General features: G+C 42.0%; 1 protein-coding gene across 1 annotated transcript; it reads right to left on the bottom strand.

The window, feature by feature from the left end:
* Nucleotides 1–17912: 17912 nt before the first annotated feature.
* SPSB4 (splA/ryanodine receptor domain and SOCS box containing 4) lies at nucleotides 17913–100371 on the bottom strand. Its single transcript, XM_041414541.1, has 3 exons — nucleotides 99704–100371; nucleotides 76815–77672; nucleotides 17913–19220 (listed from the first exon to the last, which is right to left on the bottom strand). The coding sequence occupies exons 2-3, from the start codon at nucleotides 77506–77508 to the stop codon at nucleotides 19093–19095; spliced, it is 822 nt and encodes a 273-aa protein (XP_041270475.1). The 5' UTR covers nucleotides 77509–77672; nucleotides 99704–100371; the 3' UTR covers nucleotides 17913–19092.
* Between the last annotated feature and the right edge of the window lie 38517 nt (nucleotides 100372–138888).

Below are 138888 nucleotides of genomic sequence, written 5' to 3'. Positions count from 1 at the left end.
GTCACTTGTTCTTCTTGATGGTTTATATGGCTCTAGTTCCAGTTTAATTCAGCCATTTAGTGACACCTCAGGTCGTCTCTCAGGAGCTTTCAGTGCAGGCACTCAGGCTAATCCTGAGAGTCACTTCTGCCGTGGGTCATCAGAGACCTGCAGAAGACTGTGGGTCACTTGAGGCACCAAGTCAACACTGCACAACCCCATAGTGGGGAAGAGACCCAAGTGTGCAGGGAGCTGGCAAAGCTCAGTGGCAAGGCAAGTCCATGTTCAGCTGAAAGGATGTCCCCTGCAGGCCTGAGTGACAGCCATGGGGAACTTGCTTACAGTCACAGGCTGTACCATGGCCTGGTTTGGTGATCAAAGAGATGCTGCAGCCTTCCCTGAAACAGACCCAGAGCCACACTGACCTGCTTTACTCAGCCTGCTCATCCCAGAGGCCAGGGACCTGGCTGGTGGCTTTGGGGGAAAGGCTGAGGGCAGGGAGCCCATGGCTGTTTTTTCTGGGTCTGGGATGGGGATTCCCATTCCATGCATTTTACATTTCAAAGGGACACTGGATCACTCTTCCAGAGCACCAGAGTGGGTGTCATCATGGTGTGGAAGAGCTGGGAAAATCCCTGAGCTGCAGGCAAACCTGAGTCACTCAGTGTGGACTTCAGTGGACTGGGTGCCACAGACTCAGGCACTCAAGGGATAACAGAGCTCACATCCTCAATGTTCTGCTGCCATGAAGGATATTTCCCCACCTTGTATTCCCAGTGGTGGATCACCTGGTGCTTGTCTGCACTCTCCTGCATTTGCTGTCTCCCAAGGCATGGTCTTTTGGTGGCTGCTCAAGGGCTGCAGTGACCCAGAGTACCCCACATCAACCCCAGAAGGTCTGGATGGAGCTCTGGAGCTATTGTGCTCCTATCAACTGCATGAACAATAAGGAACTCTCAGGATGAGGGGAGAAAGCTCCCTAGAGGACTCAGATTAAATGCTCTATCGGGACAGACTCTGTGCTTTCCAGCCCCTCTGCCCCAAAGGCGTTCCTTGTCACTGCCCTGAGTGTGCAATGCAGAGCAGGTGACATTCCCTGAACACACCCATCCCTCTGCTCTCCAGACTGCCATGGCATGTGCTCACCAGTGCTGGCAGCCTCAGTGTCATCTCCAGCTGGTCCTCCCCATGGAGGACCTGGGAGACTCATCTGTAGGAGCACCTTCCATCTCCTGGTGTCATCCTGGGCTTGAGGGCATCCCTGGAAGTGCTGCCCAGGAGACAGGGACCTGTCTGACAGTTGGCGGAGTACAGTGCACAATGGGACAAGGCCCACGTCTTCAGGAGGCAGCTGGGAAGTTTGTTCTTCTCTGAGTGGGAGCAGAGGACTTCCAGTGGTCTCTCCCAGTCTCCATATCCTGAGTTGTCCTGCACCCCTGGGCCTTTGAGCAGCCACCAGAAGTCAATGACTTTTGGAAAGCTGCAGCAGCAGCAGCACAGCATTACATGGATGTACAAGGTGGTTTGGGACCCATCCTAAAAGTTCTGGAAATGCCCCTGACAAAGGCAAAATATTTCATAGGAAAGAGGCCATGTGCTCTGGTATCCCTGGAATGCCTGAGTCCTGGGCACCTGGTGCACTCATTTCCACATCAGCATGATTCAGGTTTGCCTGAAGCTCATGGATTTTCCCAACTCTTCCACATCACAGAGGTTCCCACAAGCTGTGGGAGACTGATCCAATATCCCTTTGAACTGTGATGTTAGGTGAATGGGCAAATGATGCATGCCCCAGGAAAAGGAGCCATGAGCTGTGGGCTCCCTGCCCTCAGCCTCTTTTCCAAAGCTGCCATCCTGATGCTGACGTCAGGGCTGGACACACTGAGCAAAGTGGGTCAATTTGTGTTTGAGAAAATGGGTCAATTTGTCTTTCAGGGAGAGATTTGGGCATGTCTTTGATCACCTTCCTACGTGTTGAATTCCATGTTTTCTAGAGGATCCCAGTTTCCCAAGCTGAGGCCTGTGCTCTAGTTGTCAAATGCCAAGGTCAGGGCAATCCCAAACCTGGACACAGGCTAGGCCTTGAGTTGACTGAGAGCAGCCCTGTGGAGGGAGACCTGCAGGTTCTGGTGGTTGAAATGCTGAACATGAACCTGAACTTCTTGCTAGCAGCCCAGTGCAAAAATGCACTCGAATTCTGGGCTGCATCCAGAGCGGTGTGGCCAGCAGGTCGAGGGAGGGGATTGTCCTGCTCTACTCGGCTCTCATGACACCGTACCTGGGGTACTGCCTTCAGCCCTAGGAGCCACAGCCTAAGAAACACACGGACCTGCTGCAGTGGCTCCAGAGGAGCCACAAAGAGCACCAGGCAGCTGGAGCCATCAGCCTGTGAGGACAGGCTGAGAGGGTCGGGGTTGCGTAGCAAGGAGAGGAGAAGGCTCCCAGGAGACATTCATTTCAGAAAGGGAAGGATTCCTGGTTGGGATGTGGAGGGATGGGTCAAGGGCTACTTGTTCAAAACTGAAAGCAGGGATATTAACATTACATTTTGGGAATTAATCTTTTCCTCTTAGAGAGGAAATACAATCAAACAGCTTATCCAGAGAAGCCGTAAAAGCCGTCTAAGGGGGCTGGAGCCAGAGGATTTTAAGGTCCATTCCATCCCTAAGTTATTACAAGAGTCATCGGAGGATTTTGGGTTGTACAAAGTGGGAGAACAATATTCGAGATGAAAGAGGCAGGGAGCTCATCAGCAGCAAGGCCTCGCAAGTGGCCACTCCCAGGAGTCTGGATGTTTCACAAACAAGGAATGTTTGTGGCCCCACAGGGCTCTGGGACCCGGCATAAAAGGCTGCGCTGCTCCAGGCTCTGCATCCTCATCTCTGGCCTCCCTCTCCTCCAGGAACGAGGTAAGCCTGAGTCCGCTCCATCCCTCCCTGTGGGCTGAACTGCTGCCATGGAGGCTGCCCGGCTTGATCCTGGGGCTGCCTCAGCTTGGCCCTGACACAGAACTGGTGGTTCTGGATGGAGCTCTGGAGCTCTTGTGTTCATATCAACTGCATGAACAATAAGGAACTCTCAGGATGAGGGGAGAAAGCTCCCTAGAGGACTCAGATTAAATGCTCTATTGGGACAGACTCTCTGCATTCCAGCCCCTCTGCCCCAAAGGCGTTCCTTGTCACTGCCCTGAGTGTGCAATGCAGAGCAGGTGACATTCCCTGAACACACCCATCCCTCTGCTCTCCAGACTGCCATGGCATGTGCTCACCAGTGCTGGCAGCCTCAGTGTCATCTCCAGCTGGTCCTCCCCATGGAGGACCTGGGAGACTCATCTCTAGGAGCACCTTCCATCTCCTGGTGTCCTCCTGGGGTTGCGGGCATCCCTGGAAGTGCTGCCCAGGAGACAGGGACCTGACAGTGTCTGACAGTGGCAGTGTTCAGAGGACAATGGGACAAGGCCCACATCTTCAGGAGGCAGCTGGGAAGTTTGTTCTTCTCTGAGTGGGAGCAGAGGACTTCCAGCGGTCGCTCAGCCTCCATTATCCTGAGTTGTCCTGCATCCCCTGGGCCATTTTGCATCCACCAAAATGTAGTGTCTTTTGGGAAGCTGCAGCAGCAGCAGCAGCACAGGATGACATGGATGTACAAGGTGGTTTGGGACCCATCCTAAAAGTTCTGGAAATGCCTCTGACAAAGGCAAAATATTTCATAGGAAAGAGGCCATGTGCTCTGGTATCCCTGGAATGCCTGAGTCCTGGGCACCTGGTGCACTCATTTCCACATCAGCATGATTCAGGTTTGCCTGAAGCTCATGGATTTTCCCAACTCTTCCACATCACAGAGGTTCCCACAAGCTGTGGGAGACTGATCCAATATCCCTTTGAACTGTGATATTAAGTGAGTGGGCAAATGATGCCTGCCCCAGGAAAAGAAGCCATGAGCTTTGGGCTCCCTGCCCTCAGCCTCTTCCCCAAAGATGCCATCCAGATACTGACTTCAGGGCTGGACACACTGAGCAAAGTGGGTCAATTTGTGTTTGAGAAAATGGGTCAATTTGTCTTTCAGAGAGAGAATTAGGAATGGCTTTGATCACCTTCCTACATGTTAATTTCCTTCTTTTCCAGAGGAACCAAACTTTTCAATGTGAGGCCAGAGTTCTGGTTTTAAAATGCATGAAGTGGGAGAACAGCATTTGAGAAGACAGAGGCAGGAACCTGATCAGCAGCGAGGCCTTCTCAAATTGAAACAAGCCCTTTCTGACTCTCAGGCTAAGAGAGCTGAGGTTTTGTATGAAGAGAATGGCAGGTGCCAGGCGAGCGGAGTATTCATAGTTTCAAGGTCAAGATGGGCTGTAGTGGGGTGGTGCCATGAGCCAGGAGCATGGTGGGGTTGGCTTGGGGCACAGGCCAGGGGGCCAAGGGGTGGGCAGCCATTAAATGTCCCTGTCAGCTGTTGAGATGAGCAGCCTGCTGGGGCCGCTCAGCAAGGGGGATTTGCTGTGTTTTTGGTGCATGTGGGCACGGCACCATTGGCATGTGTGGGACAAGTGGGGTAGGCAGCACTCACAGGTGTCTGGCAGGGTATGAGGGCAGCATGGGGTTTGCCATGAGGTGATTGTGTGGGGTCTGGCTTTTTGGCAAGAGTTTGGAGCGGGCTCAGGTTCCCGGTTGAGATGAACTGCTCCTTTGGACTTTTAAGCAGTGTCAGAGTGAAGATGGCCCCAAGGAGTGACTTTCAGATTGTGACTTCTTTTGGCTGTCAGGGGTTTGCTGCAGAGATTGCTCCACCCCACCTTCCTCCCTCTCCTTCCACTCCAGATCTCTTCCTGGGATGGCAGTGACTGTATGAAAGGGGCACCCAGAAACTGGATATTTCTGGGTCAGTTCTAGACAGAAACGTGAAGGGCAAACTGTCTGGCAGTGGGATGGCATGGAGCACCCTTGGTCTCAGGAAAGAGGAAGACGAAAAGTCAGTAAATCCTTTTTTGCCCTAGGTCATGTCTCAGTCTGAACTACAGCTGGAAATGCTTCACTTTAGCCATGGACTGTCACCTTGAGAGAATGTGATGAATGCTATATATACAGCTGAGAAGGAAAGTGTGCATCACTAGTGTGTTTTGTCTAGCGTACAGACTGCAAAGGGACTATAAAGGCCAGTGCTGGCTTTTTGTTCTCAGAATTTTTCTTTGGGAGCAGCTGCTGGATGTTTTGAAGGGCTTTGGGATCTGCAAGAGTGAGAGAGTAAGATGGTATGTAGAGCTTGAAGGAAAATGCAGATATCCAGGGAGCTGGATGCAGTTCAGTGGGTACGAGTTACGTGTTGAGCAGCTGATGGCACAGAAAAGCTTATAAAAGAAAGGGGCTGTTCTGCAATTGCCTTTTCTTTTGCAGTCTATTAACTGCACAGCCAACAATGAAACGATTCTTTTTCCTTCCCTGATACATGCAGGATCACATTCTGTCAGTCTTCAAGAGCCACTTCCACGAACTGCTCTCACACGAATGGGGCTGGGCCAGAAAAGAGCTTGTCGTTTTCCTGGGCACTCTCAGCGTTCATGAACACAGCCACACGATGGTGGTGTTGATTCGTAGAAGAAGGACATGCAGTGAGCCCAGCTCGAAATCACCCCAAGCCCAGAGCCAGGTTGGAAACGTCCCTTCTCTCAAATCAACGGTGTCAGGCCAAAAAGATTTCGCTGATCTTCCCCTTCCAAGTGCAAATCCTTCTTTGCACCACACTCAAACAGCAGCGTGAACTCCTTTGCCCTAACAAAGCTTTTCACTCTCGCAGAGTCTGGCCACAAACCTGAAAACATCTGGCAAAACCAGAGCTCAGAAAAGTGCCAGCTGAGAAAGCTCTTGCTGCCTGCAACTTCAACTGCACCCATCGATCGACCAGCACACACCCTGCTATCGGCACTTTCCTTCTCAGTGCTAAGTACCATCCTAAGCCTTCAGTCTCACAGTCAGCATCCAAACAGAACAGCACCAGGGAAGAACCCTATGAGCTACATTTTTGGAGCTGGGAGGCTCCATGCCTGGAAATGTTGCCAGCACCGCTATTTGGGTTTTTTTTTGGTCTTGGCCAAAACTGGACATTACATTTCTTCCCAGAGCAAGGTGGTTTTCCTTTGATTGTTGGGTTTACACACTGAGTGTCTAAGGGCTGTGCTGTCTTTTTCTCCTGAACAGAAGAGTAGGGGAATGGGGATGCTCCCAGCTGTTACAGACATGTGGGAACAGTCCAGTTCCAGTGAGGAATGTGGTACCCAGTTTGTAATATGCACTGTGAGATGGTCTTTCCTGTTGTTTATTACTTAGAGCCTGCTGGGAATGCTGGTCTTGATTTGGCAAGAGCCAAGTAGCTTAGAGGTTTTTTCTGTCAGAAATCCATCCAGAACTTTTGCCTGGCTGTCCCAAGGGGAAGGAACAGCTTTGGAATCATTGAAGCCACAGGCTGTGGATGCATCTCCTGAAAACCAGTTTAAAAATGTTTGTCTGACTCTGTCCCTACCCATGGCTTCCAGGGACTCTCCTGGTGTTCTGGATATTTCCAGGAGAGGACATTACAACACCGGCTTCTTGAGCCAGGAACTTCAAATGCAGTAAGTCGCTCACATTCCATGTGAGCCGTCCCAATGGTGAGATGTGAGAGGAAGCACCCCACACTGCTATTTGACATAATCAAAATTGGAACTGGGGCCGACCAAGTATTTTGGAGCACTGAGGCCACAAGTTTATCTTTGAACAACATCCCCAGGGAATGCTGAAGCATCCCATGCCTGTGGCACTTGCCAGCACATCCCTGATGTGGTGCAAAAAGAGGATAGGGGAAGTTGTGAGTTAGTGACAGGTTTCTGGAATGGAATTGGGATAGGTGCTGATCCTGTCATGGAATCATGGGGTGGTTTGGCTTGGAAGGGACCACAAAGACCATCTGGACTTCATCGTCCCATTCCATGGCAAAAAAAAGTGTCCAAAACTGCCTCCTTACAAAGTGAGTGTCTTCCATAGTGCTTGTTTGCGAATGGGAGTGGCTATAGGGAGCTCGGGCAGAGCACCTAGAGACCAGGTGAAAATAGCAACGGGATTGTTTCTGCTGCTGCTGAATGCGATTTTCTCTTTTAAGATGCTACTCAGTGATCTTTTTCACAGTAGTTTCCTAGGGCTCATTTGAGGGTAGTTCCAATAATGTGAATATAGGTGAAAAACAGTGGAGAAAAAATGTGAACCTCATCCATTTCTAGTAATTCTGAATTGCTTCCACAACACCTTTCTGTGGGAAACCTGGTTAAAGATGGAGAGGAACAAGTGTTCGAAACCCACCTGGCTCCCCGACAGGGCAAACCTTTCTGTAATCCCATCACATGTCTCTGAGAAACTGCAGGATCATAAGGTTTTCCAAGAAAACAAAACAAGGACAGAAATGAGGGAATAGCTTCCAATTAATAATGATTTGATGGATGTAGGAATGACTTTTTTATGTTTGGTGCTCCCCTTTTTATCCCTGGAATAATTTTTAAATGATTCCTTTAACAAGTCATCTAAATTTGAGAAAGTAAATTTGAGAGGAAATTATGCAAAATAAATGCAGGAAGACATCAAAGAATCATAATGTAATCCCAGAAGAGTTTGGGTGTGACGGGACCTTAAGAATCCCCTTATTCCATCCCCTGCCATTCAATCCACTAGTTGAGGTTGCTTCAAGCCCTGTGCAGTCTTGGACACTTTCAAAGATGGGGCAGACACTATTTCTTCTGTTTTTTGGGCACAAGTGGAAATTTCCAGCACGGAACTAAGATATCTCCTTTGCTCTGTTTGGCTCCAGCATGGCTTTGGGAGGCAGAGGGTGTGGAAACAGGAGCTTTGCCAGCTGCCTTGGGGGAGTCTCTGATGTCCCAAAACCCAGCAAGGCAAACATTTGTTGTTTAACCTCCCACTAAAAGAAGGGGCCAAGCCAGGAGTGGGAACAGACCACAGAGCAGGGATGGTGCCCAGGAGAGGGGTGACCATCCTGAAGGTCTCACCACTCAGTCACTGACTGAACCACTGAAAAACAGGGATTGAAGCTTTCTGAAATTGGCCCATACTTGCCTGCATCCAAATTCAATCCCAAATCAATCTTTTTGTGTACAGTTGAGACCACAGCTGATGTTACTCCCTGGGAGTAGCAGAGAGTCTGCAGCCATGAAGGGCCAAGCTGTGTTTAAAACACACTGAGGTACAAAAGAGCTGAAGCAATTTCCTACCAGGTAACTTGACTTGGAAGCAGCATTCCAAACTTCCTTCCACATTTATTTTGTCTCCTGGATGGGGATGCCTAAAGAAGAAAAAGGTGGAGTATTCTTAACAAAAGAAGAGCAAAACTCATTAGTGACAGAAGACTTAAAATACGAAAAATTGAAGTATGAATGGAGGTCCCTTTAGGACACTTCCTGTTCCTTAATATCTCTGGGATTTAAATTAAGGCCTGAGTATCCAAATCCTGGTGCTCTGCAAGTGCTGCACAGCCAGGGAGGGAGACAAGAGCCTGGAATCTCTCCCCAAAAACTGTCTGCTGGCTTGTTTGACCAGGCATAGGAATAATTGTGTAATCCCTAGGCCTGTACTTATGGAGAAAGGTTTATTTGTCTCCTGTGGGTTGGTTCAACATATTTCCAAAATGATGGAAACTGCTTTTATTGAAATGCCAGAGGTCCCAAATGCTTTCCCCAGCCAGAGCTCAGGAGTGGTTAATGCCCATTTTCCCAGTCTCTCCAGGCAGCAGCACTGGAGCCCTTGCACCCAAACATGCTCAGGGTGCCAAGTGCCAGCGGGAGGCAAATGCAGGGACTGGACAGTGTGAGTTTGCCCTGCTCCTGGGAGCCTGGGCACGGAGCAGCCATGGGTGCCCCGGGCCCTGCTGGGCACGGCCGCAGCTCCCGGTGCGCGCTCCTGTGCCAGGCCCTGCCCGCGCTCAGCATGGGGTAGGTTGGTTTTTACTTTTTATTTCTTCAATTATGTTCAGGTTGAGCTTGTCATCAAGAGATGACAAATTCCTTCCCAAGGGTTCCAAGTGACCAACTGAGCCCAGGCTGCAGAGTCACAGAGTACCCTAATTTGGAATATTTTTCATTGGTGTAGGCAGGGAATTGTTTTTGAGAAAACCCAAAGGTAAAGGATATGGGGTCTGAGGGAAGGAGAGGGCTTCTGTGTCAAATTAAAAACACATTGTGTAAAAATATATCAGTGGAACAGCTAATTTCCAATCCTGGACTGGCATTTCCAATCCTGGACTGACTTTTTTAAAATAAAAATATTTTTCTGCACCATGTGCATGGTGGGATTCCAGAGAACAGAAAGGGTATGATCCTCTGGAAATGTTCCCAAGAAACCACGCTGACCCAGCCCAGATGGAGATCTCTTAACCAACATCTCTGGCTGGTCTTGGTATGTCCTCATGGTTCCCATGCTGAGACACAACAGGTTCCTCTGTCCAATGCATCCCCAAGGTGCCACAAAGAAAGGAGTGTCTTACAGATACAGAGTCGTGGGATTCAAGGGATAAAAAAAAGAGTTTTCAGTCTTTTACATCTCCCACTCTGTCAGCTACAGCCTCAGGGAGACAGGGAGAGTCAGATTTAACAGATACTGGTCTCACTTCAGCCTTCCTGCAGGTCCAGTCTGACAGGGAGTGGGAAGAAAACAGGTCAGGATGGATAGTCTACTTCCAGAAAACCATCATAATACACAAACCATTAAGTAGAGCTATAGGAACTTCCCAAAACATTCATTTCCCTGCGGACTAAGAGATCAGAGGGGCACTAAATTGAAGTACAGGCTGGATCTGCCACGGACAAACTGTGGAAACGCCAGAAGTAAAAGCTACTTGGCCAATTCCATAAAATATTCCAAAACCAGGCTCCTGAAATATGACCATCTCTACTCTCACCTGCTGGTGGAAGGATAAGTGATGATCCTTCCTCTGATGGGTTTTTTAGGATCTGCAGTGAACTGCAATGGAAAACAACCAAAATCCACTTATTCTCCACAACTGGAACAGAAAAGTGGGGAAAAAGGACACAGGTGCACTCCTCCCACTCCTTGGGATCAAGCCCCTCCAAACCAACATAAGAAGAGACTGAATAACAAAGCCCTGGGGACTAAATTGCTGGGGTTTATAAGAAAACTGATGAGATTTATTTTGGCAGTAAAGCCCAGCTGATGTTTGTCTCATCAACCAGGTGCAGCAGCATCTCCAGGAGCATGGCCAGGTGTATCTGCCCAGCAGAGAGCTCCTCCCTTTCAGAGTAATCCAAGAGGTGCAGGGCCGTGGCACTGCCATCAGCAGCACGTACCTGGGAAAGGGCAGGCAGAGGCTCAGCAGCATTCCCAGCCTTGGCTAATGCCTCCAGAGCCTCACCTGTCAGTCAGCATCACCAGGATTTTTAATGCCCTGCCTCAACCTGTCCCATTACTCACCACACAAGAACACACAGCAAACCCCAAGAAATCTCCAGTGGCCGGGGGAAGCCCCACCCTGTGCCTGAACTCCTTCACTCCATTACAGAAAGTCATAGTAAGCTCCTAGCATGTTACTGCCTGACAGCAGAGTAGGTGTACGCCTACAAAACCATTCAAAAAGGAGCTCTGTGAAAATAGCAGAGGACTTAAATTCTCTGAATTCATTCATCTTTGTTTTCTTTGAACAGGAAAACCACAAAAGGGAAAGGTCTTGATTAAATGTACGACATCTGCTCTTTTTAGTTAGCTTCTCTGTAAGAAGGGATGGTGTGAACATAGACACCATTACTGCAGGATAGATACAGGATTGAATTTACAAAGATAATATCTTTAATGTGACTAATGCTGTACTCTAATAGCCAGACCAGCTTTCAGGATATGCAGGCTGAAGCTTTGATCCTCAAGGCAAAATACAGCTTCAAACTCGTGATACAAGTTTAACTTGCACAAGTTAATCAATTGTATCATCAAAGAGGTTTGTACCTGCAACACAGAGATCCCTCTCTTCCCAGATTCAGTAAGTCATTAGAGAGAGGAAAGGTGGGTTCAGCAGAACACACAGGTGCCTCAGGTGTGGGAAAAATTATAACAGGGCACAAAACCAATATATTTATCAACTCTCAAATTTCTGTGCAGCTTAAGAACTGTTCAAGTTTAAACAGTTGTTTATCTGAATTTAACTTTGAAAACTGGTGTTTGTACTTCAGTGAAACAGTTCTATGTCTGAAAGTGTCTCTTCAGTTTCATTCAGCTGGTCTCATAAAAGACATCATGTGACCCTCCAATTTCTATAATTACAGCAAGACCATAAAAACTTTTTGATTTAGTAAGGAAACTTACAAAAGAAAAAAAGAATATGTTTTTATATTTCTACAAATAAATTCCAAAACCATAAATTAAACAAAACTTTAAAGCCTTAAGTAAAGATAATATAAATAAAAAGAGGGCATGATATAAAGTGTCCTTCCTTTTCCAAAGTCACAAAGTTGCCTGATCCAGAAGGCTGGTATTTCAAAAGGATTAGAAGTATCTCCCCATGTCCAATGGGATGAACATGTTCAGAAGATAAATGTTTAGGAGATCTTTATAGAGAGATAAAGTCCTGGGGAAAAAAACCCCACATTTATTTCACCTTTTAGTGCACAAGACACAATATCCTGGGATAGGTTCCTATCCCAGCTGTCCATTTATCATTGGTTATTTGACAGTTGAAAACATTTGTTCCCATTTCTGTTGGGGATGGGAATACCAAGAAATGAAGGAACCAGCCATTCCGAATTCTTTTTTTCAGCTCAGATTCAGCAGGAAACTGGGAGTCACAGATCTCAGAGAGAAGGAAGTTTCTGTATTACAACTACAGATTTATTTCTTTTATTTTGATTTGAGAGTAGTCACTGATAGTAAAGTTGTGTATAACATTCCTTAGTGGGTGAGGGTTAATGACGTGAGAGGAACTGAAGCATGGAGTTTTAAACCCCAACATTAAGCAGCTCTATTATTAAAATTCATATTTATTCCAATCTTGTGCAATGCTTGTGACAGCTCAAAGAACTTTTATCTAAAACAAATTCTTACTTTAAATACTGCTGATCCTTCTGAGAAGGCAAATTAAACTGGGCTCACAGAAGGCTGAAGCACCTACTGTTTCCCAGAGTGAGGCCCCAGTAGAAGAGTCAAGAGAAATTGCATATAAAAGGCAAAGACACAAGACAAAAAGTGTATTAGCTGCAAATTAAGAATGGCCACTTGTGTCTTTGTGTATATGTACAGAATGAGGCCATTTGGGGGCACTGACCTTAGTAACTGGACAGTTATTAAATTAAAAACTGATTAGGTCAGTTCGACAGCAAGCCACCAATGTAACATGTCCCAACACTCTTGGAGTGGGCTCCAGGAGTCATGAACAGTGAAGATACTTCACCTTATGAAGCTTTCCCCAAAGTGGATGGTGAGGAGGAGAATGAAATTACAAGGTGGATTTTCAAGAAGTTCAGCTTGGGAAACACAGCCTGAGTCTCAAATACCAGTGACATAAAAGATGCAGCATGATTAGAAATGATGAATAACTGAACTGGGTGGCTTTATTTGTATCATGAAAACTTAGGGTCAATGAAAAATTGGAAAAATTGGACTGCTGTCTTTGATGTACATAGGAAATGGTAGAGGCAGGGGTGGAGGGATAATCAGCAAATAAGCAAGAACATGGAAGTTTCTGGCACAACTTGGAATTAATCTCAGAACTTCTGGAGGCCAATTTAATACTCAAAACACCCTTGATACCAGGCCAAGTTTACCCAGGTAGCTTAATTTACTGGGGGCAGGGGCGGGGGGCAGTTTGGTTTTGGTTTGGTTCATCTCTAGACAAGCCCTGATAGAATAGCTTAGAAGGATCCAAATCTTATTAATTCCCAAAAGTTAAAAGTTATCTCCAAATGAAGTAAAACTTCAATCCCCAATATAATGTCACAGGTACCTTTACTATGCTGGAGAAGTCACTTCCAAAAGCATACACTGAAATTCTGGCCCCATGCCTTACAGCTGTTCACATTTTGCTACACAAGAAGCACTGCACTTGCCAAACCAATTGTCTCAGTAAAATGAGAAAAGGCTGAACCATTTTCCCATTAAAGACATTCACTAGTTTCCCAGGTATGTGTGTAGCAGTTCGTTGTGCCTCTGCTAATAAAGTCTTAAGTGTGCTGTAAGCATTTTATGCATTAGAATAGTGAATTTTCAAGTTAAGCTTGCAGTTTGAATAACTTTGTAAAATACCTTTATCTTCTTTAAAAATAGGTAAATATGGAGGAAACTGACAGAGGCACCACGGAGAAGATCCTGATCTCAACAAAGTGCCTCTGTGATGCTGGCCTGGTGACTGGTATTTGAAACTGGCAGTAACATTTTTCAGACATGAGGACTGGCAGAAATAAAATATCACCTCATTTATGTGTTTTGCTTGCTTTTCCTTAGAAGTCTGAAGACATCTGCCTTTCGTGGTGCAGAGCTTTCAAAAAGCAGAGAAACAGTACATGAAAATCCAACATACCTGTCTGCACTGTAAGCACCCCTAATATGTTAAAGTTGTTAAAAACATGAGCTCTGCTTTTACAGCTACTGTCACCTGCAGAGATCACAGCCTATACATACCTTACAGATTGTCACAGCTACACAAATGAAACTGCAAGTACCTGATCCTGACAGCTGTTTTAAACAGGATTTGCAAAGCTGCCTCCCAAGTGAAATGCAGACCCAGGTGAGCTCAGCCATCCATCCCTGCTGCAGATGTGCCTGTGCTGCCTGGCACAGGAACTGCCCCACACCGAGCTCTGCCAAGGGCTGGGCTCTCTCTGCCCAGGATGGGAGCTGGTCTGGGTACCCCCCCATGTTCCTGCAGCAGTGCCAATGATGAGAGAGCAGCTGTGCTTTTTGCCCAGAAGTTAATGAATTAAGGTCTAACAGGACAAGATGTGGAATTGGGTGCCATTACACACAACTGCAATCATTGCTAGAGCCTTGGGACGCTAAGGCTGTGCAACAAAGGTTTAGTGGGGAAGATGCTTAAGCTTTAAACATCGACACTAAACACCTGATGGTGATGGAAGCACAAACAACTTTTCTTTATTCCTTTCCCTTCTGAATTTACTTGTACTCTATAGTGGGGCTAAAAAAAAGAAAACAAGGCAAACACTATCCTCCTAAGCTCTGATCCTTTGCTCTCTGTCCCCGCCACAGTATATCTAAATTTGCTTTAACATACCTTCAGCAGGGTTCAGCTTTGCTGCAGATGTTTCCAAATGTTTCTATTTTAGACAATGCCTACAGAACACACTGAGTTCTCCTCTGAAGAAACAGCTGCTACCTCAAGGAAAAGAAAAAACAGGACCTGGTGGGGCATCCAGGCCGGTGTGTGTTGTACATTTCCCATAGTTCTATGTCTACAGAGAATACTTCCCAAGGAGGAAGGAAGATTTTTGGTGTCTTTTTGAAACAAGCAAACAAGGGGATTTCCACTTTATGGTCAGCAGACACTCTTTTGAGATAAAGAGGAGTGGATAAAGATCCTACATGCCTTTAAGCATACAGAATAAAAACCACTAAGATTCTAAAGGTTTATAAATGGAAAACCATCACCAAGGAACCAAGAAGTCTGGCTCCCCCTTTGAACGCTGCTTTCAGCCTCAAGGAGACACATTTTTTGTTCAACTTTCTCACAGCATTCACCTAACTACACTTGCCAGCATCTTTTGCCAAATTAGAGAAACTGCTGCAGAAACCATCTGCTTGACATTGCTTACATATAATAAAGTATGGCTCAATACAATGTGTTGGAAATGTTTGGGGATCTTTACATGGGAACCAAGGGCAGCAGTGCTGACTCAGGCAGATCTCCCGCTGATGTCAGTGGGAATTGCACCTGAATGAGCTCTGCTGGAGCTGATACAGAGCTCGCTGTGCAGTGCCTGTCACTGACAGCAGAACATGTGGTTATAGTTTAACAATACCAACTGTAATGGAGATGAGAAGGAAACTTTATAGCACTCTGGTTTGCTGCTCTTTTATAACTATCCAAAACTTTTAAATGATTTGTACACGTCTGCTCTGCAACAGCTTTTTTCAAGTGGACACTGAGAAACTGCTCCAAAGTTAGGTCCTACCTAAGCAAGAGTTTATCTGTTGATATTAAAAAAATGGACACCAGAAAGATTACATATAAAGCCTAAAATAAAACTTCACGTTTCCCTACAGATTGTACTACATTGTCTCTGGATGAGAATTCAGGCATTTCAACACATCTCCAGTGGTTCAATGTGAGGCAGAAATAAAGCCTTTGTAGAACAGACTCTGTCAGCCCAGTAGCAGGATGTGTGTGACAGCTGCTACATCAAAGCACAGCAGCTTCTCAAATTTGACTCCAAATGTAGGTGTTACAAAATTACAGTTTCAGTAAGTGTAAAAGCTGACAGTGTTATAGCATCTGTGAATCGTGATCACCAAAGCAGCACCTCCAGAGGCATCAGTCAATTCCCCAACCTCACATGAGTTGCACAAGGCTGAAGAATGGCAACAGAGAGAAAGTAAAGAAGAGAAGCTGTGATACATGTTCCCATAAATCTTAACCACAGTTACAATAGAATGGATTCTGAACCATCAGGAATTCCTAGGAAGGGGCCACATTAGAGAAACAAATGCAGAGTAGGTAAAATATTTCCTTTTGCAACCCACTAATTAGCATGCACCCATCACAGAGGTTACACAATTTGCTTGCAGCTCCCAGGCACCTTTTCCTTGAAATACTACAAATAAACTCCTGTGTTTTGCATTGCAGAGCTTCTGCTACCCTCAGTTTACCAGCCATGGGAACACTGGGTGTGAGATTAGCTCAGTTGGTCAGAGCAGGGTACAAAAGGCTGCGGGTGTGATCCCCTCATGGGCCATCCACTTGAGAGACAGACTCAATGATCTTTGTGGGTCCTTCCAACACAGAATATTCTATGATTCTGAAATTCACTTCCACATCATGTCTAGAGAAACTGCACTCCTTTTGCTCAGGCACAGGGACACAGTGAAAGCTGAAAACCATCACATGGATTGTCTGTTTTTTTCATGTGATGAAAGGCAGAAGTGCTGGAAATTGAAAACACGCAGGCAAGGAAGATCTCAATCCGGATCTCAAAGTAGTGCAGCTTTGTAGTAAGTGATCATCCTCACTGTCAGATATTCCCCAGAGAGGACCTCTGGGTAGGGATCTTCCCGGATTTAGGTGGCCAGGATAGAGATTCTGAGAAGTTTCAACTGCTTTGGTTGAAGGAATGTAACCACTTAGTGTTTGACCCCTGATTTGGGCAAAGGCTAATGCATGGATACTTTATAAATCATTGCTCAATTCCCTCCTGAAGCAGACATCTTCATTCTGTGTGAACTGTGAACAACATATGCATGCCAGTAAAGGGAGCCTGGAGGATCAATGTGAGGGACCCAGCACCCGGGCTGGAGCTCACTGACAGAGAAGACTCTTCCTGCTATTCTGTGAGGAGATTCTCTGACCACTTGTTTAGCCGCAATGCCTGATTCATCATTACCTGTACTCCATCTTTCCTATAAACCCTCCTGGAAGAGAATCCACTTGCAAAGGGATGCTTAGGAAGAACACTGAAGTATCATTAATATTCTCCATGCTGCAGTCTCATTGAAAGGTTCTGCAGACCAAGAAAAATGTATCAAACAGACTTTGATCTCCAAAAACGTGGCTCTAATACCATATGAAGGAGTGTATCTACCATCCACAGAATCACAACATGCAATTAGGAAACAGTAAAATAATAAAATAATCATTCCTATAGAATTATAATATCTTGGAAGACACTAAGTGTTCGAAAAAATATCTGAAAGTTAAAATAAGGATGTTTGGTTTAGAGAAATCATCACAGAAGGGGCACCAACTAAAATTCCAACACAACTGTAAAGCAATAAGGGTAATGAACATACAGAGGCACCATTAATTTGTCTTATGATATCAATTCCCACTTTACTGTAACATTAAAAAGCTGTTGGTCTAGGTCAAGTGAAAGAACAGTTGTGTCACTGCAGTTATTCAAGGGAACATGAAGCCTGTAGTTACACACAGTAGAAAACTAATTTTAGGTCAATAACAATAAGGTCAACCAGAATTGCCATTCCTGAACAGCTACTTACCTTGCTTATGACAGATCACTTGACACACCTTTATTCTGCCTTTTGTGTGAATATTGTACTTTTATAGCTTCTTCTTCCAGTGTACCTACTGAGACAAAAGGTTTATACGAAATAAAGCAAGCAGGAAAAGTAAGAAATGTGGATCACTGTTGTAGTTTCCTCCCCTTTGTAAGATTAAGGGAAGGAATGCAGTATGTACCTCTCACCTTAAGTGAAAGCAAGTCCAAAATAATTCCATGCTGAAGCTTACAGTTAAACCCAGACAATCAGTTATTTAACTTCTGACATCCCTGTGTTACCTTGTCCTTGTTGCTTGCACTCTTGCTTGTGTTTTTGTATGTCACATTTCTCCTTTCCAGCTGGAACTGTAATTCTGTTCCCAGGGGTGACTGAGAGCAGGGCAGCCATCTGTGGGACAGTGGTTTTGCCTGGATCATCAGCGCACAGCAGTTGTTCTCCAACCTGTCTCAAAAGCACCAAGTCCCAAAGCACAGCTTGGCACAGAAGTGAGGTTTTGTTCAGAGGAATCTGACCAGGATGGTGTTGAAAGCAAGAGCATGGCCACGCTCAGGGTGACTGGGATAAATCCAGAATGGGACAGGTCACTGCCTGCCATGTCTCTCACAGAGGAGCAATCCCACGGAAGAACCAAACAGAAACATCTGCAAAGCTGCACAAGGAACTGAACTTCAGCTCTGGGCTATGAGCAGTTTTAACACTTCATCAAAGGAGGTTGAATTTTTACTTTGGACAGTAGACTTTATTAGAAATTTTCTCCTCATTCATCAGTAAATTCACATTAAAATATGCTGAAGGCAGCTCAGTCTAAACATTTGACATTCTGCCCTAACAACAACTTCCAGTTTAAAAACTAGATAACTGATTCAGGCAGATAACTTGAAACATGTAAGAAACACAAACAGAAAGCAGCATCTTAAAAAAAAAAGGGATGAGCCTGAAAAACGGATACATTTCAGATGGAGCTGGGGAAAAAACCAGAATCAGTCACCCCAAGATGGGAAACAGTTAAATGAGAACTCCAGACGCTAAACAGATAAATAAACATTACAACCACACATACATTAAAAAGAAAAAACAAAGTACTTAGAGTTCATACCACATAAAAATTATAAATTTGTATTTTTTTTAAAAAAAGTGACAAGCTTCCTAAAATATGAATATCCTAAATTCTTGAGACAATGAACACTTTGTTATAAACTGCAGAACTTTGGAGGGACTAGATTTGGTCTTGAAAACAATGAACTGCACCTTACTGTTACCAAGTCCAGAAACTGATCTGATACATAAACCGTTTGTTTCCTCTCATGTTTTTAAACCACATTCTCTTCTTTTAGACAACAATCTGCTTTTTTTTAAACAATAGAGCTTTTAGATATTATAGGCCTAATTATATTGAGCACTGAATACAGAACTCTCAACAACTCTGCATACCAAGGTTTAAATATTTTTCAGAAGTTACTGTCAAGACTTTTCCTTTGTTAATTTATTTTTATTTATTGGAGTAAAGTGTAGGAGAGAGAAAAAAATAATGAAAATCATAATATTGAAAAATGCTCTGCCTGCAGGACACTGAATCTTGCAGGTCAGATTTTCTATTGGCATTTACCAGAAGCAACAAAGATAAACCAATCAGTGTATGAGAGATGAGAATTATAGCCTTCAGGACTGTAAACACAAAAGGCAACAGGTAACACATGAACCTCAATCAAATCAATGTTTTCACATTTTTTAGTAGTCCCCCACAGGGATCTGCTTTCACTGGTTCAGAAAAAAATACATATATTAAAAATTAAATAACACTTCAGTGTCCATCACAAAGATTTATATTTTGCTGTAAACAATTTTCTGCCATTTGCATTGATGAAGTCCAATGTGAGGCCAGAGGGTTCTAGATTTCTTATTGGTACTGTAAATAATTTTTCAGAGACAGAGGCAAAGGTAGAATTTCTATGTCATGCAGGCGGTCTCTGCCAAGAGCAAAACGAATTGATCTTCGGCACAAGTCCATTAAAGGCAGGGGTTCCGCTGGAAAAACAGGAGAAAGAAAAGAGAAGAAAACAAAGAGTTAATTTTCCAGCATCTCCATTTACAGACAATGTTTTGTTTATGAACAGAGATTCTGTATTCTATCGATCAGTCACAAAGATAGTAATGGTATTGGGAAAACCTTTGTATCTTGAGGCAATTAAGATAATCAATACAAGCCAAGGCAGAATTTTCTACATTTCACCCGTAGTAAGGGGCTGCAAAGTTTCACACTGAGCTTCTTTATCTGTGAGGTTTAAATCAATAATACCAAACCACTTTTCAGGCTGTTCTATCAAGCATGAGAAGTTACTACATTTCCAGATCTCAAACAAGACAGGGAGTTTCTACTGTGTTTATAACACAACATTCATCATTTTGTGTTAACATGAACTACACTGGCAACTTCTGACCTTTACATCCCAGCTCCTTCTGCATCTTAGGAACTGGAAATGGCATTCAGGGGTAACCCAACTACTCAGCCAACAGTGCTTTTCCTGCAACACTCTCTTAGTCTTTCTTTCTAGGAACTCCTTTGGAAGAAAAAACTAAACAAAACACCCTCCAAAATCTAGAAGAAACACAACCTTTTCATCTGTGAATAAATTAGTGGAGGAGGATTTGGCTGACTGGAAGGCAGAGTGAGTGTTCCCATATGTATGCACACAAACACCCCCAAAGTATATAAACAACATCTTCAGATGTCTTAAATTTAATTTAATCAAATTGAATTAAGTATCTGCTAGAAATGCCTCATTGATAGCACTTAAGACTGGAGACCCAAACTCTGATCCCCAGCATCTCAAACCATCACACCCCTATACCCATCCTGGCCTGCAAAGCTAGCACAGACTTGCAGGAACATCATGAAATTTCCACCTCATAGTAGCAAGAATCATCTCTGTGACTGCAGTGCTGGCAATGGAAATCCTGTTGCCACAGGAGCTGGAATAAAGCTGTGAAGTCTTGTACCAGTTACTGCTATCTTTAAGAATTCCAACCAGATGGATTTTGTTGCACATGCTGGCTTAAAAGGGTAAGAACTTAAAAGATTAAAGGAAACTTTTCTTCTTTACATGATAAAAGAGTAGTAGCCTTAAAAACCTTACTAGCACTTTCAAATGGAGGGGGAAAAAAAGTATTGTGCCTATATTGTAATGATAACGTTTTATAAACTTGACAGATTTCTTACAAGTGCTCAACACTGTACAGCCCTCAGTGGTTTTATCAACATCTGTTGTATGAGCCATGTGCAGATTTACACACACTGCCTAGTGGAAGGCATCCCCTCATGGCAGGGGGGTGGAACCTGATGAACTTTAAGGTCCCTTTTAGGGACCATTCCATGACTTTATTCTGTAATTCTGTGTTAATCCATCAATCTGTTAGCTGATACTTTTAAAACTACTTGGAAAAAATCATTACAAAGCACAAAATATCCAGTTAAGAACTGGATTTATACGCTAGAATTGTCTGCTCTGGTGACACACCATCGACTTAATGGATTTTCCATCATTTATCCCAACATCACATTTGATTTGTGTTGTCCACAGTTCACTATGATATTTCCCCAAAGTGGCTGCAAAAAAGCTTAGAAAGCATTCTGAAAGACTAAAAAGCTTTTTTAGCTTATAACCACTTCAGTGACTTGATATGGAGTCTACTTCTTGACAATTCACCTCACTGATAATTTTACCTATTAAAAATTACAAAATAAGAGCCCTCACGTTCCATTAATAAAGCAACATTTTCCCTGCATAGGTGATTTTAGTTTTAATTTTTTCCACAGCAGAACTATGGATGTTAAATCTTAAGGGATGAAGCTGTGAAATTCATTAAGCAGGATTAATAAGCAGGAGCAAAAATAGCTCATGAGTTCTGGGACACGGAATACAACACATCTTACAAGCCTTACACCATAAACAACAACTTTCCGAGTATCTTCCCACAATCTCTGAGGTCCCATTAGGAAGATATAAAATGAGGACTAGGAGTGTTTAAAGCCATTAACTGACCATGTGGTCTCTTTTTTTTTCCTAGACAAAGGAATATGTAAAATGTAACCATCTGTGCAGCCAGGCACAGTGTTAATCCCAAACTTCAAAACACAATTTAAGGAAAGGTTAAATTATTTTTCAAGCTTGAAATGCTGAATGAATGACTCCTGTCTCACTTCTACAGGGAATTTTCAAATGCTGAAGAAAATGCCCTCGAGTGTTTGCAACAGCTGCTAAATTGCACATACTAAATGTGTTTTTGCAACTTGAAAATTGAACTATATTCTTTTTATTCTACCCGACAGCAGTTCAAACCTACAACACATTCAGAACAGGTTAGTCCTACAACACTAAATAAAAATTATGTTTTCTGGGGTGCTGGCTGTAAGAACTTGAGAAAAAATTGTAATAATAACATTTTAAGTTAAAAGTGTATGTAGCTGTGCATAGTCCTAAATGAATGAAAATTAAATTCAGAAAAAGAAATAATCTTGGTTTTGAAACAGTTTATGGAACAAAGATAGAACTCTAAAATTAAAGACTGACAATTCTCAGGCAGCCCAACTTGACAGAACTATTATTAACCACTTGGTGTGTACCTTAATGCTGGCACTCCCCTTTCACCACATCTCACATTCTCACTATGTATTTCACAAAGCAGGAATAAAAGTACCACGAGTAACTCAGTCCTTCCAGAGGGGAAAGGACTGGTTCAAGCTGAGGATTTGCCATGCCAGGTGAAACACACACACAGACTCCGTGCACCCAAAACACTCCACAGCACATTCAAATGTACAAATCATACTTCCAAAATGCTGTTTTGAGATCATAGAAATACTGCTGAGAACAGTCTAATAATGCAAGAGATGGGAAGATAAATACTCTGAAAACACATCATTAGCTTTAACTTGGCTACAGAAAAAGCCTTTTTTTCACACCTTTAAATATTTATCTTTGAAAAACTTTTAAATTTAGGGATATTAACTGTATGTCAGAACATCCCACTAATTCTAATGCACATTAGGTGTACCAAGAGTTGTATTTTTAAAACAACCCCTGATGGATTGGAACTGGAACATTCAAGGCCCCCAGAAGAACCTGAACTAACCATTTTTCCAAAGTTATGTGAACTCCAGTAAAGTCCACACCATTAGGAGTAAAAAAAAAAAAAAAAAAAGGAATGAATTGTTGAGCTGGAATGCAAAATTGCAAAGAAAACATGATTCACAAGAATGGCTCTTTGTACTAAATTCCCAACCAGGCTAGGAACCCCAAGGTGAGACACTCCAGGGCAAGGGAGCAAGCTCTGCACAGGAAACCCAGCGCTTCCTCTGGGCTGCAGCAGCACCCGGAGAGAAAGTGCAGCCTTTGGGTATCAGCTCCAGCCCAGCCACCTTCCTGAACACTCCGTATCCAACCACCTCCTCATCTGAACTTCACTCTGAGACCTCTTCACCCAAAGGCAGCTCCTCATTTCTGCCACATTACAGAAAAGTATTTCTCAAGAAAAGAAAAAATGAGTTTAAAAACTGCTTAATTGACTTGTCAGAGTTTAATTCCTGTGTCTCCCCTTTTGGCACCAGTAGTTTAAAAAAAGGCCCTTTTGCAAACCTTCCCTTCCATACACCAGTCACACCCAGGGGGACACTTTGGCAGCACAACCACAGTCACTCTTCTTACACAGAGCTGCATTTCACCAAGAGGGCCACAATATAGCTTAAATGGCTATTTAACATAGGAGCTAGTAACTTAAAAATAGCTTAAATACATATTTGGTTAATTACATTAATTAAAATAGCTATTGAGTAACGATTCAGCTGTTAATAACACAAATTAACTCTGTTATTGTACATAGAGATACAGTCATTCTAATGGTGTCACTGCTGGGTTAAGGACAAAGGCAAAGAAATGTTTGTAACCAGACACAACCCTGTGCTTGTGAGCATTCCTCCAGTGCACATACATTTTTGAGAGCAATTTGCACATCATTACCAGCTGAAAAGTTCATTTAGTTTTGGCAACCTGTAGTTATTTAACAATCTGGCACTCCAGCAAGGCTGCCTCCTCTCTGCAAACAGGCTTTTGTAGTGGAGATAAAGTCATCGAGCAGCTGATAACACTAAATGTTATTAACTGCAACGTTACATATGGCTCACACAAAAGAGCAGCTCTTATAGCAGACAACACTTATTTGCCAAATGACAATATAATTTTTTAAAATAAATTTGTAAAGCTCTGACAGCACCTCACGTTCATGGCTTTCATTAATCTATGAAGAACATATTTTTATCTCGTGTTATAAAAACAGAGATGATTGGAAGGGAGAACCACCATCAGCAAAATTAAAGCTGGGTGAAAGACAAAGGAAGTTTTCAGAAGAACTGATGTCACCAGAACTTAGGAAACTAATTTTTTTTTAAGTTATTTTATATACATACCTAAGACACCGAGCTATTTTATATTTTGACAGTTTTGACCTTTAACTTACTAAAAAAAATCACTTACATTCAGCAAACCATGTTAATGTTTCCAACTGCTGAAAGGCACTTTTAAAGTCTCATTTAAAAAAAAAAAAAAAAAAAAAAAAAAAACAAACCAAACAAAACCCCCAGTATTAGGAGACAGAGATACAATTGCACACCATTAAATAAGTGGCATGGGCATCTCTCCAGTCCTAATTTTGCTCTTCTCAAAAAGAACGAGCTAGCTCATTAAGGAGCTGAAGGCACAATGCCTCAAGAAAGGGAATGTAAAGTCTTGCAGAAGTGCTGCATGCCTGGTGCACAGAGAGGACAAGAAGGGAAAGGAGGGAAAAGCAGGATGCCACTGTTCATATCCTGATGCCACTGTTTATGTCCTATCTAGTGTCATGGTTTGACACTGGCCAAATGCCAGGCGCCTACAAAAGTCATTTGCTATAGCTGAGGAGAGGGGGAAAAAATTAACGAAGGGCTCATGAGTTAAGGACTGGGAAAAAAACACTCAAAGGGCAAAACAGGTTCAAATTTAAAGGTATAAGGTAAATTTATTATTAACAGAGTCAGAGGAGGATAATGAGAAGTAAAATAAGCATTTAAAACACCTTTCCTCCTCAGCCCCTTTTCCACTGACAGTGCAGGACGACAGGGCATGGGGGTTTGGGTGAGTTCATCACTCAAGATCTTCTGTTTGCTCACAAAGAGAAGTCTTTCTTCTGCCATGCTGTTGATGCCACGATTTTTTGCCTTTTTATATACCTTTTGTATAACTTTTATGTATCCTCAATATTCTTAGCATGTATATTTGTAATTCCTTAAGTCTGATAACTTAGCATAATCCTAGTATTTTATTAGACCAGGAAACCAAACATCCTAAAGGGCTTGTAGTAAGAGAAAATAGGAGAACTCTACACTATCTTGGGAAACCAAGGTCCTCTCTAGAAGACGTCCTGTAAACTAAGACTCTGCCCATCCAGGTGAGAAATCCTCAGATGAGGGAATATCACACCATTCATCCAGGCCTCCCATTGGGCCATCCTTGTTAGATATGCTAATTTGTGAGGTCTATAAATTGCATACATGATCTGTTGTGTGGGTGCATTGTGGTGCATCCCACCTAGGCAAAATGGTGCACCCTAAGGATCCTTATTAAAATACTGAGGTGAAAACCCCTTATCCCTTAACTGGGTCTGGCTCTCAATTCTTTAAGACCAGGAAGAGGCATCACTGTGGGGTCCCCCCCACAGGCAAATAAATGGTCTTCTCAAAACTGCTGTGGTGTGGGTCACTCATCCATGGGGCTCAGTCTTTTAAGGACAGGCTGCTCTGGTTTGGAAGCAGGGCCCTCTCTCTCCATTCAGGTCTCCCACTGGATCACAGCTCTCTCTGGCATCCACCTGCTCTGGTGTGATCACTTTTCCCATGGGCTAAGAGTGGATTTCTCCATCCCATATTGGACCTCATGGATTACAGGGGGACAGTTTGTTTCACCATGGTCCTCACCACGGCCTGCAGAGGAATCTCCGCTCCGACCCTTGGAGCACCTCCTCGCCCTTTTTCCATCGACCTTGGTGCTGCCATGTTGTTTTCCCTCCCATGACCTCACTTCCTCCACTCTGACTAGAAGAAAGACTGCTGCCTGTAGGTACCATTGCCAACAGGTTCCACCAGTTCAAAGATCCTTGCAGGATCCCACAGCGCCGATCTTGTCTAAGCTCTGTGTCGGGGAGTCGCTCGCCATGTTTCCGCAGCGCTGGTGCTGTTTAAGGCCTCTCTTCATGAGGGGCACTGGGAAGGAGGAGCCTCTGCTGCCAGCCCTGCCCTTGTGCCCACAGCACGGCTGGCTAGGGGTGGCCAGGCAGGCAGGCTCACCGTGAGCCACGTCATCACAGAGGTATTACCAACCTCTCTAACTGGGCCAGCAGCATGTCCATCTTCATAGCTATCAAAGATTGGCTCTGTCAGACATAGTGGGAGCTTCTAGCAGCTTCTCACCACTTCTGTGGGCCTCCCCGCCCACCAAAAACCAGGCTGTGCTGAATCAACACACCTGGGCACAAGGTTTTCTTTATTTTCTGTACTTTGTGGATATTGCCCTGTTCTCCTTCCTGCCCCCTAGTCTTCATTTCTCTAAGTCAGCAGCACTCCAGTTCTGCCCAGCACTGCCTTACATTGCTCCATTTTTACCTCATACTTCGCCAAGATCAGTGAGCATCATGATCTTCAGAGGGATGGTGTACCCCAAAGACTGATCCCTTGCCATGGAACGTGCAACAATATGGACACAAAGCATCAGTCTTACACTGGGCCTGCTGGGACTTCCACATGCAGAAAGTGGGAAGGGAAAGTTTCTCCATGGCTGGTCAGCACACAGCTGATTTTCTCCCTGCTCTGAAGGACAATCCTCTGTCCCCTACCAGGGCACCTGAGTGCCCACTGAGTGCCCACTGTACAGACTGCAGCATGCTTTTGTTAAATTCTTTTTCCTCAATTTTCACCCCTCCTCCTATTATTAAGACACCTGCTAAGAGGTAATGTGGCCTAAGTGCTTCCATTAGGGTGATTTAGAATATGCAGAAATTTGTAACCACCATTTAATTATCACACACAATAAGCACAAAAATATATGTAAGCCAGGAGTTTTCCTTCCAACCTTTGTGTCAAAGACTAATTATTGTTTTAATTTCACAGTACAGACCAAATTCTTTCCAAGGCATAATAGGGTACATAAATACACCCCTTGTGACATATTTATGGCTTCCCTGATGCAACTGATGGAAAATTTGAGTTGTGTTCCTCAAACGGCACAATCTAGAGAAAGGAAATTGCAAATAATATATTAAAGAACACAGGCTATGACCAGCCATAAAAAATGCTAATAAATCTCCTAACAGCAATGGAAACTCAGACAAAGGATAACACTTATCTATTTTCCCCACAGATGTCCAAGCTCTGCAGCCTAAAGCAGTGAAGCACCTTAGAAATCACATTTAAATCACGGTCCAGGCGATGCAGAGCAATCACCTCTCTGAAGAATTCTGCAATCCCAAAGGGCACGGTGTGATTTTCAGGAGAACACTGACATTTTTCCCGAAGTCACAGGTTTATCCACCCCCCCTGCCTCCCACCGGCAGCCCCTTCCCAGCAGCTGGCAGCTTTAGCACGTGTCTTCCAAAGCTCAGGGGTGGCAGATGGGAGATCCTGTGTTATCAGGCACGGCTGATAAGGAGACACTGTCTCCAGCAGCTGTCTGCCGGCACAAATAAAGCTTTGTGCTGTCCACACCCGCCCTTGCTTTTAGCAGGCCCGGTGGGGAAGGTGAAATACATAAAACACCACAAACACCGCCCTGTATTTGAGCTCACCCGCATCCCACAAAAATTCAGCACTTGAAATTTAATACGTTAAAGGGAGAAAGGAAGGCAAGAAAGCTTGAACAGAGGGAAGGACTCAAGGGTAACCCTCCTCCCCCCAGCCTCCTCTCTGCATACCTTGGGCTGGGAAGGGAGAATTGGTTTACAGGTTTATCTTTTAAGTGTTAAATGCAGTTAAGGGCAGTTCAAAACTTGAAACAAGCAGCATTTAGCAGAATTAAGCTGAAAAAGCAGCAGTGAACAAGCAGATATTCTGCAACATCATTTGTTTCCAGTTAATGCTCTCCAGCTGTGCTTTCTTGAGAGGAAAATGGTTGAAAAGCAGAACAGAATGAAAACAACCAAAACCAAGCCCCGAAGCCAGTGGCTGTTGCATACAAGTAGAGATATTATAAAAGAAAGGCCTTATAAAATCAAGCCTTGCTGTGCTAAATTACCAGCAAACCAACTTCCCATGTGAAAAATCATAAGAGTGAAAGCAGTTAACACAACAAGCTATTCTAGTAAGAGAACCGTTTACACCTGTAATAACAAAAGATCTGTCCCATGAGAATCTACTAAAGTAAAATGTAAACATCTGAGTAAAACAAAAAGTCTTAGCATGTACACACAAAACACCTTTTAACCAATGAATTAAGTGGCAAGAAAACTACTAGCCAATCAAAGTTAAACACAGAGTCTATAAAAACTATATAAAAATAAGTTATGTGAATAAAAAATAAGCTTTTCTACATAAAGAAACTGAGTCCCCTCTGCTTATTACTGCAACGAGTGGCCTCTTTTTATGGGTTAGATAAAGAATCTGTCCTTTAAGCACAAATACACAGCTCCATGCAATGTGTTTTTTGCAATTCAGAGTTTGAAACCTCCTGGGAGGTAACCATGCAAGACTCAGGACAACTGATCCTGACTCAGGAACACCAGAGCCTAAATTCAATCAATTCAACACAGGCTTAAAATTCTCTCCTAAAGATTTCAATTTAGTAGGTTTAAGCATAGGCCTAAACATTTATCATATTGGTTATAGAAGTGGTTCTTAGAAAAGTAATTTGTCTGTGTACATTTGTAGGAAAGCTGTATTTATAGTCATACACATCTATATCTGCAGCAACCCCTCTGAGAAGCTCCTCGTGGTCTCTAGTTGTTCTTACCCTCTAGGTAGGTTTATGATCCACCCAAAAAAGGGCCCTGACCCACTACATTTCATATGAAGAACAGGCAGAGTACAACGTCTGGCCCAGGCCAAGTCTACATACACACCTTATTGTGGAAACTCACCTGAAAATCTTCTTTTCTGAATTACAACTGCTAATTTAAACATACACATGCATCATAATAATCAAATTTCCACCACCAAGATCAAGTGTATAACTCATATTTTAAAATTCTTTACTACACCAGTTTAATTACTAAATTGTACTGCTCTATCTGATTCAGAACCTGCAAAACAGATAATAAGGAATTTTAACAGCAAACAAGTGGCTTTTTAAAAAAATGCAGCAAACTGTGTAATAAACTTGTTTTGCCATATCATGATAAATTTGCATGGTGACAAAAAGCATAAGCAAAAACAGTGGCCACTTCCCTTCTGAAAGAGGGAGGACACATGAATTCATTCCCAATGTGCACTAGGAAAATGTAAATAAGGAGGACAGGCTGGAAAGATTTCCTTTCTGGCTTTGATTTGTTTGCTCTTCTCCTCCCCTCAGATACTTCCACATTTCAAGCTTTGCCCTTGAACACAATCTGAAGGTAAATTGGGACAGTTGCTTCAGTGATGATTTAAATGTTCTGTAGTAGCAAAGACACCAAAAATTAATAGACACTCTTTAAAACCAACAAACAAAACCATGTGCTTGACATCAGAGATCAGCCTAAGCTCCAACCACAGGCTCCTTGGCTCCTCCCTGATCAACCTTCCCCAGATTTACCATTCGAGAATGAAGATTTGGCTCCAATTAATCTGTATACTTTATAGCTTTTAGTCTCAGAAATACATTTATCAACATTAAATTCAGCTTGTGTGCCAGCCCATAAAGAGGGAGTTAAAATATATCAAGGTGAGAGAAGATTAAAGCTTGGATGAGAATTTCACTGAGTAGATGCACTGAAGTTCAAAGACAATGTTGTTCAGGGGTTATGGACAGATTTATAGAAAAGGTAATAACAGAAAAAGTTGAAGGAAAGTTCAGGATTCAAGGACAACCACTGCAGACAACTACTGCAACAGGCACCTGCACACTACGAGCAACATCCTGACTGAAATATGCTGAAAGAATTCCCTGCATTTTATCTCTTCATGAGATGTGCTTCATAAATGGGCATATAAAATAGCACACATAGGTACACACCTATAACTGCCTTTATGGCTGTGAACATGTCCTTATTGCTCAGGAAAGTGGGGGCAGGAAGTCAAAAGATATTTTTGGTGAACCTCTTCCAATTCCTTTAATTCATTTACACATTTCTGCCTTAATAGCATGACAGCAGATGAGGAGATTTCTTGGTGGGAAACCTAATCATACTGATTAAAATATCCTAAAATTCAAATTTGTACATTTTCACAGCTGTTCTTAAACACATTTTTTATTTTGGGTTAGCTAATCAAGGATGAGAGGGGGAGAGAATGACTGAGAAGCTTGCAAAGAACCAAAATGTTGGCTCTATGTGCTGAACCCAGCGGGTCTCTGGTTGCCTGACTGCCCCCTCTGCCCTTCTCCCATTTGCCTCTTTTTGCATCTTGTTGCATCTTGTGTGACCATATTCATTGTGTGGGACACAATGTATATGTGCTGTCATCTTTTCTTGTGCTGTGCCCAGCATGCTGGAGCCTCACCACAATTTCTCCACACTACCACACTGACATAACACACCCTCATTCAACACTTCCACTGTTTACAGCTCCCTTTCTCAGCTGGAACCTCTCACAATAGTTTCCTGTGTGCCTGTTTAGTATTACACCAAAGTTGTTTACCCTAGTTAGCAATTAAATTGATTCAAAGCATCTTTTGCACCACACCACAGCCTTCTTTAAAGTTTCACCATATTGACAGAGTAACAGAACTGATGACTCACCTACTTATATTAGTACAGATTGTGCTGAGCTGTTTAAGACTATTAATATTTGACTACATTCCTCATATCATTGTTACATGACATTTTCTCAACTACTTCAATTTAAATTACCCAGAGGCTCCAACATATGCAGATTTTCTCAAACCAAGCGAAAAAATTACAGCAGCATGTCATTTAAATTTTAATGCAGTTGTATACAAGTTAATGATCTCTAGTGGAGATTTACAAACAATAGACCTGACTCATCACTTTATTATTCTAGTTTTGGTATTAACAGAATTACATTGGAATAAATCTGGAGCCATGAAGTTGCAATTAAGCTCAATATAATGAATTTGATCCCATTAGCTTAGCACCATTTATATTTTGGACTTGTTGAAAGTGACTTTTTTCCTAAGCACCATAATCTTCACCAGCAGTAAATGGGTACTGGAGATTATCTGAATTATTTTCATACTGAATTTAGGATTCATCATTGTTCCTGGCATGCAAACACAGCTGATGCTCTCTGAACACATTTCTAAAGCATTCAGCTTGAACACAAATACACTCTCACAGCACAGACAGAGCACACAGGGCTGCCTCCACTCACCATTGTGCAGCTCTTCTCAATCACAAACTCTTGTCACCATCTTTCATCGCTGGCAAAGCTCTGTCTGAAATACCACATCCCTTTACCCCACCTACAATCAGCAGTCCTGCCATGTCATCTTACAAACCCATTTTCTGAGAAATATGAGTGTGGAAAGAGGATTTCCATATTATGCATTCTACAGCCACTGTATGAGATGTATTATCACCCCCAAGCCTCTGAAGCACCAGCACAAATCCAGTGATGGGATGGGAGAGATGAGAGGGTAGGTGGGCTACAGAGTGATTTGCCCACTGAAGTGACTTTTCTTGTTCCTAGGCATGTGGGGTAGGGCGATACAGCATGAAGACAAACATGAAACTCACAGAAACACCCCCTGCAATTTCACACAAGATTCCTAGAATCTGATAGCCAGCTTGAGTTTTGCTCACACTGAATTTCTTCACCTCTAGAGCAGCATCAGTGAGCAAAACTTTCCTGTTCTTGGTCCTTCTGGGTACATGGACAGCAGGAGCCCCCTCTGAGCTGCCTTCTCTGGCCAGAACAGCTCAGGGGGGTGGCAGCTGGGATGGACCTGCTGCCATTCTCCACCCATCCATCAGCCTACTCCTCACAACTCTGCTAAATATATTGTGAGAACTCGGCCTGCAGGGTAATACCACTCACAACTTCTCCCTGTCCTCTGCAGCTGCCAGACACAGCCAGCATATTTCCTTGGGATCTCTCACACTCCACACAATGCGCTCACTTGTTGCTCCAATGAATTCAGGCATGAAGGGGAGGGCAGCAAGGAATGACCAGGGGGACATGAACCCCAGCCCTCTCCTCCTCACACATCTCCCAGCTTCACGCTTGGTCCTCCTGTCCCCACTCGTGGTTTTAGGGCCACCATCTGCACAGGACCCCCAGGTGTAAGACCAGGAGGAGAAGAGGAGAAAGGCAGGAACAGCTGAAGCCCTGAGTGCTGTGGCTGTGCTCTGAGGTTCTTGCTTCTCACTGATTCATTAGCAAACACGCCCTGTCCATAAACAGCCTGTTCCAGCTCGCTCTGCCCCGGCTGCCAGCTGGCAGCAGACGCACAGGTGTAAATGAAAGCATCATTTGGCCTGCAGGAAAGCTATTATGAACAAAGATTTATCTAGAATTTCAGGTCCCAAAGTCAATCTGTGAGGCTGGCAATTAAAAAAGGCATCTGGGAACAACAAAGCAAAGCTGAGCAATTCACCCACCTCTTTCATGTGCCTGCACACCTGATTTCTTTAGGAAAGGGAATCTCATCCACCCACTAATACAGCTGATAGCAAATAAAAAAAACTAAAATGAAAGAAACTGAATATGTATGAAAAACCTTATCACAGTGTCTACATGTTTGTGTTTTCAGATTCCTGAAGGCATTCAGGCAGGAGCTTGAGGCACTCAGATCACTATTAACTTGTGTGTGTGATTATTATCACAGAAAAAAAAAAAACATTTCTAGAATTCTACAACCTGAGCAGACATGCAATAATTTCCTAATACAAAATATAAACTGTTTTCAACATGGTTTTAACTCCATTAGGGTCTGTTTTCTGAGCTGTGCATTGGTAAATATGCAAGTAACAGTTTTCTACAGTAAGTGAGTTTATGCAAGCCCATACTGAGGTCCCACAATAAATGACTTGGTTCATTGCAGTGCCAAGCAGACAGCACAGCTTACTGAACACAATGAGGCTATTTCCAGCCCCTACAACAGGGATGGGGGTTTTGTCATTTTTGGGGGTTTTGACATTTTATTTCCAGTTTGGAATATCAATTTTGAACTTACACAGTAAATTCTTCAATGGGAATCATAGTGGGGACTTCTGTTTTAGTTTTTTTTCAGGTACTGGAGTATCAATTCAATGCTACATTTCTACTATGTTTTAATAGATTCTGGACAGACTCCTTAACTATCAGCCTCATATTTTGAACACTAATTTTTAGGGTTTTATTAATGAGATTACAAAACCAAAAAGTTGAGGGACAAAAATCAATCCCATTTTAAGCTTGTGTGACAGATATAAACATATATATAATTTTATAGTGTATATATATAACTCTATTCTGACTCATTTCAGTCAAATCTTCTGACCTGTTACACCATTTGTCTTATTTTCTGTCTTATCAGCTGGCTCCTTCCCTATCTTCTAATCTTCTATTCTCAAACTATGTCACTCAGTGAACTGGGGTTTAAAAATACAATGCCTTTCTACCTGTGGGTCTGCAAACATCAGGCACAGAGTAATTTACTTGTTTCATCTAAAAATCTAGGTGACATTGGTGCAACAGATGAAATGCTAAATTATAAGCCTAAATTCTTTCAAATGGTACTTAGTCCAAAACACAACTCTCCCGATTCAGAATTACACAGAGCACAAAAGAAGGCTTCCCACCGAATTCCTTCTGCTCCCTGGCGACTCGGCCTTTTTGACTCTACCAGCACTGTCAGCAAAGCCAAAGGGATTTTTGCCAGGGTAAATACTGCTAAATGGGGTCCCCCATCCATATATGTTTCACTTTATCTCTGTTGCCAAGTCCCTTCTGATTGCCAAGTCAATCTGCCTGTAAGATTAACTGGATTTTTTTCCCCAAGCACTCAGAGTTTTGAGATAAACACTGGCTCCTCGGGCACAGGAACATGCCCAGGCCATTCTGATGTCTTGGATATTTCTTAACTAATTAAGTTAATCATGTAGACAATGACTGAGCAAAAAGCTACACAGAGCTTTCCAAAACCACCCTTCTTAGGGGTGGAACAGCCAACCAGAGCAGACTTCCTGGGGAGCATTCCAAACCCATCCTCTAAACCCATGGCATTAGTTCGTTGTTTACTTTGGATAAGCTTTTACTCCAGGAGGAGAGACCAAGACCTCGTGCTTTTTTACATCTTATTCAACCATACAGAGAATCAGACCCACAACCCCAAAGCAGACTGCAGTTCAGCAGTAAGGGGAAGAAACAGGATGTATCCCAGTTCCCAAAATGCTGAGACCTGGTTTGCATCTCCTTGTCCTTTCAAAAATCAGGAAAAAATTCTTTAATAAGAAGGACTAACACATCAAGGAAGATGCTTTCCTTCAGAGCTGGGAGACAGCAGCAAAAACCAAAGAGGCACCAGAGGAAAGAGAACTGGGCTGACTTTATCCTTCCAAGCACCTTCCAGCTCAAAAGGTGATGAGGAAAGAAGGGCAGTGACCGCCCAGATACCTCCCTGGGAACTCAAAATGCAGTTCTGTGTGTGCTGCAGTGACAGAGGTGAGACCTGGAGCCCTCCACAGCCTCTCCCTCCTGCTTTCCTCTGCAGACATTCCCAGGGAGGCAGGGATGCTTCCTCCTGCTGACCCCCTGCCTGGGAAGATTGAGAGAGCAGATTACTAATGGACAAAGACAAAACCAATTTGGGAGTGGCCAGCACCACACCAAGATCAGTGTTAAAATGTCAATGAACAAAGGAAAAATAAAGGCTTTCCTTTCTCTGTGTTTGTGTTCAGTGCATTGCTCTCATCATCTCTGCTTGACATATTTGAATGTTGATGTAATGAATTGCATATTCTGAATATTTTTATCATATATACTGTAATTTTTATTTACTGACACAAAACCAGAATTCTGGGCTTTGGATATTTGAAATCTTGGTACCAATTGAAATATGCATTTCACTGTCACTCAGGTAACTTTCCAGATTAGTAAAAAGGACAATGTTTTATTTTTTTTCCTTTCCTGAAGTATCTTCCGAAGACAAAAGCAGGATTGTACATTATTCCTCACTGCCTCTTCCTTGGTAGGTAACATTAATCAAAACTGACCTTCCAGGACATTCTCTCCTTCAAAATAACAAAGCCAAATGACAATTCTTCAAAACTCCTGGACCCCTCTCCCATTCAGCTTTGAACAAGAACTACTATGCCTGGACACAAGCAAACTTCATAGAGAGCAACTTGTATCACTGCCTGAGGGTCTCATGGAAAAGCAACACCACTCACCCTGCAGCAACAGGAGACCACAGCCCTTCCAAGCAAGTGTCCAGTGTGGAGCAGGACTGGGACATTGTGTTTGTAACCTCTCAGCACCATGTGAATACATTCCCAACAAAAAGCATTTCATCCACTTCTCTCTTAGAAGCATCCCATATTATTTTAGAAGCCAGTTGTGCATGATACTTATAATTTCAACAAATTCATGCCTAGGATGATCCATATGGATTTAGCAATTACCACTGAGAGGAAAGGTCTCAAAATTTTTCTGGTTCCAAAGACTATTCCCCAAGTATGCAAAGCTCAATTAATTTTATGTACATTTTTCCTTATGGGCTTTACCCAGTTTTGATGAGAGATCCAGCTTGTTGCCATGCTCTTGGCAGCAGGGATACAGTTCCTCCCTGAGTTAAACTGTGCCACTCCCCACCAGAATTCCAACCATACCCAGGAGTTGTGGTTCCTCTTAGGACAAGCACACCAGAGGGGGAAAGGAGAGGAATGAGAGGGGATTCATCAGCAGTAACAAAATATTTAGAGAAAAAGTACTTCAGAGCAAGCCTACACAAATTTCTGTCTCCCCTAAGGTCTCAGTAACCCATTAGATACCGATGGCTCCCTACAGACATTTCAGTGCTGTTCTAAACACCTACTGCCTGTTTCCTTCCTGAAAACCCATTGCAGAGTCACAGTTCTGGGGTTTGGCATTTTTTGGCATTTATTTCCACTGCCTATCCAGGCCAAAGCTGCAGTTCAGAGAAAATGAAGACCAACATCACCACGTAGACACGTCAACACCAAAATTATTTTTGGCTGACAGGTAGCCATGACGACACCTGCCACGCTTTGGCTTTCCTGTTTCCCCAAAACACACCTCCTGGGCAGCGTGGCCCATTAGACACACAAGTATCACAACAAATACACTGCTAATATCCAGCTAGACCCATTGCCATACCGATGGAACACATCAATAATGAATTTCCAACCCATTACTAAAACCTTAGTAATTAAATTTGACAATTAAACTAATTATATTTTCATGCACAAAGTAATCTAGAGCCCACGAAGCAGGGGAGTTGAAAGAATTACAAAGAAAGGAAAAAGTAAGCATACCAGCATCTCTCTGGAGCCTCCAGCTCTTCTGTGGATTCCTCTGTGCAAGCTGTGCTCTGCAGATCTAACATGGGATATGGTCTTAACCCTGCAAAGCTTCACTAAAACTGCCTACTGGAAGCAGTCAGCCACATTTTTGGGAAGCTCAGAAGAATGTAAAAGTAAGAACTGTTATCTGAAATTTAAATGATGATTATTCCCCTACAGTGCTGTAAATTCATTTGTTTTTTCAATGTAATAAATAGCATGACCCTCTGCATCTACCATTTGCGAGAATTTCAAACACTTCACAACCCTGAAGTGTATCTGATAAGGGCAAAATAGCACTGCTCATGCAATGCCAGAACAGTTTAAATCTTATGCAGGTCTTTACCCCTGGGTTTCAGGAACAGTAATTTAAATTTCTAGTTGCACCTCTGTGACTCCATTTTCTCCAAGGAGAAAAAGGCTGTTGTAATAAATAGCATGACCCTCTGCATCTACCATTTGTGAGAATTTCAAACACTTCACAACCCTGAAGTGTATCTGATAAGGGCAAAATAGCACTGCTCATGCAATGCCAGAACAGTTTAAATCTTATGCAGGTCTTTACCCCTGGGTTTCAGGAACAGTAATTTAAATTGCACCTCTGTGACTCCAAGGAGAAAAAGGCTGATTCTTACTGCTCCTCTATGAACTGTGGGCAGTGCAGGGATCCCCAGGCTGGCAGCAGTGCCAGCCACCCTGCTCAGCTCCTTCCCAGGAGCCCCAGGCAGCCTCCAGGTGAGAAGCCCAGGCCACATTTTCGCAGGGATGTGGTCTGTGATGTAAATGAGGCTGCTCCCTGAGCTTGCCTTCAGAAAACACTCTCAGGAACCCAGATCTGCCATTTCCTCCTTGAAATCTCTCACTCCTGGAAGGAAAGAGAAAAAAAACCCCTAAGCTTCCCTAGCAGTAAACATCTGCCAAGAAATTTTAAGTGTTCCCATCCAAACCCTCCTCCTTTTTCTTAAGCTTTCCATTTCTTGCTCTATTATAAATCACTCTGGGGAAATGCCATGGACTCTGAACATTTAAGAACGTTTCTAAGTGGTAAACCATCAAGTTTTACTAGACTCTTTAAAATAGTGTGGTCCATCTGCATAAACAAATGATATATTGCTTTTTCTCCATTAATTATACGTTGCACAGACTAACCGCCATAGAGAAAGTTAAACTAGCCCTTATTATGGAAACCTGCTACATCTGAAACAGAACGAATATTGCAAGGGTTCAAGAAAGCTTTGGGGGATGCACCAAAACAGTCTGCAAAGTTCACTTTCAGGAGCTCCAAAATAGTTTGTTAAGTAACTGCAAAGTTTTGTTTGGGTTTTTTTTGTGGTTTTTTAGTTGGGTTTTTTTTTTTTGGTGTGTGTGTGGTTTTTGCATACCCAGCATTTCTTCAATCCTTTTCTGTGCCTTGTGCCATCCGCTCCCTCCCCCACTTTCCCCCCCTTCCCCCCCCCCCCCGCTAATAAGCAGCTCTTTTTTTCCACTTTCACCCTCTGGTATAAATTTCTCTCATTGGCAGAAGAAAAGGGAGTTATTGAAACCCTTTTTCCTTGGAGGAAATGCTCATTCCTGGGAGTTTTCTCCTGAAATTTGTCTCCAAAACTGAGATACCAAATAATTAAAAGGAGGTGACCTTTCTGCCAGGCTGGCTTCCATTACAGCAGTTTTCACACAGTGAAGAAAACTATAAAGATATTAACACAATGAGCACCTGCCTCCTCCATGAAATGAAATCTGCTCAGTTAAAAGCAATACCAAAGAAAGGAGTTCTGAAAACAAAGCAGCTGTGCCACTCGGGAGGAACAGCGAGGGAGACAGTGCATTAAATCACATGCTTGTTTCTTTCTTGTTACCAATAAAAATGAGTGAAGCAAAATACTTCTGTACTTTTCAAGAATGCAGAAGAGATGCAACAATATCTAAGCTGGACAAATGAACTGTACCATCTGGTCACCTCTTGAGGAGCTACAGGGTTTGTTATGCTTAGCCTGGGCCGTTCACTTGGCTCACACAGAGCACCTTTGTGGGACAAAAGGGACATACCTGTCCCTGAGCAAGCTGTGAAACCACCTTGTCCTGCATGGAGAGAGGGAGCAAGGGCTTTGGGGATGGTGTGAGCCCCAGCAACCCCACTGCCCTCCTTCCCTAGCAACACACATGCCCTGCCTGCCCGTCCTGCTGCAGGGCAGGCCAGGAAAGCCAAGAACAGTAACCATGACTCACTGCAGCTTTCTCAACTCTAAAATAAAGTTTCACCTTCACTTCAACTCAGTCACTGCCCATAAAGGGTAAAACATGGTTCCACAACCAGTGGCAACCATGGCCTAAATTGTTTACCAACAGTTTCATCACTCTGTCAGTTTCATCACATCCTTGCCTTTGAAGCACAATTACCAAACCAAGCTTTAAAAAAAAAAAAAAAAAAAAAAAAAAAAAACCAAAAGGAGTGCCTTTGGAGCATTCTTCTAAAGTAGAAGAAAAGAAAATGGCTCACCTAAGTGCCAGCAGTTCCTGCAAATAAGCCAAGAGGTGAGGTTACTCACTTGCCAGCACCAAGAGCCAGCCAGGGTACTGCTGACAAAACTCCCAGTGTTAATTTAGTAGCAAAAGCGCCTGTCAAATTCATTTTTCAGAAGATGAATACTGTCTTCTTATTCTGGTTTATCATGACAAGCTGGAAAGAATCACAGTGGCTGTTCAGGCAGGCAGGAATGACATCGAAGCACTCTGGGTTTGGATGTGCCTGGCCTAATTCCATTATTAAACCATTCAGTCTTGAAGAGCAAAGCTAGACATCACTCATTCCACACAGTCAGACTTAAGAGTGTGAAAAAAAATCTCTTCCTTAAGCAGCTTTCAGCATATTTGAATAACAGTGACTATGAAATATACTGAGAGCATAACAGATGGCTTGCTCTGAGACCGGGCAGCAAAACATGCCAAGGGAATGGACACACAAAGTGTCTCAGTGCTGAGTTATGGAGTGTGACTCCAAGGCAAAGCCCAGCCATGTCTCCAGCTCCTTCCAGGTCATAGCAAGGAAAAAAAAACAGCCTTCAACTTCCCTAATCCACTTTCCTGGTGCAGAACCATTCAACTGTATATGGTATATGACTGCATTACATTAGTACAGTTTTAATGTTCCAACACTTGTATGCAATATTACAATATTTAAGTCTGATCTAAGACTGACTAAATTTAGCTCAGGAGGGGAGATTAAAAGAACTCACACCAGAGAATTTGTTAAAATGAAAGCAGCAGTGAGGAGATGATGGGACAGAAAAACATCAAATGTGGCAGTTCTCAGCATGAAGAACAACTGCTCAGGAAATACTACAAGTTTGGAAACAAAAGTGGTCCAAAATGAATACCAGAAATGAGCTGTGATAACCTCCTGAGCCAGACTGTGGGAGTTTTATAATTTGGTACTTGTAGAATAGGAATGGAGGTGTGGAGACAAAAAAGATACTAAAACTGTTCAGAACAGAAAAACGAAGTCTTCAGGCAGATGAACAAAAGCTTTGGGGAAAAAAAATATGAAAAGGTCATTGAGTTTACTGTGTTGCTGCTGTAAGTAATGCAGTACACACTTTCATTACCTGATTGAGCCTCATCTTAGAGCATGCTGCGTTTCTTTCCCTTTTAACAAGTATTAGAGAAGCAAAAGGTTCCAACACCTAAAAATAAACTGGGAATTGGAAAGGGGATAAGTAAAAATTTTTATTTTCTATTCTCTTATTACTCCAACAGGCACTGGAAAATGAAACACCGAATATACAGCTATAATCTAAAGAGAAATATTGTTTCCTACAGGACCTACAGGAAAGTTACTTTGCATTTTTGCAATAAACTTCTAGTTGCCTTCCATTCCAGGGCCATTTAAAATAAACTGGTTTTGAATAGATGGCTGAGGAATCCAATAAAACACACCTTTTCATTAATTTTTTATTTTTATTTTTTAAATTGACTCCTGCTACAAAATATACTCACTATTACCATGGAGCAATGCAAAATGTGCCTTTCAAGCAGGCTCCACGTGGTGTTTGTGTTGGCTGGCAGCTCCCAGGCACAGAGCAGGGCTGGGCAGGTGACAGGCTCACAGGACAGGTGGCTCTTCTTGCTGGCCACATCTGACTGCTGCTCCTGGAGGCAGCCCCACTGACTCTTAAGCTGATGGATGAGCGACTGCTGCCCAAATTAAAGCTTGTCACTGCCCTGTTCCAGACAGAGGGATAGTTCAAGGAAGGTGGGCCTCAGCTATAAACCGTTTTTCCTCAGAAATTGCCGGGTCAGTTGAACAAAGCTGTGGCCTTTAGTTTAATTTTTGTATGTATTACACCTATCTTCACATGAGAGCTCCAGCTACCCCTTCTGTCCTCCTGGAAGTCTTTTAGGCAGACAAAAAGAGGGAAAAGCCCCTGTACTCTCTGCACACAGTGGCACATGTGCACATTCAGGGTCATGTCACTGGCTAAGGGAACTGCTAATTACAGTGCTTCTGAAGTGGCTGGGTTTCAAGTTGATAATTTGGTTAGAAGTGTTAGCTTCTTCCATTACCAGATGGGCTGGATAATGTGAAACATTTCCCAGGGTTGCTTAAATGACTGATTTGTAGCTGCAGGCACCTAGTAAGTTATGAATGATTGCTGATGTAAAAGAACAATTCTACTGGGGATGACAGTAATTAGTCTTTACAAAATTCAGTGAAACACTGTCAGGGAGAACAAGACATGTAAGTAATTTATGCACCAATTAAACAATTGTTAGAACTTGCAAAAATTTATACCAGATAAATACTGCATATAATGTGCAGCACCTGTGGATTTAAAAATCTTATCTTACAATACCATTTTTCTTTTACAAGAAATATCTCTTTAGCAAATAAAATAACATAGTGTTGTCAGCCTAAGTTACTTTTACCATCACCTATGGTTTTCTAAAATATTTCTTAGGTACTGTAAAATGATGTAAGTGGCCTCCCTTTCCCATTTTAGATTGAATAAGAAATAAGACAGCACTGAGCCGCTAGTATGTTATGCCAGTAAATCTCACCTACTGAGAACTATTTAGGACTGTATATAAATGTCACTAGATACCACAAAAGGCTTTAAATGTTCCTGATTTGCCAGTCCAGCTACATTTTGCCATGAATCAAAAATCATTTTTGTTAGGGTTCAGTTATTCTTTACAGGGGTCAGCACATCGAGTTAACCAGATGAAAAAGTGTGCCTTGAGAAAAAGCACAATGTGTCACAACCTGGTTCTACCTCCTGTTAACCAGACAGGCTGAGGCTTACTCAGCTATCATCACACACTCCCCAGCCTGCCAACCAAAGTATTTCCTTTTAAAGTAAACATTTGAATTACAGATTATAAAAAGCAGTCTGTTTTAGCAGGTGCTTTGTCAATCCCTGCCTTTTCAAGTTTTGCCTTACCTACTCACCATGGAGACAACATGTCTCTAAAATGAACAGACCACACCAAAATTCTCCCTGTAGCTGTGCTGGGTAAACAGGAGAAAAAGATTTAAGCTTTAAATAAGACTTTCAAAAGGACATTCTATATGGATAAACAAATACAGAAAGGCAGTTTCTTTTCTCTAGCCATCCTAGGATGGGTGCATCTGCGTTCCAACAGCTGCCTGACCTTCAGATATGGTATCAAACGTAGAGAAGGGACTGCAAAGGGCACCCTGCCAGCACATCAGTGCCATGCTCCCTGGCAAGGCCAGGAGAACAGGTGGGACCAGCTGCAGATCCTGCCTGGTGTGTGCAGCTCCCTGCTCTGCCCTGCCCACCTCGCCCACACAGCAACACCCAGGGGCTTTCACTGTGTCCAGTAAAGCTTTACACACAACACCGGCTGAATATTGGCAGAGCAACTGTGTCCACAGCACAAGAGGGATGTTTGGTAAATCCAGAGAGACAAATCTCTGCTGAACAATTTGAACTCTGGAGCTGCTTTACCTATATAATGTTATTGTCTCCTACATTCACCAGCCTTTGTAGTCTTGCATGTTTGTGGTTAATTCGTTCCCTTCCAACAGGATGGCAGCTAAGTAATAATGGGGAGAAAAAAACCTTAAAGGCCAAGAGAATTAACTGTATCTTACTAAAGCCAGTGAGGTCCTGCATTATTCATGCATGGACAGGAGTACACTCAGCTAAGAGGGCTACAGGGAACTTGAACTCTGAAGCTCCCATGATTTGTAGCCATTAAAAAAGCGAGCTGCATTATTTTATCTGAAAGCAAAAGATAGTTAACTGCTGCATCTCCTACAGAGCCACATGAGACAAAGGGACTGCTTCTCCTCCTCACAGACACTCCAGGAACTTCTGTTGCAGAGCTCACAGAACTTGGCTGTTCTCCCTCAGGCACCACAAGGAAACATGAAGGAATATTTAAGCCAACTGATATTCCTAAAGGCAAGAAAGAATTCTTGGGTTACTAAAAGATGTCAGTGCATGTGGCTATTACACAGGTGCTTTCCTGAGCCCTAATGAGACCATCAGCACTTAATGCTGGCCAATACACAAGCCTTTAAATTAATAAACCCACCAAAAAAATAGCTACTTTGTACTAAAAGCAGCCCTTTACACTTAAGCTATTTACATACACTATGAAGAGCCAGTCCAAACTAACATTGCATGTTTGTAACCTTCTTTCTAAAAATACACCCTCATAGTACAGTAGCTATTATTTCTCTACAGTATAATCATGGAAACTGCATGACTGCATTACTTCTAGTCCATATGTGTTAAATAAGTGAGCTAATTTTGTAGAAAATTTCACACCCATGTCTGAAATGTTACAATACAGTACTTACTTTTTTACTTGGGCTGTAAACTATTAAAACCACAGCATCAAATCCTGTAGACAAAACTCACATTCACTGAAATCCCGATCTTGAGAATGATTGCAGAATTTTAAGGAATGATGTTCATGCCACAGACAGTGCTGGTGAAGGAAGGCTGAAGAACTTCAAAGAATTATTTAATATTTGACAACAAGCTCTTTTGAAGGGGTTCCACTCTTTTAAACCAGACTTTACAATTTGGCTACCATTAATTTCTACTTCTTCATTATTTCCCATATACTGATGTGAGCTGTTGCATAATGTCCTTAACCACCCACATCTCACAAGCAGAGTCTCGAGAGCAGATGAACTATTGATCTCTTTTCTCCTTCTTCTTCTCTATAAGTCTAATGAACTATTGATTCTTTCGTCCTTCCCCCATTTTCTGCTTTGGCTATGCATGCCCCTCCTCCACTGTCTAAATCTCCTTTTCTGCGCAGCCTTAGGCTCATCTTTGTCCATTCTGTCTGTATCTGAGGTGCTGCTGCTCTGGCCTGTGGTGGGTGTGTGACACCAAAGATCCTCAGTCAGAAATACAATTGCACATGGAGCTGTCTCCAGCAATGAAGAGCATTGGAAAGGAGCTGGTTCTCTACTCACTGAGACTGCAGTAGGACATAACCTGCCACCTCCTGCCCTCCCATGGCCTGATCCCACAGCCATGAGAACTACCATGCTGGGCATCCTGCTGCCAGTGAAGGGGCTTCAGCTTTCCATTGTTTTGTAAGTCAGTCAAGACACTCACTGCGCTCTGCAAATAAACTCCAAGTGGGTTTTTTGGATTCCTCTATAAGCAAAAACTATGAGCTCAATCCCTTACTGTGATGGTGCTTCAAACCTCTTCGCTTGTTTATTTTCCTATCCCTAACCAGCTTCCTTCTTCCCCTGCTCCAAAGATTGCCTGGGTGCTATGAGCTGCCCCCAGCTCCAGCCCTGCACACTGTCCCTGCCAGCACAGCCACCCCAACACAGGCACCACAGTGTCCCTGCCAGCACAGCCACCCCAACACAGGCACCACACTGTCCCTGCCAGCACAGCCACCCCAACACAGGCACCCACCAGCTTCTGCTGCCCCACCCATTTCCAAACTCCAGCACCCTGTGACAGACAACGGCATTGGTAGTTTCACTGTTTACAAGAGATTTAGCTGTACTTTTCCCCCCACCGAATCCTTTTCTTTACTGTTGACAGCTCCTCTGCAGGCAGGGCAAATGAGGAGAGAGTACTCCCAGCCTCACACAGCCCAGAGATGTGGACAGAGAAGAGCAATGTGCTTGACTGCTCCAGACAGATCTCCCAGAATCAAAGTTTAACTAAGACTATAAAAGTAAGGAGTTTTCAAGTAAACTTTTTCTATTATTCTGTAAATGTATGGTCACTTATCTGTCAAACATCATTTCAGCCAAGAGTTTTCCCCCCACACTCTCTCTTTGCAGGTCACCAGAGTGATGAAATACTACTTCATTACAGCACCACCACAGACCTTTCCATTGCTTCATGCAGCCTACTTTCCTTTCTCAAATCCCACCCTCCTCTCCAGAGCATACAGACATTAAATCCCATGACAAAGCTCTGCTATAAACTCATTAGCGTCACCCCAGTCAAACACCTTCCTTGCTGCATCTTGTGTAATATTCACAATAACCAGCTGAATCCAGCTGCTTCATCACATGCATACAGCAGTTCTGCAGATCTCGGGCATTTAGAGCAAATACATTATTCTCTCTGGCTTTTTATTCTATTCACAGAAATGAGAGTTTAAAAAATTTATTTGCTCCTTAATATTTGGAGAGCAATAGAAAAGGACATGCAAGTCTGCAAATATTTTGGGAAAGATTATCTGAAACCTTTACCCTAAAGGAAGCATCCCAGAAACACCCATTTTCAAAGCCTCATTTCATCAGAACAAACTAGAACAAGAAAATGTTAAACAATTAAATTTGTCTCTCACAGGTAATACAAACCAAGTGGGAAGGTTTGCAAAGAAACCTCCTGCCATGGTTTGGCACTGACGTCCTGTCATCTGCCTCGCCTTTTGCTCATCCACTCGGCCGTTTTCTGGGCTGGAATGAATTCCTCCAGCACATCCAGAGAAGCTGTTTCTTCCATTGTGTCAGAGACACAGACCTTGGCCATGCCTCAGCCTCCTGCTCCTTCTGGCAGCCACTGAGTCCTGTGGAGCTCGAGGTCACCTCTGGGCTTGTGGCCGGCCGCCTCCCAGCCCCTGGCAGCTCAGCCGGGGCTGCTTTCGAGGAAGGCACTCCTGTCTCTCCTGGCTCCCATATGCTGGCAGGGGCAACCCCAGGATCAAACACAGCACTCCTCATCCAGGCTGCCCAGTCCCTCCCCTTTTAAAAACACAACATCTACTAACATTCAGTAAATGGGGAATGAAGGCATTAAGCGAGTTTATCACCAGTCTTAACTTCTGGTAGGATTGGTCAGCCTTCACTGTAAAACCAGTATTTGTCCGTTCTGGTTCTAACTTTGTTAAAAACATTCATCTGTAGAAATCTTACTGACTGCTTGAAAGCTGAATTAGAATAAGTTTTCATGTGTATGAAAAAAGAATCTGTAACTTAAGCAGTGGACTAGGAAGAGGTTGGGTGGGCACAGACTGTGCCCGCTCCCTTACTGAGTATGAGGACACTGAGGGGATGGAGGGCAGCAGTGTGACCAGCAGAAAGGCCCTCTGGCAATCCAGGGACAGGAGTCCTCACTTTCAATCTTAAAGCATTTCTACTGAAAGATCTGGGGAAAACCAACAACAAAAAAACCATCCCCAGCTTGCCCACCTGAACAGCTTTGAGCCATTTCTGTTATTAAGGAAGAGGATGACAGCAAACATTAATGCAGACGTGTAATGGTTTTCTTTAGGGTCTGCTTTTTGATCAGATACTAAACTCTTTTGCTTAATGGGAAAAAAGTAACTTGGTTGCACAGCACTGTTATGGTATACATTATTATCAATAATATATAAATATTAACAACAAAAGAAATTAACTTGACATTTAGAGTTAGTTTTTACAAACTGCCTCCCCTCTCTCAAATCTGAGAAAGTTTTAGGAGCTCATGTTATTATGAATCATCTACTCAAATATTATTTCCCATGTGGAACAGCATTTGACTTCTTTAATATTCCTGTAAACTTATATATGAGTGCTTCCGATCTATTACTACTAAATAATTTAATGAACTTGTCTCCAAACCTGGCTGCAGCAGGAGACCAAATGAAATAACTGAATGCAAAAGCCGTTGTTGAATCAAAGCTATGAGAGATGAAAGGCAGTAAAAGTTCCATTTCATGAGTCCTACTTCTGTAGCTCACCCAGATCCCAGCTCCCACTCATTAAGGAGGCCACAAACAGCTCCAGAGAATGATTTCCCCTACAAGGTTTAACTTCTGTTGTGACAAAGTTTCTTTACCAGGCAACAGATCACTGCACCAGCAGCACCAACCCAGTGGTGATGGGAAACACGCTGGGATGAGCTGCCACCCCCCAGGAGAATTTTCACACTGCCCCCTCCTCTCCCAAAATACTCCACGTAACAGAAGTCCCATTGTTGGGGCTCCAACACAGATGCTCACCAGATGCTGCCAGAGTGGGAGTGAGGTGGAAAAAGGAGCTTCAGCTGTTACAAACATGACAGGGCTTGATCTGCTGCTATTGCAGTCAGCAGAAGAACAGCCCGCGCCTCATGGCAGCAGGGCTGACTGACAAAGGCTTATCCTCTGCAGGCAGACAGCCACAAGGACCTCAAAAAAGCTCTAAATGTGGCCTCATCTTTCTGTCACTTCTCAGGCTCAGGAAATGCATCCAATAATTTGTCTTGCTGTGTCCATCAAGAGATGCCCTCCCTGTCAAGGCCAGGTGTTCCCAGGCTGGGCAGCACAGGACACACAGATGGCTCCTGAGAGGCTGTGCTCTCTGTAAGGGTTCTCCATTGCCTCAACTAGAAATCTGATTTTATTTTCTGCTGATATACACTGAACATTGCTTATAATTATCTGTCTGTGCACATTCCAAAGTGTATTGTCTCAATCACTGGGGCTCATGATACTGTGATAAATGTTTTGAACAACTAACAAATGTTACAGCCTGAGTCATGGAAACACTTAAGTTCATCAGGACATGTGAAAGGAGGGACGACGGAAAATCTGCAGTGATGAGGATATTTTTAGGTGTGCAATACAGCTGGTAGCATGTACTGCACACCTAAAAATACCATAATTACATTTTTTGCCATAAACCTATTTAATACCTTGACAAATGTGGAAAGTTGTCCCACTGCCCATTGGGTTATCAACATTTATCAACTGCTGTGGCTTGGCCAAGCATCTGGCCCGGGCCCAGGCTCAGTGTGCTGCACTGCGGGCCCGGGTCAGCCTCTGCCAATGGATTCACCCCGCTTGCTTGAGCTTCACAAATGATACCTGAACAACAGCAAAAGCCAGAACAAAAAGACTTTTTTTAAAAATTGTCTTTTGTATTTTAACAGAAAGAAGGTGAAGCATGAATAAATGTCTGGTCATCTCAAGAGCTAGTTGTGTGCTTTAGGTTGCAACCATCTAACACAGCTGTTGTTCCACTTGTCTTTTCCTCCTCCCAGCTTACAGAAAACACTGCAATAAATGTAGGTAAAAATAGTGATTTCTAATGTATTAACGGAGTATCCTGATTAAAAAAAAAAAAACCAAAAAAAAAAAAAAAAAAAACCAAAAAAACCCCACAAATTTCCCTGCCCCTCAACAATTTTGATTACACAGACACACCCCAACACAGATGAAAAAGAGAAGCAGAGATAGTAGGGAGAGAAGAAAAACGGAAAGGAACTTTTAATCTCCTCTTTCAGATAATTATGACATGCTTTGTGACATTTAGATAACTGAGAAAGCCACAGCTCTTACTAATAAGCACTGTTTCCATATGAGCTGCACTGGGGATGGAAAGACTTTTCTGGGAGCCAGAAATTTCTTCTGAGAGTGCTCAGGATAACTCTGCTCGCCTGGAGCTGCAACTAGAATTTTATGATACCAATGTGAGAGGGTGTGCATGTGCATACACTTGTGAATGTACTCTGAGCTTCTGCACACATACACATTTACATGGTACTTTCTACAAAAGGCAAATTATAAGAAGCAGTGGTCAATGAAGCAGCATCCTCTGATTTTCTCCTTGTAAATACCCATGTCTGCTTACATAAGCCACACAATTTCAGACCTCTGCACAGGGACAGGAATGGTGGATCTGACCTGAGGCTTATCAGTCCAATTCCTTCAAATGAAATCACTGAAATACAGCAGCCACCTGGGTCTATATAAATGACATTACCAAGAAGTTGCACAGCCCTTGTAAGGGCAATTCCATCTTCACAGTGTCATCTGCAGGCACTTTAAGAGGAAGGAAGAAAGGTACAGGAAAAAAATGACTTGCTTCAGAAGAAAGCCCCTGTAATTACTCAGAAATCTCTGTGCTTGCATTAGATTATACAAGAGCTTAAAATGTTGTGAGTTTGGTTTTTTTCCCCTCATTTTATGCAAACATTCTGCACACAACCATTGAGCTGGCATTACAGAGAAAGATAGGAAAAGACTGATCCCAAAAGACTACATTGTCAGTCTTCAGTGTTCCCAGTCTAAAAATAGGTTTTAAATGGCTCATCAGTGCCACCAGGCTCCAGAGCTCCTGTTAAATCAGAATCTCCTGGAGTCCTGTCTCCATCAGTGCCAGTTCAGCACACAAGAGAAGCAGCACAACCACAGTTCACCAATTTTCTATGCTCTAACATTCTAAAGATGAGGTTCAAGAAACAGAAACATACCCATTTATTCACTTTAGAACACTGTGGGGGTTTCTGTGCTCCAGGGAGGCTGGAAGGACAGGAGCAGGCAGTGCCTAGGGCAGCGTGGAGGGTGACTGAGCCCTGCAGTCACACCTCCTCCAGTGGGCAAAGGAACTTATGTGGGGTTACAACAAGGAGCCTTCTGTGACTTTCCATTTGTCAGTCCTTGTGATCCAAGGGCTGCCTGTGTTTACCATAAAGCAGATCAGTGAGTCCACACATGGGGCTGAAACACCCTGTGCTAAAGCAGGGCCAAGAGCTGATACCACTGGTCCTGAACAGCAGCTGCTCCAGATTATCACTTCCATGGAGAGCAACAGGTGGTCATTCATGAAAAACAGATTTATTCCCTGAGACTGTCTTGCTGAGGATCATTATTCACAGATACACATGAGGCCTGGATTGGATTTCTTCTCCTCATACTCTTATTCAAAAATTTTAAGAAAAAAAATCCAACAGTCTTTAGCAATATGCCAATGGGTTTCCATCACCTTGGATCACAACTAGCCAAGGTAGACCCAGACTCCAGGAACACCACTCTCCCTGGGAGCCTCATGGTTTCTCCACACAGGCTGCTCCTGCTTCTTCAGCTCCTGCAGTCACTGACTTTATTTCTGTGCTCAAACTTCCTGCAAGGGTATAATTTTCAGATTTCCAATACAGGAGAAATAAAGTGGAAGGAAATATGTTTCAAAAAACATCCTATAAATCCTAATCTGGTGATTTCTCTTTTATAAACTGCAGTGTGATACAATTACATGTTTCTGATCTTGTTTTCTTGGTTAACAAAAGGGTAAAAGTTGCCTTCAATTGTAGCAACACACCTGGAGAGAGAGACAATTCCAGATACACAGAGCTACAGCACATCAGCTGAAACCAAAAGGTTGAGGGGTTGGAAACAGTAAGAAAAAGGGAAAGATGCCTGCAAGGAAGAGTAGATGTCAGGCCCAGAGCTGGTGAAATTACTATGGGAAGTAACTTTAAGCAAGCCCATAGCACTTATGGCAAACCCTACTGACAGCAGGGAGTGCAGGGTTTCCTCCTGCATTACACCACTATGAAGCAAATGCACAGAAATTTTCCTGTGCTGTTGGCAGCAACTCATCACCAGGTTTTTAAAGCAGAAAGTAGACCACAATACAGTAAAACAATCATTTCATCACAGAAAAGAATAAAGAATAAAAGAGAATTTCATGTTCCATATTGCATACAACAACATTCTGCATATTCTCCATTATCTTCAATAATGTGTAGCATTCAAGTCAAGATTTTTTTCCAAATTAAAATGAGACATTGATGCAGGAACACCACTTCCTGTAATACCAATTCCAATAGCCATAAGAAGCACACATCACCACACCACTTGTGCCAGCAGCTTGAGCTGTTGTATGAATTCCTAGAAAACACACAAACACAAACTCCTGTTCTCCACCCAGTTATGACCTTCCTTAGCACAGTGCTCACCAGACACCCCACTGAAATGTCCTAATTACACCTACATTAAATATGCTGCTCTTTTGGTTTGCTTGATTTAACATGAGAAGAGAGGCTCTCTAAAACTGATTCCACCCTGGTTTCTCAGACTGTCCCCCGTAAACATTGTGTTAATTCATTCAGATCAGCCCCTAAAGACACAGCCAGCTCTGCAGAGAACACTATCAGCCTGTTCTGAATCAGCAGAGATGCTGGCAGCCTTTCAAGTCATCTGAAAAAGATGAGGTAGCTGCACAAGGAATAAACCCTTAAGTGCTCATCCAGAATTACCTCTGGGAAAGACCAAGCATTTTGCACATGTTAATTCCAACAATTAACCCGAGCTGCTTATTTACAAACTTCTGAATACATTTTTAAATGCAAATAACAAGTTTCACATTAAATACTAAGTCCTTAGAGGAAGACACCACATTTAAGCTATACTGCACAAAAACAGCATGTTCACTTCTTTCCAGACAAAGTTCAAAGGATCCCCAAGAGGATGATTCAGCAGTTAAGGCACATCTCTCAGTATTAAACTGGTGAATCTCTTTCCTCAGACCACACACAGTCACCATCCTTGTCTTCTTTTGAAATTTGTAATGCATGAAAAGTAATCCTGAATCAGAAGAGGAAGCTTTTCATTATTTGTACTCTATGAATGAGAGAGGGCTGCTGCTCTGGCTGGTTCAAGCCCTGCCCTTCATCAGCAGCGCTGTCACCTATACTCTGTGCCCAGCAACAGCAGGGACAGCAGACCTGCTGCTGCTTCAGGGAGGAAGACACCAAAAAAGCCTAAAATTATAATTAGTAATATTAGGTTCTAAAAACTTAGAGGAAAACAATGAGAATAAACACAAAACCCAAACAATGTAATAGCACTGATTAACTCATACAAGTTTCCACAGAGACATTATTTCCAGGATTAAGCATCTTAAACCTCAGTCTAGGAGCTCCATTTCCTGCTGGTTTTGAGCCACACACAGTGTGTGGGGCCCAGGACTGCCAGCTCCTGTACACCAAATCTGGGGCCTCCTGAAGGCACAGGAGCCTGGGGAGCCAAGCCAAGATGGATTTTCAGGCTACCCGCTTCCAGATCTATCTGTGTAGATCCTACTGCACCTACGTTTGATGTGAACATTTCAAACATTTGTTTAACAGAATTACAGACTTTATATTAACAGAAGCAACAACTCTTTGAATATGAACTATATACAGCTAGGGTGAAATGAAAAAAGAGGATTTGATGCTTTAGTTATTAAAATATATTTCACTTCATTCCTGCCTCCTGTAGCAGCACTAGCAAGCCTACCAGAACTCATAAAAGCAACATTTTGTTTTGCAACCAATTTCCATTTCAAAACAGCAAATGTAGGCATCATTGTTTGAATGATTTCTAAAATCTCATTTCCATATGCCAGGCAGAGGCCTGCTTCTTCTGGTCTATATTGTGGAAGCTTCCAACCTACAGATCCATCTGAGAAGGGCATGAAAACAAAGTACACACATCCTCCCTGGAGCTTCTCGATAAAGAGTTGATTTGCATGAGGCACTACGAACTAGCCTTTTAAAAATGAATGCAAAATCCCTTATTTACACTGTGCACATATTCAATAGACTATGAAAATCATAATATTGGGTAAAATAAAACTTATCAATTTTAACTGCTGGTTTGGCCAGGGTTATTATGGAGTGATCCTAATCACTCTAGCAACTCCAGAAAGAAAAAAGGGGCTTAAATAAAGACCCACACTGCTAAAATGCCATATTCCTGAAGGAACTAGCAGCTGGCCACAGCAATTTTAGAGTGCAATCTCTTCCTCAGTCTCTACTGGGTATTTGTTGTCTCTCTGGCTGTTGTTTCAGCCAGACAGAAAATAATGTCAAACCTCATGCTATTCCTAGCTCTTGGCCATGTTTCTCATTTGCCTTTGGAAGCACCTATTTTTCCTTAATGCCTTGGTAGCTTTGAGCACCCCAAATAAACAAACAAGATATGCAGGGGAAACTGGTTCACTTCACTCGCTTCCACTTCTTTCAGACTTCAAGTGGAGACATGCAAGCCATAAGTCTTGAACCACAGGCATACAAAAGCCATGCTCACAGAAAATAAATACACATCCCATTTTAGCCACATCCTCCTCAAATATTTCTGCAAGCAAGATTTCAACCCAAGCTGTCTACAGTTAAGAAGGGTACCATGATGTACCTGTTCCCCATGCCATGAGTTTAGCTCCAAGCACAGAAACTGCCATGCCATCGTGTCTAGATTTTTATTATTAATATTTTTTAAAAGAAAGACATATTAAGACATTAGCCCACAGCAACAGTGTGCAAGTGAATTGTTCCCATGCAGTTTGTGGAGGCCACAAACACCACAGGGACACACATGATGTACACAAGAAGGAGTATTGCCCTTTGCTATTTTAGCACCATTAATCCCTTTCCCCCACCCCCTATTTTTGAGCAAGATGAGCTCAGAGTTACCCTGTGTGATGTCAATGGTTATTTTGTGCTGATTACTGCAATCCAATCTCCAGACAGGATATATTTACAGCTGTCTACACTGTCTTACAATAAGCTGATGGATGACTCATCCTTTTTCCCCCTTCAGCTGAAATCACACAAAGGAAGATGGAGACAGAATGACAGCCCATGGGAAGCAGGGAGAGGTGAATTGCAAAGACCTTGCTCTGTGTTTAAAACACATTAGAATATGAGTCTTGTGTATACAACGTCAAAAAATAATCCTAGAATATATATAATTTTTGATGTTTTGGTACATGTAAACCCAGCAATAAACAGGCACTTATTCCAGAGTTCCAGTACCTGCGTGCTTGCAAAGGCTGATATCCCAGTGCCATGAATGCATGTCTCCTTGCTGTGTACATTAAACAGCATGCAATAAATTAAAAATCAATTATCATAAATTTAATACATTACAGGAAGAAACAGAAGCATCAGAAGAAACAAAAACTTTATATTTTTCATCAATGATCTTGATGGGGCAGATTTGCCAGCAGAATAAAAATATGACCAGATGATGGGCTGGTAGCACAGGCTGGTGACAGAGACAGTCAACTCAGCAAGGCTGCAGGCAAGGAGCACGTCTGCTCAGTGTGTCAATGGGCAAGGATGAGAGTCTGCATTGCCACAGACAAATTTAAAAGAGGTTTAAGTGTATTCACAGCCTGCCTGCTCTCATTCCTGTCAGCATCAGCAAAAGAGTATTTGATAAAGGGCTGGAAAGAGCCTGTGGTTTGGTTTTGTTTTTTTTTTTAAACTGGCTAAGTCAGTCTATAATCACAGCCTATTACCTTAATGCAGGGTGTACAAGCAGAGAGCCAGGATCCCTAAGCTCCATCGGTAATGATGGCTCAGCTGGCTCAGCAGGATGTGCTCCTCAACAGCTCCTGCCACAGGTGGGTTGGGCTCTTTCTAGAGATTTTGACCAGGCACCAGGAGGTCCTCAAGGACAGTCAAGCATGTGCCTACATGTTGTTGAGTTTCAATGAATTTACAGAATCACAGAATCACTGGGTTGGAAGAGACCTTCAAGATCAAGATCATTGGGTCCAACCCATGCCCCAACACCTCAACAAGACCATGGCACCAAGTGCCACATCCAATCTTTTTTTAACACATCCCAGGATGGGGACTCCACTACCTCCCTGGGCAGACAATTCTAGTACTTTATCACTCTTTCTGTAAAAAACATTTTTCCTAATATCCAGCCTATATTTCCCTTGGTGTCACTTAAGACTGTGTCCTCTCATTCTGTCAGTTGTTGCCTGGAGAAAGACACCAACCCCATCTGAGTGGGGGATTGCTCCTGTCCAAGCTGTGGGCTGCAGCTTTTTCAGGAGTGTGCTTGGGAGACAGTGTCAAAGGTCTTGCTGAAGTCCAGGTACACAACATCCACAGCCTTTCCAGCATCCACCAGGTGGCTCATTTGGTCAAAAAAGGAGACCAGACTGGTCAAACATGACCTGCCCCTCCTAAACCCATGCTGGCTGGGTCTGATCCTCTGGCTATCCTGTAAGTGCTGGGTGATGACACTCAGTATAAACTGTTTCATCACCTTACTGGGTACTGAGGTCTGGCTGACTGGCCTATAATTACCAGGATCATCCTTCCCACCCTTTTTATGAATGGGCATCACACTGGCCAGCTTCCAGCCATCTGGAACCTCACCAGTGAGCCAGGACTGCTGGTAAATGATGGAGAGTGGCTTGTCAAGCTCATCTGCCAGCTCCCTCATCACCCTGGGGTGGATCCCATCTGGGCCCATGGATTTAGGAACATCCAAGGGGCTCAGCAGTTCTCTGATTGCCTCCTCCTGGATAACAGGGGCCCATTCTGCTCCCTGACACCATCTACCAAGCCAGGAGGACAGTTGTCCTGAGGACAAGATGTCTTTCCACTAAAGACTAAGGCAAAGATGGGGTTAAGCACTTCCACCTTCTCCTCTTCTGCAGTTACTAAGTTCCCTCCCTCATCCAGTAGAGAACAAAGGTTGGTCTTACCTTCCCTTTTGCCATTAATATATTTGTAAAAACATCTTTTTATTATCTTTTAGAAAAGTTGCCAAATTAAGTTCTAACTGAGCTTTGGCTTCTCTAATTTTTTCCTACATGCCCTAGCAACACCCTTAAATACTTCCTGACAAACCTGACCCTCCTTCCAAAGATGATACATCCCCTTTTTATTCCTCCGTTCCTTCAAAACCTCCTTGCCCATCCACACTGGATGTTTGCCTCGTCAACTCATCTTTCAGCACACAGGGACAGTCTGTTCCTGTGCCCTCAAGATCTCTGTTTTAAAGCATGCCCACCTTTCCTGGACTACTTTGTTTTTAAGGGCTACTTTCCAAGGAACTCTCTGAATAAGTCTCCTAAATAGGCCAAATTCTGTCCTCTGGAAGTCCAGTGTAAAAGTCTTATTGATGTTCCTCCTCATTTCACCAAAGCACATACTGGAAGAACTTGGTAAATAAAGATGATGCAGTGAACTGGGAATGGCACTCAGTACATGGTCATGGCTTTAGCCCTTTGGATAGTGGGAAAAGCCAAAATGCCTTTGCTAAACTAAACCTGAGGACACTGAAGTTTGACTTCTGTACTATACCAGCGCCCAGAAACATTGGGCAGCCTAACAAATACATAATCTTCATTAGAACCATGCATTAACAGTAAAGACCATAAGACTTTTGAAGTATTTGCTACACAGAAATGCTGCATCTTGAGCATAAAGTTTTCCGTATGACAGAGATAAGCAAAATGTACTTATCTCTGTGGTACTGAAAACTTTCTGTTCAAGATGCAGCATTATGTGCTTATGTGCTTCATGTGAAATCCTTTCCACTTTAAAAAACAAACAAATGAACAAACAATTCTATGTTTAAAATATCAGTTCTTGCACATCATGTTCCCAAATACACGTTTGCTACAAATGTTTGAATATATACTTAAAATGTGCAAAACAGAAAAATCAAATTGTAGAAATAAACACATCAATACTGTTTTTTCAATACTTAATATGCAGGGTAAACAAACCCAAGCAGGTGTATGTCAGCTCATGCATACTAACTCCAGACTTCTGCAGTGTTCAATGCTGAATTTAAAGCTTCTTGTCAGCCTTTAGGGGAAGTTTTGTCAACTGAACCTGCAGCTTATAAAAAGTCCATTCCTTGCTTATCTAGAAGTGGCAAACACTGCCAATGGTCTCTACTGCCCCATGGAATTGCCATCTCCTTTTGGATACGCTCCTGCCTTGGATTATTTCTGCTAAGCCACAGCATTCCCTCACCATCTGCAAAGGCACAGGCAAGCTCAAGTTATTCCTCCTTTTGGAGGCAGCTTAGAGGATGCCACTGATCCTCTCAAAGGACACAGCAAACTTGGCACTAGCAAACAGAAGTGCTGATTTTCTCTGACTGAAGGAGAACAGGCGTGGAAATAGCACATGCAAGAATTAACAATTCTGCTCACAGGCTACCTCGTGGAGAAAGAAAAAAAAAAAAAAAACCCCAAACCAATGGAACCAAACAAGCTCAACCAACCAACACCCACTCTGCAGACACAATAAAATACTGATATTACAACCTATGCAGCACAGCAATACAAACAGAATAATCCTACACACTAACCTGTCTTTGCAGTACAACTTGCTTTGCTCCAGGAGTATTGATTTTATTGCATGGCTGTAATTTAGGGAGTCATCCAGAGTAATTACAAAATTCCACTAATTAGCCTCTTTGCTTCTAGATGTGACTTCAAGGTCACAACCAGAATCTACATCAAACTGGAGTTACAGAAAGAAATCCCTCACTGTCAAGACTTAAATTATCTTTCTGCTTCCTTCCCCAAACACACACCAAAAAAATCAATTCTTGATGTGGCCCATATTGCATTATTGATGTAGAGATGACATAAAATATCCCTAATTCCATTAGCTGCTGTCTGAAAGAAATGTTGGTAAGTACATGATATTTAATGACAAAGAGACAAGAACCCCATGGCACACATCTCTCAAACCAGCCCCTCATCCTGCCCAGGGATCCATGGAAGCAACTGCCAGCCAGGCATTACTCAAGGGCATCAGAGGCTTTGCACACCAAAAATCTGTCACAGGCTTTGTGGTTTATCCAGCTGGCCATGGAAATGACCCAGTATTAAGAGTTACTTTGCAGCATGTGTACCTGAAAACATTTAACTTCCAGATGTGATGCAGAGGGAGAGGAGAGGCTGCCTCGCTGTGCCCAGGAACTGACAAGATCCCCAGCCTGGGCAGATTTTCCATTTCCCAGTGGAGAACACAATGACCACATTATGTGCCTCATCACTGCAATAAAACTGCTCTGAGCAGCAACAGGAGAGTCACCTTGGCTGCCACAGCTACAGACTACTCCAGTGGCCAGGCAGGGGCCTTTCCAGAGCTGCTCAGTTGTGCACTCATGGAAAAATCAGAAGTGGAGCTGCCCTCACTGTGGCAGAACAAAGCCAAGGCAGAATTTGCCTCTACTGTGACTGAATGAATCTCAGCAGCTCCCCTTCATCCAGGAGAACCAAAATCACCCAATTTTAACCCTGTACAGCAAAACAGCTACAAAAAAAACCACAAGACCCTGTAACTCCCCAATCTGATCCAGTAAGCAGCATTAGCAGCTGTGTCGAGGTAGCTGAACTTAAATGCAAAAAGCCACACAACTGGGCAATGTACTGCACATCCCAATAAAGTGTACCAAAGGATAATAAATTACCTGAACTACTAAAACATACAACTTCTAGTTCATATTTTCCTTCTAACCAGCAGCTCCTGCTGGGCCCTGCACATGTGAACTTCAAAGGGCTCTTTCTTGTCATTTTTTTCCTTGAATACCAACTCCTGCAGCATGATGTGGGTTCTGGCTGGAGGAGCATTCAGCCAGGAGCACTGAAGCATGCAGGGAGTGGAGCAAGGCAGCTGACAGCTGAGTACAGAGGGCAACCTCATCCCTGATGGACTAAGACAGAAGAGAGTTATTCAAGCTCAAGAATGTTATGGTTATTATTTATACCTATAAAAATATGCAGATGTATGGAGAGGGAGAGAAAAATCTGATACAGGACTTGATGTAGAGTTTTGTGAAAAGCAAACTTTTCTGAACTTTTTAAAACAAAACCCAAAGAAACAAACAAGGCTTGAGTGTGATTTAAAAAAAAATACACATTTCAACAGTTTCAGCGGGTTTTAAAAAGGGTTTATGGTTTGCTGATTGGTTTACACATATTTTAAAAGCTAACACTGAAACACACATTTAAACAGCAATGGAAAAATGCATGGATTCACCCACACATTTCTCAACACTTCCTCTCACGGAAAACAGGAATCCCTCACCTACAGGAACTGCCTGTTTGTCAAGGCAGATGCAGAAAGCTTCTCTTAAAATGGTCGAAGAATTGGGATTTTATTTCTCCCCAGATGCTCTTCATGTACTTGTTCCACACAACAGTGGGATCCATACAGCCTGCAGGCAGCCCCTGAGCAGTGGCAGGAATGCCAGGGAACCCCAACAGCTGAGGAGATGCAAATCATAAACATGGAGGTGTTTGGCTTGGCCTCATCCCAACACAAGCTCTTCAGCTCAACAAGTGCCAAGCTTTTTTCCTTGCCTTATGAACTTTCTAGGAGCACATGGCCATCTTAATGCTGCAGTAATCTCAGCTACATAAAGCAAGAGAGACAACCATTTTCTCCACAGAAAGTCCCTTTGTAATAAAGCAACGTCAAGCAGGACATGTCTTAATAAGAGAGTCTGTGTTTCTATACAGCAGTACTGCAGTCAAAAGAGCCTTGTAATAGAATTTACTAGCAAATAAAAATTCGTACAGAGAGCTAGTGCAGCAAACAAATACTTCAAAAATAGAGTAACAACAAGAAAAAGTATCTGATAAAACTGTTTCTTATACAAAAAGCCTCTTCTGTCTGTTTTTCATGTTTCTTATTAAGTATGCTGATGTCTATTTAAATGGGAGTCAATCCCAATATGAAGCTCAAATAATTTCCTTAATGAAAACATATTTAATAAATCTATCTTCAAAATCATCCTATAGCCCGAAGTGACCAAACTATGAAGTCACCCTCCTTTTCAGTCCAGGATTTATTGCAGTTTGATTAAAATGTATGTTACTCAGTGCTTGAGAACATGAGTGTTATAAATAACACAAAGAGTTATCTGTGTGATTTCACATACTTTTCTTCCCCCTCTAAGCTTAACTTTAGATACAGCCCAGTATCTAAACTTAGCTCCTATGCTCTGGGAGCAATCTAGTCAAGTAATAAATGTCATTGGACAACACTGACCCTCAAAGTCCCTTCTTATCTTGAGACTGCAGTCCAAGTTTGCTTACTTCAGTATTTTCACTTTTCCAAGAGAAAGCAAATTCAATGTTTGCAAAGGATGAAAAATCAAACTCTGAATAGAACATCAAAAGTGACCCCAAGTACACACAGTGCTGGGGAGGTGGCTGGGGGGGAGAGAGATTTATTTTTTTTTTAAAAAGGGGGTAGATGATGATTTTTTTTCAATTGCACACAGACAATAAACCCAAAACATCAACATCAACAGGAAAGCAATGTTTTTCAGTGTCAAGTCCTTTGTGTGATGTGCACAACATGTTATCAGTCCACTTCCTGGGTATTTTTGGCAGGACCTTAAGATCAAGAAAGAACACAAAATGTTTCAAAACCTTGACATCATCACAGCACTGTTACATTATTGTCTTTGAAGAGATCACTTTCACTCAGTAAAACAGCAGCAAGGAGCATAGAGGAGGATTGCACAGACAACACTGTGAAGTTACAGGACATCATAAACAACACTTGGGAAAACAGAGCAATTTAGAGACACACACAAAAAACCAAAACAAAACAAAACCCAAAAAAACCCCATACTCAGCTCTGAAAGAGATGTTAGTGCTGAAGCACAACCCCAGCAGATGAGAGGTGACCCCTGCATCCCCCCCTCAAGAAAATACAGCCTCCTCAGGGAAATGGAATTTAAGCAGCACCCAATTTTCAGCTATCAACCAAATAAAAAATCCCAAATGGTGTGGTTTTAAACTGTCGTGCAGAAGCTTTTGCAAGTTCTTCTGCTAAATTAATTAAATCCCACAGTTTGATTGTTTTTTAATTTCAAGAACTTATCACTAGGTGCCAACAACAAAACATCCCCTCATTCACTCTCACACAGAAGTAAACATTAAAAATGCACACTGCTTTCACATGTCACTTCAGGCATTTTATTTTCTTCTGAAATCAACTTTTTTTTTTTTTTTTAATAGGTCAGCTGCTGACCTCCCCAACACTGCAGTGCAACAGTCTGACAATAAACAGGCCCAGGAGGTTTGCTGAAAACATAAGCTTGTAGAACATCTGGTGCTACTGAAGAACAAAACCTGGAAGAAACAAGGCAGGGGCTGGTGGTATCATTCTGAGCTGGGAGAAAACTTCCTTACCTAATGAAAGACCTTGCCAAAGTTGGGCAGTTTGGAATCTTAAGCTCTAATTCAGGCAATAGCAAGAAAGTGACCTTCTTTAATACACTGGATCAATGGATGTCAAACAGATTAAGGCTCCTGGCAGATGAGTGTATCTGCAAATGAACTACTTCCAGCCGGTTCAGGGATCCAAGGTATCCGTAACTAATTTTCCTAAAAACTCAATATCTTTTCCAATAAACTTCTCAGGTTGAAAAAAAAGGAAAGCTAAAAATAAACTTTTTTTTGTAATGCATCTTTTTTAGATAGCAAAGTGTTGCTAATAGACACCTCCACTGGGACGCTATGTCAGTGATGTATTCGTTAGCAATGCTTTGGTGGAGGTGAGGATTTCCAACAAAGGGTCACATAACCTCACTGACTGCCAGAAGGGTGTCCTGATGCTTCACTGCTTGCCCTCAGATTCAGCAGCAATGATGTTCCACAACCAGCCCACTGAAAGCCAACTTACACCAAAGCTTAGACTGACAGCCTTGCAAGGACATGAGGCAAAAGGCAGCTTTTGTCCCATGCCAAACAACGCTTCAAGGATCTGTCATGGAACACGAGTGTCCAGCTGTATCCAGAAACGAGGCAGGGCAGACTGGTGTCAGTCACCAAATGTTTATGATATAAATACACCATCTCTAAAAGGAATCAATCCACACACAGTGTAAGCAGACCAGAAAGGGTGGATTTGCGTTAAGTCAGAGAAAACTCACCTCAGGCAAGCCATTTCAAGAATACCTATCAGCAATTTTAGCAATAGCTGTTTTTCCCTGTTTTTTGAGTACAACTCCTATTTCAGATACTGTACCAGTTATGTGATCAGTGCCAACAGAACTCTTATAAAGTTGTGTCTAATAAAGTTGATGTAACATTAGTCAGGAGGCAGCATTTGCTTCCTTTGCTATGCTGAAGCACTGGTGCTAGGTTTAAATTAACAGTTGATTTTTAGCTCAGGCTTAATAAGGCACTTCATTCTAAACAGAATATTTTCCCTCTTCACAGGTGAGGCTGTTTCTACTTTCTGCAGTGAGAGAGAAGGCAAAGGATCTGCATCCATTCTTCACCAGGGGAGGTTTTACATTTACAGTGAGTTTGTGATGACCAGCTCTGAATGAACACCTAATTCACCTATTCACCTAATGGTGAATAGCCATAAGGATACCTGCAAACAACATGCACAGCTTCCTTTTAGGTCTAAAGGTTACCTAAATATGAACAGATGCCCATATTCAGCTCAAGAAAAAAGAATTAACTTCACTACCAAGCAACAGCAGGAATTCTGCCATGCTCTAATCTTTATTGAGGGCAGTTTTTAGGCTTACCTATAATAATCCATTTTAAGCTGTTTCCATTTTAAGTGGTTAAAGCTATTTTATAAACTGTGTCTGACAAAAACTTGTCTTCAGTCTCCTGGAAATATTTTAAGCATTTACTTGGTAATAGAAAGCACATGTGACAAACAGAATATCAAATAATCCTAGCAGCAGTATTTCCATATTTTATTTTCATCTTATTCATAGAGGTGAAGTGGAAATGAAATTCACCTTACATGACCAGACAAACCTGTAATCCCTGCTACAACTCCTGCAGCAGCTTTAGTGCTCTTCAGAAATACTTGACATTTTACTAAATATCACGTTATCCTGTCTCTCCTGTCAGAGATCACAGAATGTGCATATCACAGATTCCCTTCTGTTACCTTCTGGTGTTTCAAAAAACATATAGCTAAATCTTGTATTTGTTTTAATGTATGAAGAAGCACCATATAAAATTTCAACTTTTTTTTAATGAGCAGGTAATTTTATGATAGCTTGCCTGGCGCTCTTTTGTTTTCCCTCTTACTACACTTCCTGTGCTGGAGGACATAACTGAACTGCATGTCCAATAAGTAGCAGTAGATCCTTTATGAATATATTTCATTCCCTTTCAAGCCCATTTATATTTTTGATTTTCATTTAATCTCAGTGCAATAATTTATTGGGCTGATTTTTTCAATGTATAATTTTTTTATTTTTTTTTTAAATAAGCCACATGGCATTTTGCTGGAACACCTCCATCATCAGATTTTGACACAGAACCTTCCACAGTCAACATTTTCTGTGCCATTTATGAATGCACAGACATTTTTTTAATATTCTCTGCAGTTATTTTTCAGGCTGAAGAGTTAAGCCAAAACAAATCAAGAGAGGTGTTTTGTCACATAACACATATGTAAGCTGCCACAACGTGCTCTGGATGCAAAAAGCTTACACAGCTCCACAGAAGATGACCAAAGCTTTTAGGAAAGTAACCATTAAGGGTTACTAAACACATATCCATCTGGTAAAGTATGAAATCCAGATGATGGCAGGCTAGGGGATCAGCCAGATGAAATGGAGCTTCAGAGGAATCAGCAAAATAAAGGGCTCACTCTCTCTCTAACCTTACCCAGCTCCCACGCTGTCCCTCGGCCAGCTACAAATTGTTGCTGTTGAGGACTGGATACAGATGCAGGTGGGCTATTGGTCAGACCCTGGTTTATTTATTCTTTCCTTTTGCAGAAGCCATGCTTTTCCTCCTATTCAGCCTACTAATTTTTAGTATCTATTTAGTTTAGTATTTATTTACATATTTTAACATCTGCGGAGAAGGGGTAGCAGAGGGCAGGTATGGACAAGAGCACGCAGTAATCAAGACACAAGCTGGCCACACCATCACCAGTTCCCTGCTCTGTCCCAATTCACAACATCACACTCACCCCGTGGGTCACTCATGAGTGACATTTTCATCATATGATGCACAGTGTCTCCAGGATCTCTTTCCAGGTGGCAACAGTTCATCCTGCACAGAACTCCTCACACACCCCACAGAAGGAGATTTGTTCCCCTCACCCCATCCTGTTACACATTACTGGGCACATAACATCACCAAACCTCACCTACTTTTTTACTGTCAAGTTAATTACTACAAGACTCTGCTCAGAGTCCTGTGTTTAGATTATCTACCTGGAAAGATTTAGTCTAAATTACTTCACCTTATTTTCCAATTCACTGTTACTGTGCTGAGCATAGTATATCCCAGCAGAGATCCTACTAATATGCTCCTCCCAACTTAGAACCTGACCATTTGCTTCCATCTTTTCTTGCCTGTTTTTAAAGAAGGTTCCCAAAAGAACTGCTCAACTTCACCAACATCCAAGTTTTTCAGGAGGGATTCTTTCATCAAGTTCTCTGAAATATCTGAAATTTCAAAAGCTATTGGACTGCCCTTACTCCCACATATTCCAACCTTCAGACAACTAAAAAGCAATACACTCCTTTCCATGAAATAATTATCATATATATTCACCTGTCTAATCACACTATTCTTTGTTAAAGTTTCTAATATCAAAAGCCCAAATTCTTGTTAGATTTTCAACTTAATCTTTATCTGAACACTACATCTCCAGCCCGGATCAATGGAAGCACAAAGTACATGAGGCATCCTCTGTAATGGACTCTATTGTACATAACGTGGACTAGATAATTGAAAATATACGTGTTTTCTCAACCGGAACATCTAGATAAATACAAAAGCAATGCCAAAGTAAGCTTGAGATGTCAACAGGAGAGATGTGAGAATTGCTGTAGCCTGAACACAAAAGGCCAGATAAGGACTGCAGTCACCACAAAAAGCCAAAAGAGATGCTGCACGCCAGCAAATCCCGGCCAGGGCAGGAAATGCCTCCAGGGACACCACACTTAATGACTGTCTCTCCTAACATACTTCAGGGCAGAATCGTTGTCAGCCTAATTAAAACCAGAAATCGTTTACTGCTCCTTGTTTTTCCCTTTGAGGCAGGAAACGACTGGAGACCGCTGGCAGAAGCGCCCCAGGAGGCACTGAATTCCCTGCTACAATTACCTGGCAAAAAGAGCAGTAACATCTTTGGAGACTGCTGTCTGCACCACACAATTACGTGTTCAATAAAGGATTTGGTTTCACTTTTCCAAAAATAGCCGAATGTGTTCTATGAGAATTTGAAGAAAGGCCCTAAAATGGATAAAAATTACATACATACATACACATACATATATATATATATCTGAAATATATGTACCATTCATCTTGGATGGCCTATTTGGCACATAGATAGTTTGGCTCTGTCTGTAGAAGCTTATTTTTAAAATTATCATGTGGCCAAATGTGGAGGTTATTACCTAAAAAAACCCCGCAGATAAAGATCTGAAAAACTGCAGATCTAATCCTGCTTAATCCAGAATACTTCATTCTTTGATGTGTCATGTAATACAGAACATCAGTCCTTCCTTGAAAAGGCTCCCTTTGCTCACCCATTTACGGCAGTCGAGGTAGAACAGAGTAAGAATTGTCAAACAAAACCAAAGAGCCCCTAAAAACTCCTGTGACTGCAACTAACTTGGACACAGAAACAGAAGAACAGGTCTTTCAAAGCAGTGGCAGCAAGAAGGTCCAGAAGGGCCTTTAGTCAGTACCTCCCCCATCTACCACCTGAAAATCCATCCTCCTTATTCTGCAAGGTTAAAGGAGTGATCTACAATTGAATCAGCTTTATCATGATTTTCCACATTAAACAAGACTAGTGACTTGACGGACAAAGAAAACAGTTATTTTTTTAAAAACACAAGAATTTTGCAGTTTATTCAGGGGATCAAGTAAAATCTAGTTGTGTTCAAGACACATCTAGACAGCTTTGCACAACTGCACTTGTATAACTCACTTGATTTACCCCAATTTCTTCAAAGGTCATTTTTCACATTTTAGCTCAAAAGACTATTTTAAAATACTAGTTTTTGCAAAACAGCTGGCAGAATCAGCTGATCAGAGCCCATTTTTCTAATCTGTGTGAATAGAGACAGTATCATTTGCGGATTAAAGAAAGAATGAGTAAAAGACAGCTTACAGCTGTACACTCGGAGGAGGACACCAAAGAACTCTTCTTCCCCAAATCCTGCAAAAAAGTGTAATCATACTTCTTGCAGAGAAACCAGAGAAACAGTATTGCCCACACGCTCACTAAAAGGAGACACTCCTCTGTCTCCAGCTGAAGCAGAGAAGACTTTCTTGCACAAGGAGATAGCCTCTCCCAACAGCCAGTGGATTTCAGAGGAGCACACAGCATTACTGAGCTCCACAGAGGATCAGAACATTACTGTCAGATTAGCATTGGGAAATGGATTTGCCATCTGCCTTTTTGGCTCAAAATCTTAATCCTAAAAGCCTGAAAAACAAAGTTTTTTTACACTTGTGTGTTCTTGTATTGGCTATATAAATATGGTTTTCTTCTTTTCGTAGTACTGAGCAATGTCCCAAGCAGAGAGAACACTGTGTTTTCATTTCCACCTGCTCCAAGAGCAGCTCCTACCAAACACCTCCTTTAATGCATTACTTCATAAACTAATACTGCAGAGTTAGCCAAAAGGCCCAGTTTAAAAGCCGAATCTCTTTTTTAAAAATCACCACTGCAAAGGCAATTGTGTACTGAGAACAAAACAAGAAGATGCTAAAATTGATAGGGTTTTGGGTCTACAGCTTATCCTGCTTATAAGGGTAGCTAAACATACACATGGGGAAAATAGCAAACAATGCCATTTGTTATTCTCAGGAATTGTCAGTGATGGGAAAACAAATAGTTCTACAAAATGGTGTATTTTCTACCTAAGAAAGCAAACCTTTTTCCTATTTAACATAACATGCCTACTGAAACAATTTAAGATGCCTTATAAAGCAAATGAGTAACTTAGAGTAAATTGTTGTTAAACCAAAATTACAGTGATTCACAATCACGGGGAATAAATGATTTAGTGTACCATCGTAGAAGTGACCCTTAGATTTTATGTTCACATTTCATACACAAAACGTTTCTTATTGCCATTTTAAGGAAGTTTCTCTCAGCACAATAATCTGGGGAACAGAAAGCAGATGGTGGTTCCAACTGATGAGAAGTTCCTTGGAGCTGTGGCATTTGACCTGGACTTTGCTGTGGCTGCTGAGAAAGCCATCCTCCACCACACGGCAATGGCTCCTCTTGCTCTAGAGCAGCATGGACTGAGGGTCTGCTTCCCCCTCGAGGAGAGAACCTCTGACAGCAGCCAAACCGCCAGACACCCCTCCCCAAACTCGTTTTCCTGTAGTAGTCAATTCCTGGCCAATTCCTCCTGTAGCTCCTTCTCTGCAGAGCTGTCACCACTAACTGCTGCTGTGTGCAGCACCTCACATGCAACCCAGCCAGGAGCTGAGACATCAAGAGCCACAAAAGTACAGAACTGCTGCCCTGTGGCCAGGGAAGCTGCTGAAAGCATCTCCCCGCTCTGATACCAAGTCCAAACCATCCTGGTTTGTTCCTCCTCTGTTCTGTTTTAAAGACAAACTTGTTTTCATGAACATTTTAAGATTATAGACTGTGTATGCATTATGTATTAAAGGTGTTTGGAAAAATGGGCCAGAGGAAGTCTGGAACTTCCTCTGCATAAGTGATTTAGGAAAAAAATCACATTCTCAGGAAGCTGCTGCTTGCATACACATGCTGTCCAGTTAACAGCTGCATTTCAGAGAAGTTATCAGAGTTTCGTATCAGAAATGCTGCTGGGGATGATGCTAAAAGGCTGGAACTCCAGTGTTTCAAGTACATCAAGTTACATGCGGGATTCTGAAAACATCTGCATCACAGATGATTTTGTTTCTGCTTTATTCTTGAAATGAAATTATAAAATGCCTTGAACATCTTCCTGATGATCAGCTATGCCTGGAAGTTTATCAAATTACTTTAGAGGACACAAGATCTATAATGTAGAAATAACAGATTTAAATTTACAGTAAGTTCAGAAAACTGGGAAAAGACATTTAAAAACTTATAAAAGTCTATCAGAAATTAAGAATATGTCACTCAAAAATATGCAGGGTTAATTTAGCCAGAAATATTAACAGTTCACTCATTTCTACTCAAATTGAAGACTCCAGTCATAAAGCCATGCATGACAAAAAATCCAGGGAGATGCCAATAGCATCACAGTGATTCCTGTGAAGTTCGTACTAAAAACACAGAGAACATATGTCAGTTTCTTTGAATATACAGGCTCTTAGCCTGCTTTACAAGAAAGTAACAAGCAGCTACAAGCAGTGGCCAGGAAAGCTCAGCATGGCTGTGCTTCACATCATACAGCTGAGGGCTGGACTCAGAGCTCCTGCCAGAAAAAGTGGGGATGAACATAAAGAAATTACAGGAGGGATGTCTGGCCACTCAGGAGCTTGGACAGTCCTGACCTTTCTTTTCCATGTGTTACTTGGCTTACTACAATCAAGGCTTATTTCCTGTCAAAATCTCAGCATCTTTTTTTTTAACCCTCTTTCCAGACTTGTCTGCCTTCTCTCTTCCTCTTAAGCACTAGTGTGCCTTCTTCACATCTGCTCTTTCAAGTACATCTTTCTAGATTTTGCTGGCACTTTTCACTTTTTTTCTTGCTTTCCCCCTTCTCTGCCACACATTTCATTCTGTTGCTTGTGCCACAGGTCTCTCCTATCAATTCATTCTTTGCACGCTACAGCCCTTTGGCCAATGTCCCCACAACTCTAACTTTCAAATCTCAATCTAAATGAAAAGTGAAGCACCTTCTCAAATCAAGAAAATACCACTGAAGCTGGTTTCTCAGTGCAAGCCCAAGCCCCAGGTGAAGCCATCCCTCCTTTCCCAAACATGCCATGAACAAATTACTCAGAAGTACAAAAGGATTGGCTGTAACCAAATACTAACGAACACTTAATGGAGTGCAGATTTTGCAGGATGTTTAAAGTTTCCCCTCTGATCTCTCTGAACTTTGGCCTCCATTTGTTTATACGGGCAGAGGCCAGCAGGTCATACCACTAAAATCAGCAAACTGTTTACACATATGGCAAGCATGCATGCAGCAGGGCTGGAGTCAGGGCTACAACACAGCACATTAAAGCAACTGCTGTAGTTAAAACAACAAAGATAGAGTGAGTCCACACACGTGATGAGGAGGCCTTCCAGTGCAGTGAAACTCAGTATGAACCAAGAAATTAAATGGTATTTCTTCTGGAGCCAAGGCACACATTCCACACCAACCTATCTCAAGTCACTTACCCCAACATCACTTGTTTCATGAGCAGTGGGAGCCTTTGACATCACCAGTGTCAAAATATAACAAAAATTTTAAGTGCGTGAGCTAATTCATCGGGGTGGCAGTTAATGCTGCAAATAATAGAAAAGCTCAAAAAGCAAGGCTGGAAGAGAAGCAGTCACTGACAATACACAAACCCCAAACACGCTGCCTGGCTGTGGTTGTTTGAGCAGCAGCTTCTAAACAAACCAAATTCCTAAGCCTTTAAAATTATTTTCACTTTCATAAAGATATTTTTTGAAGTATCTTCAAAATATATTTTACATAATACGAATCACTTGAAAATTAGGAGTTTTCAAAAGCATACAGCATTTCAGTTCGGAACAAATGAACAAGGCATTAGTATAACCCCACGTTCTGTTTTTTTCTGATGGACAGAGAAATGTATATTTGAGAGCAATTACAGGCTCATACTTAAGAGAATACCAAAATATGAAAGGTAAACACTACAAGAATGAGGGAACACAGCAGGATCTCAAAGCAATTAATCACTTTCTCTTGCTCAGATAAACTGTAGCTGTCAAACTTGCTGAAAGGAGGAAGTAGATTTTTTTAGCTTCAACACACTGTCTCAAAGCTTTGTGGCCCACTCAGTTACACAGTGAACAGACATGCAAGTATGTGGCACACACAAGAATATTATTAACTTTTCTAGTTACTTTTACTGAAAAGCAGAAGCACCATGTCTTTAAATGTCATGTCTGAACCAACACACGCAGAAAGGGAATTCCCATTTCCAATGGGGGGACAGCATGCTGTAAAAATTAAAGTGTCTATTGTGAGAATACAACTGTTAAACAAAAGTTGTAATTTTTTAATGTTACCTACTTTGCTCATAATACATTTTGGTTTAATACAAATCATTTCTCTGGAATATGACAATTTTTTTTGGCCAACCAGTGATAAGAAATTGGTAGAGACAGAGCTAATATGAACCTTCTCAAAAAAAAAAAAAAAAAAAAAAAAAAAAAAAAAAAAAGAAGGAAAAAAAAAGGGAAAGGAAAAGGGAAGCCAACCCACATCTGGAAGTTCATTACTTTCAGAAAGAAATGTTCACAGAAGGCAGGGATATACTTTTATATTGCTATCCATGACACAAATTTGACACATACATGAAAATTAAATGTGTTGTCCTAAGCATGACAAGGGAAAATTCAGGTATAGGTTTGACTAACTGCTCTGAGCTTACACTGGAAATTACCAACAGAAGTTCTCTTTGTAGTACCATCATTTTATCTTCTGTATTTCATCACCAACTAACATTCAATCAACTGAAAACATCCTCTCAGTGCTTGCACATGAAGTTCAATTCTGTCAATAACTTCTAGCATCTCCTCTGCCTCAACCCTGAGGTGAGCTCCAGCACTGAAGACTGCAATGTCCCATCTCACACTTCTAGCACCGGAGGGTTTTCAGCAAAAATCAGGTTTGATAACAGACTGGAAGACAGATTTGATCATCAGTCCCCACCCAAACAGTTTAAAGTGAAAGACTGAAGGCATATTGCCAAATCAAAGCAGATGAGGGGGAGCTTTGATCCAGTGCTGTCCTGCTAGTAGGGCTTTTCTGCTCTTATCTTCAAAGGGCAACACAAACCCGAACCTGAGAACACAGGCACTGTCGTGCTCTGGGGGTTTCCACACTGGCTGTCTGGGGAAATACAGAATACACCAGCTCATGGACACACAGGGCTGAGGGGGAAAGAGTCGAGGAAAAAATGAGTACAAAAGGATGACTTGCAGCTGAACCAACCACCTTTTAGCAGAGTGAAACACTATCTCCAGAAAGTGGGAGAAAGCTGCGCAGCTCAGAATTACAGCAGCAAAAAAACCAATCCCATTCTGCTGTTTGCCAGCTTCCAAGTACTTCACAGCCTCAGCATTACTTCCACAGAATGTTACTGCTGGGGCAGCTTTATTCTCCTGTACAGGAAGCACCAGCACTACTTTCAGCAGAACCACCTGCAGAGCACAGCAGCATCTCTGGATATGCTCATTTTCAGGCCCATTGCCTGTCAATTTACCAGAAAAAATATTAATTTTGCCATAATATGAAGACTGGTATATGAACTCATAAGCCAAAACACACTCTTTTTTTAGAGTGGAATTTTCTCTGAGCTCAAACTAGAAATCAGGTTGTTTAACTGCTTCTCTGCTTCTAGAGAAGCTACACTGGATTTAGGAGAAAGAGACCATCTGCAAAAACAGCTTGTAATTACAGAAGGGTAGAAACTTCCATGGCTAGAGAGACAAAGATGTATCTTAAGGAGAAACACAACTTAGGAGGAAACATGTATGAAACAGAAAACAGTCAAAATTAAAAAAGAACATGCATTTTTGGCAATAAAATAAAAATTTCACTCAATGACAGAAGCATCCCTGTTTGCCCTGAAACTTGGATTTACAGTCTACAATTCCCAAAAGCAATAGAGATAAAGCAAATCCAAAAATAATAGTCTTTTACACATTTCCACTTCTAATACTAACCTGTGAGAATTAATTCACGTTGCTTAAGCAATTCCATCATCGTAGCTCAAACAAATTCATAAAATAATTAAGCAAGGCTATCAAGTTGCTATTTTAGTGTAATAAGTACAATATTCCAATAGTGTGTACTGTATTATAGTGTATAATAGTATTCACAATAGTTACACAGTAGTATAACTTGTTCTCTTCAATCTTGAGACGAGAGTTGTAGTCACTGTTCTTCAAGGTTCTTATTTCTTAAAAAGAGGATACACGGGAAATCAGTGCAAACATGATCAAAACACACTATCAAGCATTTTTTCCTTAAAACTGCAGATTTGGCAGTTGCAATGGCACTTTTATGAACCAGAGAGGGAAGAACAGACACTAGGTATGTCAGGATGCAAAGAATCCACAGCCCAGCTGTGCACTACTAATGGCTGTTCTTAGCCTTGGGAACTACTGAGCTTGAAAGAAAATATCCCAGCACCCTCTTATGTGCTAGGCCAATGATAACTGGATCCCTTACTAATAAACAAATTAGACAAGACTTCAAGGAAAAAAGAAACCAAATCCACAAATAATTCCCAAACTATAAAACCAAAAAACTTGGTAACTATAAAGCTGATCTGTGCCTTAGATTTTCAGAGGAGGCTCTGTCACTGGAGGTATTAACAGGAAAAAGTTACATAAAACAAACCCCATTCATCAGCTAAAATCACACATTTAAATCTGAAATGTCCTTCTCTGGAAGAGTGACACTCCACCTGATCTTCTACAGTTATCAGTAACAGAAATGCACTGTCTGAATTTGGGGACAAGAGAAAAAAAACCAACAAGGTAGGTAAGAATTTATTATCGCTTAGTGTGGCAACAGAAGAGAAACTCAGCCGGGGAAAGAAAGAAAGAAATTGGGACTGAATAAGTGAAGAATATCTGGGAGAGAGATGTAATGCAGAGACCACCAAGAAGGGGCAGAGGGTGGCAGGGGTGAAAAAGCCACTTAGCAGAGTGGCCTATTCTAGTGACAATACAGTGGTTTCAACCTGCTGGGAAAAGGCTGAGAATTAATTAGAAAGTGTCAACAAATTAGGATTAAAGGACAAAAAAAATGCACCTAATCCAGAGAAGGGGAGTGCATTTAGAAAAAGACAAAAACCCCCTAATAATAGTCATCTGACTCCTGAAGCAGGCACTGAAAATGCTGTTTCCTGTTAAATTATCTCAAAAGTTAAAGATTGCTTCTTCACAGCATTGGCTGCTTAATTGTTGCTGCTTCATCCTCTGACTGCATGTCTGTAGGGAAATTCCTTTCTAAGGTTTAGCAATACTGGATTTTCAGAGTATGTTATTCCCATTGCAGCCTCCAGAGTCTCCAGTATTTATTATATAAATAGCATAAAACAAGTTTAGATAAACAAAAAACCAAATCCATCAAGAAATTTTAATTGAAACCCATTAGGGGGAAAACCCAGAGTCTGATGAGAGATTATGGATTTCTCCTGGCTGTTAATAATGTCACAATTTTGACTTAGATTTCCTTATGGCAAAAAAGCCTCCAAGGGGAAGAGTGTATGTTTATAACTAGCAATTGTGATATGTTAGACACAGACCAATGTGAATTAAAATAAACTGAGAATAGTAGGAAAGAAGTTGTGCATAGCTCCAAAATTGGTCTTTTCACTCAGAAGCATCACCCTTAATTCAAAATGCTAAACACACAGAGCCTCAGGTCTGAAAGAGTCTCAGGGAATACACTGTGATCTTTGCACAGCTGAGACAAAAGGAGTGAACAGATCCCACAGGCCAGACCTGCAGCTGTATCAGCAGGCAGAGAGGATGTGCACTGAGCCCCCTCCTCCCTCCATACACAACAACCCCCAGATCTTCCCTGGAGCTGCAAGTGCCCCAGCAGCCAAGAGAGGCAGGAGCCACAGGGATCACCACCCTTTCCCCATGCAACCCAGGATGCAAGAATATGATCTCCTGTTCCTGGGCCCAGCTCACACACAGGAGCATGTACTGACCCACAACTCCCTGAACTCAGCCAGCTTGCAGGCAGAGTGAGCAGGCTACTGGCACACAAAAACAGGAGCCAGAATTGCTGTTTGGATGATCTTTAGTCCACTTATTCCTTCAGGGTAGCTAAATTCAAAGAATATACTTGGAATAACACTTCTGTTTCCTTTGGGGATGTAACTAGAAATGTTAAAGGCAGGGGATGTGTTGCGTGGCAGGGCTCAGCAGCAGCTGACAGAGCCCAGGGAACCTCGCTGGTGGGGGCCAGATCCTGCAAGAACGAATACAAACAGGTACAGACAAATGTCTTCCATAAATTATATTTGTAAGTAAAGTCTTCTGAGACAAATGCTTCAGCTTCCTGAGTTCAACAATTATTTTCAGAATTGAGTAAGGACTATGGCAGGTTTAGTGCAAGAACTGCAGTGAGTTCAGTTTACCTACTCAATGACCAAGTTTTCCATCACAGCATTGTTATATTGATTGTCCTCCCAATGCTTTGTTTAAACACTAATGGATCAGTCATGATCTGCAATGTGCATTTACACAGAAGTGTTTTGCTATTTCTCTGTTTCAGTCTATAAATAGTCTCCAGGACTCCTCATCAGACACCAGATATAAATAGACCAGCTTTTTGTAAACAAGCACATACCCTGATCTGAAAAGTAACATTTACTGCTTTTATGTTATTTGAGGTTTCTAATTATTGCAATAGGCAGTAAGTCATAAGACTGATGTAAAATTCTGTCTTCTGTCCAGCTTAGGAACTGGGCAAGCATCAGTGTGGTAGGTACTGATAGCATTTGATCAAAGGAGTTTGTGCTGGGAAGAACTCAATGTACTTATTATGAGCACTCTCCGTCCTGTCCCTCTGCCTTTTCTCCCAAACCCTGAAAACATTTGCAACTCCAAGTTTCTCAAAATAAAAAAGGGAAAAAATGTCTTGTGTAAAGTCACAGATCATGTGATGTTCAAGGTGGTTTCTGAAACAGAATACTGTGGGTACCAGAGGCAGCTGGCAAAAATACAACTGATTTTAATTACAGCATTATTCTAGGAGCAATATCCAGAGTCCAGAGGGCACACAGGTCCTTGATCTTTGACCTGCAGCCTTATCCTCCTGTGAATCTGCCATCCCTGCAGTAATTAACACACTTGGAAGTCTGCATCATCTGTGACGTATGTTTAAGTTCACTGCAGCTGCATGAAAGCCATAATCTGAGCCTTTCACTCTTCCATCCCTGCAAGCCTTTCACTCTCTGCCAAGCAACTGAAATACACGGGCCTTTAAAGTATTCAGAGGTCTTCAATTTAAGCAGCAAGTATTGAAAACACTAGAAATCCCTGCCGTGGAGGTCTCCTTTTGCCCTGCAGGACTCCACACAAGCAACCACCCCAAGCTGTGGTTTGCATTCTAAACAGCGGCAATCAATCACTGAATAGAAAGTTACGAGCCACTGTCTGACAGCAGCTTCAAGACCAGCTAAGTTACTATGGGCAGATCTACCAAAAGCTGCACTCAGGAGCAGAAAATACTTCCAGGGAATTGGGGGGAAGAAAGATTAAGGAGAAAAAAGAGGGAAAAAAGAAGAGCTAACTGGTAAGGTTAGAGAGGAATCAAACAGCAGCAACTCCCCACATACATATATGTTCAAATGTATTTAAATTTGTGAACACAACTGTTCTTCAATACCTGCTCTGATTTTCACAAGAACAAGCAATTACAAAAATCTGCAATCAAAAGTGCAATGAGAGCAAGCATGGAGATTGCCACAGCCAAGCTTGTACTGTAGCACAAGGGCTGGCTGGATAGAAACACCTTTAGTAGAAAAGAGACAGTGTTTGCTCTGGAGCACCAGATAAACGAGCTCACTTGGTTTCTTGAATGCTGTTTTTGTTTCAGGACAGTAGTGGATCAGTGAATATGTGATAACAAATGATGTGATTCCAGGATGTCAAACTGCCCCACAGCAAAGTGGCTTTAAACTTCCTGTTCACATGATCAGATTAACACTCAGACCTACATAAAACTTTGGGTCACAAGTTAACTTTTATCCACGGGTTCATGTGTTTAAAAATAATAGAGACTTTGACTTTCTCAGGGATAGTTTAGGAAGCTATCCTGCCCCTTCCAGCAAAATTATCCCACGAGAAACCAGATGGGAATTTTTCTCTCTGCCATCTCACAGACCACAACTATCCTTCTCCACTCGGTCCCTTTTATTTTATAATTTCTACCAAATTCATTCACATCCTCCTCCTGTGTTTTTGTCTTCCTAGAGCTCCCTTGAGCAGCCCTGTGAAGGCTACAGAAGGAGAGCAGAACAATTCCTTGTGTGGACGTGATGGACCAAGCTGAGCTGTACTTTGCTTAGTTTGGCAGATATTCACAGTATTATAAAAACTGCTTTTGCAAACAAATACTCAGTCTGCAAACGTCTCTCTCCCCCACAATCCAAGAAAAGACTGTCAGCACATCATTCTGCAATGACTGAGCAATTGCAAAATACTTAAGATCCATGGATATTCCCCTGTATGAAAGCACTTGGGAAGCTGCCATTTAGCATCCAGCTGTAAAACCTGCAGGGCTTCTGCAGATAAAGTCTTTCCCCCAGAGCTTATTAGAGATGTTTAGAAAAGGTAATCTTGAGCAGGGTTGAATTATTTAATTTTGTTTCTACTTGGTATGTCAGATAGAAGGTTAATGAGCAGAGAATTAATTTTTGACATAAAAAAAATTTAGACTACTCCATCCTAATGGAAAAGGACAGTAAATTCTTTTAGAAATCATTAATTAAAAGGCAGCTGTGGAACATTTGCTTTTACTGCCTTCATGAAAGATCAAGTTCCATTCAAAGAGCCCAAAACAACATGAAAATGTTGCCCAGTCATCTATTTTTTTCTTATATATATACATTTGTAGCTCCTACTATGCCTCAGATAGTACAGTTTTAAACAAGAGCTAAGTTTCACTTGCTACCTTGTCCATTCTTTTATTCCCCAGCTTCCAGCAGCTGAGAAGCTGACAGGGAGTAGCACCCCTTCTTGCAGGATCTGGCCCCCACCAGCGAGGTTTCCTGGGCTCTATCAGCAGCTGCTGACCCCTGCCACGCACCAGATCCCCTGCCTTTAACATCTCTAGTCACATCCCCAAAGGAAACAGAAGTGTTATTCCAAGTATATTCTTTGAATTTAGCTACCCTGAAGGAATAAGTGGACTAAAGATCATCCAAACAGCAATTCTGGCTCCTGTTTTTGTGTGCCAGTAGCCTGCTCACTCTGCCTGCAAGCTGGCTGAGTTCAGGGAGTTGTGGGTCAGTACATGCTCCTGTGTGTGAACTGGGCACAGACCTGGCAGAGCCCACGCCCTCCTGTGCATGGAGAACTGGCCAGGACCCACTTCTGCCTCTCACCTTCTGCTGCTGGGTCATTGCTTGGGGTCACAGCAGCAACATGCTCCTCCTTGTTACCCAACAATTTCATTAGACATTACCCTTAGATGAGAAATAGCTCATGCTTATCCAAAAACCTGGATTTCTGGACAATACCTAGACAGACTACCTTCTGAAATGAACTAAGGAACACAGCTCTCTTTCATAAAACTGCTGAAAGCAGTATTTGATCCGAGTTTTCAGATTCTTGGGGATCCACAGCTGCTTCTGAGGGTTCTGAGAAGGCAACTACAGAAAGAAAGTTGTCTGGCCAGTCTTCAAGTATGTTTATGCACACCAAGTAAGAGTTTCCACTACTACAGGAAATTTTTACGGGATCCACAAATCCTATTTGGAAACCACAGATTTAAAACATATCCTCCAGTAAACAGGAGTTTTACTGTTAAATATACCCAGGAAGTTTCTCAATATCTTTTTCTCAGCCTGTTCAGTTTCTTTGGCGATAGAATTCTTGCCACTCTGCCTGTCAAAAAGGAGGGTATTTTGACACAATCCATACCATCATAACAAGACACAGAGATATATTCATTGTGGGCAGTAAATACGGGGTGCAGTCACCTCACAGCTGAACCGTGTGCTCCCCCCAGCATACTGTCCACAGCAGAAGGAGAAAGAAAAACGCCTACATGAGAAAAAGCGAGAGGGTAATGAACAAACGCGGTAACACTTACGGTCAAGTCCGTTGATGTATCTCATTGTAATTTCACAGTGCCCCCAAACTGCACTGACTATGGGGTAAAGTTTTTTCCCTTTTAGTCCTCTGAAGGCCACTCCAAGATACTGTCCATCAACCATGAAGCTAAGCGTCCCTTCATCCATATCCAAAACCACCAGTAAGGAGTCTGGGAGTACAAAAGACTCATCTGGTTCCAAAAAGACGGGGTATGTGACCCCGGGCTGGTTTTTACAGTTGTGGTAGAGTTTGTTGCGCCCCAGATCCCAGCCCCAGGATTCATTGTTGCTACCAACCAAGGACGTGTATCCCACCGAGTGCAGCGGCGCGTCGGCCGTGGAGACGCCCACCACGGCGTGAGTCCCCCGCTGCCTCGTGGGCCAGTGGATCTGCCACACGTGCAGGCCCCGCGTGTAGCCCACCTTGCCCCGGATGCAATCTGTGCTTTGGGCCACCGGGTGTCTGTGAAAAGTCAGTTTATCGTCCTCCTTTACGAATATATTTAAGGAGCGATCTTCGTTATTCCAAGCGTGTTTGTACTGGACCTCCAGCTTGGCAGGGGGCATATCCAACAGCATGTCCAGGCGCGCGGGCTTGCAGAAATCCGGGCCTCTCAGCTCTCGTTTCACGGGTCTATAAGGGGGCTCCCTCACATCCACAGACTTTATGCTCCCTGAGATTTTCTGGCCCATTGCTTGGCTGCAGGTTTACAAAGGAGAAAGAAAAGTTGACTTTGGCCCAACGTCACCTCATGAAAGCACCGTTACACTGAGCCAGTGACCTGACAAGCTGAGTGGATTTACTCCTCGTGTTTGGAGTTTTTTAGCAGCAATGTTTTCAGAGTAAAAAAATGCTCCTGAAAGAAAGCAGAAAGTTTCCAGTTAGTTTAAGAACGCCAATAGAAAACCCACAGCATATTTTTGAAGCACTTCTTCTCATCCCTAGGAGCTATTTTAAACACCAGAGCTAAATTCACTCCTCCTTGTGCAGCATCCTGCAGCGCTAGCCAGGCTGCCAGCAGGATGCGGAGCCCACCAGCGCACAGAACGCAGACAGTCATTTCCTCCAATTCATGATAGGATGCAGACATTCCTCACCTTCTGCCCTTCCACCTATTTTGTCTGGCCAAGTTCACAGCGGGCCCAAAGCAGGCAGATGCTGTTCCCCAACAACACTGACAAACTTTATGTGCTGTGGTAGCTTCACTTTCACTTGTGCTTTTGGTTGAGTCTCAGACACACTAGGTCAGAATCTTTTATTTCCAGACATGCTCTGCCCTGGGCCCTGGTGACAAAGACTTCAGCTTCTCTGCCTTTATTAAAACAAATGGAGCCAACAGCAAATGGCAGCAAAATTTAAATGTTTCTTTTTAATTTACCCTGACATTAAATAAAAGGAGAAAACCATCAAAAATCCATCAAGATTTTGGGGTGGTTTATTTTATAAAGGAGCTGAAAGAAAACAAAATGAAGGAAATGGAAAAACGCGCCATGGAAGAATAAATGAAGAATGGCTGTTTCAGTTCTTTGGCAGGCATTTCTAATGAGCAGCTACTGCAACTGGAGATGTTCCTAATGCTAATGGACAGCAGGCTAATCCACAGTTCCTGTATTTCAGTATTCAGCTGACCCAGAACACAGTAAGACTCATTATGGGGAATACATTATTTTGAGATGTATTATTTCTCTGCTTCCACAGACAAACAGGGTAAAAAAACACCAGGAAAAGCTTCTCTGCAGCCTGGAATAAGTTAGATTTGTTCACATTTTAGAGCTCAGGTAGAGTGTAGAGATAAATCAAGAACCTCTAAAAGTACTAGAGGAGTAGGAATGAAGACAAAGTCCTATAAACGCAAATACATGATTGACATGGGATCAAACAGAGTATCTGCAGCAGCAGACATGCTTCTGTCCTCTAGCAAAATCAGTGCCAAACCCAGGAATGCTCAAATATAGCAGAGTATACCCACTGTTTATTTATTGACAGAGTGGTGACGTGCTTCAAGAAGCAAAAAATCTCTACATTCTCAAGAGCCTGAAGAGCCCAAGTGACAGTTGCTTGTCATAAAATACCAAACAGCAGATGGGTAGAAATGTTCTTGCAAAAAACATCCTGCAATGTTTCTCTTGCTAAGTCAAGCCCGTGTTCTTCCTTTTAAAGAACTTCTACTCCAAACACAGTGTCCCATTCCAAAGATAATTTCTGAAAGAAGCTAAGAAACATGTATGCACAATAAAAGGAACAAAAAGAAGTTTAAGAAAAAAACCCTATAAAATTTACCATCCAACCAAGTCTGAGAAGTGAATGAAGTCCTCTTATTATTTCCAATGGCAAATAACATGTAAAGTATTTTCTACATGTATTAAACACAGAAATTAAACCACATCTAGTCTCCTTTTTAAAAAAAAAAACAGAAAAAAAGAAGTACAAAGGTGATTTTTCAAAACCACATCACAGTTAGGTTATTACAGGAAAATATTTTCTGGTGGCTGGTTCCCACAAGAGCATATGTACACACATCAGTGTAAAAGAACCAACTCATTGCAACTACTTTTAGTGTTTGAGAATTAAACAATATACATATCCAACCCTCTCATATCACACTTGCAGAAAGACTCACAATTCACAGGAGCTCTCCATGCTGAGGTCAGCTTGAATGATCCCACTTATTCCTTTCCAAACCATGTAAGAGGAATCCAAAACTTTAAACAGCAATTACATTTAAGCTGATGCTTCCCATTTCCAATAGTGCACAAGCACTCATGGGCTGTTTCAAAGCTAGGATGCCAATTTGGCCCAGCAAAGCAAGTTCAGTATTTTATTCCACACCTATAATCCCAGGAGAAATTAAATAGCGACACTAATACACACAGAGGGAAGCAATAGGAGTAAATGTTGTAAGCAAACTTTCATAGGAGGATACATGCTCAGGCATTGGGTAGTTCCTTTTAAAAAGTGATTATTTGAGCTTGAAAGGAAATGAAAAGGGAAAACGTCAGACTTTCAAAGGGAACGTCAGTGACATCTATTTGAGATTTAGCTCTACATGCCTTTGAAAATTTCTACTTAAAAGCACAAGACAATTGCCACATTCCTGTCAGGGTGCTGAGGGGAGACAGCCGGGGAAGTCCTCAGTGCATCCTGCTGTATCACTTCCTGATCACATGAGAAACTAAACTTGGCACAGATGTTTGCCTGGCAAATCACCAAGAAATTATAAACACTGAATTGACTCACTTGGCAAGCCACAGACATTCTTCCTCATGTGCCCCAAACTGTAACATAAATAGGCTGCTAATAGATAGATCAGTAATTCAGAGAAGTAAAATGCATCATTATGTGCACCTTGATATACACACAACCACGGCTGCACTCTGGGATGTCCTCAGTAAGTACTTTAATTTGAAACTGTATCTTACAATATTAAGTCTTTCATTACCCATGAACATTACTACATAAATTAATTAGACAATTAAATATTTTGCCAAATAGCTTTGCAAGGACATAGTATGGAACAACAGTGGAAAAATCTCCCAATTAGGCAATTCTGGTTGCTGGAGCTGAGTAGTAGCTGACATGAAGACTTCATGTGAGAAGCAGCCTTGCCTCCCAACCCAGGCAGCAGCAATGTGAGCTCCACGGGGAGCAGCTCATCCATAAATTCCTCCTGGCAGCTCACAACAGTCCCCTTGGGTGCTTGCAGGAGCAATGTGTGTCAAAAGCCAGATCATCCATGGCCTTGCCTGTGTCCTGCCCTTTTACACCAAGCAGATGGCAGAGCCCCAGCTGAGGCACAGCACAGCAGGGAAGCACCGCTGTGCCCTCCACTATCAGCAGCTGCTGCTGGAGGGACACAGCTCACCAAGGCTCAGCCTGTCTTTGCCAACAAAATCCTCCCTGCTTCCACAGGTCACACACCGGCAGCACAGAAGCCTCAGGAAAGTCACCCTTGCCCCACCTACCATGGGGATCTGCAGGCAGCTTCTCCTCACACCAGCAGCTGTGGGAAAGCCATGCACACTCAATGGAGGGAAGGGTGGTGACAGACAATGCACGTGGCAAAGGTACCCCAGACCTGCTTCTGTCTGCAGCATGGGGTGAATACACCACACAGCATTACCAAAAGCTGTGGGTCAGGGACAAAAGATTATTCCTGTCAGACTCATTAGTGTTCAACCTACTAACAGAAATATTTGGTTGCAAAACCTTCTCACCATCTCCCAAGTTAATAGAAACCTGTCAAAGCACAGTGTCATTCAACTGCTCTTTTTGCAATCTTACACCTTGTAGAGAAACTTAGATTTCCTTGCCTAAATCTTCTCACCAGATACATAAATATTCAGAAATAGAAAGAACATAAAATTTCACTGTATAGCTTTGCTTTGAAGGTTTTCCAAGTCTTTGCTCTTCCCATAATTTCAAACCACCACAGGAGTTAAAAAACAATGAACTGTTTCAAACTGGCTTAATATATGACCTCTCCATTACACTGGTTTAGTGGCTAACACTGAATTTCACCACTTATCTCACACTTATCTGTGTGAGAAGACTGCTGGTCTTTGCAGCCTAAATAATTTCTGTCTCACAGTTTCCCATTCATGCTGAGCTTTGTCAGGCTACAATGATTAGAGTAAATGTACAGTACAGGAACAATACAACTCCAAACAGGAAAAGCGTGTCAATGTCACTTAGCAGTGTCTTCTTCATTCAGACTGCTAAAATATTTAGGGAAATCATTCAAAATAAAACCACAAATTACACTTATTAGATAAAGCCTTGCTGGGACATGACTTTGCTGTAATTAAATAGGGTGCATTTCTTAAGTTTGGTATGTTGGCATCAGTAGAACATAACTGATAAAAGAAACATGCTTTCACCAAAGTCAGCTTGCAGCATTCATAGTTGTGTTTCCCCCTGGATCACAAGCTAGACATGCAGGAAGCTTGACAAACATGCATAAGAAATGACAGCACATAAACACATTTCATAACTACATTAGGAACACGCTAGGATTCAGGTTAATCCTCCTAAAATAATACTTACCCAAAGAGTGAGAAGCAGGTGAGTCCCAGCTAATGACACTGACCTGTGAAAGTGGCCATCAGAAAAAGCAGGGAAGGAGATGCTTCTCTCCAACAGCATTGCCAATGTCTACAGAGCACTTCTTACTCTTTCTGCTATTGGACCTCATTCTTTTTTTTCTTTCTGCAGCCACACCTCAGTGCCACCTCCCCTGATAACGTGGGCTTTGTCACCAACCAGCATGAATGCCAAGAGAGGCAGCAGGAGGCTCTGAACCAAGGCCACTCCTCTGGGGGCACCAAAACTGCTCCTTCCCCAGATGCCTGAACAGAACAGACACAGTGTCTGAACACTCTGAAAGTAACTCCAGTCCCAAAGTCACTACAGAAGGAATAGGAAGAAGAAAAACACGTGATATGCTGTGCTGGGCAGATCGATGAAAAGCGTTTATGTATGTTCAAGGACAAGGACTTTTACCCCCAGCCAGACAATGTGAAGGCACAAGGCCCAGTGTCTATCAACTTTGTTCCCAGTGTGCAAACAGCTACATAACCATGACAACACTGTTTTGAGGGTGACAATGAATTAAGCACATTTTTGGCACTTAAAGAGACTGGGTAGCCTGGATTCAACTACAGATCCTGGTATCCAACATTGTTCAGAAGGGCAATAAATCAACAATGTTGGCTTCCTTGGTCAAACTGGGAATATGCAATAACAATGCAACCAGACAAAAATGTTTGGCTATTCCAAACAATCCTGTGCTACAGACAAAATTTGATGCTGCATGCACACTTAGCAAGTGACATTTAATATGTGGGATGAACAATGCAGCAGTAAGTCATGACTTCTTCGATTCCTGAAAGGAATGCAAATCCTGAAAATCCCAAGGACATTCCTCTGTAAAGAGTAACTTGTTCTGTAATTCTACAAAAATGTAATTGTTTCAAAATTCAGGATAAGCTTGTTATTAAAAAAGACTGTGCATTTAGCTGCTTGGAATTAGAATAATCTGAAATACCATACCATCTGTACCATCTGACTTAGAAGCAGTTTAGTCATATGATGAAGAATGCAGAAACAATCCTGAGTAGCAATGAATACAGCAGAATGTGTATTTTTAAATACTTCCATCTACTGTATTTTGGACAGAGCTGACTTGAGGTTTTGGGTTGGTTTTATGCCTTCCTCTCCCTGCATGTGTTTCTGTAATTCTCCCCTTTCATGCTGAAAGTTGGTTTTAGATGAAGACATTTCTGTTCTGAAGAAACATGAACTGAAAATACTTCAAGTCTGCAAACAGTTTTTCTGTGTTATGACTTCTCAGAGTACAGCAATGCAATTTGAAAAACAAATATAGTAACACAATGCAACAAAAATTACTTTTTTTACTATGCAAGTACTTTTAAAACTAGCAATATTTCAGCTCTGAAGTTCCTGAAAGAAAACAGCACTTTTCTTTCCAGGGTATATAACAGGAATATCCATGCAATCCCACAATTACCATAAGGGTACAGATGTTCAAGCTGCTACATCCTTTCTACCACCCCTTTCTAGTCATTCTTCCCTTTTGTCTTCAGCCACCTGCATTCAAATGGCCTTGAAATGGGTCTGCCTCAGAAAACTAAAGTGAGTAAAATCTAGTGTTTTATTTTGCCAGGTTATTTTCAGGTGAATAAGCCCTCTGATCTAGAATACCAGACAGTTATGTAAATACTTGCTCTGGCAAAAGGAAAGAGAGAGAGAAAGAAATTAAAATCTCAAAGGCAGAACCATTCATTTGGGCAGCCATCCAAACCATGGAGCAAATTTCCACAGTCACTTCAAGCTGCCCTAAGGGGCACAGCTAAACTTCACGTCTGAATTCAGCACAGGAATGAGCTTCTCCTTACATCTTCCTCTCTCTTCAAAATCATTCATCTTCCACCCTTCTGTCACAGCAAATACCTTCCTGTTTTTCCCAAACAGCTGATGTGACCATTTTTAATATTCAAGTGTAAGGGTTGTATCAAAAAAGAAAATCAACACACGAGAAAGGCTTAACACTAAACTGAAAATTATGCTTTCTGCTCCACTTTGCATTTTACAGGATCATTTGCCATTTTATAATTCTACTCACCATGCTTCACCAAGTAATACCAATAGGTGTCACACACATGAGATTTAAAACCCAAGGAATAATTAAATTTTGATACTGCAATTTCTCACCAGCCATTACTACTTTTCACCAGCCTAACCCTTTTCGTTTTAGACTATTCATTTTACATTTTACCTCTACAGCTGTGTAGAGGATCAATAGCCCTACAGCTTCAGTTTCAAAATCAGAACATCCATTAAGTGACAGCCCCAAAATGTGGCTGAATACATTTCCACTGCTTTTCTTTTACTGCAGTTCCTTTTGCTGTAATGTGCAGTGGAGCCAGTTGGCCTTTAAAATGAAATAAGTTAAAAAGCCATAAATTAAATACTCCTGGAAAGCATCATTCCTCAGTCTAGCCAGTTGCAAATCCCAGGGAACGTGCCAGAGATGATCCCTGAGCAGACTGAGGGAAGGCCTGCAGATGGTAGGAAGTGACAAGCAGACAGATGAGAGCTCCTCTGCCTTGTCAGAACGGTTCACCAGAACTTTACTGCAACTGCAGAAACTGTAACATCACACTGGAGTGAAAATTTGGCCCCTCAGCTCAAGCTTCAGTCTTTGATTGTGTCAGTGGTTTTCCAAGCTTGGCAAGGCTTTGTAAATCATAAGGGAACCTTGGTCTGCAACTGGTTTTTCCCAGTACCATGGTAAGGATGGGGCTAAGGAGAAACACTCCCTAGCAGCAGCTCTGTGGGTGTCTACAACATCACAAGGCTACTGCAGATTTGCCAGACTCCACAAGAGATGGCTCCACTCTCACAGTGTCTGTCTGTACACTTTGCAGTGGATGACTCTAGGGCCTCGCCTCAGTTATCTTTTATAAAAAGACATTTACCACCAGCTTAAAATTTGCAATGCTTCTGGAATCACCAGGATACTTTTGTCATCTTCTTTTGCATCCAAGTCTTAATTTGTGTAATTCCCATTTGGACTGGAGCAGTTACAGACAACACCTGTGAAGTGTGCTCAGCCGAAGCAGCCCATCAGAGGCAGTTCCTGATGTCACCTGGATGTCATTAATACTTCCAGCAGTGCTGCAGAAGTCCAGTGACACAAAGAGACCGTGCCTCTGGCCAAACACAGCAGGCAAGAGATGAAGATATTCTTCCTCTTGTGAGCTGAACAGACTGATGTAGAAGAGATGCCCCAAAAGGCTGTCTTGGACAAACCACGGGTGGACACAAATGCACACGGGGTCAGGTCCATTCTCCCAGTCAGGGCTGCAGAGTGAGAGGGGGAGGGCAAGGCTGGAGGGAACCCAGCCATTGTTCTTGCACAAACATGCAGGAGATGAACGCATGAGAACAAGTTTGATGCTGAACAAAAGTGTATTCTTTTGTTTAAAAGGAAAATAGACTTACACAATCACACCATCTGCATCCCTCCCAATCCTTCTCCCTCAGCTACTTCAGTCAATAGCCACCCTCAGCCAACTCTGACAGGGCAGCAGCAGGCTCAGGAATAACTGCTCCTACAGGACAGGACAGACATCCTGGAAGTGAGCACACGGAACGCCAGGCTGGGCTGCCAGGCGCATCTTGCCAAGAAACCCTGATGAGAAGGAGCTCACATCAAAGCTGTAACTGCAGGCAAAGTGTCCTGAAGATTTCATGTCAAGTCAGCCACAAGACACAAAACCAGGAAGCAATGCTTCATCAGTCCCACAGTTCCTTTTTCTAAACAACAGAAATTAAGTAAACACACTTCACATATGTTAAGGAAACATCATGACAAAATCAGATTGTACAGATTCTGTATTTCCCAGGTGAGGCAACAAATCAAGTTTCTTTGGAGTGCTGACAAAAAGACAAAACAACTTCCTGTTAAACAAATAAATGTTTTTGCAACACTCCACATTATTTAAGCAACAGCAATGAATTTCATCTGTTTCAAACACCAGCCACTACTAAAGCCCCTCTGTCAGCAGAGAATAATTGCACAGACAAGTGGAGATAATGGAGAAAGTAATATCATAGAAACAAACTGTCTAAGCTCTAAGCAACAAAATTGATTTTGCTCATGCTTATAAATGCTTTTCCATTTCACCAAGTAGTATTTTTGTGTCTGTTTTTTATTCATTTAGGAAATTTAGGAAGAAGGGCACTTGGTAATGCACGAGAGGCTGGGGAAAGGCACAGGGCTTCAAGGAGTTAAAGATTCACAGACAGTTATTGTCCCCATGTCAAAAATCTGACTCCTGTAGACACAAAGGACACCTTGGCGAGAACCCAAAGTGGGTCTCACCGTGGTGAATCACAGAATGGTTTGGTTTGGAATGGACTCTAAAGATCATCAGGACTCAGGTTAACAGCACAAAGCTGAGTAAGGGGAGGTTCAGTTTGGATATCAGTTTTTCACCCAGAGGGTGGCTGGGCACTGACCAGGCTCCCCAGGGAAGGTCACAGCACCAAACCTGTTCAAGAAGTGTTTGGTCAATGCTCTCAGACACGTGGTGTGACTCTTGGAGTGCCCTGTGCAGGGCCACGAGTTGGGCTTAATGATCCTGTTGGGTCCCCTCCAACTGAGGATGTTCTGTGATTTTAATATTTAGTTCCAACCTCTCTGCATGGTCAGGGACACCTGTCCTTAGACCAGGTTGTTCAAAGCACCATCCATCTTGGCCTTGAACAATTCCTGGGCTGGGGCATCCACAAAATTTCTGGGCACCCTGCTCTGGCCAGCTCCTTATCCACTGAGTGATTCTTTCATCAAATCCACATCTCTCCAGTTTAGAAACAAAGATGTCCTGTGGGACAGTGTTAGATGCTCTGCATAAATCCAGGTAGATTATATCAATTGCTTTTCCCTGATCCACCAATGCCATAATCTCACCATAGAAGGCCACTAAATTTGCCCTCAGTGAAGCCCTGCTGGCTGTGTGGAATGTGATTTTCTTTCTGGCTCTTTCATTGTCCTACAGCCAGATTAAGCAGAAGGGCTGCTTTTTCAAATCAATACTGTTCTATGGAGAAAAACTATACCAGACTTGGCAGTGTTAAAATCAGAGAGGGCTTCCAACTAAGAAAAGCCATGGTGGAAGAAGTTGCTACTTGGAGTAGCATTGACATCTCTCTGTTACTGACCTAACAATGTACACCCTCAAAGAAATTCATGCTGCAAGTGCCAAGAATTCCAGGTATTTCTGACCACAGGAAAGTACTTTAAAAAGCCCACACTAGACTTCCTAATAGAGGTATGGATAAAAATAAATCAGCTTTGTGCCTGCCTACAGGGCAGCTCTCAACACAAACTGTCATCTATAAGCTCAAACACAAGGCCTGTATTTCTCAAAATAACTTTACACACTAGTTCCCCCTACTAAGCAGTCTTCTGCAGGGAATTTTCTTTCAAGCAGCATTTTATTTGTAACAATTTATTACTACCTATATTTCCTTCTTTAATGCATTGGATGAAAAGGGAGAAAAAATTTTGAAAGTTATTTGGAAGAAAACTGCACTAGGATGCAAGTTTTAAGGGGAATAAAATATATTAGTACTTAATCTTTAGGTGTATTGCTGCTGAAATAAAATAAGTAACATGGTGTTCTGGAAGCCCTGCAAAAGCTATATTAAAAATAAAAATATAGTATATTCCAATTAATCTTTGGACAACCCCCTCATATTTGATATGATTGCAGAAAATCTTCCAGACATGATCTAAATCTGCCAGACTCTGATTCTCCAATAACTCAGGAAGGGACCTGTTCTGCCCTGGAGAAAAAATGTATTTAGTCTAAATTTGGATCAGCAGTACTTTAGACAAAGAGAAAGTACATCAGTAATTACAAGTTAAGCTTCAGCAACAGGTGGAATATGCTCAAAACAAAGTGCTCAGAGTTTTTAATTGTGGAAAAACAAAATCCCAGATTGTATTGGGATATACAGATCATCTTGATTTCCAACATGATAAAGAATAAAAGTAATATTTAGAAATATCTTTAAAAGTAAAGGACTACCTCCAGGAAAATAAGTCATCTTCCCACTGAGTTATAAAAACCATAACACACTCAGTATAGCCTGCATTCCTGAATGAATACTGATAAAATTATTCTTTTTGCTACTTCATCAGAACTAAACTTGTTTTTGTTTACTACATTCTCAAAAGCAGCACAAGTAGCATAAAATGAAGTAGATTTATACAAAGATCCTTCCAGAACCATTTGAACTAACCAAGATGATCACTTGAGCCCAAATGCAAGCTTGCATTTCTCAAACTATCATTTACTGCTGCAAAAGACTTGTAAGACATGTACAAACCACACCACTATTGAATATAAAATCATGTGGGATACTGCACAAACACTACAAATAGTTTCAGAGGAGGAAAGCAAGCCTTTTGGCCAAGAGGTTAAGGAAAAAAATATCTAAGGATACTGGAAATCTGAGGGGGTTTAAATTCCAACCATTCTTTGAACAGATAAACTGTTCCCTGAAGTGCTGTGTGGACACACAAATTGCTACAAGAGTCATGGGATCCAGAGGAGTTGTGCATTTTCATATTTAGCATGAACTCTTGCCATAATTCACAGCCATGAGATCAAAAATAGAGGCAAGTTTGAAGAAAATAATTTACACAGTATGAAAGCTTAATGGAGCATTAAAACCCAGAACTCTACTAACACTTCTAACCACCTGGAGAATCTCTCTCATTAACAGAGGTCTTCCTCCACAGTGAAGGAAGGAATGGAAAACAAAAGTATTTTCAATTGCCCTACACATCAACTTCATCACATCTACGGCTGACGGCTTCTTGTTACAATCCCAGTCTTTCTAGTTTGTCTTTCCTTTTCAACCCTTCCCCTCCTTTTCCTGTCCATCCCATTGTCAGTTACCTTAATACCAGGAAGCCACATTTGGCTTAAAATTTTACCCATTTTTTAGCATCCTTTTAAGATATTTACCTCCCCACCTGGCACTGCTAGAAAGAGAAGCATATGGAAGCACACTCAACCCTCATTTTTCATTAGGTAGCAGACTCATGAGCAATTATCAGAATACATTATCATCTTATTAACACAGCATAATCAAGGGGAGCTGAAAAAGTCTATGTAGTGTCAAGCTCCTCTCTGAAATTCTCCTAAGGAAAAAAAAAAAAAACAAAAAAAAACCCAACTACCTGTAAACACAGATCTAAATTTCTGAAATTACTACATGGATTTAATGACAATCTGTGTAAGACACTGCAACTTCTGATACTGCAGAAATAACTTAACATTTATACAAAAAACTGCAAGCCAGGACCAGAATGAATGACTTACAGTTTGGAAAACAATTTGTTGAGCCAATAACTGTAAACACAAGAGCTGAGCCTTGCAGAACTCCAGGCTGCCACAATACTGAGCAGTCAATACTGCCTGTGCTGCAGTAGTTACTGATGGGTGGGTTCCCCAGTACCACAAGGATCTGTAGGATAGAAATTGGTTCCAGCTGAAGCCACTTTTCTGTGCTCTGAAAAAATATAGGAGACTGTAACATAACCACCATCCTTGCTGGAAAGGGAGGGGATGTCTTCAAGGAAAGCAGACAGATGGACAAGAACTCTGTGCTACCATCTGACTCCCTATTTAACACCCCTTTCCCTGTTCCCCAATGACTCATGCTGTGAAGATAAAACATTGGGTAGAAAAGAGAATGCATCGAGTTCCCTGGGAGGGACACTGGTGGTACAATTAGGAAATACAATTCCCTTGCTTGGAAACCACAGGGCACACAGAAGAGAGTGTTCCCCTCTCTCCTGATGGAGGATTCAGAGTGATCTAAGCAGGAGGGAACTTCCAACACCAATAAAAAAATAAGGTAGTCAGGCTCCATTCAATTGCACTGTGCAGAAATCACTGTGATTTATGACTTCTGCCAAGAACCAACTGCAGAGAGGGGAAACACCACCCCTGTGTGTGCCCCTCATACTAAGCACACACCATCTCGTGTCTGTGCAAGACAGCAGCGAGCATGGCTGCCTGCTTTACACAGACACAGCATTAAAGGAATTAATTCCTAAGGCAATGGGAAAATACTGCATGGGAGAACTTCCAAGTCACAAATTCTGCTTGCTTAAGCTAAGCTGCTTAATCAAGTTAATTGAAGGAATTAAAAAAGCATCTGGAGAAGAACACGTTCACCAGCCAGTCTCTGGTCATTCCTGAGCTGGTGTTACTTCTTCTGGGAGCCAGTTCCCCGCTGGCACAGCACAATCTATCATCAGCCATTACACTGATTACAATCCATTAGTTTTGCTAAGCACTAATGAATTTAAACCTACTTTTGTAATTTATTTACAAGCCATTCACATACTGGATACGAAGCACATGTATACAACGCTTTGTGTTAACAAGAGAAATGTGCCTGAATATTAAAGAGTTGCACGTTAAAAACGACCAATGTAAGTAATAATTCTCCTCACAAGGAACTGTTTGTGGAAATTTTTTTGGCAAGAGAGCAGGACAGAAGCTTACAGTGTTTAAAAATACAGCTGGTTAATATACAGGGAGAAACAGGTAAGAATCCACAAGAATGACAAGTTTTATGTATCAGTCCCATAAATATAAAATTCAATTAAAATGTCATTTCAGAAAACACAGAGAACAGAGTTGGCACTCTTATAAAATGGTTTTTCTTCCCTGCTATTAAGGCAGGGTGATTAAAATGAAAGATAATCCTCTTTATTTCAAAAGCTAATTATTACATGTAATGAAATTTCTTCTTGTACCATGAGACTGAACTGAATTCTACCAAGACCATCAACCCACACATCTTTGCTGTAATAAAGTAACTGCTTGAATTTTCCTTACAATCCTATTTCTACAATAGACTATTAGGCTCAGCCTTGATTGCAGCGCACCACATTCCTTACCACTACGGAAACCAAATGCAGAACAGCTGTGGAAGCAAACCCCACTGTAAGCAAATATTCAGACAAAAAAAAAATACAAGTAAAAAAATCCCTTGTGAAAACTCATTCACTGGGAATTCTGATGAAAGTTAAACTGCCAGTTTAGCCTTGGTTTAAGGATTATCCAGAGGAAGCATCCCACACACATTTTTCCCAGGAGGTGTAAAGAGATGCCTGCATCTGTTAAGTGCCCAGATTTTCTATCCTGCCAGCCAGCAGTGCTCAGGAGGAACTGAGCTGTTTGCTACACTACTGTTTCCTGCATTGCTAATTCAGATGTCTAAATTTAGATGTTAGGTTCAGCCAATTGTTTTTCTGCTTCTTCCAATAGTTAAAAGGAAAACCAGTTCTGCATCAATTCACTATCTTCATCCATGTGCAAAAGAAAACATGATGTCAAAATTACACACACTGGAATTACATCCCCAATCTCCAACTACAGGGTGAGAGAAACAGTTCCTGCTCTTCTCCTGAATGACTGCACACCAGGCACTACTGAGTCACATTTCTGTCTAACCCTGAGCACTGCTCACCCAGGTTCCGAAGATTTTACCAGAGGGAAAACAAAATCTAAAAATAAAGGGAGAGAAGGGAGGGGATTTGCTTCTGAATTCCCAAAGACTTCCTGCTGCCATGTCCTCTATTAGCAGGATGTGGATGGAGTAAAGCAGTAAAAGCAAGCTCATCAGTCACTCTCACGTCCCCAGAGTATTGAGACATTTCACTTTGAATTTCCCTTTGGTGTCTTTTTCCAGCAGTCAAACTGTCATGAACTAAAACATATGGATTTTTTCTTCCCTTGCACTATTATTCACCATTGCTAGATAGAGGTGTATTCAAGTGAAAACAAACTATTGATTCTTGTTTCTGGGTCTAAGAGCAGGAAATGCAAGCAAATTATCAATGCTGAAGGTGACTCAGTGAAAAAAAAAAACCCAAATATTATAAACTGAAAGCCCACTGTATCCTTAGACAGGAACTCAAGGCTGCAGCCTCATGCACCTCCTCCCATCCCACTGCAGCTCACTGAGGTGAGGGAAGTTCTGACACCACATCACTGCTGACTTCTCACAGGCGTTTGAACACCACAGGAGGAGGAACTTGCAGCAACTCCTGATGGTTTCCTTCATGCACCCTGCCTGGGAGGTCTATTTTCACTCCCTCTTCCATTTTTTAAATCCTGGCAAATACTTAGCCTTAGTCCCTTTGACAAATTAATCACCTTTTCCGCCACCACCTTCAGAAACTGCTGTTGAATGTTCCTCTTTCCCTGTCCATCCTTCAGTACATTGCTACCAAGAGATCTCACAGGTGAGCCTCTCTCTCTTCCTTCTCTCCACCTACACACTTAGTTTCAAATAACATTAATAAGAATGCAAAAAAATTTAAAAAGAACAAGGACATAAGCCGGGTCTCATGTTCATGCTTGTTTAATACATCTTGTTCTATTTAAACTCAAAGGATAAGATACTGCACATGTTGTAACAAATCCTTCCTGAGCACATTCTCACATCTTTGGTAGATGATCATTGCACTTACAACACAGCATCTTAGTCTAAACAAGCCAGCAGTGAACTCTGCAAGGTTTTCTAGACTACTAGAAACAGTTACGTCAGCACTGACCCAAGTACAAAGGAACTTCTTGATGTGATAATATTTTAAATAATCACCAGCTTCAATGCATTATTTGCCTTTGAATACAAAAGATGATAGAAAACCCACCCTTTTTATCTTGCAACATCAAAACCAAAGGACTCTATAAATATTTAGTGAATGACCAGTACACTTAGAAGTGAGAATATCACAGCAAGTGTTACCCAGATGTTAACAGCATCAGAGGCTGATGGTGCTGAAGTGCAGGGATAGCTAGGTACTGGAACAACCCACAAGTCACACTAATATGCAGCAACACAGTAAAATGAGGTTGGGATGGCAATGTTTTTGTCTTTTATAGACTTTGATGTGCTACCATCTTTAGTTCAAACAACTTCTGTCATCTCTGACACGCGTGACAGAAGTTTTCAACAACAAGGAAAACAGTATTTTGATTTCTTTATGCTGCATCATAGTTTTTGAAAGCAAGATGACAATGTACGTGAACCTCCTTGCAGGGTTGGACTCCCAAAATGCGCTCCACAGACAGAGACTTTGCTCAAGCATAGGATGAAAAAACCAAAGGTCAGAATTTAATTTACTATTCTCAGGTTTAGTACATGCCCAGAGGTGCACTACTGCTACTCCTTTCCAAGGCAAAGAACAAAGTAATAGCCCTGCCCAAGTGAACTAGCTGGAGCCTCAAAATACCCCAAGTCTCTGAAAGAGTTCAGCATGTGCTCCTATCACACTCTCAGATCCTCAATTTAAATCCAAGCGGACTAGTGATAAGCCATGAGGAACAGATACTCAATTCCCCCGGCACAGATGTTATACAAATTTGAAGTATCTACAAGTACACCTTTTTATATGTTAAATTAGGATTAACTTTCAAGATAAACAAATGAAGTAGTAAATTTTCATTTTAATGGCCTTTTTTTTTTTTAACTCAAGGAAGTGTCTCAGCCAGAAAATACCACAAACAGCATCATAAGGAGGAGGTTTCAATTTTAACTCTTAAATCCCCAGGTCAGCTACACTGGATTTTGTGATTATTTATAACTTGAGCCAACAATTCACATAAACAGAGTAAAATACAGGACACACTACAAAATTATATGCAATGGCATCATTGAGCAAGGAATACAAGCACAAACAAATTAACATGTAAACTTTATTTTAAAGCAACCATTCACTTCACAACACTGCAATGATTGTGTTGTGAAAAGCAAATGACAGCAGAGCTTATTCTGGAAAAGGAGTCTAAAACACTGGGAAAACAAAGTTTCAAAACCATTTACCAGTACTGGCCACCAGATTACTGAGTGTGTCCAAGCTACCTTAAAGTCATTCTCAAAACAAGAAATTACTTAGAATTTCACTAGTAACTCAGAAAGTAGTTAAAGCTCAAAATTCCCTTTACCACTTAAACCAACTATTTCTTTGGCTGTACACATAGATCTGATTCTCATGGCATTTTCTCACATGTGAAGTAATACAGTCCTTGTTGAGAACACTGTGAATTCATTGCTTAATTTTAAGTGGCTTCTATCATGTAATAGTTTAATTAGGAAATAAGCTTAACATTTTTGAGAATTGGTTCAGTATTCAAAGACAACAGTCAACTTTCTTCCAAGCCATTTTCATTCTTCCACAGCAAGCCTATTGTTTAGAATATCCTTATAGAAAAACAAAGCACCATCCCACAGCTCATAACTATGCCTACAACCACCACTTAGGGATTTCTGTAGACAGCACAGTCTCAGTAGGAAATGTAGCACTGATGTAAATACTTTGTGCTATGTGGCTCTTTTTTAAAATTATGACCTCCAATATCTAACGAAAAAAGATATCCTTCTGCTGGAGGTGATTTGTTTTTGCATTTGTTTGAAGAAGAGATAGAGGAGAAGCAGTTAAAATTAAATTATAATTAAGTACGTAAACCTTTCATCAGATTTGAAAAATCACACCTTTTTCCATGCCTAAAGCTATACAAGTGCTTTTGCATGATTAATACTCCTTAAAAAAGCAACTCTAAATATGTTGATTTTTGAACATTCAAGAAACTCTTTTCAACAAAGGCTACATGAGGCTGCTGCTGCGAGGTGTAGATGGAGCCTGAACGATCTCACTTCCCCCTCTCAAAAAAAGCCAGGCCATATTCAGGTGCCAAGCAGAAAAACTGCTAAAGAAAGAGAACAGCCAAGTCAGCTGCCAGCAGTGCCTCTGCTGCCTCAGGACAAAGCAGAAATTCCAGCCCCTCTGCAGGGAATTCCCTCAGCAGCTCCCTAGCCCAGCAAAGGGAGGCTTCAGGAGCAGTCTGGGCCATGGTTGGGTCCCAGGGCATGGACCCATTTCTGCAGGAAATCCTCATTCTTCTGATGAGACACTGTAAATACAACCAATCTTTTCTTTTTCTCAAAATCTCTTAGGCAAAATTTTCCTCAGGGGTTGCTACTGCAGAAAGGCACAACAGCAGACAAGTGCACAGCAGACTTCAGCAATAGGTTAGGAAGAGAAAGGCAGAATAAGAACAGTTTTTTGAAAATGCATGTTTAAATCAAGAAAACAAACTCATCTAAAGACTCTGCTGTATAGCTCTGAAAGAAGTAGCTTGCAATCAGCTCCAAGGTGGATTTCCTACATTGCTGCACACCAAAGCTTACTTGTCCCTTCAGCCTCTGACAAATCCTCAAAGATAAAGTTGCTAAGTCACCACACTCTGCAATGCAACACAATAAAACTTGTCATCTGACACTACTCATGAGCAGGATTACCCCACAACGTTCAATCCAAAGATATAGAAAATAAGCACAGGGAAGCAAAAAATTATACAGAATACTGCTCAGCATTGGTCTAAGTTCAAATGACTTCAGCATGAACAGATTTAGGTCACAGAGCACCCACGTTTAAGTCCAGGCACCTCACCTTTTACTAAGCATGGAAATAGATATAAATTCTCCTCACATGCTTCTTTGCAATGGTCAAACCACAGCAATTTACATAAAATGTCTGTATTTCAATTGCTACAGAAATAAAATGCTGCATCACATTGGCCTCTGAGGCAAAGGTGACATCCACTTAAAAAAAGACACCCCCCAAAAAATATAAAAATACACTTACGTGCATTTCAACAGGCTAGTACCTGACACTACTCCATTTCTGATGGAAAGGGAGCCAAAGGAAGGAAAGTGGTGAGTTCTGTCCAGCACTCTTGATGGGCCAGTTTTTAATAGAGCAGAGGCAGCCAAAATAGAGCCATCAAATTTTAACCAATTACTGCCAGCCAAATAAATGGCAGTTCTGAGCCCAAAGTCATGGCACCCTGTGAGCACTGATCTCCCTTAACCACGACTGCTACCAAAAACATAACCCACATTTTTCCAGCCCTCCTTTATGCATTTTCCATGCTGCCACCAAGGGGACTGGAGCACTGTTAAATCTCTTTAGGGCAAGGATTTTTCCCTGATGGGCTGTGAATGCTGCTGAGTAAGTATACTGCCAGCTTTCCAAACACAAAAAGCCAAACCAAAACTAACTTTTAACTTTATCATCATCCAATCTAAATGGCTGTGGGCTGTAGAGCTGTACAAGCAGCTGAGGAAAAGGCATTTCCTGACATCACTGCAAAGGTCACCTGAAAACAGGATTCAAACAGCATCCACCATTTCAGATACTTTAACTCTTGAGGGAGCACAGCTCAAGTACACTACAGTGCTGCCTTCAAGCAACAGCAGCTTGGATGCTGTACCAAAAGAACACATCTGCTGTTTTTGGGAAAGTTGGTTACCACTGAAGCTGCCTCCAGCCCTTCAGGGGCAGCGCTCTCCAGTACATGGGCAGTACAAAGCCCAGGACCAGCGGCAGTGATGCACACACACCTTCTCAAGGCAAAAAGCAAATAACGAACCCCCACAAACAACCTGAGCCCGAGTTGACTGAAGTTAAAGAAGTCAGAAGACATGAACAGCTCTTCCAGGAAGCACGTGATGCATTAACATTTCATCCTACAGCACAACCTGTGTCAGCTAACAGAGCATGTTGCAAAGACAGCCTAAAGTCACCAGCAAAAATTGTGCGTGCTGCAGAGTGACACAGATTCACCAACATGTACACAACCCCATTAAAAATACAGTGGGTGAGGTAGCTGTCTGGTCTGGCAAGTTTCAATCCACAGCACTTGTTGATTTTTCTGTCAGTCCAACAACACCAACTTCCAGAATTATAGGCAAATATTTATCCATAACATAGAAACTTTACAGAGAGCTTTGATTTCAAACCTGGTTAACTGTTGAGTGGGCAGGTTTAACCAATGCCTTCATCACAGAAAACTGATCTATTCTGGCTTAATAAATACTTAAAATTCCCAAGACAACTGCACCTTCACTAGCCTCAAGGTGCATGCTACATAGACATAGCTCAGATGGACGGATGGCATCCATCCATCCTCTGGCAGCATGGAGCCCTTCATCCCTGTAGCCATGAGCTCAACTTTGCTTCCTGGATGGTGGCAGGAAGGCAGGCACCCAGCAGTACCAGCCTCCACTCCTCTCTACCATCAGTCTCACTTCAGAGAAGATTTATGAAGTCCAGCAACATTTACACCCATCTTCTGTCCTGGGAAACTTGCTGAGAAGAAAATACATCCTGATTTCCTTTACATGGATATTCTATTAAGAACAGTGCATTTATCCTCACTAACTGATGCAGGAAATAGATGCGAGTATCAAGGCCACTCTGCATTATCCTTATTCCACCTGGGATTTACCACTGCAAGAGCCTCAAGTTTACACTGAAGCGAAGTTGCCCCAGCACAATAAGAACTGCGCAGAGGATGTCAGTGCAGCAGTAGTGAGCAGCCAAGCAGACTGAACAGAGCAGACAGCTAAAACACAGCATGGCTTACAGAATTTGAATAAGGCATCCCTCTTTCTACCTTCCTCTTCTTGGCCATGAAGAATTACCAGGATGAGACAGTTGAGTATCTAGCACGATCTTGCTAATTGCTTTAGCCAAGGATTTTTAACAATAATATCTCAGAAAATCATGGAATGCCTTCTTCCTCAATTACTGTCACTATGTCTCAAATGGGTAAGCAAATCAGCTCCTCACAGGAAAACTCACCAGCTGTCTCAATTAAAAGAAGCCAACACAAAGTAACCATCACACGAGTCCTGCAACATGTCATTGAGTGCCACTGTGAAAATTACTTTCCTTCTCCATAAAAAGAGGTCAATATCCTATAAACAGAAAAGGGGAAAACAGTGATTGTGAAGGAAAATGAGACAAAAATAGCTGCCTTGAATTTTCCTGGTACATGGAAAATCCATTTAAAAAGTTTGCGCAGCAACAATGAAGCCTAACATGTCAATGACTTGTTGCTTGTGGAGTCATAGGAGAGATGTCCCATCATTCAGAAATTCACATGCTGCACAAACACGAGTCATAAAGATGACTGTAATTTGGTCAAACCAAGAATCAGAAAAATCTGTTCTTTCAAGAAACAAAATATCCAATTAGTACTTCTCATGGGGGTGGGGGGTTATGCTTCTCTTTAAAAAAGCCCAAATACCCAAACCAAAACAAAAAACCCCACCATTAACAACCTCTCCAAAAACAAACAAACCAACTAACCCAAACAACATCCCCAAAAACAAACCACACCCCTCCTCCTCCCCACCCCCCCCCCACAAAAAAAAAAAAAACAACCAAAAATCCCAGAAGTCTCACAACTCCGAAAAGCTCCTTGCAAAAAGGTGGCACTGCTTTCTCAGTCCCGAGCCCAGAGCCTGTTGAGCAGGAAGCCCGGTGCTTCAGAGCTGGCTGCAGTGACATTTGCAAAGACAAACAGGCCGATGGGATGGGAGCGAACACAGGGCTCTCGGAGCCCAACAACACCAGTGTGTACTTCCAGAGCAACACCCACATGAGGGCCTCAGGAAGGCACGGCGCTGGGAAGTTCTCATGCTGGTGATGCAGGGAAGTACCGAGTCTGCCTTCAGCCCTGGCAGGGTCACTGAAGCACAGGACGGTCATCCAAGGACATCCGGAGTCAGCAGCAAGACACCGAGGCACATTAGCTACCAAGGAAACCAGACTTACATGACTAAGGCCAGTTATAAAACTTCCGCTTGTTGTTAGGAGAATGTACAGTATCTGGCATTTCTCTGTCAGCAGCACCAAATAATCTAACAGCAATTTGATATTCATGTCCCTGACGGGGTGCTTTAGTTACAGAAACAACATTAAAAATGTAGCATCCTTTGAGATACACTGCACAAGTCAGGCCAGTTTCAGCCACAAGCATCAACTCTCCGGGACTGCTTTTTTTTAACTCCTGATAAGCTCTTTTGCAGCGTGGAGATATCTTATCAGGGATTGCTTCTGTCACCGGAAGGCAAACAGAGCACTGTGAAAATATCTGGTATGACTTAAGCACCGAAGGGCTGTAGCCAGCATCAAACCAGCAGCTGAAGTGGTAGCTGGCCATCTCTCTATATAGGACACTTTCCACCCTGTAGCAGTCCACACTCCAAGTCCTCGGCACAAAGAAATACAAATGACTCGCTGCCAGCACGGACGCTGCCACATCAACGGCGGAGCCCCTCCAGGAACGCACGGGGCGGCGAGGGCAGCGCTCAGCCGCCCTGCCCTTGGTCCCTCGGCAGGAACAGCTTCCTAGCAGCGACAGCAAACCCAGCCTGCCTACAAGTGACGCGAGGGCAAATTCAGTCAATACCTTTCTTTGTTGAAACTCAAGTCTCGCATACAAATTCAGGTTTGTCTTGACGAAGGTTCAGCTTCCCTCATACTCTTACGGAGAAGACAGTTTAATGTTTCAGATTCGTCTAAACACCTGAACTGAGGTCTGGCTTTTACTGCCCGAAAAAGCGCCAAGTAACCACTGTAAAACATTAGCTTGTGGCAATCGCGAGGCGAAAGGGTTTGCGTCCGGCAGCGCAAAGTCAGATACATTCAGTTTATGAGAAACGTAGATTTCCAGTTAGCCAACATCTAGAAATAATTCTCTTACATAGCTCAAGAAACTAATTTATATTGTAAACCACTTCATTATAAAGCAGAAAACGGTTCGCAAGTCTATTTCTTCAAACCGAGCACTAAAAAAAAAAAAAAAAACCAAACAAGAACTCCCCCCCACACACACACACAAACGCGTCTTTACATACTGTGCAACAAAACACCGAATTCCCACGAACTGAGGGCTTCGCCCATCGCAAACTTACCATAAACCCCCAGCACGGCACCGCCACCGATCCGCTATGCCGGCAGAGAGGAGACACCGGGGACGAGAAGCGAAGCACAAGTAAACAAACTCGGGAGGCGCCGTGGCCGGGCTCGCCACGCTCGGAGCCCGCGCCCCCCGCCCGGAGCGCGCCCGCCCAGCAGAGGCTGCTCCCCGCTGCCTGCGGCTGCCCGGGGAGGCGAGAGGAGCCGGGGGAGCCGCGGCTCGGAGCGAGGCGGGCGCCGCGGGCCGGGCCGCCCGGGAGCCCTGCCCGGGGGCGGCGGCCTGCGGCGGCTACCGGGCTTTGTGCGCGCTGCCTCCCCCTGCGCCGCCCGCCGCCGCCTCATGCGAGAGCCGGCACAGCTGGGGAGCGCGGTGAGCGCCGTGCCCCTTCGCGAAAGCCGATCCCGCTGATCTCATCACCGCTGGTTACTAATCCAATGACCGCGGAATTAACAGCAGATGGCAACGCCCCTTCCCCCCGGCCCGGCCCGGCCCCCGCGGACGCGGCGCGGCTCCGGCACCCGCAGAGCCGGAACGCGCCGGGCCGGCCCGGCAGCCCCCGCCGCTCACGCGTCAAAGTCGCCCTCGGGCACCGGCAAACTTTCTCAGCGCCGCGTCTCGGCGCCCGCATCGCCACCGCCCTACGGGCCACAGCGAGCGGCTTCGCACCTCCGGCAAAGCACAGCAGCATCTTCCGGCGTGCGCTCGCAAGGGGAAGCAACAGGGAGGCGCCCGAAGTCCGGCTGGCGTGTCCCTGCGGGCGGCCCGTGTGTGCGGGGCAGAGCCCAGCCGCAGCCGGGCGGGGACCGAACGCGGGATTGGTTCCGCGCATCGGGCACTGCCGTGAAAACTCAACACACTCGTCCTTGGGGCTGCCGGGAGGTTTGCATTATCCGCGCTCTGTAAGCCAGATACATGCGGGTGAAACTCTAATTATGCTTTTGGCTGCCAAAACCAGCCCCACACTCTTAGGTGAGCTTCACGTCTTCTAGAAGGCTACAGGCAAGGCAAGTCCTGTCAAACCAGTGCAAGTTACAAAACAGTCATAAGGCAAGTGCTTAAATCACTACTCGTTAATATCAGTAAATAACAACCTGAAAAGCTGTGGTTTCTAGCGCTAATAAGCTCTGCCTTAAATCACCCTCCCTCCCCTCTGCCCCCAGCATAGCTTGACACACATGTATTGTCTCACTTGGGTCCACACTCAAGGCAAGAAGTGTTACATGCTGCTTCTGCTCAAGCTGTGCACTTCTCACCCCAAAACTAGATTATCTTCTCTTAGAGACTTTAGACCAGAAAAGTAACATAAAATAACTGTCTCTTCTAGGACAAGAAAATAAAAATTGAGAAAGGTGAAGAAAACCTTACTGATCAGTAAGTATTTTTCCTCAAATTCTGCTGTTCTACCTATACTCTATACTTCTGGCAATGGAGAGGGCAACATTTTTTACCCCTCCACTTTCATGCTGATACTTATTTCTATAGTATTTTTATTTCTTTTACTAAAATGTTCAGACAGGCTTTTAGGAAAGAACTGAGCCAGACAAGAGAAATATCCATGCTCAGACTATAAAAAAAATTGAAAGGAAATTCTGCAAATTCTTTGAGAGTCTTCAGTCAATAAATCCTCCATACGAGCTGCTGTAAAACTGGCTGTGTTTCACACATGCCATGTGGGCAGAAAAAGTGTCAGACAATGGCAGCACCTCTTCTGTGGGGACCTAGTGGTGCCTCCAGGGGTCAGACACTCCTGAACCCAAATTAAATATTTTAAAGAGAGTATTAAACTCCAGCTTCTCTCCAGGCCCTGCACACAGACCCATCCCCACAGCCTTTGGGATGTACAGTAGATAGAAAGCACAGTATGAATGGGAGTTTTCTATCTGCTCCACAGTTCTTTATGCCTAGGAAAGGCTTTCTGCCACTTCCCATTCCCTCAGGCAGTCCTTGTCTGGTTTATATATACATACATGGATATGAGTAGTCATCTGTGCTCTTAGCAGCAGACAAGTTACTGAATGTAAATCCTCCTCCTGGATGTGACCACCAGCTAATGCCTGTTCTGTGGCACTCAGTGGGAAGAGGAGCCCCAGAATGAGCCATGTCTGAACAGTCAATGGGGCAGTTCTGTGCCTTGGAGGATGTTTTGCTTTCCTCAGTTTTTAACAGCCTTATTTCTCTTACACCCTTTCCCAAAACAGCAGAGACTCCTCACACTTCTTTTGGCAGCCAGCAGTGTGTTTCCCAGTGTAAGATGGGATGTGGTCCTTTGTGCCTGTGCCAAGCTTGATGCAAAAAGCAAACTTGGAAACACTTTCTACACGGTTTGTAGTACTAATTCTACAAAAGGAGATTAAAGAAATCACATTAGAAGTTAAGCTTTGTATCTTTTCAGGCAGCTTTAGACACATAGGTCTGAAAAGTGCACAATGCAGAGATCAATCAGGCAGCACAGAGTTTTGGGAACACGCTTCATGTGCAAATGTGAGAACACTTGAGGGTGTAGAAAGTGTCATTTTGATTAATGAGGGCTACAACATGCTATTTGTATATAGATGAGAATGTAAAAGAGTAGGAAACAATCACCTGTTAAAATATTAACGTGATTTAAAACACACTCGAGCATGGTACAGATACAGCCCATTCTTTTGAGCTGATCCTGTAAAATACCTGGGAAGGGGAGGAAGAGGCACATGTTTGTGTAACACTACAAACCTTTCAAGACAAACTCTGTGACACAAAGTCAACAAAATTAACCATCTGGTACAGTTCCTGGAGCTGTGGATCACAAAGGGCAGAACCCAGGCTGTGTCACAAGCACCGTCCATTACTCACATTCCCCAAAGTCTTCCACTACTTTGAAATTACCTCACAAAATAAAAATCACAGTCAGAAAGGAAATCTTGAGAATAACACACTTGATGCTTGACTGAGAAACACCATGGTTAGGTGGTGAAGGCCAGGTGAGAAATCCTCTGCCTCTCCAGTCGCTTGCAATTCATGGGCAGAGAGTTGAGAGTAAAAATTGTTCACTGTTACCCATGAAACAGTAAGTGCAATTAAGAAAAAGGGAGGAAAAAGAAAGTTGATTTAGATCAAGAAGATGGTAATCTGCTTTCTACTTGTGTCTCACATGAGACTCATCATTTGAAGTTGCATCTTGGCATCTCATAGCAAACAGGCCAAAGAAATATAACTGCCCAAATTTGTTCTTCCCCTACACACTCACCTTCAAGGTAAGTTCCACATTATTGCATGGTGAACCTTCCTACACCCTCAACTCCGCTCAGAAGCAATTAGGAAACATTTCCTACACACACTCACTAAAGTACTGCGTCCTGATCCTGTGATCCATCTAAATAACTGATCAGATCACTAGTATTTTACCCACCTGGTTTCTGGGCACTCCTATATTTGGGGTGGCTACATCTGCTCTGGTTTCTCTGCTGACATTCCAGGCTGCCCTGCAGCTGTCCCACTTTCCAGACAGAGCTGTCTCCCAGCCCAGGCAGGAGGAACTTGCAACAAAAGGCAGTTTAGGCACTGCTATGTCTTGTGTATCTACATCCCTGGGATTCTTCCTCCTTCCAGACTGGAGTTCTGGGTGAACTCCAGATTAAGGTAGAGAGGAGAGTTGAGTCAGGCCACAGAGAAAAGGTTATAAGTTGATGGACAGTGTGGACAAAGCCCACCTAGAAATCCGTAAGACAAAATCTGAGATTTATGGAACTGTGTTTCATTGCACCGTAATTTCCATTTATGGAGCTTAAGTAATGCATATTATTACTAACAGCCCTCTTAAGTACAGCAATACTACAGTCATCATTCCTACAGAGGAGCCAAAATTGAAAGCTTTTATGAATATCTGTATTTCCATGCATTTTAGATATCCACATGTGAAGATGTGACCTTAACTATAGTAGTCTAAAGTCCACAGAATTCCCACGCAAGATGTTTAAGAGTATTCCAGTCCTATAGCTCTGCTTCCATGAATGCTGGACATTTGTATGAAATTACCCAGAGAAGCACAGCAGCCTGTGCCTTGCTCCAGCCACTCAAAACACTGTCTGGACAGAGCTTCTCTGCCTGGGTGTTTCCATTCTCACCTGGCCATAACTTGGTAGCCATGAAATCAGACTGTACCACTGCTCCTTGGAGCTAGCAAAACCATTACCCAAGAAGCCAGGATACTGTATCTCTTAATGAACTGACAAATTGCTGCTGGAACAGAGATCTGCTTCCCTAGGCCATTGGGCAGAAGTTAGAATTTACCTTTTTAGAGTTCATCCCCCTACAAGCAAAGACAAAACCCCACAGAGATTAGGAAATCAGCACTTGCCTAAATGTTTCCTTAGTTCAAAGACTCTTAAGTGAGCATAAAGATCCTGCATACCACATGGGACAAATAAGGATGGCATTCAGAAATACTTAACAATTCAAAAGTAGAGTATTTTAAAATGTCAGAAGTCCACCTGTTCAAAAGCAGAGCTACCTGCACTCTCAGATGTGTTTCCAAAGCTTACTATGTACGTCATGTCCTGTAACACAGTCAAGTCCCTTTCCCAAACACATCAGATAAGGGGGAAAAAAAAATCAGATTGTATGTACACAATACTCCCAGGTAAGAAGAAAGCAGCTGAACTTCCCCTTCATTTTCCTGGTGTGTTATCTCCATCAGAGCTCATGGTCTCAAGGACTATCTGAAGGAGCTGATTTCTCTATGGAACTGGTATTCAAGTTTTTCTCTCAGGCAAAATTTCATCGGACAAAGACAACCATAAGTTTCCACCAACACAGAAACAAGACAGTACAAGGTTTTCGCTTAAGCCCTGTAACGATTCCCTGGCCAGGGCCAGCAGCAAACAGGGTAGGGACATCTCAGAGGCTGCAACAGAGTAGGTTGATAAACAATGGAAATCATTATTACAGTACTGAAAACAATCCAAAACTCATTCTACTTACTTATTTTGGGTTCGGCGTAACCTAAGGAGCAAATTCCAGTGGTTGAATTCAAACACAGAAACCTCTGTCTGAGAATGGTCTCTGAAGTGGCAGTTCCTGTTTGGGAAGCCCAGAGAGCCTGTACCTCCTGCTGGCTCCTCCAGCTGGCTGCTGCAGTCCAGGTCAGAGGCATTTGCTTAAAACTTGCTTTGAAACTACATCAGACCCTTTAAATCATTACAGTGCACAAAGCCCATCAGAACCTGACTGGTGGCTAATTGACATCCCAAACTCTGTGGTCTCTGCTTTGAACTCCAATAATAACTGTAATCATATCTTGCACTAGCTTTAATTTCAAGTAGTATTACTACACCACGCTGCCTTCAGTACATTGCAGGAATGACATGCAACTATAGGAATGTGGATGTTGAGAGAAAAATTAAACACAGATTTTTCAGTTAGAAGAGATGGATATAGAGTCTGGGACAATGGCTGATACAACAACACCTAAACCCAGGGCAGTATAAAAGACTGCTGACACTGGACATGATGTGGTTGTTTTACTAAAGGACAGGACAGTGACACTGACAAGTTTGGGGTGCAAATGGGTCCTCATTAGCTCATTTAAGTCTCTTGGATGCATCAATAGCATCTCACCTTGATTTAGACCAAATAATGACTGATCCAACCTCCCTGGGTACATTTGGTCCCTGTGCATTCATTCTATTACTTCAGCTATTGTAAAAGCAGGCGAGCCCATGATGAAAGGAAGACTGATGCATCTGACTCCATGATATCAGAAGGCAAATTAATTACTTTATTATGCTATATTATTCTATACTATATTACTCTACATCTACTGAATGAAACTCAACACGCACTCAAGTGAACAAAATCTCATGACTGTCTCCTGACCAGCCATCAGGACATGGCTTGCAGAGATTGGTCAAGAAAACAAAGCACTCACACCAGAATCCAATCACCAAATCCCTTCAGGTAAACAATCTTCCATAATGCATTCCACTTGTGCACAAACACAGAAGCAGCAAATGAGATAAGAATTGTTTTGATAATTCTCTTCTCTGCTGCTCTCAGGTTCAGAGAATGTGAATCCCACATTCAGCTACTACGCATGTGAAGGAAACCCAGATGTTATTGATACTTTTGATAATATTGGTTCTTGCTCATTGAGCCAGTGAGAGAATAGGTCTTTGTGGCCTCCCACAGGAAAGTTTTGACTCAATAGTTAGCAAGAAGTGGCTGCAATGGTCTTTCCTTTTTTTCTTTTAATGTGAATACAACATCCCAAAACAATTAGTTATGGAAAGCCACAAGGTGCATTCTGTGGATCACAGGCAGTTCGGGTGAGCAGAATCATAGCATATTAACTGCTCTTCCAAATCCTCTCATGAGCTCATGTGGGTAGGTCTGTCACCCAGATTTCCCCGCAATGTATTTCTCACACCTAGTGCCCAGAAATTTTTTAACTGAAACAGGCTGCTTTTGTTTCAAAACTGCTTTCCTAAACTGCTTAGTGAGAAATTAGTGTTCAACCGCTTAATGTTGAAATCTGTGAGATTTCAGCATATAACTATCAGACAAATGAAGAGGGAGGTCCAAAAAGGATCCTTTTTTTTTTTGAAGTGCCATGGTTTATCCTGCATTCTGCCTTGCTTCTGGAAGCAAAATTCTGCATTTCCCAAAACTTATGGAAGCCATATCAAAGATGGATTTATTCAAATCCTTTCTATAAAAATACATTATTGCTGTTACTCAGCACATTCCAGACAATCGCCTTTGATTTAAAGGGTTTTTAAAATATACTTGTGTATATAATATTCTGGAACTGTGAGTACACCTAAGTCTTTTACTATTTCATAATCTTACTTTGCATGTTAAAAACTCTGGTGATAATTACTACCTCTAAAAAGATTAAAAATCTCTGTTTAGATATTAGAAAAACATGTCCTAGCAACATACCTTGGAGAGCTAAAAAAATTTACATTAACACATTTTTTCATCCCATTAAAAAACAATCAAACAAAAAGCCAAACCAAGCATAAAACCCTACAACTTTGTTTTCCAGCCCTGGAATACTTACTCAAAGTTGACACTTCAGCCTGACTAATATCAGTGTGGACTCTTTTTTTTTGCTCAGACTGACTACCAACATCTGAAACTCCAGGAAACTCCATCTGAAGCTCTCAGGATGTGTCACATTTTTCTGTTCCCTTATTTGAAGGGCAGAAGAGAGGGAAGAGAGCCTCAAAAGTTTTCAGTTGTTGCCACTGGAAATTTCTGGGAATACTCTAGCAATTGTAAATTCTTCTCAAAAGCATTTTGTTTCAGTAAAATTAAACTGCTAAGCACTTCAGGTATCAAATACGGCCCATATGAATCCAGAGCATAGGAAAAAAGGCTGTATTCGTTTCTTAGCTGCAATAATCTAGAAAGCAGGATATAAGAGACACTCTACTAATTTTATGATATTTTCTGAGGTTTAATCTTCAATTTCCGCAGTGCTTGTTTCCTCAGCAAACCCAATAAGGAGTTTTAATTTATTCACCTTCCCTCCCTCCCCAGTTCGAGATTTACAGTGATACATATCTTCAGCAATTTTCCCCAGGAGATCTTGTTTCTTCAACTTGAAGGCATCCAATTCACCTCAGAAGCAAAGCCAATACTGTTTATTATCCATTAGACAATTAGAATACGATTCTTCTGCTACAGGCTGTGTCTGCAGGCAACCATCTGGGGTCTGAACACACAAAAGGCTGTTGGGAAGGGCGCACACACAAAAGCACCGTGGGGATAGGGAAGTGTGTGCCTTACAAAAGCCCCTGTTTGTCTCTGGGCTAGCGAGGGGGTTTTTGAGGGTGTCATAAGCAGCTCATCAGAGCACTGGGGAGGCAGCCCTCAGATGGCAGACGTGAGCCCCAGCAAGGACAGATGGTGAACAAAGGTGAAAAGCACACAGAGCACAAGGGCCAGGAGAGCACTTCCACTGCTCCCTTCAAAGATGCTACAATTCCTGGCACATCTTGGGCTGTGAAGGGAAAGGTATGGACCTGCAGGGCAGAAACCCACTGTTAATATTGTCTCTGAAGTATTGCCAGCCCTACCTGGGAGGATGCATGAGGCTTACGAGAGAGCTACCACCTCTGTGAAGGAAAACAACATGGGCTGCAGCCAGATACTGCTCTGGCTTATTGTTTGTCAGGGGAGACACAGTTCACTGGCTGACTTCTGCAAGAGAAACTCAGGGTCTGAGCAGACAATGAAAACAATCATCTCACTTGACACACTGAGCCAATCTTTTATGATTGATTTAAAAATAGGATTCATAAAGTAAAAAGCTGCCCTCCAATTGAGCTTTTTCTTATGGTGGTTTGTGTGCAGTTTACACAGTGTCAGATATACTCTGGCATACATCCCACTGCTAACTAAACTCTGAAAGAGCATGGGTAGTTCTAGCTCATCTTGTGCTTCTCTAAAAACTGAAAAAAAAAAAAAAACCCAGAGCATAAATGTTTTATGTTTTATTTAAATGCTGTTATTTAAACAGCAAGGATATAGTGACTCAACAGGCAATAAAGCCCAAATATTTAAATAGAGAGCAGAAATGTCAGCAGGAAAACCAAAAAATCAAAGAGATCATAGCTCAATGCAAGCAAGCATATCAGTCTTCTGATCAGGCACAATTCTTGCCAAATTCATAAAACACTTAAACTACTGCAGTTGCTGCTGTCTAGGAGAGAAAAGTCCTTCCTTTTTCCTTTTGTAACATTTTCTCTCTTGAAAAATAGAATTAAATTTAAAAAGGCAGAGCACTTGCATATTTGGGTATACAAAACAACCTCCTAATTAAAAAAATAAAAATCCTGTAGTCTGTCTTTCTTCCTACTCTGAGACAGAAAGAGGAATATTTAAAAGCCTTGAAAGACTTTTCTTGTTTTGTGAAACATTGCCCAGGCGTGGACATGTTCAGCATCTTTGGAAAGGTTGTCAGTTGTTCACTTTAGACTCTGAAAATTGATCCATGAACAAATAGTGGCTCTTTGTGGATTAGCCCATCTGCCTGCCAGCTGGGGGAAAAGGTGGTATTGTAGTAACAGCTGCTCCCACAAGTTGTGCTGGTTTTGGCTGGGATAGAGTTAATTTTCTTTAGAGCAGCTTGTTCAGGGCTGTAGTTGGATTTGTGCTGGGAGCAGTGTAGAGCATGCAGGGGTGTTTTTGTTACTGCTGAGCAGTGACTACACAGGCAGGGCTCTTCTGCTGCTCACCCCAGCAGTGAGTGGAGGATTAGGGGGAGACACAGCCAGGACAGCTGATCCCAGAAAAGCTGGGGGAGGAGGGAAGGGGGAAACATTCCCAGTGATGGTGGTGGTGTCCCACATCACCCTGACACTGCTGGAGCCCTGCTGTCCTGGGGGTGGCTGAGCACTGCACCCAGGGGAAGCGATGAGATGAATGCATTCCTTGTTCTGCTTTACCTGCTGAACTGTCTTGATCTCATGAATTTTGCCCCTTTTGCTTTTCCCATTGTCTCCCCCATGTGACAAGGGAGTGAGTGAGGGGGTGTGTGGGGCTCCAGCCACCAGTACAGCAGGACATGGAAGAACAAGAATGGGGAATACATCGAGGAGAGCTTTTATTCAGGAAGCATGCGAATTTTGAATTACATCAAGATGAGCCAATTTAGAAATGTGCCACTACCATATTAGCACAGAGAAAACACAATGCAACTTTAAAAAAAGAAATCAAACAGGACTATGTTAATTTGTTTAGAGAAAGAATAAAAAAAATATTCAGGACTAATACAGTCCCCTCAGATATCTCTAATTTTGGTGTAAAGGCCCCTAAACCTTGAGACCCAGGATTTCTTTTGTATTTTCTATCACAGCAGAGCTCCAACTCTCAAAAAATGAAAATGAAGTGTGTGTGCAGGTGGAGATATCTTTGTTTTTTTACCTTTGGAGTTACACATTGTCATCAGTCAAATGGTCCTGTTCGTATTGATGTCAGGCAGAATTTCCGTGATAACAACCTGGTTTTCTTAGGAGTTAATGCTACTGTATATTTTGTCTCTAAGTTGAGCCTGCCTTTCAAATTTTAATCTGCATTTAGCTTGAGACCAACTCCATGCTACAAACAACATCCTACAAGCCAGTTAACATCTTGAGTTTCCTTGAATTCACTGTGAAAAAAAGGACAGAAACTGTGGAGAGCAGGACTAGAAAAATTCAAATTTTTCTGTGCTGAAAGTTAAACAAGCACTTCATAAACTAGTTTTTTTCCTCCATCCAGTTACTTGGACCAACACATGGCCTGCAACACAGCACTCCTACCTACAAGTTATTCACTTGTAATTAATTTCTTCCTAGATGCCATGATCCAAAGATTTTAACAGGAGAACAGCCTTTTGGGAAGGAGTGCTGTCACATACCTCACTCGGTGACACCAGGAACTGCAGTCAGTACATGAAACAGGATATACCAAGAGCTCCTTTCATTTGAAAGACTGACTGGTTTATATCTAAATTAATAATTGCATGTTACTATGGATCTCACAGTGCTGAACTCCAAGTACTTCAATTGTTTTCACTCAGAGAAAACTTTTTTTTTCTTTTAATCAGACTTATCAAAAAGCATATTTAAGGGAAAAAAGTCATTGTTTAGCTCTAATAATGAACTACAGTCTCAGGGTATACTCCAAAATATATTATAAAATGTCTTATGGATTCTGTATACATGGTATGTAATAGAACATTTAATATCTGCAGCTGCAGATTGTTCTGTCCAGAAAAATAAGTATGTTTGAACAGTAAATTCTTCCCAATTCTGTCATATGACAGAAGAGCTATTTGACAAGAAAAAAAAAAGGACATGTAACAGCAATCTTGTGTTGTTCAGTGCCCAAGTTGAGTTTAACTGGTAATCATACCATGTTCCAGAAGTCAAATATGCCTGTAGTGCCAGAACAATAAACCCCGTCTTGTGAACATGGAAAATACTAAACCTCATCAGAACTGCCTTCCAAAAAGGCAAACCCACTCACTCTGCAAGGTCTTTGGGGAAAACTGATACTACTTACAGGCTCCCTTTCTGTTTTTATAAGCCTACAAAGTACCATTAAAAAAACCTCTCAGTACCAATAATGCTAATACACTCCCAAAATTGGTTTGCTGAGTTTTTAATCTAAGCAGGGCAGGATACAGTTCAGTGCCACAGAGGATGCTGACTTAGGTGGTTCTGCCCTGTCCTGCCATCATCTGAGATGCCCTCAGTCATGGCTTGACCCTTGCCAGCAACTCAGCCCCACACAGCCCCTCGCTCACTGCCCATCAGATGGGGGAGAGAATTGGAAGAGCAGAACTGAATTAGTGGTGTGATATAAAGACAGTTTAACGGGTAAAGCAAAACATTCAAGCAAAGCAGAACAGGGAATTCATTCATCATTCCCATAGGCAGGCAGGTGCTCAGCCACCCCATGGACAACAGGGCTCCATCGTGTGTGACAGTCACTTGGGAAGACAAATGCCTTCACTCCAAAAGTTCCCCCCTTCCTTATTCTTCACCCAGGTTCACATGCTGAGCACGATGACACAGAAATTCCCTGGGGTCAGCTGGGGTTGCTGTCCTGGCTGTGTGTCCTCCCAATCCCTGTGCACCCCCAAGTCTCCTCACTGGGGGGTGAGAAGCAGAAAGGGTCTCAATGTTGTGCAGAGAACAGAATTAACTTTATCCCAGCCCAAACCAGTAGCTCCTCTCAGCCAGCAAAACCATGCTCATCTCTTACATTAGCTGCCCACCACTTGCAAAAAAAAAAAGGGCAGACATATACAAATACAGACATACACATCAATGATGATACCTAAAAAAACGTATATATATACATATACAAACTGGGCTTTCTTGAGTTAAAACAAGTTTCCATCACATTTTTGTCAGAAAGACACTTTCCTATCCCTTCTGAACACTCATTTGCCTTCCTCACCAACCAAAGATGCAGTCTATTTCAAGTGTACCAAAAAAGGAGGACTGAACATTTGATGAGAAAAGACATGAGACCTAAAATGTTAAGTTTAAACACATATGGAGAAACTATCCTCTTTGCTCAGAAAAAGGGAAAAAAAGATTGTCATCTTGTCACCTCTCCTTGTTTTCACACAGTAGACAGAACAGCATCAGCACAAACCAAGTCAAAATTATATTTCATGTATTACTTGAGATCATGTGGTCAACTGCTTTTGCACCAGATTTTCCACACGAGGAAGAATTAAAGGCAAATATTTCAATCATGGGTTAGTAAGTCAAAGTTTTGCATTAAACCCTGGAAGGAGGGTCAAGTTAATTTTTTTCCCCTCTCATATGCTGCAGCAATCAGTCCAATCCCCAAATAGGTGATAAGAGAATTTGTTACTTCTAAATTTCAGATGATGCTCAGAGTTGTACTACACAGGTACTTTACCACAAAATCAGTGTTTGTTTCAGTCTGACTTGAAACAATCACACTGACAGCAGAGCTCTGGACGCAGAGGCAGTTTGAGGGACTGTCTGAGCAGCACCTCCTCTGTGGTTCTGGCAGGGGCTGCCCATGAGCTCCCCGGAGCAGGCAGGAGCCTCCAGCAGGAGCCTGCACAATCAGACTGGGGAGTGCAGCAGGGAGGAAAACAGCCCTGCCACTCCCTACAAGGACCTGGCTGGGTGCTGGGCACTCCAGAGAGCCCCTGAAACTGCATTCGGCACCCATCTACTCTGAGCTGGATGGGCAATCATCCTCCATACCCTTTCCCTAGCTCTGCAGGAAGAGAGCAAAGCAAAGCTTCAGTCAGTCACAGCAGGTGATGGCTGAGGGTGTGGAGGGAGAGTTCACTGTTGCCTGTTAATTTTAGGATTTGAGCATTCCCTGTTAAACCTGATACAATGGAGTAGGGGAGAGTAGTCAATCCTTCCCTCCAGAAATCATTTGGGAGCACAAGCCTCTCTTCCCAAAATGTGTTACCATGGGATGCTGCAGTGAACCACAACATGGGGGGTGAGTCATCTCCAGGGCATCATTCCCAGGAATCTCTGCCAGTGGAGCAGGGAGGAGGACAGGCTGCTCAGGAGGCTCTGTAATTGCACACTCACTGAATTGTAACCCAGCAGCTCTATCATTAAACTAATAATGTTAATGCCATGCAGAGAGCTCGAGTCAGAGATGGAGTTAAATTGTATATTGTCAAAATGTTGGCAAATAAATGAAATCCAGCTCAAATGAAACTTCCCTTAATCACACCATAACATCACCACATGCTTAATTAGAGGCTTTTTTTTTAATTAAAAGAAAGTTATTTAATGGACAAGATAGTAGGCTTTCAGAAGTTATAAATATGCAGCAAGTTATTTATTACATAGCTGATCTTCCATCCATATAAATTGCTGATGCAGCTGCCGTACACTTCAAAAAGCTTTTAACTCAAGTTCTTTAGATCAACACAAAGAACTTAACCTTGACAAGATCCTTTACAATTTTATTAGGTTTAAAAAAATAAAAATAAATTCCCCCCCACAGAACACAGATTTATTTTTTAAAATGCATCACTCTGTCAAAAATGTTTTCAAAATCTGAGAGATGAAAGGAGGATGCTACAGAAAACCCAAAAGCGACAAAGAGCACGTTCAGCAAAGAGGCACCCAAAGCACATCTATTTAAAGAGAATGCTGTAAGCTGAGTGCATTGTTCAGCTGGGAGCCTCCGCGTCACAAACTGACTCAGTCTGCCCAGGAGGGTGTGCCTGCCTTGGGGGCTGGCAGGGGGCATTGCATTCTCTTTGCTTTTGGCTTTTAAGGAGCAGGTGTTTGTTTTATTATTTAAATAATTGCTTGTTTGCCATTGAAACATTTGAAACCTTGCTTTTGAGGCATGGCTCCCTGTGAATGTGTTTCTCTCTCTGGGCTTCCAGATAGTTACACTAGACTTTGAATAAGGAACTCTTGAGAACATTCTGAGTTTGTTTTTTTTTTTTTTTCCCCGATGAAGTGGATCCAGATAATTGAAAAAATTAAATACAGTTCAATCAACATTTCAAAATGTTAGTTCAACTGCATATATTTACAGATTTTCACTACAGAAAAAAAGCAAAAAAATTGTTGATAATTCTCCTCAAGACAAAAGAACAACCAACAAACCCCAAAATTAAACCCTGAAAAATTCCAGGTAAGGAAAAGCCAATAAAAACTACACTTCTGCCAACAAAATGACAAAAATTTTTGATCCTTTAGTAAAAGATAATTTCTTTATGAGATTTCTAAAATGAAGACTCTAAACATATATATGAAAATTAAATAAATTCAAGATCTGATTTAATTATGTAACACTGAAACCATGATGAAAGTAGCTTAAAACACTGATGGGAAAAAAAATTAAATATTAAGTGCAAAGCCCTTTGTAACCAATTTAAGCCATAAGAAATTAAAACGTAGTGAAAATATATACATAGTAAATATATACTAAGTACATATTACATAGTAAATATATACATAACAAAATCTCAACATAACCATTTGTTGGGGGTTAGGTTTCTTTCCTTTTCACTTATTGATTTTCCCCCCCCCCCCCCCCATAAATTGCTAAGAAATACTAATGGCTGAGTATTTAAGAAAAACAACAGAAGTGGCCAGGTTCACATCTCTTATCTGGGAGTTTCTCTCTGAGGGGCAGAGAGGCTGCAGGAATTGGGCAGGCAAAGGACAGGGCTGGGACAGCTGCCGGCTCTGGGTCTCTCTTGAGCACTGCTCCAGCCGCAGCCAGCCCAGAGCTGCTGCTCCTGCCATGGGGTGACAGAGCTGCTTCTTCTCTGTGGTGAGAGCAGCAGTGAAGCGGGGCCTCACGACCAGCAGCTCATCCAAGAGGGATCTGTCCCGCAGCCCGGGCGCCGGGCCCCGAGCTCGGCTCTCGCTGCTGGCCACCGCCCCGCCGGCAGCGCCCCTGCCGGCCGTGCCCGGAACTGCACCGGCGGGAAGCGCCGGGGCCGGGCCGGGGTCTGGGTCTGCTCGGGGTCAGCGCCAGGGCTGCTGGTGTTTGTCTGCCTTGGGATACATTCCTGTAGAGAACTGTTATCCCTATCCTCTTATCTTTGCCTAGAGCCCCTTAATTTCAAAATTATAATAATTCGGAGGGAGGGAGTTTACGTTTTCCATTCCAAGGGAGGGTCCTGCCTTCCTTAGCAGACACCTGTCGCAGATATCTCAAATCTGTCATAGGTGGATTCTTTTTAGCTGAATTCAGCATAAGACACTCTATGGAAGTAAATGTCTTTAATGCCACTGGAGGAAATGGAACTAAGAAAAGGCGGGTTGAGGTCTTGGTGACAGTGGTTGAAGACTCTGAAGCAGGACCTGGCACAGCAGTATCAGAAGCTTGGATTTATCAGCTCTATTTCAGGAAATGGCTGTGTGCAGCACCGGCCTGAACGCTGCCATTTCATCGGGCCGTGCCCCGGGGCCGGGACGGGGTCTGGGTCTGCTCGGGGTCAGCGCCAGGGCTGCTGGTGTTTGTCTGCCTTGGGATACATTCCTGTAGAGAACTGTTATCCCTATCCTCTTATCTTTGCCTGAGAGCCCCTTAATTTCAAAATTATAATAATTCGGAGGGTGGGGTGTGGCATTCACATTCTCTGAAAAATTTCTTCTCCCAGGGTTTTTCTCCTGGGAAGCTGAAAGGCAGTGAGAGAGGCCTCGGAGAAAAGGAAAACTAATCTTATCTCATTTGCTTCTCCTGTGTTGTGCTTGTCTGGGATGTGTTTGGAGACGGTTTACCCAAAGGTGATTGCGTGACTGGATTCTGCTGTGAGTTGTTTTGACTCATTGGCCAATTAGCGCCAAGCTGTGTCGGGACTCTGGAAAGAGTGACGAGTTTTCATTACTATCTTTTTAGCATTGAGTAACTATCCTTTCTGCATTCTTTAGTATAGTATAGTTTTCTTTACTATAATATAGTAAAATAAAGTAACAAATTAGCCTTCTGAGAACATGGAGTCAGATGCAGCATTCCTGCCTTTGTCAGGGGTGCCTGAGCATTTGCAATAGTGGGGATTTACATTTTCCATTCCAAGGGAGGCTCCTGCCTACCTCAGTAGACACCTGTCTTTCAAACCAAGACACCATCATAAGGCACCAACTTCCATTTTGCAAAATGCAGGCTTTTGAAAATTATGTTATGTAGGAAGATAGATGGATTGATAGCAATAATTCATGCTGCTGACAACAGACCTTGTAAATTGAAATATTCTTGCTTTGGGAAGATGGAAATTAAAAACAAAACAAAACAAAAAAAAACCAAACCTCAATATTTGGTACAGATATCTGACGGTGACTACAATTCAAATGTATTTTTAGGGACTCCTAAGCCATTTCTAATTAAATGATGGACTTTTAAAACTGAGTAGAACTGCAGATAGCTCCAGTTAGTACCATCTTGCCATAAAGCTCAGGAAAGATGCTTGCAAAAACCAAGCTGATATGGAAATCTATTGTTGTTCATTTCTATTATTGTTCATTTAATTTATTATTGCTTGTATCTATTATTGTTCATAATTTCATATTATTGTTTTCTTTCAGAGCATTAATTTCAGGAATTAATGTCTGTTAATATCATTAGCAATCAGCTCTAAAACAATGACAGCGTTAACTAATCTTCAAGACAATGTGCCAAAGTCTTAATTAATGTCAAGCACTGGAGGAACTGCGGTGGGCAAACCCTGAGGAGCAGCATGACAGCTGGCACAGCTCAGCTGTCCTGTCCCCTGTCCTGTGACATCCCTGCAGGGTCACCGAGCCAAGGGACAGAGGCATGAACCTGCAGAAAGCCCAAGGAACACATGCAGCCTCCCATTCTACAATCTGTGAATCCAAGGAAAAGGAATTGAGCTAAGGCTGAGTGTTTCTCCTCCACGGTTTTAAGGACAGCCCCCTCCTTAAGGACAAGTTCCAAGGGCAACAGACAACAAAGACATTTCCAGAAGTGTGTTCTCATTACTGCTGTGCTTCAAGCAAGCCAGGAAAGTCACTGCTGACCTTGAGCCAACAGGGAGGGGAAAGTCTTGTAAAGGAAAAATATTCCTTAGCAAAACAACCTGGAGGAAACTCTCCCTGTTTCCTTTGCAGTCTGTCCCACCAGGGCTCTTCTGCAAAAGTAAAGTTTTCTCTAAATAAAAAAAACCCATCCTGAAATTGGTTAAATGCACAATTATGTTCTTTCTAGAAAAAAGTAATTCTCAGTGTATGAGTTAACTACATTTCTCTAAGCAATTCACCATGTAAATTTTCTTAGAGCAGAACAAAAAGGCTCAATTTAGTGAAATAAATCAGTGTTCTAGTGAACCTACTCTGAAAGAGATTGGTTTTAGTAAGATGGAGGAAAGCCTTCTTAGATTAGGATCTGTTATTTTTAGCTGTGTTTCTTATTTTTTAAGAAAATTATATTTACATGCATTTTCATGCATCTATCTCAGAACCATACATTTAGATTAAACATGCTGCTGATGCCATACTAAAGCTTTCCCTGTGAAATTTCATGTTCTGGTAAAAGTTTACAAAACTACTATGAACAGTCAGGACAGGTGTTTTTTAAGGCACTTCCTTAATTACACCTGTTTTGTAAGTAGACTCATTCTGAAATGAGTGGCAGATTGGCTATGAGTGTAAAGAACGTTTGTTTGCACAAATTTTGCTCTTTGAACATAGCATAAGGAAAATTCTACTATGCAGAAAACGGAAGTCAATCACAACTCACTACACATGGAGACGCCCGACGGTACCTGAATAGACAAAATGTACATTAAAGCTCATCATGGAGATTAAAATCTTGCTTGGAGCAACCTTTCCACATCAACAGGTTCTCAGATTGCTGTGATTCAGAGGCGTTACCAGGTTTGTTTATAAAATGAGGTCATGAAAAGCCGTGGAAGTCTGACCAAGCCTAGCTGCAGAGCTGTGGCTGAGCCCAAAGGTCTGGGTGTCAAACCCAGGACAGTCAGAGCTTCTGTCCTTTCACTGGGCACTCACCCTTGGAGGGCAGCACCGGGGTGTATGTATGGACCTGGGCATGCTCGTCTAGAGATCAATTAGCTATTTGACAATTACTGTTACCTTGTTAATCACCTGCTGGGGGTACCTGTGTGTTACTTTTAGCTGTATGGGAATCCTGAGTCTCAGGTGAGAGTATAAAGGTAGAAGCTCTGTGCAACAGCATGAATACACTGATTTCACCCTCAGCCTGGGGAGCACTCATTTCTCCCCATAAATCAGAAAACAGCCATATATGCACCACCAGCTTTGCAGAAACTAAGCAACACAAATCCATAACACAGAGAGCCTTTTGCTATAGGAATCCTTAATGCTTTTCATAGGGACTTCTTCAACTCAAAAATAGAACTATTCTTCAAAGGCTGAAAAGACTGAAGTCACTACATGAAAGCTTCTAAGAACTTACATAATCCCCCAAAATATGGTAAAAACATGCAGATACTGCATTAAATGCAATTGCACAACCAATGCAAGCATGCCAAATGGCTGTAATCCACCCTTAACAATTTGGGAAGTTTGCCAAATTGCTGCCAGTTTTAGATTACTTACACATGATCAGACATTTGGTTTGCTTTTTCCTCCTTCCTGATTAAAAAAAATACTGCATTTCTTATTTTAAAACTATCACTACAGCCACAGAGCCATCACCTTATATTTTTAATTAATCAATAAGACCAGAAATCTGAGAGGTTGTTATGATAATTGTTCATGAAATACCTTGAAGTTTCAATAAACAAAGCAAAAAGAAAACAAGCTATATGAGTACAGTGCTCTTCAGATAACCATGTTTATTTTGTTCTGGTAAAGATGTCCAAATATAAAGATATGAACCAGCCAATAAGGACATATTGGTCTCTAGCATAGCTTGGTGTTAAAGGAACAGGTATGGTAAATATTCACAAATACACTTTCTCTGCTTTTCTGCACGTGCTTCACCTCATTTGAACTGCCAGAGCAATGCCTTATTTGCATCAAAGTAAATGACACAACTCTGTCCTGGTCCTTGTTACTTCACACAGATTATGATCTTTATCACCTCTTCTCACTTCACCATTAATTCTTAAAACTGCAAATTAGATTGCAACACCCATTGCACTGTCAAGATCACAAATTGCAATGTTAGCCCTTGGCTTCATGCTCTGGCTCAGTAGAAGGAGTGGCCATCTGCACAGGTCTTTAAGCACAGAGTATGCAGATGTGCTATTCTTTACCACAGCAAGTTCAACATGGAAGGATTTTCAATCCCAGTTTTGAAAAGTTCAGAACTGCATCCAATTGTACATCAAGGACTATTTCAATGATACCATAATATGTCACCTGAAAATTCAATTTGAGGATTGATCTGAACATTTTACAGAGGAAAAGGTTCTACTGATCACGGAAATGTTGTGGTGAAACCCCCAAGAGCCAACAGCCACGGTTGTCTGCACACACTCCTGTCCCCACCAGGTAGTTCCTGGCATGAGGCAGTGGGCGAGGGAAGCAGCCTGAGAGTTTACCTGACACCCAGCTCTGCTCAAATTCCAGCTGTGTGTGATCAAAACATGAGAGTTTTACTTTCTCATTAAACCAAATTCTACAGCTGATAGAAATCAGAAGTGCCCAATTATCATGGAGAGAGAAAAAAAAACAACCGGAAACCTCAAAGTTTCTGCCTGCCACCAATGCCTTCTCTCTCCATCACCACTGACGCCTTCTGTACCTGGAGAAAAGCCAAAACTTACAGAAAGGAGGTTTTTAAAAGGATTTCTGTCATCCCCCTCTGCTTTCTTTTTTTTTTTTGTTGTTGCTGCCAAAAATATATCACAAAGGTTTTGCCAATTCACCATCACTCATGGAGGGGGGAAGGGAGAAGACAGCCTAGCTTACAATTCAACGGACTTTCAAAAAAATTGTGCCTTAGGAGTTTTCAAATTCCTTTGAGATCTTTCAGAAAACCAGATCAATAGAGTCTTGGAACAAGTATCTGATAGCCTTACTCCTAAGTGTGTAGTTTGGCTTGTCATCCCTACAGAAGAGCTGGAGATTTGGGTGCCTCACTCGTTTGTTACCACTCCACTTGGCAATCTGCCATTCTAGGGGCAATGAACATGGAGTTAAAGGAATTTTAGAGGGTGTTCCACCGCCCTATGTTTATGATAACACTCTACTGTATAAGCTACTAAAACATATCTATTATGGTGTTATTTCAGGGACAAAGCAGGAGGGGTTAAAAATTCTCAAACAAGCGTAAGAATTTGCACCCGAAATCTGTTTGTTTTAACACAAATCTTGGTTTCTTTGTTTATTACAAAAATAGTGTTCATATTTATTTCTTTTGGGAGGAGCACTCAATTTACTTAAAACAAAGACATCTGTGTTGCTGTGCTACTAACAAAGCTTGACTTATAAAATGTGATTAAAATTTCTAAGTGCCAAGAAATATTCTTTCACTTCAAAATTTTTTTTTAAGATAGTCTGACAAGGTCTAGATTGTCATATTTTCTTTTGAAACCCCTCTAATGTGGAAAGCACCATGGAGATGTTTTAACAGAGATGACAAGAAATACAACTGTAAAAGAAAAAAATTAAAGATGAAAAAAGCAAAAGATATCTAAATTATTGGCTTTGGGGTTTTGATTTGGCTTGGTTTTGTATTGAGTAAATGAAAATGGAAATGGAAGCCAGCCTCCACAAATCTACAGCTTTATCTTCAATCCACTTCAACTGTACCAATCACACAGATCTCAAGATCTAAACCAATTTGAGGCCACACACTGCTTTTTGGGGGTAAATCATTATCAAGCTTCATGTGCATGGCCAAGCCCCAAACACTGAGCTCCAGCTTGTACAAACATGCACATTAACAGGACCAGCATCTCAGAAAAAGGAAGAAACATGTAATTCTAAAGTTGCCTCAGAACATCCCCAACTGTAATTGCCTGGAAATAACGCAGTTCTGCCACAGTATTTGTAGTACAACATTGAAGAAATTCAGAGTTATCAGTTTTCGATTTGGCTTTTCCCCTTCCCCACAATCCCCTCCTTTCTGCCTTTGCATTTCTATTCTTGACAAAGCTTTAATGCCTCAATCTAGATAGTTATGGTACAGGTCAGAATAAGACCATGGTCATGGCCAGACTTTTTGACAAAAAGATCACAGAAGCAATTCTTGATTCTCACTTTCAGACTTTCACTGGGAGACAAGATTGAGAACAGCAAATACAATTTTAAAATGGAAAAAAAGTTTGGTCTGTATTTCTCAGGATAGTCCTGTTCTACAGCTGTCATTTCTACTTTTAGGCTGATCTACCTCATATTCACACAGTGCCAGGTAATGTTTCCTTCCTTCTCCACTCTTTGTTGGAAATCAGTTTCTGTATCAGTGAATTGCTGTAAATAAAAATCGTCTTGCACATGGAATACTAAATAACTGGAAAAAAAACCATAATCCCCCAAACCCCCTAAACTATCAGCCCCTTCTCATGCATTCCTTCTCCCCTACCCCAGTCCCGTTCTCTCCAAGGCTTTGTAAATGGCCATCTCTGTCTTTGCAGGGAGCATCCCGGATGGGTGAGGCTGCTCAATTTTGTACATCCCATATGGTGTGAAACACATAATGAAAAAGCACAGTAGTGCAAGTTTTAGCTTGTATGCTCTAGACAGAATTCAGTTGGAGAAATATGCAGTCAGCTGTGCCCACCACTCTGTGTTCCCCCCTCTATTCCTCTAAAATAAACATTCCAATCCCTTCCTACCAAACCCATCTGACACATTACAGCAGCCCAATATCCAGTGCCTTACTGCTGTTGTTTTCAACACTGGATTTTCATATGCAAAAATAATCTAAGAATGGGAAAATTCATTTTCCCATGAACTTAGATCAGCAAGATTCACTTCTCCCCTTCCCCTTCTTCTGAGCGAGGTGGTTCAATACAAGCCCCTCCCTGGCAGCCAGACAATAAAGCTGCAAATAACTTATTCTGATCAAAGCCCCATCTGCTTGGCAGCAGCAATTCAACTGCACTTGTGGTTTTTGTATGGCTGCAGCTTCGGAATTGAATGATCCTTTCATTTAGATGGAAGTTTAAACAAAATATGGTAATTAGCATCAACCACTGCTTTCATGGCTACTGTCTACAAAGACATCTCTAATAAAAGGACTTTGCTGCTTTTCCATCTAATTACACAACATTGTTGAACAATACAATTTAAATTTAAATCAGGCAGCTCTTTTTCTTGGAGTCAGTTAACAGACTTCCTGTCTTACTCTACCTATCGATGGTAGGGGATATGACTAAAATGAAGAATTCCAACTCCAAACCATCTCACCGGATTTTGTTTCATCTTTCCCTGAGGAATATGGCCGAGGTTGGTAACATTCAGCTCTAATCTTGCTAGTATAAAACTACCTATCTACCTTTCAAAAGGAAAGCAGAATTTAAGCTTTTTACCAGAGCAGGGTGAAAACCCAGGCATTATGTAGCATTGCAGTTTTATGACATAATAAAAGATGCCAGCATACAATGATGAATGTTTTTAATGAGACATCCACAGTGCTGTAGTCAATGAAAAATTTTATAGGCACAATCCTCGGCAATATAAACAAGAGGAAAATTAATTTATTATAACCACTACCAGTTTTTGTTTAGGTGCTGTAATTTCTCATCACAATAAAAATCACTAGTGGAAAAAGTAATTTACCCCCCAAAAATAGTATTTTTGGCAAATGATGCTTTTTGCAATCACATTGGGTGAATGTACCTGACCTTACAGCGAAGCCAAGGTGGGCCTGACCTTGGGTTGAGAGAGAAACCCCTGGGGTATATCAGCAGATGCTGTAGAAAAAAGCCAGTGGCTCAGCTAAAACACTTAGTTAACATTAGCCCACAAACCTGACTGAATGGAAAGACTTTATCTGGCCCCATCGCTGCTGATGAGCTGATAGACAGGAATAAACTACTGCTTTAAAGCCTCTGGCTGGGGCAGGGATTTTGACACATGAATTCCCTTAGGCCATTCTGACAACTCCAATCTAGAAGTTTATCCCAAAGACTTTTCTTGCCACCTCCTGTTTCCCAAGTGAAATAAAAAGGGCAGGTAGACGAAATGTATCTGAGGCAGTCATGTATTTTAGTAGTGTGAGTTATAATTTGAGGGAACAGTTTTACTGTGTACTGACATGTTTGTGAAACTCCTTTTTAGAAATCTGATTGGAAGAGAAAGCGCCAGATTGGTAAATGGCATCCTCCATTAGTTCCTAAATGATGAGAGTAACACAAGGCACCAAGAGAGAAAAACTTTGTTTCAATAACATCATCTATTGTGCATTCCCCAAACAGCTAAATCCCAAACAGATTGGGACCTGGAACACAGATAGACGGCATTCCTCACTTACATCCTGTTAGAGAGCCGAACAGCAAAACAGAGCAAGTTCAAATAGAAACTCTGCGTTCAATCCAACATCTTTTAATTGCCATTCCAGGGAAGTGCTCTCCCACCCAAACACCTCAGGCAGAACGACCTGAAGCCGTCGTGTCGTGTCCCACCACGCAGCCAGCTACTCTCATCAAGCGACGATTTCCTGCTCTTAACCTGAGCTTTCTCTCACCTGACACATAATAAGCAACTCATGTACCAATCCTCCTCTCCTAGCAAAGAAACACAAACACTCCGCAGTTTTCCACTGGGAAATAACCCCACCAAACCATAATAAACTAACATATTGACAATTTTGGAGAAAAGTGGCAAAAAAATAGAGACTGAAAATGATACTTGTCAGGAAACTGCTTGAGAGCCATTCAGCTGTGTCCTGTGCAAAGAAAGCTCAAGCAATCTGTAAACATGCTGCAGACAAAAATAGGAATTCTCACCATAAATTACTGCTTTCTTCAGAATTCTTTTGCCTGTGTCTTCTGGATTTCATACTAAGGTGCGTTTAGCAACAGTCAATACACGACTCATGAATTATTAATAAGCTTTCCTATTATGTGATACTGATGGTTATCCCCATGTTAAGGGACAACATTTCACGCCAGATACAACTGATAGCCATACGGCTCTGAAACAGCAGAGACCTTTCAATACCCCTTTAACCATCTGCAAGGACCCTGTGATTTCCATGTATCTACTTCCCTCACCCAGCAGGATGTCTGTCCTGGCGCTCTGTATTTGACAGGGAAAAGCTGGAAGTTCCCTCTGGGTACAGTTTCCAACTGTACTTTATAAAGGTATAATTTTGTTTCATTTATAATTCAAATACATTTTTGAGTTTAGGGGAAAAAAGAATGAAAAAGCAATATTCTAAGGTATATTTTTTAGCAGGAACTCTGCCAACTATTGTGCATTTAACTGCTGCAAGCAGAAAAGAGCATTAACATGAAAATGATGTGTCGTGTGCACATTATCAAAAAATTACCTTCTGCCCAGAGGAAAAAGTACTTGCCAGTTGCACAGGTAGTGCCATGCCAGGACAAACCCAAGGGGATTTTATTATGATACAGCAATTTCTTTTGGAATTTAACTTGAACCTTTCAGCAAAGGGTATTAGCTAAACTGAAAATATTACTGCTAAGCAAAACTGAAGTATCCCCAGAAAGGAAAACGATCCACACTGCCATGGCTAGGGCCACACAGGCTCAGAGCTGCAGCACATGTAACAGCTTCCAGGGAGCACAGGGAGATGGACACATCCCTGAGGAGAGGTTCCCAGGCTGAGGCTGCTGTCACATCCAGCTGCAGCACAACTGGCTCAGCCTGTGTCAGTGCAGTGGGCACTGCCTGCACATTCCATCTCCTGCTTTGGGCCACAGGGGCTGTTACTCTGACTGCATCATGAAATTTGGGAAATCACTTTTTCCTAGAAACCTCTCACATTATCAGAAATACATATTAAATGTAATCAAATTTGCTGGTCGGCTTGCTGTGTAGCTTCTCTGGTTTTTCTTTATAGCAGAACCAGATAGCAAACACAGAAAATACTCAGCTTCTCAGCACCTCATCAGCTGCTTCAGCAAGCCCTGACAAAACCTGCACAGGTATCTTGGTAGAGAATGGCAGTGATGCAGCATGGAAGGGGGCACTCAATCTTCCTCATACTGAAAGCACTATAGACACCTTCAGTTCCAGCAATGACAATGATGAATGCAACTCTGATGGTAAAATTTTAAATACTATAAAGGCATCAAATGCACATTGAAAGGGACCATGTCAAAAATAAATATTTTTCTTCCATGAAAAAACAAAACTCCCTTTTTGTACTGTAAATGGCACTAAAAACAAATAGAAAATGTGTGTGTGGAATGCAGAGGTTTTTTAGGGAAAACAACTCACAAAACCCACGATGCATATGAAGCTCACATTAGTCAACCTGGGACTAAACAATGACTTCTGAAGACCTACAGGTAATAATTTTGCAGTATTCATCCTCTTGAAGAGTCTTCTGGAACCAAGGGAGCACTCCAGGTGCTTACAATATCTCAGTTATCAGACATCTGCATCTTCACATCATCAGGAAAAAGAGGGTTTGAACCTCAGGAAAGTTGATTCTCACGGAATCACATTCCCACTGACAAGAAGCCAGGACAAATTCAGTCCCACCACAGGCATTTGTATGTGTTCAAGGTTCATTCAAACAGAGGAGGCTTTACTTTACAGTTACCTTTGAAATGTGTTCCCCCACCTCACACTAAGGTAACACCCAATCTAATCCCAGTCTCCTACTGGCAGACCAGCTACTACCAGCCAGGAACACACTCTCTCTCCTGCAACAGCCTGGGAGGTGCCCCTACAGAAATTACAGGAAACTGGCAGACCAGCTACTACCAGCCAGGAACACACTCTCTCCTGCAACAGCCTGGGAGGCGCCCCTACAGAAATTACAGGAAACTGTTCTCAAGGGAAGGGATGAATTCACAGGCTGCAGTAAAACTCCACAGAAGATATTTGTTTAGAGTATCACGTTTCCATGAAATGTAGTCGCAATTATCCAAAGGCATTATTATGATTATTCGTTCCCAATAAATGCTGTTACTTGGCAGTACAGTGTATTTCATTCCACTACCTATAAGTAGTTTCTTGCTTTCAAAGCCAAGCACAGAAACCCTGCCATGGAATGCAAATTTAACATTATATAAAATGGTGGATTTTTTTTTAAATTTTTTTACAATTAAAAGCAGAAACAAGCCTGCATTTTTCTCCCCTTCCTGCTCAGCACCACTTATTTCTCAGTGCACCTACTGATCAAACTGTCCCTCAGAGAACTTGTCACAACTCATCACTGCTTGTTAAAACACAAAATTCTGCATCCAGTGGCCATGATTTGAGTTGGCTGAGAATTACACACTTTTTATACTTGTATTGATTATTCCCTTCCTGCTTCCCATCTATCTCTCCTGTTATATTTCATCTGAAAGCTGTCACAGTTGACATAACCACAACACACAGAGTATCACCAGACAATTTGAGAAAGCTTTAAGCACTCACCCTTACACAGTAACACCACACCTCATCAGAAGGCTTCAGGTGTCTGCCCATACACAGTAACATCAGAAGGCTCCAAGCTCTGCCCTTCTTGTCCTTTGTCCCAGCCTTTTATCCCCTCATGTTGATGCCCTGCCCCTGTGTGCCCTCTGCTCCCTTTGGTGTTGGTCAGTGCCCCTGGGCACTCCATGGCTCATTGCTGTCAGTGCTGCTCACCTGCTGCTCACAGCTGTGCCACTGGGGATGAGGCTCAGCCCCATCCCAATCACCACAAACTGTGTGCCTACAGGAAGTTAGACCAGATGACCTGCAGAAGTCTCTTCCAAAAAAATTACTTTATGATTCCATTAACCCTTTACTGCAAGAATCCTGCAGGTTCTCCAGGGGAAAGGCCCTTTGTGCAGAGATCCAACCAAAAAACAATTTTATATTTCACACCATAAAAGTAATTATTCTGGGTATGGCCATGAATATTTAGAATTATTTGTGGAAAGCCATGAGTTTTCTCAAAATATGTATCCACTACATCCACATATGAAAAGCTAGCTGTCCATTTCTGTGCAGAAAAACATTCTGAGACTAAATTTGCCCTCATTTGCATTAACATATGCACAGAACAGTCCACCACAGAACAACAGTTCTCCTGTGCTTGTACTAACAATTGTAACAAGATTGTCACACCAAAAGGGATTAGCACAGGTAGCATGAACAGGAGGCATTTCAAATTGATCAAGAGTCATACATTTGTTTCTTGTAAAATGTCATTAAAATATTCTACAGGAACATCTATTATCTGTCCTAAAATACAAAGCCATCCTCAAGTCTGGCCAGTGCCAGTGTCACATCATCATCTACAACACTTATGTGGAAGTGTGTTACTGTGTGGTCTTCTCACCTTCAAAAGGTCTGCTTAACATTGGTATAGAGAGATATTTAAAGGATTATTACAGGTGTTCCAGGACTGAATGCACTTGCCTCTGGCCTGACGCCGTTCAGCACAGCACAGCCATAACAATAACCCTTCAGAAAAGCACTGTCTGTCGTGTCTTGTTATTTAAATATTGAAAGGCAGATAAGTATTGCACTTAAAAGAGACTTAAAATCTGTAAACACTTCAAAGTCATTTCTAATAACTTGGTTTTATCTCATTTTTTTTTTCATTTTAACTGCAGCTTTGATGTTCCCCCTAATCTCCATCTAACCCTCGGCTCAAGAGCACATCCTCACACTGGAGTTTTTGAGACTGTCCTCGTATCCCTGACATATGAAGTAAGTCACAAGTAGGTTACAGCAGGCAATCTGGTGCACTTGAGAAGTGAACGGGGTGGCCATGAACCACACTCACTGCTGTCAGGTGTGTGTGAGGACACGGCCCCCAGGACCTTATCTTCCTGCTATTTGCCACACCCCGATGGGTGATGGTGACACTGACAACCTGCAGGTGAGGCAAGCATTTGCAATACTATTGACACATGTTTCACCTTCGCCACCGTGATTTCGTCACCTTGTCACAGGCCGGTATTTGTGTTTCCTCCAGAATCTATCCGTGTTATTCTACTCAGAGATTTTAAATCAATAATATACACAAACAACAGACACTTCTTGCAGACAATTTTTTTAACGTTTCCTTTTTAATGCAAAGCAAGTCCCAAGCAAGCTAATTTCCACAGTATCAAGCAGATATAACAATAGGATTACTTTTACTCTAGAGATATTTTTTATAACCTGATGCTACTTTCTATGTGGAATGGAAAATCAGTGATTTTTACTCTCCAGAGAAGTTACTTGCACTGTAAAGTAATTTAATAAATGTTACTTCTGGACTCACACTATCCATACTAATAAGTAGTAGTACTACTTGTTAATTACTGACTACTAAGACTCTACATAAAAAGATAATATTCTAAAACACTACCATGATATTTCATCATAAGGAAATCCATTTCATAGCTGTAAGCAAGTATGAGTTATCAGAGATTAAGTATTTGGTGGCTGCTCCATCCACTTCGGATGGCAAACCTCAGAGAACTTAATTTCTACATGTTGGACTACCTAAGAATACCTACAAACTTTGGTAAAAAATACCCCAATACATTTCCTTTTAATTATAACTTCAGACTCTGCCTGGAGATTTATAATTTATTAATTTTACATATCACTGAATGTGGCTGTGGATATCTGAGTCACCTTGTGCAATTTCTGAAGGTGAAAAAGCCACAAAAGGAAGAAAAACAATTATGTCAGCATCAGGGTATAATCAATAACATCCCAGATTAGACAAACAGTTCCACAGTATATCATTCCCAATTTTTTAAAGAAACATTCTAAATTGAGTTCTTAAATAATTTAAAGAATCTACTTCATATATATATATATATATATAAGAGCCATTAAGAAAGTACTTTACATGATACCTACAACTTTCATCGCCTTCAGCTGAATCCAGTTGAACTGAGCCTAAACTTTCAACATTTGTATAGCCAAATTATAAAGTTCTTAGCATAAAAAGAAAAAAAAATTAAGAGATTCCTTAAGAAATATATTTAAATGAACAAATTATGTAATGTAACTACATATCCACAATTTTTAAGTTCATCATGTGCTGTTAAAAATAAATAAGAGCACACTGTTTGCACAATTGGTGACTGGAGTCCATTTGGGTTCCCCTTCCTTTTGATTTTCCATATATTAATATTACCTGAGTAATTCTACACAGATTAATTTTCGGTGGGACTCAAGTACATAGATATATACAGAACCTGTCCTTCCTATTAATATTAGTTTAAACTGAGGCTGAAACAACATGCTCTTCTACTGATACTTTCACTAAAAGGTCAAAAAGACTTTAGATACTACATTTAATTCAAGATAAAATAGCTTATTAACCACACACATGAGAAGTTTGAATTTTCAGTAGAAAGCTCCAAAGGCTAGATGTTATCAAAACCCTATAAAAATTAATATATTAAAAACAGAGTCATTTTTATACATTGCTTCAAAACTATCCTACAGAATATAATGCAATTTCATTTTATGAATGCACTTTCTTCAGAAATGTTTAAAATTTATAGGAGAGAACAATACCTTTTCCCAATTCATAAGACATTCCTCCTAAATGTCAGCCCTAGTATGATTTCATAAAAAAAGAAAAAAATCAGTAGGAATTCTCGGAAAGAAAACTGTCTAAGAGTTAGTTTCCCATGGCATAACTCATCATCTGACACACAATCAACCCATGAAAAGAAAGGAATTTACAAGGAAAATGACAACATTTGTGCTACCTAAGTATAAAGAGTAGGACTATAAAAATCTGTATTGAATAATGGAGACCTTTATAGTTTTAATATTTCAAACATTTATTTATTTTGTAGTAATCCCTGTGAACAATTACAGGGAAAATTCATAATAACATCATATATTTACAAAATTTATTCTCAAGTCCTCTCAGAAAGCAAGAACCCCGATGTTCACACTGACTGTGGGTAATTACACACCTCTTTCATGTGCATAAAGGAGTGCATGTGGCCATTAGCGTTTGAGAGTCCCTTTAAGTGCAGGGTCAATCAGCTCCAGATTGCACAGCCAACTACAATTATTAATTTACAGCAATCAGATCTTCCCAGCAATTGAACATGAAGATTTAAAACTCTTTCATAGAGAATTGGTATTGGTTCTCAATGTCTGCAAAAGTGTTATTAAAAATAGTGTTAAACTTAGATTTCTCCCTAACATTTATTTTTTAAGTAACAGGTATATTGGTTTGTAAGCATAAAAGGGTATTAAGACAGGCAAAGAGAAGATAAGATTGTTTTCTCTTAATTCCTCCTACATGAAAAATTCTGCAAGCAACCTGTGATAAATATATTACAGTGTTGGCTTTCACAATTGTTAAAGGGAATACTGTGAGTTTTATAATGTTGACTTTTGTCAGAGAAGTTTTGCTAAAGTTTAGAGCTCATTTACAATGTGAATGTTGTGTTGTGATACCAGTGTTGACTGGGAGTTGTAATGTTAACGTTTAACCAATTAAAGAATCAGGTCTGTTGAATGTATTGAAGAGTAGCAGATGGCCACAACGAGGATGACTGCACGTGCTCTGAAGTGGAGGGACAGAGGAGGAACGATATTAAAATATTTTAATATCTATAACCATTTATGAATATGAATTTGGCTGATGCAATACCCAGGGTATATAAGAGGTGTTGCTGTGTTGACTGGTGTGCCTCCAGCTGCAGCTAAGCATCTCATGCTGCTCCTTTTGCTTTATTGAATTTGTCCCCTATTGTCTCTTATTTAATTTTCTTTAAATTTTAACTGAGGAGTGGGCTTTGTTTGTCACAAATCCAATACTGAGTAAACCAAGGGGTGCAGATGGAACCAGTCGAGGCTCTGCTTTAGTGACAAAAATTACTGAAGTGTTGGTCTTTTTTTTCAAATAAACCTCTAGGCAAACTGGCCAGTGCGAGATTAATTTGGAAGTCATTATTCACCACTACAGACTATTTTGTTTGAGGGAGAAAAGCGTTATAAACAAGCTTTATGGCATGTCCTACCTGATCAATGGGTGGTGTTAACAACCACCAAACCCAGCCCATCGCTCGACCTGAAAAAGCTCTGAACACAATCGGCTCCTGACAGCTCAGCTCTTTGCCCCACCAGGGAGGCTTCTGCTGCAGGGCTGCCCTGTGCTCCACTGCAGGGACTGACAGACACGGACAATGCTACGCAAGCAAAGCCAGTTTATTACACTAATCACCAGGGTTTATAGCTCTCTAACTTCCCTACAAAATTTTCCACTTGGACCCCTTTTCTCCTGTTCCCTTAGTAACACAATCTTTTCTGTTATCAAGCCCCTGTTATGTTCTTTTGTGCCAGCAGTGTCCTTGTTACATTTTCTCTCCTCAGAGGGGTCAGAGTGACCAGACATGATGTTTTCACTTTTGTTCTTGCCTGGAGTTTATCTCTCCCATGGCTTCCACTGTACCAGGGCCAGGAGGTCTGTGGCAATGCCCAGCTCAGCTTCTGTGCCTGCCTGTTCTTCCACTCTCTGTTATCTACATCTTGAACATCCCAATTGCTGCAGCACAACACACCACCAATGAGCTCCTTGTAAATCTGCTTGTTGCAAAAATGGTTAGCAACAAAACAAAATAAAGAGTCTGTACACACACACAAGGATAATTTCCCCCTTACTTTAAGAATTCCTGTCCTCCCCTCACTTATGTCTTCATTTTCCTTCCTTGCTTTATACATCTCATGACTTGAACTGCTATTGAACTTCTGAGGAAGTAAGAGTTGCAAAGCCTGTGAGGGATTAGAGATCTCCTGATATATTATAAGACAAAAATTCTGTAACTCTGAAAAGTTTCCACTGGACGTGTCCAGCCATTTGAGCAGTCTGGGTATCATTCCTTCAGTGCCCAGCGTGCAGCCAAGTGTAACAGCACATGGACAACCAATTTGCCAGCTGATCACCCTGCAGCCACCACTGCAGCAATCCAGTGCACTGTGCCCAGAAAGGGACAAGTACTTAATATGATTTCTTTTAGTGCAGATAATGCTGGTTTGGGTACATTTGGGCTGCTTTATCACCTCAAAATTATTAGAAGCATGGAAAGAATGTAATAAAGAAACACCAGCTATGAAGTGCTGCTTCAGTGCACACAGAACACCCAACTGTCTGTCACAGGTCGTAATGTAAATAAACCTCAGCTGCTTCTTAAATTTCCCCCAATGCCCAGTCTTGGTCTGGATGTTGTCCCTCCTCTGTGTTCCCTTGGCTGGGGCTCCTCAGCCCCCTCACAAGCCAGCAAAAGTGGAGGAGGATTCTGTGTGTTACCCCTGGCAGAGGCTGACACCTCTCCCTGTCCCTCCCTATCTGGGTCTAACAGGGAGATGGGACTGCTGCAGCTTGTGTGTGGCCTGGGTAAACTCATTTCTTAACCCTTTCCTCCCCTGAGTCCTTTGCCAGTTCAGAGAGCACCATCTACCTTCTGCTGAATATATTTTATATCTATGTAAAATAAAGCTACAGAAGCCACAGCTGGTGAGGAGCACATGTTGTCACATTTCCAGCCACAGGCAGAGTAACTTCTCCCAGAAGGTGAGGATAGACATGGGCATAACTCCCCAGCTGTAGGCCCCGTGGGGCTCTCAAACTAGAGCAATCAATAAGAATTAATCTATAGCTTCCAGGACTTAAATTGTTCTTCCTGATTTCATCCGAGCCCAGTGAAAGTTCACACAAAGGGTAGCTAGTGATTTAACCTGTAATACACATGTTTAGGGGAGAAAATCAGGGCAAATTATCCCATCTGCTATTGAGAGGAAAGATGTGTGCTAATATCTTTACAAACCTCTGGCATTCATGGATTTTCCTGAGACTATAATTTTTTTATTTTTTAATATTTTTTTTTTGGAAAGCTTTAAAAAAAGATGAAGGAATGCTAGAAGTTCTATAGGAAAAGCTATACATGAAAAATAATAGCATATGAAAAAAATCTGTTATTTTTTTCACCTGATCCATGTATTTGCATTATTTAAATTTTCAAAATACTTGGTAACAGCAAAATTGTTGGTGCTAACACATTGCCTGCTAGGAAGGAGTTCATTCTTTATTAACCTCTTTACCAATCTGACTATTTCTGGCGGATTTCCAATACACACACTGATAATAAAAGTCGTACAGGGAGCAAGAACACAGCTCATAACCAAAAACTGCTTACATGGGTTTTAGCCTTTTTTGGGGTCAATGTGTACCAGAAACAGAGAGCAGGACTGTTTTTGCCAAGATCCACTATGCTCTCAAATGTTTCCTGACCACTTTCTTTACCACTGCAGAAGGGAATTTTAAAATTTAAACATAAAGTACAAATTAAATTAAGAGTTTAGGAGGTTTTCTTTATTGTTCTTAATTGTCATCTTTTGATTCATGGACATATTCTGGGTGATGCAGTACTATCAGATCCAAGTGTTCAAAGATGCTGAGTCAGGCCACAAATTCCATGAGATCTTACAGTGAAATAGCCAAGCTGGATGTTTTACTTTACTTCTATTTTTTATCATCTGTTCTTTAAGTAGTGTTAAGGTCCACAAACATTTGTTAGCCTGGAGCTGGTTTGTGTTTCCCAGAAAAGTACATCAATCCTTGAGGCTTGCAAGCATAATATGAGACATGAAGTGCCTGTACTGAGTCAGGAAGAAAGAAGTGAAACTCAAGATTGTGCCCACATAGGAAATAAAGGTATCATAAGCATAGGGGGAAAAAGTAAACTTTTATCCATTATAAACTAGTCTTCAAGTCTTATTCATCAACAAGACACAAAAAAAAAAAAAATCAGGTTTATGATTTTGCATCTCACTCAGACACATTGAGAGTTAGGATTTGCACAAAGCTCTCCAGAGGTTTCTCTACCTTCCTCCGACTAGCCTAGAATATAATGGCAACTAGCAAAAGGCATGGGAATTCTGTCTTTGATTTCAAGTTACAAGATTTGCTTTCAGTGTATAGTTAAAAAATTAAAAACAAATTAAAATCATCCTAGTTTTTAGATAAATGTAAATAAACAACCAAAAATTAAACAAACACAAAAAAACCCCTGCCACAATCCCACTTTCCCACCTTTTATAGCCTTACAAATTATCTCGAAATTCTATTATTTTTGTTAAAGGTTTTTGGTGGCGTTTTGTTGGTGTTGTGAGTTGGTTTGGTGGGATTTGTGTTGTTTGGGTTTTTTTTTTTTTGAGACTGGAGGCATAGTAAAAAATGTGCTGCTCATATGACTTGGGTAAAAAAAATATAGAGCAGGATACCCATTGTCCATGGATACTTTCTTAAAACCCAGGGGACCGCATTAATTACTGATGCAACACATAATCCTTGTCTGTCTGCTGCCAAATCTGTTCTCTCACAGGGAGCTGTAGATAGGATCAGGGTCTAAGCTTCCTCCAATGCCTCCTGATATTGCTGCCATTACCAGTCTGCACCAGGGCGTCAGCTGAGAGCGTGGCTCCTGCACCAACTGCCTGGGTTAAATGAATTTGTCAGAATGAGATGCCTCACTTGGCACCGTTACAAAATAATCTCTTCCCAAGGGATTGAAATCAATCCATTCAGCAGTGAGCTTTTAGGAGACTCACTGCTCTGCCCTGCGCTCATTAGTCGTGGAAGTAGGAAAGCAAGTCATTTACTAATGTACTTTTTTATGTCTGATTAAAAAGGCTGAGAGGAGAGAAGACACTCAAATTCAACCTGAGAGGAAAGCTGCAGCTCTAGTGAGTAACAGAAGAGTTTCTGTAACGCAAGGACCAGGCTGGCAAGCTAAGCTCTCATCAGACTGAGGAATAACTGCAGCAAACTGCTGGCATATGCTGAATTTACGGGTGTCCGTGGTGCTTAATGGGCCATCACCAACACGGGTGCTGTGTGGGTGTGTTTCTGTTCGGGTTTAAGAGAGAAAATAATGCTGGAAAAGGACCAGCCTCTGAAAGACGAGTGTTACATAAATATGAAATAGAAGAGGGTACCCTGATTTAGGAAGAGAGGATAAAGAAAACAGGCAGATTTCTGGATGAATGGTGACAGTAATCTGACCGTCTGGCAGAACTCATAACGGCTGATTAAGAAGAGAAAAATGTGATTAAAGCATGCTACAGTTTCATACAGCTTTAAAGCTTTCAAAAAAGGGATTTTTATAGGGTCAGACACAATACATATATTAATACACTGTAACAGCAAGAAGCTAAAACAAGTGTGTACAGAAGAAGAAAAATGCACTAATTTAAAGTAACTTGAATTAGCACAGAAGAGCCCCAGATCAAGTCAAACTGAGCAGACTTCAATAAACAGATTCAAAGCCACTTAGTAGTTTAAGTACCCGGGTCTGTATTGTTTAAATTTCTTTGCTGAAAAAGCAAAATAAAGAAGCTAAGCCAGGCTAGCATGAGCAGAGAATTCAAAACGAAACACCCCAAACCACCCAAACTCCAAGAGAGCTCTCCACATTTACCCTTAGAAAGGCAAATGGACATTGTCCCTGTTAAGCGGTCCTGGCGAGCCCGGCCCCGCTAGCTCAGATGTGTTACGGATGAGCAGACGCCTTTCTGTGTTCCTGGTGACAGCCTTAGGAAAAGTGTCACGCACTGAAAAACCAGAGATCAAACACTGCTCTCGGCTGCCTGTGAGCCGGACACAATGCAAACCCAGAGCAGGGACGAGAGGAACCGAGGGCAGAAGGGAAACGGGACACTGGCCTTGTGCGGGACTGGGGTCACTGTGCTGGGGCTGAATGGGGACAGCTGGGGGACACAGGTTTGAGCTGCAAGACTCTTCTTTTAGCCATGCTAGATTCAGCTGTTATTTCCAGCCCAGACTTGATGATTCCATCAGGATGATATAAATCGGGAATAACTTCAGAGAAGCAGAGGGACAGACGACCCAAGAGAGTTCTTACACCGGTATAGATTTTCTGAACTATATATTTTATCTCCTGTGGGTATTTTACACGGCCTCTCACCACATACCTCGCAATCACTACAGTGGCATTATTTCACAGATGGGACATCTACTGGAATAATAAAAACTCAGCAGCACAGGAACAAATGCTCTGGTGACTGCCCACGTTCAGGGAGGCAGAGACAAACAGAATATATGTAGGTACCTGTGATGAACAAGTATTTGTGTGGTTATGCACGTAGGTGCCTCTATGTGTGAGCTGCTTTACAAACCTTGATCTCCTGGGATTCCCGGTGCTGACAGAGCACACCCGCATCGTGTAATAAAGAACAGTAAAACGACACCTGAGCTCATAGTGCCAGCTAAAACAAAGCAGCACAGTCCCACCAGCAGGGCTTGGTAAATCACATACATTGCCCCGGGGCTATGCTGCTTTTTCAAAGAACGAGAACTGGTGTCTTTGTATGGTCCCATTGATCTGAGTGCTCCAAGAGGTGCTTGCAGCCAGCTCAGTCCTTTTTTGTATACTGCACACAGTACAATGGAGAAAGAATGACAGAGTCATTTGATGGATCACAGAATTAGCTTGGCAGGTATCAAATCCCAGAGCAGTCCTCTGAGCAGAGGTTCCTCCCCTCCAGGCTGTACTCACTAGCTAGTTCTGTAACCCAAGCAAAATCAAATTCTGCCTAGCAGTATAAATGAACATTTCATGTACCACTTTGTCTGAAACTCCACCAGATGAATTTAATCCTGCCCTGGGGCAGGGAAGTAGGTTAAATTACTTCACAAATACTGTAGGTTCCTGTTTCCCCTGATTCTACTACTGCTTGGCTACTGCAGAGATTGCTGCTATCTCTGTTCCCAACCTGCCCCAGTGGCATTCAGGTGATGTGCTCATCTTTGCCTTGAAATATTTTAATAAATTCGATTTTCTCTTCCCCCAAAAAGTCTGTTACCAATATGGAATATACCAATCATTGACATGGTGACAAAATACCCATGTTTGTGTAAAAAAAAGGTTTAACTTTTTTTAACTTAAAAAGTTTTTAACATCAACACTATTTCTTCCAAATACATAAGTGGAACCCTGTCCCAGTTTAGGCAGCAATCTTTCCCCAATCTCATGTCAGTTTAGAGGGCCCAGTTCACAAAGTCTGTTTGCATTACTGTAAAGGATCTCAGCAGAGGAACAGATGATTTAAAAGGATACTAAAATAGAAGCCCAAGGCAGGTGTAGCTGACTCAGATTTGTTTTGCTCTTTCCTGTATCACCCATTGGGAAGTATTGAGTCATTCTCTGCTGCGGACATTCATTATCCACAGCTTGGTTCTAACAGGACTCATGGCCAATTCATCCCTTGACAGTGAAATAGTCACTGCAAGGAAAGAAAAGATACCCCAAGGTCAAATATTGCTTGCTGTGAGCTCCATGCTTCTTCCTGCTTTCCTTACTTATATTCAAGAGACATGACTAAGTCAAGGGAAAAATAAAGCTTCCAAATGATCTGAGAACTCTGCAGTAAAGGGATTGACATTTTAAAATATAGAATTTAGATAATCAATATACTCTAGTTAACAGTTATGTAGAGATTAAATCAGGTATGAAATCTGACTGTGAATATCTGACAAGTATTTACACTAGGAATCTAACAATACTTTGAGGACAGATGCTTTCATGACATCCTAAAACATGCAGTAAGTTTGAGGAAAAACCTCTGCTAGACCCATTTAGTAAACTGATCTTTCTGCAAACTGTTTTTACCTACGAATAAATTCCTCAGACACCACCCAAAGCTAGTACCCAATCAGCTTCACAGCATGGATTTGTCATTAATCATGTTCACAAGTGACTGCCTCTTCTCCAGAAGAGCCAGTTCCCACATTGCTCAGAGCACACTACTTCACTCCTCAACAAAAAAAAAAGTACTCAGCAGCTGCTAGTTATAGGTGTTAGGGATATTCCAAAAAAATTTCTTGTACTCAAAATATGGTCATTTCAGGGGTGCAGGGAGGAGGAAGGGAAAAAATAACCTTTCCCTTGGAACATACCCATGTCAAAGAGGTTTTATGGGAGAGATTTGTAATGACTGGGCTCTCTTTTCCCATCAGAGTAGCCGCTAGGCAAGTGGTTGGAAATTGCAGAGATGAATCCAACAGAAAACCTGACCAGTGGTTACTGGCTATTCTGAACTATGTAATTTCTTTGCTGGAGCATTTGTTTTTAAGTGCCTTAAAGGTCACTTTTGTGGCAGAAAAGGAAACTACACATTTTGCAGAAGAGAATCTGGATTTCTAATTAGGCTGTAATTGCATTCTTTCCTTTCCCACCGAGAGCCAGGGCTCTCCCTGGGCTGCTTCACAGACCACCCAACTGTGGAAGCTCGCAGGCTCCAAGTGCTTCCAACAGCCCTGCAGAGCTTTTCTGTGAAATAGCTCAGTTAATGCCCGCACTATCACAGTGCTCATACCCTCAGCTTCCTCTGCTGTTACAGAAAGGCAAATGGATACAGTTCTTCCTGGAAAAACGGCAGAAGCACAAGCTGAAAGGCTGAAAATGAGTTTGGGTAAAACAGCAACAGGCAGTCCAAATGTTCTGAGAGCACTAAGGAATCATGACCTCATCAGAAATGGATTAATTTTGTGTATGTTATCTGCAGATCTAATTGAACTCGGCAGAAGTGGAAACTAAGTACTGTGAGTTGTAATATGGAAGTTACTTTGTAACCTTTTCTTTCAGTACAGCCCCAAAACTTCCCCAACACAAGTAAATCCCCTCACTTGTTCTGTGGTCTTTATAAATCATTTGTTGGTATACGGCAGCCTCAGTAGAACCAAAATAGCCACACTGAAGAGCAGGGACAATTCTCAGTGAGAATGAGATGGACAGAGAAAGTGCACTGCCAAGATATCAGACAAAGGGAGTATATTTACATTTTTTCAAAGGGACATTTTTTTCTTTAATAAAACAAAAACTTTACAGACATAAAACTTATTTCAGCACATAGGTAAGTGTATGACTACACATCACACAAAGAAAGAAGTAACCTTGAGCTAAACACTGTTACAACATATCTAGATTGCCCAAAAATACTTTAAACGCTGTCATAAAAAAATACAGATTTTTTTTTTTCTTATAAGTACCAATTTTCCATATGATTTTTCTTTATAACTGTTACATTTTTCCTTTTGGCAGAGCAGTGTGTGAAAGCTTACAGCTATCATGGTAATGAATTATCCAAGGACAATGGTTCTGAG

This window comes from Onychostruthus taczanowskii, unplaced genomic scaffold (assembly GCF_017590055.1).
Source record: "Onychostruthus taczanowskii isolate IOZ18803 unplaced genomic scaffold, ASM1759005v1 scaffold45, whole genome shotgun sequence".
NCBI lineage: Eukaryota > Metazoa > Chordata > Aves > Passeriformes > Passeridae > Onychostruthus > Onychostruthus taczanowskii.
The sequence above is the reverse complement of the archived record's forward strand: the minus strand, read 5'-3'. Positions and strand labels throughout refer to the sequence as shown.

Coding starts and splice junctions, on each gene's coding strand:
- SPSB4 (XM_041414541.1), bottom strand. CDS start 77,508: ATGGGCCAGAAAATCTCAGGGAGCATAAAGTCTGTGGATGTGAGGGAG. Junction 19,221..76,814: donor ATACATCAACGGACTTGACC/GTAAGTGTTACC, acceptor CTGTTTTTCCAG/CGGAACCCCTGCCTTTAATG.